Source organism: Musa acuminata, chromosome BXJ1-6 (assembly GCF_036884655.1).
Source record: "Musa acuminata AAA Group cultivar baxijiao chromosome BXJ1-6, Cavendish_Baxijiao_AAA, whole genome shotgun sequence".
In the NCBI taxonomy this organism is placed as follows: Eukaryota; Viridiplantae; Streptophyta; class Magnoliopsida; order Zingiberales; family Musaceae; genus Musa; species Musa acuminata.
This window is the reverse complement of record NC_088332.1, coordinates 46029905-46170533: the sequence shown is the minus strand read 5'-3', so window position 1 is coordinate 46170533 and position 140629 is coordinate 46029905. Positions and strand designations below refer to the sequence as shown.

Genomic DNA, 140629 nt, shown 5'->3' with positions numbered 1-140629 from the left:
CCTGAGTCATGTATCTCGATTAGTCATGAGCTTGAGCTATATGTCTTGACCAATCAATGCCCAAGTTATGCATCTCATCGGGTCAGCGCCAGAGTCGCTCGAGTCATGCGTCTTGTCCAAACATGGCCCGAACTACGAATCTCTACCAGACAAAAGGCTAGCGGTGGTAAGTAAAGGACATGAAGGCAAGCCTCTTTGTTCGAAGGGGGTCTACAATAAAGGAACCCACAGACACAACGAAGCTGTGGATTTGAGCAGAGAAAGCACCAAGTCGTACCTCAGGCCCCTCTACGAGGAACTCAAGGCATGCCTCTTTAGGGGGGGAGAGAATGACAGGGCATATTCTGGCATCTCCCTAGCAATCGCAATCAAGTGCCACGTCAGAGCCGACATGGTGCCTCAGAGCTGACATGGCGTGCACACGCCAACGTGTTAACTCCACATGCACTCAGACATTCGACTTGATAAGTGTATTGTATATTGTATTTGTAACCTGCACAACCAATCAGAAAACCTGATAACTGATTAACGATAAATAACAAAGAGAACAAGCCTAGCGCAGATAAAAAGCATACGGCACTCGGGATAAATGCGTCTGAATCTAAACAGAAATTTTCAGCAGGAAAACAAGATTGATGAGGTGTGAGCACAAGTGGAAGGCTAGAACTGTCAATTACACCCAGTAAACCATACTCTAGATTGCAGATCCAGTTGCTGACATGTATCACCTGGATGCTGGATAGAACTGAGGAGGTGGTTTCCTAAATCTCTAGGGAGAACATATTGTCACCTAATAAAACAGAGGGGGAGTCAGCTGATATTCTTAGGGGGAGGAACATGATTCTGATACCAGGTAGCTAGCAATCTGCTCACCACACTACTTCAGCTGCAAAAAACTGCAGTGAGGGAACCTAAAATCTTATAAGAAAAGAGTAAATTTTATGTATCAAGTTATTGTCTGTCCTCTGGGATTCTTATGTGGGTAGATTCTGCTAGGTCAATCAGCAAATCCTCATTTGACAAAGGAGGAAAGAGAGAGGAGGCGACCTGCTACTATGACAATTGACAAATAACTTCAATGATACTTAAGCAGGAGAAGCTTTCGAATTACCCACAGACTCATGATGAAAATTTATTTTGAAGCTCTGAAGGTTGCCAGACTAGGCAGCACCTCTGTGATTGATCCTTCATTCTTATATTTATTTACCTGAACAAAGACATTATAAGCTTTCACCTTAAATGGCTTTGACTATTTATATATATATAAAAATAAAGCAAATTCTAAGAAGTAAAACTACTATATAGTATATACAACTTACTGATCCCTAAAACTACTAAAAGAAAACAAAACAACTATAAGAAAACAACATGTAAAAGGCTCTTTAGTTTCCGTACCAGCTCCTTATGGAAAGACATACAGCTCTGATTAGACTTGACAAAGCACATAATGGACCAGGTTTCAGATATATAACATATTCCTAACCCCTAAAAGGGCATTTTAAAATCATGCCAACCTACTCTTGAAGTATGAGAGAGATGAATTGTGAAATACAGTACAGGCAATTTATACCATCAACATCCTTTTCCCAGATCTAAGATCAAGGTTTCACAATGCGCAAGAAGCTTACTCTTAAGTTTACTCGAGAAGATCTTAAGAGTCTTAACAAGCCTCATGGCCAAAGATACATAATCTAAAACTGTTCCATTATAGCGGCATTAATGCAACATGAACTATAGAAAAACAAAACTATTTGCATGAGAATTATAAAAGAAATTCCGATGAACATCAATGATTAAAGCATAAGGATATAAGAGAGAGAAAAATAGAGACCCTTACCTTCAAGGATGGTATTAGAGCATAAACTTCATCAACGGTCTCAGGACAAATGTTTCCGATCATGCATATCTGTATTAAGGTCAAAAGAAAACTAATATAGATGTGCCACTGAGTCAAAATAAGTAATTAAATAACAGTTGCACTTCAAACCTCGGCTTCAGTAACCCCGTTCAGCTTCAAAGTTCTATCACCTAAGTTATGGGCCAACAAGAAGTTTTGTCCAATAGAGCAAATGACAGAATACACAAGCTAACTGATATATGTTAATAATTAAAGGATACCCTAAGACTGGTTTCACGGACTGGACATTTGTGCAGTGACCATTGATCTTGGAGTACTGCAATGCTTTGCTAAATGACCTGAAAGAGAAAAAAGACATCATTGATCCAAATACTTAATTATTTCAAAAATAAACCAATTAATCGGAAAAAATACAAAATATAATTCCTAGGCAATTTGATCTTTGGATCCATAGACAGAACAGTCATGTGTTGCGGGATTTCTTGTAAAATTTCTGCTGCTTCACAATCCATTGACAATCTAGAGCCCTTTGGAAGTTCAAAAAGAAAATAATGGAAAAAAATCGCCAAATTAAGCTATAATCTAGACTTATCTAGCTGAGAATGAGATGCTATGGTATATGATACCAACGTTGAGGTTTTGAACTAAAATCATGTGAGATTATGTCAGAAGTTCATAAGGAAAACATAACTGTTTCCCCTGGTTTAATATCTCCTCGGTCCTGCTTGCTTCTTATTAAAAGTGATCATTCTAGAAACATATTTTGTCAGCTTACTAATAAGTAAAATTATGGAACCAAATGTTCAAGCTTACAAGCATCATTATATTTTCATCAACAAAAACACATATAGAACATAACAACATCAAAGCCACCTACCACAAAAGGAAATTCTGAAGAAACCCTTTCCTCAAGATAGATAAGATATATTAAGTTGCTAAAGTAAAGTGGTAATATGGCAACCTTCATTGCTTTCCATAAATAGCATTAAGTAACAAACTAATAGTTACCGTCCTATTTGACATGGCAACATATAAGCTGTCAATTACTTACTAAACGTCATCATCTTGTAAGTAACATGGCATTAGCACTGAAGGCTGTAGACAAGAAACAAGTTGGCTTATGTAATAAAGCAAGTCAAAGAAGGGAAGCATGCAAAGAACTGATCAATATGAATACCTAGCACATATAAATGTCAAAAAGTTGCACAGAGTTAATGGTTCTTAACAACCAAACCACCGCATCAAACAGTATGTGTGATAAGTTTTGGATCTTAGACACTGTTTTAACTTTTAAGCACATACAATTGTTGGAAATGTCTAATATTGGAAGATACAAAGCTAAAACCAAGATTAATAAGTTAGCCGTAACTCATAAGAATTGGATAGACTTACGCAAACATGGAAGCACAAATTATGTGGTTAGCATTGCATGAACTATTCACAACATGCTATCAAATGCTTATTCTAATGCAGAATTTCAGAACATTGGACTACAAGAAAGATGCCACTGGATAAAAAAGTTTGATTTTCGCAAATAAGTGCTCGACGGTGAAAATAATTTTGGATTTAGGCGATGATGGAAGTCGAAAAAGGAAGTTTCCAGGTTTACCTAACGAACAATGGTTGTACGAGGCATTTACTCGGTTGTTTGAACTTGAGTAACGTGTTAAGCTCATAGTAACCATCGAAATGCGACGCATATCATGTTTCTACCTCAAGGGGAAGGCAGACGATCGAAAAAACTACAACATTTCCCCTAAGTCATTCTTAGATTTCAATCAACAAATCCGACTTTTAAAACGTATACTAGACGTTAACTACACAGAGATGGAAGTATAATCAAGGAAATCTAAACCTTGCTTTGGGGACGCTGATTTGGGAGCAGCTTTCCCTCTCGGGAAGGAAGACACCTTACCTCCTTTCTCTGCCATTGACGGGCGTGGACCCAAGACGACTCCCGGTGGAGAGTAGGGGCTTCTCCAGCAACAACCCTGGCGCTCCATCTTTCTGAAGGGGGGATTCAGAACCAACACAAACCGCGAGCAGACCAATGTGGGGATCGATTCGCACCGCCTACCGTCCGATGCCGAGGCTTCCCTGTCGCCACCCACTGCGAACCCCGTCGTCTCCTCAAACCGAAATGGACACTCTCGATCATACCATCGCGAGAGCGGTTGCTCTTCCAATCGCAAGATCGTGATGGAACTTATGATACCATCTCGACCATTCAATTGTCCTTTCAAATCTTGGCCGTTCAATTTCCTATTCAGAGCCTCTTCTTTCCTGACATCAGTATCGACACGCGATTCGATAACGCGAACATAGATAGCATTCTTCAGTAAAAAATGTGACCTCTCTTCTCTGCAAACAGGCATAGAGCTGCTTCCTCTCGATGTAGTCCTTTGGTCATGGTTTCTTACATCAGCCGAAGGCCATGCTAAGCTGCTTTCTTCGATATAGTCCTTTGTTCATGGTTTCTTTGATCACCCCAAAGCTATTTCGTGTCGTATATATATGAAGAAATATTACCATGTGAATTCACGTATGTATTCCAAGGACTAAACCAGAACACAAAGTTTGAGCTTCCCTGGTTGGTAGGCAAACCTGCAGATTTGAAACAGGTGACATCAATAGCATGCTTGGCTTCATGGATTGTTACACCTTCATTTTCTGGTTCTAAACCCCTAACATCTCCACTTATCAACAGGCGGAAGGAGACCTAAGAAGGTGCCACTACAAGTTAACTAGCAAAAGTATTTAAGATAATGGAGATGACAGTATAAAGAAAGGAGCCATTTTCCTTGGAGAACTGGTGCAACTCACTATCTCTAGTAGATTCTTAGGATATCAGGGTGGACTAGAAATAACCTTGGAGTCACTGTAAGATCAGCAACACTTGCTCAATCAGCTGTGATGTCGATCTGTAGACAAAATTTTCCAGATTTCGGAATGTCTTGCAAAGTTTGGGAATAAGAAGACATGTGACTGCAATGAATTAGAACTCAATTAATCGAAGCAAAAGATTTAATGATTCAGAATTCAGTCCTGAAGTAGTGCATGAAGACTAAGCCTATCCAAGCATTGATGTTTTCTGGAGCAGAGAGCAGCCTTTCACCCTTCTAGTGCAATATGTTTGCTTATTATGGAAAGCTCACCACCAATAATTGCCACCATCCGTAAGAGATCTCAAGTCTCAACTGGGTGTCGCCGCCTTTTCTTCTAAGATCCTGTTGCATGACGAATCTGATATGTGCAGCCACTGTATGCTACAGTCCTTACTCTGTCCTCATCTGTCTAATTATATGATGTAAGCATCATATTCCATAAAGAGATGAAGTGTTGCATTTTGCTGACTCCTTCAACTTATGCGTGCATTCAACTTGGTTAAGTTTAATGTTCTTCGAATGATTAGTGCTCACAAAAAAGGCCATAGGGAGAGCCAGTTCATATATAATTTTACCAACAAGATATCTAGATTTAATACTGCGTTCTTTTTTGTCTATCAAACTTGTTGTGACTGCAATCAAAATGGTATTCCAAGAATTAATTGATTGGACACCAGAAGGAGTGCAGTCATATTTGTTTCAGAAACTAAAAGTTTATCCTTCTGCATGGAGCCTTCATTAGATGGAATTCTGACTGACAGTTCAAGGTGAATCATGTTGCAGAGAGAGCAGAGGGATGAGGAAGTGAAGGAAGAACACAAAACTCTCTCCCTCAGTGAAACATGCCAACAGATTCATGGAGTCCCATAAACTCTGAATTCAACTCTCATCTGATCAGATTTCTTCTTGATTTTGCGGAACACAATTTATCTTCGGCTTGTATGTTCTTCAACTTGTTCTGAAGCTTGGTTTCTTCATCTCTAAGCTGGGCATTCTCATGGAGGACCTGATCGTGCTCTCTAATGACGCGGTTTAGATCATCAAGAAGCTTCTGGTTCGTGGACCGGAGATGGACAACCAGCGACCACAGCTCGCTGAGTTGGTTCTGCTTTCGCATGCGCGACCGGCGTGCGGACTCTCTGTTGGATATCATCCTCCTCTTCCTCCTCTCCTCTGCCTGGTTCAGCTGGTACTCCTCGGCCTCGACGATCACCATGTGAGAGTTGAGACCAGAGTTTGAAAGACTGAGCTCTTGCAATGGCATGCTTTGGACTTGGTTTGAAGAGTAACATCCGAAGATATTGCCGAAGTAGAAAGAGGGGATGTCACCGTGAGCCATGTGGTAGTCAGTCTGGAAAGAAGGCACATCTGAGGGTGAAAGGTATCTAATGCTGGCAATTTCACCTCGATGCATGGCTGCAACAATACAAGATGGAAGAGAAATCTTTGGAGTGGTTAGGAGAGCTGCTAGACTGAGATGTTTTAGTGAAGAGGAAGGAAGAATGAGGGGAATTCAGGTTAATTTATAGTGAGGGCGTGCTCAGCATTCTGGTATTTTAAGTTCCTACTCTTGTTAAAGAGAGCACAAACACACACATCAGTGAGGTCACCTTCCGGTTTGATGGATGCCAAGCAACGCATGCATGCATGCATTTGATTCATGTCTTTGACATGCATGCAATTTCACATTAACAGCTAAAACTTACCATTTAAGTTTGCTGCTGGTTGGCTTGCGTCCACTTCAATGCAGGTATAGCTTTGGATGTATCTTCAAGAAAAAAAAGAACAGAAAAGTTATTTGGATGATGGATGACAGGATGATAGGCATCTGCAACAAGAAGCTATGAGAGCACTGTGGGTGTGGGTCAGACCCTCATGCAATGTGGGAAATACTTTATATAGAGGTGAAAGGAACGTGTTATTAGTTTATTCTTGTTCTGAGCATGGCTTAATTCTGGCTGAGGGACGCAATTGAGGTCACTTTCTGTAAAGGAGAGAAATTAGTCTATCAATTAGAAAGTGATCCACTGCTATGGACCCCCTAACTTTGAATGGGATGCATGATTAAGCGCCTAAAAGCTTATTGCTCAGTAAGTCATTGCATCTTCCAATTACTTCAAAGGGATTTCATCATATATATGTATATCTTGGGTTTTTTTTGGTTCATTAGAAGATCTCCTTATCTTTGCAGTTGATTATTCCTAAGTTCTTGCATCTTTGAACATTCAGTCAAAAGCCTGCTTTATCTTCTTCTTTCTAGACTTTCTAGATTCTTATTAGCTTCATGACATGCAAACCGCCCTTCCCCACATCCAAGTCAAGATCCTATCTGTAGCCTCTGAGTCTGTTTCTCTATTGGTTTTATTGGCTTTGCTTTCAAGCTTGCTCAGTAATCACTTCATAACATCTAGTATTTGCTACGGCCACTCTGAGTGTGGTGCATAATCTTTTTCATTTTATGGATGCTTTTGTCCCTTTAGATTGGAATCTTTACATTGCTGCATTTGTCTGGTATCGTCTCTCGGGAGTATCTTGACATTTCTCACAGTTTATCCTACCAGCACGAACAGATGGCCACCTTCGAGTCTTTTCTTCCTCTGTTCAATGTTACATGAAAAGGTACCGGAAGAATGGTGTTTGATTGCCTTAGGCCTCAGCTGACATGACATTCTTCATCCTGATACAATACACCTGCCCTTTCTTTGTATAGTTGTTTGACTGGATCTGCTGTAGTTAATAAAGAAAAATAAGAGGAGCTTTTGATCCTAGGTCTGCTCATCTTGTAGTCATCATGTGTAATGCAGCTCAGTTGGCAGTCACTAGTCTTTCAAAGCATCTAAGAATGAACAGCAAATAGAAGCATTCTATCGGCTGAGATAATTTTGACAACATGGATATATTGTGGTTTAAGAAACTCGAAAAAAAGAATGACATACCAATTTTGATCTTCACTTACCGGTTTCAGACTGGTATAGGGACGTAAACCAGGCTTCCAAACAGTTCATATCTGGTCTAGATCTACTCAACTTTTGACAATGTAGGAAAAGGATGTTGATTTGACAAGTGTAAATTATACATGAATTATGAGCTTTCAAACTGGCTAATATTGCCTAAAACCATGCTTGTTGATCTGAAGTTCTTAGCTGAATTGAGTAGCTGATATTCTAGGTTGATAAACTTGATGGGAGTATCTCTTGCAAGAGACAGTAGTTGTTTGGAAAAGAAGAGGCTACAGCACTCTTCCTGATCATACTTGAAATGCTGCCGTGTTCATTTTCGATTGCAGTTGCTATTACCACCACTTCATAGTTCATAATTCAATCATAAATGATAAATGTCGTCCTCCTAGAGGTTCTTCAAATTTTTGACTTCAGCATGCAGCTGCTTGCTTGCTCTGATGTCATATGCATCAAAGATTCTTGTTTTTTTTTTGCTTTTCAGCTATAAATCTCTGCAGTTGCCCAAAAAACTTCACTTTCATCCTAAATATAGTTTGAAGGTATATACTGATTTCATCCTTGTGTGGTAAATAATTCTCCAGCAAGCAAAACTCCAATGAAGAATCACAGCCTTTTTATTCTTTGTTTCTTTTGAATAGAAATGGTTAGCATACAAATTCAATTCAAAAGATTCAGTGTACAAAATAATCACATCATAGCAACATCGAAGAACAGCTAAAGGGGACAAGGTTTCAAGGTCAAAGGCCTACCCCTGCAGCCTTTGTTTCTTTAGAAGACAGGAAAATCTTTGGAATGTTTTAGCTTGATTTAAACCAAAGTGTTTCATTCCATGTCCTCCAACAACATGAAACAACAGAAACAATCTCGTCTTGTTCTTAGACAACAGCATCTTTAAGTCTTTTTCTGACTCCATCATTTCCAGCCTTCCAAAAGCCACCGACGCATTCATTGTTCTCTTCACTAATTCTTGAAAGACTAGATGATACTTAGGATGGCTTTATGGGGCAGTAGCTCAACTTGCATCGCTCGCATTCTGAGGGTGAACAGTGTAACCTGTCGATTGATGGTTAGCTGTTTATGGATTGCTTACCCATCATCCATTTTCCCATCGGAGCTGAATTCTAAGTGTAACACTATCATGGCTGAGAAGCATCGAGCAAATTTATATGTAATAAATGCCTGTCGTCATCTTTTACACATATAGCAAACTAAGAAAACAATTTAATCCAAACAAAACTGGCAGCTTGTCAAAGTTCTGAGACCAAAAAGAATGCATTTTTGATTTATTATGATAGTTTAGTTGCTGTCCTGCGAGCTACTTGTGATTCTATTCGTTGTAGTTGATAGTTAACTTGCATTGTAAAGCATTGATTTGATGATATTATTTCCACAATCTTATCATTAAAAGAAAAACATGATTTGTATTCAAGGACGATCCATGTAGAAACTAATTTATGGCTTTAAAATCATCGGTCCTTTGGTTGCATTCAGGTTGTAAAATCATGTTGGAAGTAAACTTATATGTGGATATGGACAAAACCTGCTAATTGAAACTTCAGTAGCTGCACTTGTTCAACAACTTATTTTGGAGTCCAGCAATGGGAGCGTGTTCAAAGAACACATAAGAGGGCGTTGAAAGGGTGGGGATGAAAGTTAGATACACGACACTCCTGCAAAAATTTCAGAAGCAAAAAGAACAATGATTGGGTCTTCCACCTGGGTGGAGGTTGTGACCATTACACATCATGGAGTTTTGGAGCAAGGAGGAAGGAGGAGACTGAGAGTTGACAACTGCTATGCCATCTCTGCACTCACACTTGTCGGATGAGTTGGGTTTCCTCTGTCCGTGTTTAATAGGCTTAAACCCCGTATGATGTAATAAGTCCCGAAGGATCAAATCCAGTTCACGATATGATGTCTTAGTATACTGATACCTAAAAGTGCCATTATGCAATCCTGTTTAGTCCCTGGGAAGATTGTGATCACTAGGAGTCCTCACTCTTTATGCTGTGCTTCGTTATCATCAATACATGATCACGGTACCATTATCCTAAAATAGTTTATTGTTTCCAAGTCCTGTGAGCAGGAACAAGCTTTGGTTGTGAAATTTTTTGACAGTTGCTGATGTAGAACTTGCATTCATTTAGAGAGAACCTCCAAAAATGATCATAACTATGAGCTTCTCCTCTCTGCATTCTCTTGCTACATAAGCTGTCTGCTCAAAAGAGGCATAGCAAGAGAGGGTAGAGAGGAAAAACTTTCATCAACCTCTGCCTGGCATGCACCGGATTGGTGTGGTGAGTCTCACAGGCAAAGCAGGAGAGCAGGGAAACCAGCTTGGGTGCTGCTTGCACTACTACTCCTCTCCATTACAGGACTGGTCATCTCAGGACTAAGCTTTTTGGGTCATAAGAAATGACCCTCCGACACCTATTTGGTATGGCTCAGCTGTATCTATCCATTACCAAACATTGTCTATCCTGCATTCCTTCTGAAAATATGGAGGTTCCAAGCAATGGAGTTGAGGCTATCAGCATCAAATTTATGCATCAACTTGCCTTGTGATTCAGTACCACTTCACCTCTCTCTCTCTCTCTCTCTCTCTCTCTCTCTCTCTCTCTCTCTCTCTCTCTCTCTTCTTCCTTTTCAGGTCACTAAAGATTTGCTGGTACCAGCACTTGCATCAAGAGAGTGATCAAATTGCCGCCACACATTATTCCATTCCACTGCCAAACCACACCATCAATACCTTCTTTTGCTAAGATTCTGTCCTTTGTGCTGCTGATGTGCTGTTCCCCGGTCCAATAGGATTGGCTCACCATGGATAAGCCATGGAAGCACTTCTGCTTTAGACTCACCTGCAGTATCAAAGTCTAGTGTGTGTGTATATATATACATATATATATACACATATATATATAATATAATATAATATCTTGTCGGTGGCTGTGATGTCTTGGATACGTATACATCTGGTGCATGCATCACCATCTTCTCGGAAAGCTTTTCTAGCCTGCTTTAGTGGATATATAATTGTATGCTAATGAGGTTTTTATAATGCTTACTTGCTCAGTGGGTTGGAGGTCACTGCAGGCTCATCACACTAATGCAACAGATGTTGGCCTCGATGCACTAAGAATGTGGAAGATAAAGCTTGATTGGCCTTCTTAAACAAATGAGATGCCCTCAAATTGTTGGAGTAAACAATCCATCGGCGTCGTCAGTCACTCTTTTTCTGTGTCACGATTGCGACGTCGAGTGCTTCTTGCCTGCGATGATTACTGCACACCTTCGTTGTTTAAATTGATGACAACTCATTCCACCCTTGATAACTTGGAAGGCTACAGGAAGAAGGCCACCTTCCGAGTTCTTGAATGCGGCTGACTAAAAGCGTATGATTCTTATAGCCTTTCTCAAATAAAAAAGATGGGCGAAATGGTGTTCTTATTCTACATTCACAGATTTCTGACAAAACCAGCAGACGATCTACAAGAAGAACCATCTCAAGCTTACTTTTGTTTAGAAATTGATAGTGAAATCGACGTCGATCCAAACTATAGAGATAATCCCACCTAATTCATTTTTCGAATCTTATCGCCTTCGAGAATCAATCACTCTCCCGACACGAATTAGATGTACACAGAACATACTGCATATGATCCTTGTATTCCAAATCCCTGCCCACCCTGTAGAAAAACTAGAAATTGACACTGTGCTTTCGAATTAGAACATATCACATCCTTCCACCGGCTTATTTCTCTCTCACCGGCATGTCAGTCCGATAGGATCAGACTTGGCCGGGCTAAGCCAACATAGGATCAGACTAACGATGAATTGTGTTAGATTTAGTCAACACATATTTTGCATGGCGTTTTCCTTCTTAATGGTATATGCCTATCCTGCTAATTTGATCAAGTTAGAACTCGTCAGGTTGATTGAGGCCAATTGAGCCAAATCGAGCCCATTAAGAAGGCCACTGCCAAAGCGCCAAGTGGATCCTGAATCCTTGATCTTATCCTGACCGTTGTTTTTGAGTGCCTCCTCCGATCCTCATGTTCGGGCCTCATGGCTCCTCTATGGATGGAGGCCAAGCCCATTAAGAAGGCCACCGGCAAAGCGCCACGGGGTTCTGAATCCTTGATCTTATCCTGACCGTTGTTTTTAAGCGCCTCCTACGATCGTTATGTTCCGACCTCCTGATTCCTTAAATCTACGGTCATCTTGAATTCGTGATGTGACCTTATCCCCTGCGACTGACCGTTGGATTCAAGTCTGTCCTCTTCTTCCATCCTCTCCTCCTTCACTCCCCCGACCCCAACCCATTCCTCTCTCCAGAACGAGAAGCCGAATGTTCGGAGTCGGCGTCTTCCTCCCATACTCCTCCTACTTCGAACCCTCGCCGCACCTCTTCATCTCCAATCCCCGCCTCCCTGTCCTCCCTCGCCGCGCCCCTCGTAAATTTCGGCGACGCAACCCTTTCTCTCGATCGCTTCTCTCCCTTCACCGTTTCGATCTTCTCCGTTGCAGCTCGAACCCTAATTCTCGCGTAGGGAACAATGCCTTCGCTTCCCTTTTGCGTTGCGCTTTCGAATCCGGCTCCGGCTTCTAGTTGTTGACGTCTCGTGGTTGTCGTTCCGTTTGTGTTAGGTGAATGCGGACAGTTGTAGCCATCGTGGAGGGTTGGAGATCGACGCCGATGGAATCTTGGAAACTGGGGACTTGGATTTTCCGGTGGAGATTTGCACGACTCGAGCCTTGCCCCCTGCTCTTTCGTTGGAGGAGGGGTTTGATAAGATGAAGCAGGCGGTTGAAGAGCTGAAGTCGAACCCACCACGTATGACCAGTGGTGTCCTGAGATTTCAGGTATGATTCTCGACATCATTTGCTTGCCCTTCTATAAGGGAAGTGAAAGAAAAAGATAGTCTTGTGTTACGCCCCGATATTACAATGAGACCACATCGTAAGCGAACTCATTTTATGATGCTAGAATCACAGAGCAAGTACTTAATGTTGGGAAAAACGGATTTAAAATATATGCGGATACAGACAATTAACTATCAAAATTTTTTCCCCCACTTGTATGAATATGTTAGGAGCACTATCAAGTACACAAACATTGAGCAATGAACAATTAAATCACAATCAAGCACACAAGAATATCGATAATTTTTTACGTGGAAAACTCCTTCAATGTGAAGGATAACAATCACGGGATCTCTCTTGGTCCAAATCAAAATTTCCACTATGAAAATATTGTTCACAGCAACAAAGATCCACGTACAAATTTTTTCCACAACAAATTCAAAACCCACAACTCAAATACCCATCAAACAGGGATATAAATCACAAAGAGTAGCTATTGTTAAGTATCAGAAAGTGTTTACCAATGTCCAGAATTGTTGGGTTACGTCACTCCAATGCGGAGAAAGCCTAATAATAAATGTTTTGGCCCATGTACTTAAAACCATTAAGGTTACATTTTGAGACACTCATGATGCACAACTTAATTTCTCAGTAGCCACTATAGACAGAGAATTTTTTGGGTTTTCCTGAAATTTGTTCAGCCATCTTTCTCCGGCGATCGTACGGTGAGACTTTTGTCGGATTGTGCTGAACTTTGGTGGAGATATTCTAGGCTCAGTGAACTTCATTCTGAACGGTGAAGATATGGTTTGGAGGTCTTCTTCATAGGGTTTTGGCTTCTTGAATAGTAGCTGTTCACTGATTGTTCTGTCACCGATCAGTTTACTTCGACTCCTTGCTGGGCAGTATTCAACTGTTAGATTTGGCTGAAATTTTGTCGGCAGGTATAAGGCTTCTGGTTGTGCATTCTGAACAGTGAAGATCGGGTTTGGAGTTTTTCTTTAAGTATCTCTTTTGCTGCTTCAACGAAGACTATGTTGCTGGTTTTCTGCTTCGAACAGTTTCATCTCATTCAGCATTTGGACTGTCATTTGTGGTTTGATTTGACTGATTTTTGGTGAGCATGTTCTAGACTAGTGTTTCTTTAATATGAATGGTGGAAATTGTGTTTGGATGTGGTAAACACTTTTTGATATTTAATAGTAGCTATCCTTTGTGATTTCTATCTCTGTTTGATGGGTATTTGAGTTGTTGGTTTTGAATTTGTTGTGGAACAAATTTGTTTGTGGATCTTTGCTGTTGTGAACAATATTTCCATAGTGGAGATTTTGATTTGGACCAAGAGAGGTCCCGTGGTTTTTTTTCTTTACATTGAAAGAGGTTTTCACGTAAAAAATTGCTGGTATTTTTGTGTGTTTGATTGTGATTTAATTATTCATTGCTCATATACTCAAGATGGTGCTCCTAACATATTCATACAAGTGGGGGGAAAATTTTTGATAATTAATTGTCTGTATCCGCATATATTTTTTATCCGTTTTTCCCAACACTTAAATCCATCAAATGTTTTTTTTATAATAACTAGAAACTACATCATGTTCAAGTCCTATAATCATTATTAACTTAATTAAATCTCTAACTAAATATCCAACGCAAGTTAGTTAACAAGAAATGTCCACTTTGCTAAATCTGAAGACTTCTTTCTATCTTTGGCACCTGCTGTGGATCACCTGAAATATTTAGAGTTTTGGGTGGGGATTTTTTATCAGCAGGAGTAAACACAATAGAAACACAATGTTGGAGGAATCAATCATGTGCCACGCGATATGCTTATAATACGAGGAATGAAGAAAAGGAATGCTTCAATTAGAGGGAAGAAAACTGTTATCTGTATAAAATCTAATTGTTGAAAGTAGCTAAATGCTCGCATTTGGTACTTCAATGTCGGAAACAAAGGTTCTTTAAAATTAATAGGCTTATCCTGCTATTGCATTCCTAATACATTATTCATTTAATACACAAAAAAAAGCAAAATGGCTGCCTTCATCTAGAATGACACTGGTTCTCTCTCTCCCCATTCTGCTATATTTTACCTTTTTTCTCTCGTTTCTTTCTCTACTTTTCTCTTTGCTTTCTTCGGGGTGGAAGAAAATCACCCTTTTGTTCCGAAGAATGTTCTCTTTTATCACAAACTAACCATGTTAGGACACTGATGTATCGTGACTGTAAATCTGCAGGTTGCAGTTCCTCCTAGTACAAAAGCATTGACTTGGCTTTGCTGTCAGCATCAGAATCTTCTGGTGTATCCTCATTTTTATCTCATAACTAGGGCATCATCTGATCCATCTCTTCAGTTGTATTTATTAGGAGCACTTGAAGTTTGTGGAATTGGGGCTGCAATTTCTGTCCATGGTTCTTCACGGGCCCGACAAGGATTCAGTCTAATTTCAAGGTCAGTTGTTTTTCTTTTATGCCTGTTTATGTTCATTTACACATATCCAAGGATTGAAATATCGTATCGTACCGGAGTTTTGACCTTCTGTTGGTATGGTACGGTACTGTATACCGAGCGGTATATCGTTCGGTAAACCGTTCTCTCTCTCTCTCTCTCTCTCTCTCTCTCTCTCTCTCTATATATATATATATATATATATATATATATTTATATTTATATAAGTAAAAAAAAATATTTCGGTGACGTTGCCGAGGCGACATCGCAGAAAAATGAGGCGATGTTGCCTATATATATATATATATATATATATATATATATAACAATGTGCGACGTCGCCCTCTCTTCTCCCCAGGCAGGGCAACATCATAGAAAAACGAGGTGACGTCGCCTATATATATATAATCTTTTATTTATATATCTATTTATATATATATTATATAAAAAATTAAAAAAATATGCGATGTCGCCTTTATATATATATATATATATTATTTATAAATAAAAAAATACTGCCTGGTAGCGAGTTGTCCACTTACGGGTTTCATGTCGGACTGGTACGTACCGCCCGGTATCATTCGAAACTATATACCTTCCACATAACTACCTACCCTTGGTGACTTTGAACCCCCATAAATGATTTAAATATGGTTTTAACACCTGTAACTAGATGCATGGAAAGAGCAATCTGAACTTTCGGATTTCAACCATCACACTTGGTCTTCGAAAGATCTTGGAATTGTAAGAGCATTAACTAATCAACCAATGTTTTTTTGGTACATTATTTTTAGGAACATGTTGGAAAACCTAATAGCATTACATTCTTATTTATTTGAATTCTATTTAATGTTAAGTGTTTGTTGCCATGGCCCAGAAAACATGATGCTTTTACATTGATCATGTGACACATTTATAAATGGTTGTTAATCTGAAAATTATATGGGCTTAATGTTGCTACTGAACTGCGTGGCATGACAAACAGTCTATCATGGCTGATGTGTGTGGTCAAAGTCAAACAATTCCTTCTAATTTTCTTTTAACCAATTGCCATTTCTATCACTCTGTTTGAGTGAAATTATTGTCTAATGCTACCAGAATGTAGAATTTATAAACCAAATTGTAAATTTGCTCCATTAGAGATTGTAAAGAAGTCTTATGATGTAAAACTTGAATGTAATATCATATTTACACTTGGCAAGCAGATTTGATTCTACTTCATTTATGTTTGTGGAATGTATATACTTGCCCTGTGTATCTAACAATTTTATATATGCATACAATTCTGTATCCCGTAGAAGTTGTAGCTAAATAATGCTGTTGCATTATTGATTATCTGCAGATATCTTTCAATTGATTCACCCCTGATAAGGGCTTATGGGTTCTTAGGTATCAATTACAATAAAATGTCATCACTGATGGAGGAGAGACTTGATTCATTTTATCTTTTCATCCCTCAGGTGACATTATTTCCTGCTTTTTTTTGTAAATGATTCCCCATATTAATCTGTTAGCCAATTTTTGAAGGAAAAAAAAAAACTAGCTATATTTTAAATATGATAAAAAAATATTGTATTTTACATATTTGTCTCTATAGATCTCAAAAGTCAAAATTGTACACGATACAATACTTTGTGAACTTTATATTTTGTGTTGTATGGTCAATATATTACTCGGTATGATGTGTATGTACTCTATGGTTGGACAAATTTTGTATGAATGGAATTGCGAATAAACCAAATAGGAGGATACCACATACAAATTTGATGGACACACATTAAAAAATAATAAGCTATAAGGTTACTAAGTAAAAGGAAGGGAATGCACAGGTTGCTCGCAAATGGGGTGTTGGGAGAGCTAGCCCATGCAGCCTTATCCCACAAGCTTAAAGGCTGCTGTTATAACTTGCTTGGCTTCCACTTTGCAAGTTACATAACATTTTGTTTGATGAATAAGCCTGGCTTCCTTATAATATCGCTAGGTCAAAAGTGCTTCTAAGTTTTAGGCTTAGTAACTTTTGGGCTGGTACATGATCAGAGTTATCAAATTATTATTAGCCATAAAGAAAGCAAGAACCCATCTGTCTAGACATAAATTACAATATCCTTTTCTGCAAATCATTCTTCCTAATAGGTGACTCGTGAAATACTTGACATTTTCTTTCCTTAAAAAGAGAAAGCTACTATATGACTTCAGCCCACATTAGCTTTTCTCTATCCTTTTATTCTCTTTGCATATATTCCAGCAAGCAAGCTTATAATCATTATACAGGTCTTTATCATTCAACTAATCCTTCAGTTTCTCCAAGTACATAGACTTACCAATTAGTGCCTTATGTTGATATGATCTGAACATCCACAGTCAATATCTGTGTGCAAATATCATATACTGGAATCAGAATTCTATCCGTTAACAGGGAAGTTCTATCGGTTTCCAATATGTTTTACCTCTTTCGATGCACATATTTTGGAGTTCAAGAAGGCCCTTCATCAACAAATGACTGAACATCTAGGTTTAATTGTTTATAAACTTTCGTTTTGTCATATATGAGAAATGAGCTAGGTTCCCGTCAGTAATGTCTGCTGCATTAATGATTTGTCTGCAATTTCTGTTAGGCCTTGCTTTCTCAGATATCTGAATACTAGATGATGCATTGGAATACAGGCCAAGGAGTCAAATTTAAGTTGTAGCTTGAGTAGGTTTGGTCTAAAGTAAAATTTTTTTTTGGATTTTTCAGAGTATCTTTGTTGACATTTTCTGTACTAGTTTTAGATTTTCTCATCTCAAATAAATCTTAACTTCTCATTATCTTGGGTTATATCTTTTCTTTAGTTAAAAGATGACAAGACTAAGATAAACATTTGAGTTCTATTTTAGTTTAAACTAGGAAAGATAAGTTGTGTCCTTTATTATGCACATTTCTAGTAGCAGTTGAAATGTTTTCATCATTCTAGAAAGAAAACTTTGGATGGCTGTATGAGATGATAGATTATTAAGTGAAAGAATTTTCTTAACAAAAGGCCTTAATTTATCATCTTCTCTTCCTTTTCTATGTTTCTCAAGTTCAACCTTCGAGCCCATCTCATCCTCTCCAAAACTTCTACTCCTTTGCCTTTTCGTTATAATCCATTTAATTTGGTACTGTTTTGTTTTGTTACATAATACATCAATTTGCAGTCATATGTTGTCAGAATCAAATTAGAGCCTAGTTCTAGACTACCACATTGATTGCTTCATTTTCATATGTACTTGATTATAGCACTATGATGAACTCTTTGAGTACTAGAATTGCAAGCTCCACCCTTATTAGCTGCATTTGCCACACTGATGAGTTGAATCAAATTATAGTGTTCTTTCCTCGAAATTGCATGATAAACCTGCCACCGTCATATTTCAAAAAGGAAAAACTTCTATATTTGATTAACATCATGTTATTTTAGTTATTGTGGCAATTATTATTTATCACTTTATATTTCTATGTACCACATCCTAGTTGCTGAAGCAATATATATGTGGCTTGACATCTAATTCATATTCCATTTTGACACATGATAATTTATATGACATGCATGACTAATCAATTGATATTTATTAGCACACAATAACAAATTCAGAAAAATTCCACTTGTTAGGATGATCCATCAAGCATTATGTAGCCTATTGGTTGTTCCCGTGCATCGGGTCTTGTTCTTCTACACTCGTTAATATGGTGTTAAGTGAAAAGAAATAGTTTGCAAAGCAAATTATCCTTAGTGGAAATTAGTGCTTAGTTTGGAAAAATATCTTATGCAGTGTGGTTCTGCATTGATCCTTGGTTTTACTTGGACTAATTATCATGCTTCTTAACTAATTTATTCACAGGTTGAGGTGACTGAATATAAGGGTTGCTCAGTATTAGCGGTTACCCTGGTTTGGGATGATTGCATGTCTTATAAATTTACTAACGCAGTTCATACCTTTGAGCTCCATATTCATCAGGTATTTATCACCAACATCCTTTCTAGTGATTTTGTGATGTCAATTTCAATTTTCACAATTATGCTATTACAATGGAATCAACATCTGCCTGCTTTGACCCTCCCCACACCGTGCTGTTCTTTTTTCACAATGAAGGTAGCACGAGGTATCTTACAGAACTGTTATGCCATATTGGCATGTATACATTTTATTTATTTATTATTTATCTTTGACATGTCATCCATCCATCCTATAGTCGTCTTGTCCTTCATCTACAGACCAACCTCATCTCCTGCACCTAACTAACCCACGACAGTGTTGCTTTGAATCTCAGCTCTAGCCATTACCATTACAGCCTCTTTCTCATCTCCTTCATCAGCTGCTAACAGGTGACCCTTTGCCTCCATATGCTCCACCCAATGGCATCACTATTATGAACATGGGTGCCCCTTCACCACCCTATATTACCACCAGATCAATCACTTCTACTTTCCTACTCCATTTACTCCACCTGATGAACTTCTCCACCACTTATCAACTATCATTTCCATCACTGCCATGATGATAGTGGCCATACCACCAGCCCAAACACCTCCCTCACCACATGAGAATCTTCTAGACCACCAACCTCCACCCTCATGACCAACATAGCCACTTCTACCTCACTATTATTCCCATCAGCATCATTGCTTGAAAGAAGAAGGAAGCTTTCTAGATGTGTCTCATAATGAATTCCTTGACATAAATATCATATTGGTCAATGATTTACTTTATGTACTAGCTCATTCTTGAGTCTATGATGTATGCTCTTTTATGATCTTGTATATGGTTTAGTTCATCAATTTGGCCGAAATATAGCTATTAACTTGCTTATTGCACTTTTGAATTTTTTAGGCAAAATATTATTATATTTTTCTTGTTATGTTTGACAGTATTATATGATATCATATAAACAGAATACATACTTTAAGTTATTTTTTTGAGAAATTATTCAGTTTGTCATTAATTTCATATCCATTTTGTTTGTCCTTTTATCTTTCTTGCAGATGATAAATTATGTTCACCGAGTTAACATCTATGATGAAGTATTTTGGATGAATCATGCTAATGGGAAGTTACCTTTGATTGCAAAGAAAGATGTTGAAATGGTATGGACATCTCAAATTCTTTTAACACTAATTATTAATATGTTGTTTGATATTAAATTTAAGGGATTTGGTTTACCATGTTTAACAACAGCAACAAGCCAAATGTCATGAAAAGACTCATCATTTAAGAGAAAAAAATGCTAGTTGGTCGATTATCTGTTTGCTGTACCTCCTGATATTTTTTTTTGAGATTTTTTATTTGTTTAATGTTATAGTGATTTAGAAAGGTTATTTCTGTCATTATAGACATAACCTGGTCACAATATTAAAAATGAACCTGTCTGACGTGAAAAGAGTGATTCTGTGAGATCCAAAGTACTCTAAGAAAATCAGGTACAGAATGCTAGATTTGGTCTATTAGTTACCATTTATGTGAATCTCTGGCGCAACTTGTGAAGCCAATAATTTACTTTAAATTTGTCAGGGGCATAATCCTGATAAAGGCAACATAAGCATGTTTTTGGTCTGAAGAGGTTATAAGCTTTACAAACTACAAAGACACTGAGGCTGTTACCATACCAAGATCCAAGAGTTGCAAGAATTTAACCTATAAGCATCTTTTACTACCATATGATGTTTTATTTATTGCAATTCTATAACTTCTTTAAGGTTTTTGGCATGTGCTTTCAGATCTAATTTGTTTTTGTATTTTTGCCTCTTACAATCATGTTTGGCTTATACAGGTTTACCTGAATGCTGAAATTCTTGCTCAAAGTGCTCCTCAAAACAATAGTCTTCATAAGGTATTCATTGAGAGCATGCCTGTCCAGATTCCATTGTGTGAAATCGGTAGTTCAACTGTCGTAATTTAACTATGCTAGCATTTGAAGTTATCAAACTTCTCTTGTCATGGTTTTGGTCCATGGCCAGGTCCTGACATCTAATGAAAGCTAAGACCTAAGAGTGCTTTTGGTTTTATCTTAATTTTATGAATAAATGATCAATTATTTTGTTGTTTTCTATTGTTTCCTTGCAGAAAAAGGTTCCATCTTCTTGTCAGTTTTATTTTAGGCATGCATGGACAACTTCTATTGGCACTACTATGGTATGATTTACAATATTTTATGAATACACTTGTAATACATTTTCTTTGATATAATTTGTGACTGTTTATACTTTATACTTTATACTTTCTTAATTTGCATTCCATAGATGTTTATGGATTTTAGATGCATTATTGTGGTGCTTCTTTAATTGCTAGCTAGAAAACAATTACTATGAGTTACAGTGATAATCTGTATGATTTCACTCTGTAGATGTCACACGTAGTATCTGATTGAATATGTTAAGAGTCAAAGTTAAATATGTGTTGTAATTGAATGATTTCAGATAACATTTTCAGTAGACCAACTTTGGTTGGTTCTTTTTTCAGCAGCTTATGGGTTCTTATGGCACCAATTGCTTGATAAAGGACTGTGCCAACATTAATGCTGTATGGGCTTCACTTATAGTTGAAGAATGTGTTCGTCTAGGTTTGACGGTGAGTTCCATCTTTTATATATGTTTTGATTCTTGTATTGAATTTAATTCTAAAACTTGTTTGTTTAGTACTTTTGTATAGCCCCAGGATCCAGATCATCTCCACTTGCAATTTCTGCTTGTGGGCATTCCCACACTACTTGTTATTCTTGTTATGATGAACGGTCACTTGCATTTCATGCTGTTGGGTATGGGAAAGGGTCTCATAAACCTGCAGTGATCATAACGTCATCTGGAACAGCTGTGTCAAACCTTCTTCCTGCGGTGAGAAGTTTAATTCTAGTCGTTCTCTGAAGTTTAATAATGGGATATGCACCATGAAATGGTCCATTTTTTTCTCTGTTTAATCTCTTTACCATCGTAAATCTGGATTTGTCTCGCTTTCTGTTGATGTGTATTTCTAACACTTATTGACACTCTTTAAAGTTACAGTTTCATACTTTCATACAAGGTTCGCCGTACCGTACCGTACCGGCGTTTCGACCCGGGCTCGGTACTGGTACGGTACGGTATACCGCTTGGTACACCCAGGTGTACCGAGCACTGTAGCAGTGCTACAGTGCTACAGTGCACTACTACAGTGCTCGGTACGGGCGGACCGGTACAGAGCGGTCCGCGTACCGCTAGCCTGTCGGACCGGTACGTACCGCCCATACCGGGCGGTACAGTCCGGTACGGCAAACCTTGCTTTCATATAACTTCCATTCTTTCTTCTGTTCTCATTAGAAAATTTTAGATAGCCTAGGATCTGGTGTTTATACATTACACAAAGTATATTATGCAGGTTGTGGAGGCTAGTCATGATTTTGTACCTCTTCTCTTACTCACAGCTGATCGCCCTCCAGAACTGCAAGATGCAGGAGCAAATCAATCCATTGATCAGGTTATTATTAGTCTTTTTATATCTTCTTTGTTTCTGAATTGTTTTTAATCATGCTAATTTTGATGCATTCTGACAGTTCATGGTTTCATTTGCCAGAAATGCACAATGTACCAGATAACTGTTAGTTCATGTCTTCTCACTGTTTCTCTTATTGAGCCTTAAAAAAAGTTTAGTTTTCACTAGAACTGTGAACGCTTTTGTTGCATTGCTTCATTTAATAATATGTAATGGGACTCAAGGCACTATCTGGTGCACATATTTGATTATACTATCTGCAAAGAGCTATGACCGTTGTGCATGATTATTGTGTGCAAATGATATGACCAAAGGACCAAATGGTTTATTGAATTATCAGTTAGCTTTATGTTGACAACTGTTATTGGCAGCATTCAGTAATTTTTCTATTACTTGAGAAACTTGATTGTAATTTAATTAAGTTTTCTTCTTCTGAAATTTTATACGGTCATAGTTAGTTATATATAACCTATATGTATTACTAGGTGAACCATTTTGGGAAGTTTGTGAGGTTCTTCAATCTTCCTGCAGCAACTGATCAAGTTCCTGCGAGAATGGTTCTCACAACTATTGACTCAGCTGTGCATTATGCAACTCAAGTGCCACATGGTCCTGTACATATTAATTGTCCCTTCAGAGAGCCACTAGAAGACAGTCCAAGAGAATGGCAGTTAGACTGTTTAAAAGGACTAGATTCATGGTTGTCAAAGACGGAGCCATACACCAAATATATCAAAATGCAACATCTCTTCACAGATGGTCATCATAATGGACAAGTTGCTGAGATCATAGAAGTTATACAGAAAGCTAAAAGAGGACTCCTCCTAATTGGTGCAATTCACAAAGAAGATGAAATCTTTGCAGCTTCTGTTTTGGCAAAACATCTTTCATGGCCAGTTGTCAGTGATATTCTGTCTGGTCTACGGTTACGCAGAGTATTAGCTTCATTTCATGAAATAGAGTCCTTATTTATAGATCATATGGATCATGCTCTACTCTCACACTCGGTTAGGAGCTGGGCCCAGCCGGACCTGGTTCTTCAGGTGGGTCTTTCGATCTTTGTTTCCTTGAATTTTTCTGCTTTTGCTGTGTTAGTTGATCAAGCTACTGAAAAAATAGCTCAAAACAGATACAAGTTTTTCCCATGACATGTTCAATCGCTAGGAATCTCAAGGTATAAATGTGCTTCATTACTAGTTAAAATGTATTGAAAACTGTTCTGTTTGTACTGCCTTGTTTGTGCTATTATGTATTTAAATAAAAGTTAGTGGGCATTCTTATTGTGGCTTGTTATTTCACCAACTAGGTGAGTAGATTTGAAACATTACTTGTAATTGCATCACGTGAGAACCATTGTCAGGATATTCACACAGAATGAGAGGTGATGGAACTTTCGGGACAATATGCACACTTAATTAGAATCAGAGCCACAAAAAAAGAAAAATAGAGAAATAGAGAATGATTAAAATACAATAAATCAAAACAAATCATCTGTTATTTTCGTCTTCGAAGAAGATTAATTTCCATATACGATTTGGACGATAATCTTCTTTTTTAATGGCATTCTTGATTCATAATCTTTGTTTTTTTACTTTGTGGAATAATGAATCTTCCTTGGCAGGAAAATCCCCAAGCAAGATTTGCAATGGTCAATAAAATTAAATTTTGATATCTTCCAATTTTTCTTGTGTTTTCTTCACCTTGATTAATCTAGTAAAGTGAATTAGAAATATTGAGATGTCATGTGGCATGTTATGACATATGTGAAATGCCCCCTAACTAATCAAATTTATTCAAATAAGAGATAAAGTCCTATATTATTATGTGGCTCTAATCTTTTACAATTGCACTGGACTGTCATTATTTTTTCATTTTTGATAATTGTCCCGTGTAGATTTTAGTTCCAAGTTTCCAACATCTTGACCTTTATAATCCAAGAGTACTTCTCATCTCTACATCATCAACCATATCTCCTTGTTTGTTTATGGCTAATAAGAACCTGTTGGATTTTGAATTATGGTGGAAATGCTGACTGTCTGAAACCCATCAGGTCAACCCCATCTGAGCTAGACCCTACTCCTTTAAGATGTCATTTTGTGTTCATGTCCAAGAAATCTTGATTACAGGTCAGATCTGGTTCAGGTCAAGTGGACCTGATCTGACCCATTTTGACTTGGCCCAATCCACTAGATATATTTGGGATTGGATCCATTCAAGAAACATTGAGGCGCAACTGGTCAGGTCAAGTTCTCCTATATGCCTTTACATATCATCCCAATCCAACCTCGCCTGGCCAATTCAGAGGCCTTAGTGTGAACAATCATGAGGCAAAGTAGATTCAGGTACTTGAGCTGGGTGTACTGCAGAATTAATAACCTAGCACATCTTAGGTAGTTTCTACAAGGAACATTTATGTTTTATGAGATTTATGCCAGTAAGGAGGTAGAAGTACCATTTCAGCATAAGTAATTGCATGTCTGGTCATCTATAGCGAAGTCCTATATTGCTATTAATTATATTTTGCATGTTTGATAGTGTCCGTTGCAACATGGCAATTTGGACCAATTAAAGTCATTGTACACAGATTTTCACTTAAAAGAGTAGCATCAGTAAATACTATGTCACCTGAGTAACTTGCCTTTGCTTTTTTGGAACTTATTGTCAAGGTTCTGAATACCGTACTGTACCAATATACCGATCAGCTGTCGGTATGATACGTACTGAGCTGTACCAAGCTATACTGAGCATACTGACACATGCTACACTAAGGTGTACTAATGTACCATCCGTATCGGTACTCTATCGGACCGGTATGTACCACCCATACTGAGCGGTACGATACGGTATTGGAAATCATGCTTACTGTATTCTTGCTTATTTCCTGTGGTTATTCGGTGTTATCATGCTCAATAATATAAGACAAACTAATAGTGAATAAAAGTATTTTTGTAAATCTGTTCATAAATAAACAAATGCATGCACATAGGCATCAATATCTTCAATCAAGACTTCATATCTTACCCCTACTGGTTGGTACAGATAGGTAATAAGATCGGACAAATTACTGGTTGGTACAGATTTAAATATCAACCTGAAACACGTTTCATAACCTACTGGACGAATATGGTACAGATAGGTAATAAGATCGGACAAATTACTGGCATTAAAATAAATAGTTTGTTACTGGCTTAGTGCCATTTATTTTCAATTTTTATTATTATACTCATTGATCCTGGTAGTACCAGATGGTATACCACCCTATATACTGGTACCATATTCGTCCAGTAGGTTATGAAACGTGTTTCAGGTTGATATTTAAATCCTCATCTTCTATTATGATTTTGCTAATATTTCTGTTTCACAACTATAACAGATTGGAAGCAGGATTACGAGCAAACGGATTATTCAATTGCTAGAGCTTTGTTCTCCATCTTCATACATTTTGGTTGACGAACACCCATGCCGTCATGATCCTTCTCATATTGTGACTCACAGGATTCAGAGCACCATTATTGAATTTGCTCATATTTTACGAAAATATTATTTCCCAAAGCAGGCTGGAACATGGAACATTTTTCTGAAAGAGTTGAACATGATGGTATGAATTTTTACCCATTTATTTTTTTGATTTTTATTAAGTACTAACTATATGTCCTATTTTGATTTACTTATGAATTCCCAATCACTGTAGGGAAATCAAATATGAACTTCTTTTTTTCAATTTTAACATGTTATTTTATTTTATTTTTCTTTTATCGCATATAGAGGAGGATTAAACACAAAGCAAAATCAACATTAGAAAGATCACTTATCAAATTCACAGACTTGAGTCTCAGTTTGTACTTGCTTTATGGTAAGCATGCCAACAAGGAACAGCATGGGTCTGTACCATGCTGAGGGAGTAGTAACACTCTTTTTCATATATATGGCTTGTGCTGACCTACATTGGTGTTGAACCATATTTTGGTGATGTGCACATTACCAGGTTGACTGACGCTTGCTAGCAACAATTAAATTCTTGATGAAATAAATGTTAGTTGTTCACCTTACCTTTGGATGAATGATGAAAGAAAGATCACAGAACACAAAACAAATAAACAGAGCAAAGAAGCAGGAACCAGTACTACATCAAGCAAAACTCAAAGAGACATGAGAAATGAAAACATCAAATTCCCAACAACCACCACTTAGGATGATGCTCTTAGAATCTTAAATCCAGTCAAAGATGCTATGCAGAGTAAGCAGGGTATCTTCCACAGGCCTTCCAAAAGTCTGAATATTCATGAATATTCATTTCATTCCAATTATCCAACATAGCAGTAGTTTGAAGCCATTGCCAAATCTTCTAGATTTATGAAGGATGCAGCAGTAACCCTGTTATGTGCTTATAATAAGCATATTCTTTCTTGTTAAGTATAACTATTTTTCTAAGATAGGTTCTTGCTTGGGTCAAGATGGGAATGTTGCAGCAAATACCAGCCCTAAATTCTCAGTCAAGGATGAGAGGGACCTTTATCTAGTGTGAGCAAGAGTGTGCCTTCACACTTCCACATTCTATTCATCCCTTCTGTTAGTAGCAAAAGCTCATCTGAAAGATATTACTGTTTATGTTTTCACATACCTATCTTGTTGAACATGGATATAACACTCTCACAATGGATTTCCTTTGCCTTCTCTAGTTCTGTTTGCATTATTTGGATCTAATAAATATGCATTGTGACAGGTTGCACAGGAGATAGAATTTCAAATTCACTCAGAAAGCTCACTTACAGAGCCATATGTTGCACATGTTATTGGGGAAGTACTTAAAGATGATTCTGCCTTATTCATTGGTAATAGCATGGTGATCAGGGATGCAGACATGTATGGAAGAGGCTGGTTATGTCCCATGAGCTTTGATAGCAAAATGATGTCAAATTTGGATCTACTGTTTCAGGGCCTTCGAGTGGCTGGAAACAGAGGTGCAAGTGGTATTGATGGTTTGCTTAGCACAGCTGTTGGTTTTGCAGTAGGATGCAACAAACAGGTAAGTGTTTTGATTTTTCTGCACCAAGTGAACAAGAAAGAGCAAAGGAAACAAAAGGAATACTTGGTAAAGAATGTTGCTTGAATCCATGATTGCTGATAGCTATAGATGTTGGATAGTTTTCTTTATGTCTTATGTCATGTCATAATATTATTCGGTATTAAATGGTTAAGTCTAGATAAGTTCTGCTTTTGAATAAAAGTTACTCTTGAAGTCATTGGACATGAAAGCCTTTCCTCTATTAAAGATTCCTTTGTATTTGTAGTTCTGTACTAGATGCAAATGAGGTAAAGTGTGGCTCAGTGCACAAGGATTCTGCCAATGCAGCAAATGCCTTACTAGATCACTGATGCAATCCCTGACACCTAAGTGGCAGTGGAGCAATACTAGATATAAGTGAGGTGACCAACCCATTTCTATCATAATTTAAGTTGCTCTATGTTATATAAAAATCATTGCTCACTTGGACATTTAAAAATCAATGCTCACTTGAATGCAAAAGCTTCAATATTTATTATAAAACAACATCAGCTATAACTTGTTCCAAGAATGTCTGAGTTCTAGCAGCATGAAATTTCCAGCTGGTTGCCCAAATGTTGTGTGCCATGTGTCTTGCATGCAATAATGCCAAAGAAAGAAATGGTGGAGAAAATTTTAAAGTAAAAGAAAAAGAAATTGTACAGTGTTCAATGGTGGATCTGGTTGTTTCTTACCCACTCATAGAACAATTGAAAAAGGACAAAAAGGTTGATTCATATTTGACATATTCTTTAGAATCCTGAAAAGAAAAGGAAAAAAGCTAACATTATGGAGAGATGTAGATGTCATGTCCACTGCTCTAATTACTCTCCAATCAAGCTTTAAAGTTTGGATGTCAGTACTCTGATTCAACAATAAAAGATAAGGGAGATTCTAATGTTTCTCAAGTTATAAGGGGAACTACATAATGAGACATAATATAAAATTTTGGGTGATGGCTGGTTGAACAAAGATGAAAATATAAAACAAGTATTTCTAAAAGTTATGCTTTAAATTTCTACCACAGTAACTATTTATTTGTAAAAAAAAAGTGGCAGAAATATATAGAGAGAAGAAAGATTTGCATATAAGATACTGAGCAATATATCAAAGTGTACCAAATAGTATCACCCAAAAAATAATAATAAAATAAGTGATATACACCAAGGATTGGCGTTTTGGGTATCAGACTCATTTTGATGATTTGTGGGACTGGTACACACCGATTAGTATCAGTTTACCATGTTGCCACATACTTAATTGATTTTGCCTAAATCGTGTGACACCTTTGTATGTTCGTCCGCGAAGGATCAACCATTCCGAAACCTCTTATGGTCCCTTAAGGATATACAAAAGAGAAGACGAGTTAGAGGAAACGTTTAACTCGGGATCTCACAAACATACATTTTAGCAAACACTTGATAGACAATGCACATTATAAATATAGACTTTGCAAGCTCTGAGCGATCACGTGACAAAGGGTTTAAGGTGGTCTGTCACAAACAAAAGTCCCTACAAATGCCCACATAATATTACTGCGGAACAAGGTAGCGAACACTACCACAAAGGCCTATCCAATCATGTGTTATCCGGGTAGCTCTAGGGTGTTGTGTTGGCTAGCACTCCGCACCATTCTCTGGTGCTAGAAAACCCCCAAATGGCTGCTTGGATAGCTTGTTTTTGGGAAGTGACTTTGTGCATGACTACACACAACCTGTGTTTACAGGACTAAAACGATCATAAAAGTAAATTAAAATGGGACTGCCAAACCTATTGTAAGCCCTCTACATGTTGTGTAAAGCATGAACAAAACTGAAAGTCACGAACATACACAAACATTATATCAAATACCTTGTGTACAGATTTGTCTATGACAATGTGTTGGTACAACAGTATGTACCAATGTTTTGAAGAGGAAGAAAAAGAGAGAGAAGAGGAAGAGATGGTGGAGGAACAGAGGAGGAAGGAGAAAGGAAGAAGAGGAAGTGATGAAGGATGAAGAAGAAGGGGGTGGAGAAGGAGAATGAAGAAGAATGAAGAGGAGGAGAAGAGGTGGGAGCGTACTTGAAAAGAAGAAGGAACGCAGTGGTAATGGCATTGGCAGTGGCATTCCAAAGTAGCAACATTGTAAAACAATGACAACAGTGAAACAGCTACAGTGGCAGCTGCAACAGCAGCAGCATTGAATGTGAGAAGAGGGTTCGCTTTCATGAGCCCAAATTTCAGTTTTAGGTTTTTTTTAATACTGAATTGGATGGGCCCCACCACTATTTTCGATTTTTTTATTATGTTTATAGAATTGGACTGGGCTGCTCGAAACGGGTGGTTTGCATACCGGTCCATGCTCGGACTGGTACGTATCGCCCGTTTCATACTATTTCGGGCGGTACAACAACCAATGGTATACACTATTTGTGGCATTATGGAGCTATATAGTCCGTTACTAGTGGTTGGTAAAATTGGAAAACACCAGCCAGTATATATTGGTCCGATCAATATTTTAAACCGTGCCTATAATAGAATTGATAGCATATTACTGCAAGCTGTGAGGTTGTTGTCAAATTTTAAAAGTCATTGCATAGTTGTCATCCATTCATCAATCAGTGTTGTTACATTATTAACATTTCTTTCATTCAGGTGATTTGCTTGATTGGTGATGTATCTTTTCTCCATGATACAAATGGGTTGGCAGTTCTTAATCAAAGGTGTTGACCTATCTTTTTAATGAATCAATATATTGTTTTTTAGTGCAGTATTTGATATTTTTTTACTTTATGTTAGACTAGTTTCTGTTATCTTTTCCTGCCACACTTAAACTAAGCCTGTTGATCCATTTTCATAATCATTATTTCATAATTCTGATAGTTAAAATGCTTATAAGCTAGTCATCTGAGGGTAACATGTAACATTGACCACAAACATCCTTGTAGCCTGTTATAAAACTAGGTTTTTTATAACTAGTGTTTTCTGATTCATTCTGGTTTTGTGGATGCTGTTATTATTGGTTCAAGATCATGAAAACTCTTATTTTTTAATTGTGAAACCTGTTATAAATTGCTTTAGGATGATTTGTACACATTTCTTTAAGTTATTGCTAACTAGAAGATATTGAATAAAAATTGATTATTCAGACAATGATAAAAATAAATCATGGCATTTTCATGTAAGGTTCTTGTGTCATGGATACAGTAACTTAAATGAATAATTACTGACAAAGTTAAATGAATAATGAACAACATGAATTTACCAAAAAAAAATTTATTTTTCAGAGACCAAGGAAGTTTGAAAACTGGAATGAGAAATTGAGAATAGCTGTGGTTGAATATGAAAATTATTTGGTCTGGAATAGTTCTCTACTTTGTGGAAAGATTGCCCTTTTGCTATGTGCATGGTTTACACGAAATATTAAAAGCTAGAAAAAAATATGATTAGAATAACAGGGATCCATTTTTTTTGGAAAAATTAAATATTTTTTCACAAATTTAAGGTCTGATTGTTGATAAATCTGTTCCTCTTTCTTTGTAGAATTAAGACATCTGTCTTTATCATTGTTTTAAAATGAGGTGTTTTTTGTTTGGTACAGCACATATTTCCAACATGCACGAGCTTAAAGGCCACGTACACTTTTTGATAAATTGTTAGGATACAGTTTCTGTTGTTTTTTCACTTATCTGGGTTTATGCTTGTTCACCATTGGTAACTTTCAACATTTCTTAACATTGTCCTTTGTTCTTGAAGGGTGACGAGGAAACCTATAACTGTAATTGTAATAAACAATCATGGTGGTGGAATTTTTAGTCTTTTACCAATTGCAAAAAGAGCACAACCTGATGTGCTGGATAAGTACTTCTACACGGTCCATGATGTCTCAATCGATAGACTTTGCACTGCTCATAGGTAAAAGTAACACATTCTTCCTTAAAGTTTAGTGATGGCTCTCTCCTCTTATTATATCATTAAATTTGTCTGGATTTTTAATTGAAATTTTGTGGTGATTGGGTTCTATTTTTTGTGGTAAATACAGTTGGCAAAGTTTAGGAACAACTGATTAAGTAATTCTGGATGTAAATATAGGTGATTCTTTTTTATACATGTTAAATGCAAGTCACATGTTTCAACCTCACTTTAGGACCTATAGCATTGAAGAAGCAAAGTGAGTGTCAATGTAGTTATGGCATGAGACTTTTCACACTGGCTATCACTTATAGGGTGTTGATGGAGCCTGATAACCAAAACCCAACCATAAAGTGTTGGGCATGGATTCTTGTTTTAAATTCAATAGATCTATTGGATTGGGTATGGGTCCTGGATCTTTATCTGAGAATTTTGTCTGATAACAGACGTGAATTCGGTCTAAAATTTAAGGTACGGATCCCTGTTTTGGATTCATAAAAATTGGTTTGGATATGGACCCACCTTGACCTAATTCAAACCCAATGATCACCCTAGATAAAGGAAATTATGTTTGAAATATACATTACCAAATACCACACATGTCAAAACTCAAAAGTACCATTTGTGTAGGCTTATACTAGTTTGTGTGAGTATGCTATGTTAGTCAAAGTTTCAGGCTTTGGTATATCAAACCCTAAAGTTTACTTAATTGCTGCGAATAGTGGATTGGCTGCAACATGTCAACCTGAAGAATTTTTTTATAAGTTTGATGGTGGACAAAATTACAAATCATATTTTTGACTCTATATAATATTGTTAGAGGCTAGCAGTTGCATATCAGATCTTTAAGAGTTTTTCCTAGAAGCATTGTTACAATCTGCTACCAGCTCATTATATCAATTATATTTGAAATATTTAAATTCTTACACAGCAATACCTATGTTCCATGACAATTTTGTAAACTCTTTTAAGCAGTAGCCCTATCTTCTCTATTTGTGTTAAATGGAATTCCTTGGTGACTAGTGACTATTTGTTTTACTTTATTATGAGGCAATTCACATCTGAAAGTTTCTGCCTCTTGATCACCAGTTTGGATCATTTTACTTCTCTTACTATGTTAGAGAACCTAGAAAATCATCCTTTTGCCTCAAGTTGATATCGACAAGAATGTCTAGCCAGATGTTCTCCTCTTCCATTACTGGTTTCTTTTTTTGTTTATATTCTCAGAGATCTATTCTGGTGTCTTAGAAGATTAAGTTACCTTGTTACCTTTTTTGCCCATGTTTTATTATTGCATTCCTTTTAGGAGTTGGAGCTTCTTAGATCTTCATACCAATGTGACAGTTATTTTCTCTTTTTTGGGGAAGTTAGTATATTTGGTGAAGATAATTTATCTCTTCAATTATATAATCCTCTTTTAGCTTCTGTGCAACTTCTAGTCATCTATTTCTGTCACCATGCTTTTCGTTGTTTGCTCATGTACAGAGTCTTTGCTCATGTTATTTGCAGATAATTTGAATGTTCAACTTGAATAGCATTTCAAAAGGAGGAATAATATGATGAGAGCCCAGTTGTGTTATTAAAATTCAGAAGTTCTATTGAGGAGATCTGAGTATTAGATTTAGATGAGGGAAAACATAAGAGATATTCAAAATAGTGGGAATTTGGACAAATAGTTGGAATTCTTGTAAGGTCCTGCAAATTTTAAGCAAAAGCTTCATTCATTGTATATCTTTTTAACCCTTCTTCATATGTAAATGTGAGTCTTTGGGAGAGTTGCAACAAGCTGATGGCTCAACATCCGTCAAATCTTCTAGCTTGCTTTATACATAAATACAGCAGGATTGTGCTTTGCAATAGATTTAGAACATGATTTATAATAGAAGCAGAAGTTTTTGATAACCTGATTCAACAACAGCTTAATGGTTCAAGTAATTATGTTAGTATTAATGTACTTCATAAGTAGTGTGTTGATTAGGGCCTTTTCAATCTCTTTAAATTTTAGCTGGCATGTGGATTGTTATCTTACTACCTGACTTGATTTTATAGATGCTGTAAAGCGGTGATTTTCATTGTACAAATAATTCATTTGGTTCAACAACTGTAGAAGCATATTCTTGATACACTATCTTTTAAATTAGAGTGACATCTGATTGTGGAGTAAATTCATTTAATCTACCGACATGCATAAGGTAGAATTTTTCCTTCCAAATGAGCCAGAATTCTTTTAAGACATCAGCAGAAGGGAGGACATGATTACTGTTTCAAGGATAAATTTCATTCTTTAGTTTGCAAGATGATTAAGGGATGCATCCTTGATGAATAATTTGGTGAGAGATCCTTATGCTTATTGAATAAGAAGAATGCTATATCTGTTGACAAGTATTAGGTGAGTTGAAATTAGCCTCTCATTGTCATGATGTGCAGCTATAATAAGAAATTAGCCTCCCTAAAATTTTCCAATGTACCTCTCATTATTCCTACCTATGAGATTTTGTAGATAAGAAATTAACTGTCTGATAGGTTTTTGGAAAATGTCATTGATTTTCAGGACAATTTATTCTTAAGACTTGCACTTTTGGCTTATTTCTTTATGGAATTTTGTAGTGTGAAACATTTGCTCGTGCGGACAAAGACCGAGCTTCATAATGCTTTATGCAAATGTCGGCAGCAACAGACTGATTGTGTAATTGAAGTTGAGAGCAGCATTGAGGGAAACACTTATTTTCATAGGTTTTGTTCTTACAAGGTCATTGCATTTGATTCAGAAATTAGTTATTTTAAATCTTAAAGCACTGAATTGTTTTTTTTCTTTCCTACAGCATAATGAGTAAATTTGCTTGTCAAGCTGCCAACCAAACACTGAATTTTCTGTTGGGACTCCCGCTTTCTGGAAGCTTAAACAATGGCCTATTTCTCAGCAAGATCGATAAGGTGGAGTACTCATTGTATAGGCAAGTTTCTCATCCATCACCTGTTATGGTTTGCCCACTGTTAACCTGATATAAATATCAGACATGAATTTTGTGGCCACTGACTATTTCAATATTCTTCTTTTGACCCAGAGTCCAACTTTTTACCCGGCTCACTTCAAGCCAAGTGAAAAATGATATAAAGAATTTCTTCCGTGAAGGTTTTGTTCTGAGAATATATTTGGACAATGCTACTGTAGGATTGGGTGAGGTTTGTCATGATTCAAGTTTTTTTTATCTTTACCTATTCTTATTTATTGGAAGTAGAAAAATGCATGATAAAAACAGTTGTTGATTACAGTTATTGGATGCTAGAAACCCTCCAATGAATAAGCATATAGATTCTGCCTTATGCCTCTCTGATTTTCAATATAGTTACTTATATACCCTCTTTCTAATGTTATTTAAAGCTGAAAATATGATGCACAATGATGTAAAAGTGAAGCCACACTATTACACAATTGCCATAATTTGGAGCTGCAAGCTCCAGGAATAAAGGACAAATCACATAAAATTTTCAGTATGGATTCTTCTTTTTCTATTGTAATAATTAATTTAAGGTTACTTCTTTTGAGTTGTTTGTTGGTGAGCTTTGGTATCATGTTAAGGTTGCTCATTCGCAATGTAGGTGACCAGGGTTTAAGTCATGAAAACAATGTCATTGCTTACAAGGGTACCGTTTGGTACATTGACCCTTCCTAAACCATGTATTAGGAAAGGCCTTGTGCACCGCTCTGCTCTTTTTTTCTCATTGGAGTTGTTCTATAGCTTCATATAAGCATTAATATAGAACTCTTGGATCAGTTTGTGCAGGTAGTTGAACCAAGCTTAACAATTACTTTCATCTTAGAATCTTATCTATCTCCACCGTAAATTATATAGAGCTTGAGATTAACCTCATTGAAGACCATGCAATTTTATAAAAGAAATGTATTATGTTTTATAGAACTGTATGTTTATGAATACAACTATTGAAAATTGTTGATTCATGCTAGAAAACTCTTATTAAACAGTTTGACAATGGTTAGTGCAGCCACTAGCTGCACTTGCACCATACACTATTGTTTGCATCTCTTCACATTTCAAACAAAACAAAAATGTTTTTGTCAGAAGATTCTTCTTAGATATAGCACATACGTGATTAAAAAGTAATGGTCGACATTTCAACAGGTTGCCCCAATTGAGATCCATGCAGAGGATCTTTTAGATGTTGAAGAGCAGCTAAAGTTCATGGCTCATAAGTTAGAAGGATCTGGAATAAGTTTTGTTCCATTGCTCAAAGGCTCATTCTCTCAGTGGATCTGGAAAGCCTTAGGAATTCCGGTCAGTGTTCATTTGAAAACTTGTACTCTGTTGCAGATGCATTCATTCTAATAGCTTATAGGCTTCCCTTTTTGTTTTTCAGCCTTCATCTCTTTTTCCAAGTGTTAGGTGTGGAATAGAGATGGCAATACTTAATGCCATAGCAGCAAGACAGGGCTCTGGATTTTTGGATGTGATCTCTGGTTACATGAGCTCTTCAAGAGAAACTCAGCTGGTTGCAGGTGTTAATGGTTCAAAACAGATACAAATATGTGCACTTGTTGATCACAGCGGTACTCCTAAAGAGATAGCCGATGTTGTGTCTCAGCTGGTTGATGAGGGTTTCAGTACAATAAAACTGAAGGTGCCATTGACTCCAAATAAATGTCTATGATATCCAAGTTTGTGTGACAAATTCCTGCTAATACTAATCATGTTCATCAAACAGTAAATTATTTTGCATAGCATTTAGTTTCCAGTTGCTCTAAATACACAATACTTTATGGTTCTTTAAGTTAAGCATTTAAATTTTGGCATCAGACTTTACAATAGTCAGCAGTATGACCAAGATGCCACTCTGGTTGTGGTTGGTATAGGTTGGAAAAATAACAAAAGAAAATAGTTATTAATCTAGCATTCGGAGCCTTTGAGGCTAGCCCTCATCAGCTATATCCAGGTGAGTTTGCCAGAGAGAGAGGGGGCACATGTGGCCAGCCAAATCTTGTGGTGATGGCAGCATCAAAAGGTGGTGGAAGAGAAAGGAAGAGAGGGTCAGCAGGAAGAAGAGGTAGGTTTCCCAGGGAAGAAACGGTTAATACATCACAGTTTTCCACCAGAGTGAAACCAGTTGGGTTTCACCCGATTTGGTTGGAGCCAGTTGGATATCAACCTGTTTAGGTTGCAGCCAGTCTTAAATTGTTTGTCGCAGTTTGCTGTGTACAATTTCTGTGACCCCGTTTGCTGCATACTGCTGGAAACTGCATAGCCTACTTGGTCCCTAGTCAAACCAACACATACTGCCCAGTACAGCCATATACCATATTACCAGAATCCAAGCTTTTATTTCATTGTTATTGATGTTCCTGTTTTTGATGATTAATAAATTTGTTAACTTCATTCTATTCTAGCTGGATGTGTATTAATTATGAACTACATTGTACTTGCTACAGGTAGCACGAAGAGAAAATCCTGTTGAAGATGCAGAAGTCATTCAAGTTATCAGACAAAAGGTTGGATATGAAGTGAAAATCCGTGTTGATGCGAATCGGAGGTGGACATACGAAGAGGCAATGCAATTTGGATCTTGCGTAAAATGTCTCGACTTACAGTACATTGAGGTATAACATTGTGGCATTCCAATCTTTTAGAAATATAGTTAAAACTATTAATAAGATAAATTGATTTCCTTTGTGGAATTTGTATATATGGTGCCTAGTATTTCAGTTTCATGGGACGAGATATGCATTAATTGGATATGACATACCTGACCCTCAGCACAGGCCATGGTGCAACAAGGAACCTTGTTGTCTTGTTATGTGTCTAATGGCAAGAACCAACACAGTATGTGCAATATATGCTGTCTTTAACATACAAGTGATCAAAATGTTAACTCATATGAGAGGAGCAAATTCTCTTAAATACTTAGTAAAGCTGTGTTTTTGGTATCCCTTGATTGTAGTTGTATTTTGAGAAGATATTGTCTCCTTATGGCTGTTAACATTATTGGCCCTCAGTTTATGATGACAGAATTTGGTCATGCCAGTTCTAACTTATGTTTCATAGTGGCACTAATATGCCGCTATGGTGATACCAACCATGCAGATCAAGCCGGCGCATTTTTTTGATACTGGTATTTTGCCGTACACCATTCCATGCTGGCTGATACATGCAACAATAAAATTCATGGTTGCTAGGAGCCTATGACAGATCCAACTGTGCTATATATGCTATTGAGAAGTGATATTTCATCACTCGGTCCCCCACTGCACAAAAAAACTGAGAACAAAGAAGTCATTCTCATTCTTGATGTGTGCATGAAGGATTCTTGCCAAGCATCATGTTGAATATTCATTCTGCATGTTTTACCATTGTTATGTGTAGCATAATGGGTACAACGTTATGGTTTGCAAGGACATGAGCCATGTGTCAGCTCTCAGCAGCTGTGCCAGGTTGAAATTACTAGAAGGATAAGAAGTAAAGCATTATATAGGACATTTATTGGTTCTGATGGCTGACATGACCTTTTACCACAAACACAACGGAAAGAAAAAAAGGGCAAGCATGGCCTATATTGTCCTTTTTTATATCACCAACTGAAGTTAATTTATCTTTTCCATATTCTTTTTATATGCAGATCTCAAATATAACATGACAAAATGACACTCGATCAATAAGATGGTTCAAGTATATTTGATAAGCATTGGATCTATGTATTCATGGTGGACAGATAGCAACTAACATAACTATTGTTTTAGTAATGTTAATGAGGTCTTTATTGGCAACTGGATAGAAATTTTTGTTTCTCTTCCTGTTCTGGGTATATCTTCTTTTTTCTCTTCTCGTCAGATCAAGCATCTTTGTTATTTTTATTGTTTCAGGAACCTGTTTGTCAAGAAGTTGATATTGTCAAATTTTGTGACAAAAGTGGCTTGCCAGTGGCATTAGATGAGACAATCGACAATCTTAGTGGAGATTTCCTCCATGAACTAAAAAAGTTTGTTCATCCAGGAATTGTTGCTATAGTGAGTGAAACTATCAGAACTTAAAAGGGAAAAAATAATTCTTGTTTCATTAGGTACATTACCTGAATTTCATTTTAATTTCTCAGGTCATCAAACCAAGTGTTGTTGGAGGATTTGAAAGGGCATCACTCATTGCAAAATGGGCTCAGTTGCATGAGAAGATGGCCGTTGTCAGTAGTGCTTTTGAAAGTAGTATAAGCTTATCGACATACATACAATATGCATGCTATCTTGAAGAACAGAATGCTGAAATTTGCAGAATAAAAGGAAGAACACCAGATGCAGCCATAGCCCATGGCCTTGGAACATATTGTTGGTTAAAGGAAGATGTAACTTCCAGAGGTATAGATATCTGCATACGACCATACAGTGACAGAATGGTAGCCTCTGTAGAAGATGCTCGGAATTTCATTCAGTGTGTCCAAATCAACAAAGGGAGTATCCAGAGGAACTACTCTAGCGAACCAGTTAGATCTTATCACATAAAAGTTGATGGAGATTATTTTAGCTGTTCATTCAAGTTGCAAGAGGCTGGTGAAAATATAGATGTAAGAAATTTTTCTCTAGAATTTCTTGCCACATATTAGGTGTTTTCATCATTGAAACCATACTCTTAAGTCTAACCACACCATAGCCATCAAAAGAGGATAAAAGATGATATAAAATGTTTATTGAACCCAATCCGGTACAAGGACTGGCTTGCTACAAGTGCTCCTTATGCCAGCACCGGGCCAATACTATATATGCTGCAGCATGTGGGCTGTGCTGTCCAAAACAGGTTGGACAGCCCATGTCAAATGCTCGTACATCCTTAGCAAAGCTTTGTGTCTGTGATGACATCATGCTGGTCTCGTCAATTGGCTTGTGTTTGGACAAGAAACACGGTTATCTCTACCAGTACATTTAGATGAGATAGTGCTTCATATTTTCTTGACAAAAGGACCAGCAGTAGAACCAACATATGTAGGGTATTCTCCTTCTTGCATGATCAACAATTGCTGCCATTTCTCCATCTAGATTCTTATCTATTAAAACAATCATATATTCATTTTGCCACTAGAACCATCTCAGTATTGTAATATAGATATGGATCAAAATGTAAAGATTCATTAGAACATCAGAATAATCTGTGTTTACAAACTCCTCCATAGGAAGGAATATTATTTGCTTTAGCAAATACTTTGATGAATATGCTGAAATTTGATATTCTTTTATGCATATGATAAGCTAAAAGGCAACTATACCAAGTATTTTGGCAAGAATGTTTTATATGGTACTGCTATTGGAAGTCAATTATTAAGCCCCTTGCTTCCAGGCTTGCACATATAAACTATGTTCACTATCCAGTTTCTATATTCGTTGACCGGCAATGTTAGTTCCACTCCTCACCACCTCTTACACTATTGCAGCAAGGTTGGATTTATAGTTTAGTGGAAACCAAGTCTTTCAGTTATGAAATTTTAGACCATGAATCATTATGCAGTATCAAGAATCGCCATTTGATTAATATGCATGTTGAGATGTTAGTCTCAAATCTGTATATACATGTCAGTCCTCATTCTCTCCTTCAGTCACATGACAAACCATGATACTGTTACCAATAGCTATCTTTCTGTTTTTTCAACTACCAGCATGTGATAAATCAGTATAGAAATAATAGTTCAAGATCTTAACATGATATATTTCCTCAAAACTTTGAGCTAAATGGTATTTCAGTTGATGCAGAATATAACAATTGTCTATCTTCATGGCTTCTTGGGCACAAGCCAAGACTGGATCCCAATCATGAAGGGTGTATCAGCGACTGCACATTGCATTTCCATTGACCTTCCTGGCCATGGGGAATCACAGGTGCAATTTAGTATGGATAAGAGATCAAAACAAGGAATTGATTTATCAGTCGAATCTGTTGCGGATATGTTGCTGAAGTTGATCTCTAGTGTCACTACGGGAGGGGTCATTCTTGTCGGCTATTCAATGGGTGCAAGGATTGCACTACACATGGCACTCAAATTCAAAGAAAAGGTATTCTGAGGGAAACATTTAGTATTCCTTTTCCATGATGAAGTTTAAAAACTAATATGACTCTGATTCATCAAGGTCATGGGAGCTGTCATAGTTTCGGGAAGCCCAGGATTAAGGGACAAAACAGTTAGAAAAATCCGTGGTGCCCAAGATGAATCAAGGGCTCGTTTTTTAGTGGAACATGGTTTGCACAGCTTTCTGGAGACATGGTACTCAGGCAGCCTATGGAAAAGGTGACTGCTTTTCTGAGTATTCTTAAATCTTCTGGCAGGTTATTATCCCCAATTAAGTAATTAAGTGACACAGTTACTCCAAATGAATTGCTTAATCACATATTTGTCTTTCTCATGAATGTAGATATATTGACATTTAATTTTTTTTATTCTAACCAAGGTTTGCAATATCAAATGATACCGTCCGGTACGGGCGGTATGTACCGGTCCATCAGCAGACCGGTACATGGACCGCTCGCTACCGAGCAGTAGCATCGATTGAGGTCGTTATCGTCGACGGTGACCGAGGGAGAAGAAAGAGGGAGAAAGTGAAAGAAGAGGCAGAAGGGAAAGAAAGAAATAAGAAAAAACAAAAAAGGAGAACCTGAGATCGGTGCTGCTGTCCTCGTCTGCGGCGACTTCTCATCCGCGCGCGGGGAGAAGAGTATTGGCACTGCGGGGCGAAGAGAGGCGATGCCTCAGCGAAATTTCTTTCTTTTTTTTTTTTCTATGACGTCGCCTCGCGTGGGGTGAAGAGCGGTATATCGAAATATACCGCTCGGTATACAGTACCATACCGTACCGAGCATATCTCGAAATTTCAGTATGGTACAAAATTTCAATCCTTGATTCTAACCACCAATACTAATGTGGTTATAAGTGGACAACTTATCGACATTTTAAGTTGTTAATTTAGAAAATTAGTACTAAATAAGGGATCTTGTTGCTACAACCCAAAATTAATTTGCAGCACTTGATTTTGAATTGGAAAAAGCCAGTAAAGTCCACTTGTTACTGTAGTGACATCTCGCAACAAAATGAGCTGTTTTCAGCTCAGTGTTTTTAGACAACTATACAATCTTGTCCAATAGAAAACATCCTACCGATCCTGCAGCAGGCTGAAAACTGCTGAAACTGGGTCGATATGCCCGAACACCTCTGAAGACACTGAGATTTACTAACTCATGTGCCAGAAAATAGCTAGCACTAGAGCCTTTCACTATATGGAATATGAGATTTAAATGCATTGCGAAATTAATTAAGTTGTCACAATATTGTTACCCATTCTTTTTTTTTAATTACTATTTGTTATAGAAGAGGATAGATAGATATGCATATTGATGAATATGTGTAGAAACAACATCCACACACAGTAATGTCACTAATACCAAGAGTACATGATTTCTGTACCCCAGAATGGTACATGCGACATGAGATGAACCTCACAAACTATGGTTGGAATCCATGATTCCTAAGACGCCATCTTATCCTTTCCTGTTTCCAAGATCATGTTGCAAGCAGGTGATGTCAGTCCTACTTTAGGTGTAAATGGACTTGGAAAGTTTTCTGGTCATTGGACAATTCTCTAAAGTGGTCTTATATTAGTTGCATGTCCAAACAAAACAATTTTTTGTAGGCTTTAAAAGGTCATATTGAAGTGTGAAACAGTTATTTAAATAAGATCCCTTATTTCTGCATTTATAGCCTAACTTGTCAGTACATATTTCATTTGTATTGCATCTGTAAAATCATATTAAGATTTATTTAGATGATTATTTAACAAGTACATGCCTCTTTTTCAGCTTAAGAGATCATCCTCACTTCAGCTATATTAGGAGCACTCGCGACAGGCATAATGACATACAAGGGCTTGCAGAAATTCTCTCTAGCTTAAGCATTGGAAAGCAACTGTAAGTGTATCATTTCCCTAGCTAATTTTCTAGCAAGTATGACTATTAATATTACACCACAAACCAAGGACTGTCATATAGTGTACCAGATCCACATCGGTCACTGGCCATGCTGGTACATCCAGCTCAGTACCAATGTACCAACACATGGTACACTGGTACATACTGTGGTTCCAAAGATGAAGAAGAAGGGAAGGAGAAGAGGAAGGCACAATAGAGGAGGACGAAGAAAAAGGAAGAGAGGAAGAAGAATAGGCGATGTAGGAAGAGGAGGAAAAGGAAGAAAGGGAGGCGGTAGAGGAAGACGAGGGAGAAAGAAAAGGAAGAAGAGGAAGCAGTAAAGGAGGAGGAAGGAAGAAGAGGAGGTAAAGAGATGGGAGTGTATTGTATGATGGAAAGATGCTGGTGAAAGGTAGCGGCAACGACCTCGAATGACAATGGCAACAGTAGTGACTTCACGAGAAGAGGGCTCTCATTCACGAGCCCTAATTGCTATTTTATGTTTTCTTTTTCTTTTTAAATATCGAGTTGGACGAGCCTCACAACTGTGTTAGGTTTCTTTTCTATTTTTCCTTGAATTGGGCCGTATCGCCCGAAACATGATCGGTCCATGTACCAATCCATGCCTGAATCGATATGTACTGCCCATTTCATACCATATCAGGTGGTATGATAGTCGTCGCCTTAAACTATGAAGCACTAAGGGTTCTTTGTTTTTGTCTTTATACAAAATATGTTATCCTTCATGCATAGAAATTACTTTTCCCTATGAAGGAAAGATAAGGAGATGTTTACATTTGGTTTATTGTCATCTTAATAGTCTTTTGTTTGTGTCCTTTTGATCAATATCCTCAAGCCTAACAATGTTTTTTTTTTCAAAGATTATTTGAAATATAGATTGTTTTCTCAGTTGATACCACTCACTATGGGTGGTTTGTGCTAGTAAAGTATTAGAACATGGACTGCCCAGTATCAGTGGTGGCATTCCCCAAACTAAAGTGGGCAGTGGTATGTTGATTGGTACAGGTTAATTTCAAATCTAGTATAGATTTAGTGCAGTTTAGGGTTCTAGCACATTGCTAATTAAGTTCATACCTAGTTTCAGCCAGCCAGTTCCAAAATTGGCTTATTTTTCAAGTGGGAATTGCTTCATCATGTACACCATCCAATAGACATCCACTCCTAGGACCTAACTGAGCTCATCTTGCCGAAAAATGCAAGGTTTATAACATATAATCACATAAAACAAAGTTTCAAAAGCTACAAATTTGTAACTTCGAATTTGGTGCACTGGGCCTTCCAATCCTCATTCCATTAATCTGGTTTAGGGTCTACTTACGGATCATTGTATTGCTTTTGAAAGCTTCAACATTGCTGCTAGTGGGCCTTCCAGTTCTCCTTGCCATCAATCCAGTTTTAGATTTACTTGATGAGACATTTTATTGCTTTTGAAAATTTATATATTGGTTTTGATTCATTGAGCTAACATATTTTTGTCAAGTTATGATGTATTGTTGATACATTTTCTTAACTCATTAAGTTATCGGATCTTGTTGATATCGTCTTTTGTTGAGATATTTTTGCTCATTGTACTTTATTATATCTTAAAAGAATATGTATGAATATGATTCAAATTGTAGATGATACAAAAATCATTCAAAACCACTCAGAAGTCAGAACCACTAAAAACATAAAAGAAAGATAGTTCTCTAGTTGGTCCAGCATCAGGTCAAGCGTATCGACACTCTATGCATATGATACCCAACCATTCCAAAAGGGGATTGATATGTGGTTGGTATGCAATACAGAAATTCTTGATTGGAAATTTTGGCACTTTTTAATATTTTTAATATGTAAAACAAATGCTAGCAGGGATGAGTTCTGTATCAATTTGAGCCAATTCTATATACCTACTTATATACCTAAATGCTAAAGTTAACAGTTTTCTCGAAAAAAGGCTGTGTTCTGAGTTTAAGAATCTTGACATGTAATTGTTGCAAGATCCCTTACCATGAAAACTCTGTTTTCATATAACTAGATTGCTCATAGTCTTCTGCTACATAGATGATCCTGGCAGAAAATAACTATTGCTTGCAAGTGATATTCTCTGGGTTCATTGATTAAATGGTACCGGATACCAAGGAAGAACCACCACTGTTGTTGTAGAGCTTAGCTTTAGTTAATGCACAAAATTTAATGGCCAATAATTATAATAAATTTAAGTTACAATCTCTTGTTTCATGCTAGGTCACTGTGGGAGGACTTGAGACATTTGCAAACTCCTCTTCTGTTCATTGTGGGAGAAATGGATGCAAAGTTCAGAAAGATTGCTCAACATATGTGCAGTGAAATCAGAGACTGTTCTAAAGATGATCCCCACCAACAACAAAAACTATATGATACAATCATTGTTCCAGACTGTGGGCATGCTGTGCATTTGGAGAACCCTCTCCCTGTGATTAATGCAATTAGGAAATTTGTAACATCTTTTGAACAGAGATGATCCTGATGAAATCCTACTTGGTTTAACTAGCATCAAGCTAGTAGAGCTTTTCATTTGTAGGGATACTGTTTATGGGGTTCTCCGTCGCACGTCACAAAGCCAGATTAACATATGACAAATTTTGTAGCCTTTTCTGTGATAGCCGGCCATGTTACTTTTCATTTGTAGGGATACTGTTTATTTTTGCACAGTACATCTGATGATCTTGTAATTTATGACTCCTATTGCTTGTTTGGCGATTGAGCAAAACTATGCAGATCTGCTTCTCTTCTACATGGTAGTAGTTCCTGTGACTCTGGATACTTAGAACATGAAATTAAGCAGTGGTTACGTTACATAACTGTTCAATGTGTTCCAGGTTTGATGAGGATTTTGGTGAGATTATTGAGCTTACTTGCTCCTGTTACCAGCTCGGCCACAAGCGATCTCAATCATGGCTTGGGACCTCAGGTACGATGTCCATTTCTCCACAGGGATTAGGTAGGGGGATCATCCATGACTATATTTTGATAGAATCGATTATATAAACATAATTGTTCAAGGTGTTTCAGGTTGGATTATGATTAAACGGATCACTGAGCTACTGACTCCTGTTAGCAGCTTCATCTTGAGATCTCAATAGAAGCTATAAGACCTCAAGCATGTGACGCCTGAACAAGAATAGCTTGGAGGTCTTCCATATCCTTGTTCAACTACAGCAGTTCAAGAGGAGGCTAAAGCTGACGGTAACAACAGCTAAGGTTGGGAATTCGAAATACTAAATGCTAAAATACTATATCCCTTTAAGACTCATCCAATGTGGCTAACATCATTTGAAGAGAAGAGAATAAATGTGGCTACTATCGATAAGGGAAATATTTGTGTAATCAACATCCATAAAGGCTCATTTATGTTGCTCGAGCGTCCAAGGTTTTCTGTACACATTCAACAAGGTTGTATGAATTTTGGATGTTGGCATGCAGTATGTGAATTGGTTAGGTTTGGTCATCTCCCTTCAAATCATGATGTTAATGTCATTCAGTATAATCTCATTGTTAGATCTCCGCTAGCCATCAGACCACACTGTTAAAGTTCACCTGAGATGTGCCACATCTTGACAAAAGGTTCTTCCTTGAGTTAGGATTTGCCCACAAACTGCCCACATCTTAGCTCAAGTTCTGTACTCCACAAACAAAAAAGAACATAATAATGGTATCCCATCAACTTCATCTTCTTGTTTTGGATTTGCCCACTAAAACTGGTCCTTACTTTCCCTCGCAGTTCAATACCCTTTTGCACATGGATTGGTGGGCACAGATATCGTCACGATAACATTGCAAAGGAGATACTTTTATTAGTGTTCTTTAAGATCAAGGTTCATGGGTTGGTGCAGCACAAGAAAAAATGGCCCCTGGACCTAACTATGACACACAAAGTTGCTCTGCAAAGGTTGAGATAAAGAATGGCCCTGATCCCCTAGTAGATGGTGCAGAATTTATCCCATCCCATCTCATCCTGATGTTGTGTTTAGGAGCTATAACATCACCTCCCTCATGCGAAGCAATATTTTTCAAACAAATCCTCATTCCATCTTTCATAAGTTATTCCTGGCTATTTATTTATGTTCCTCATACTATGAAAGAGGCATTAAAGTTGGTCATGACTATAAATTATGGAGAATTCCTGATTTCTCTCTCTACTCTGGGGTTCATGATGTGCCAGTGTACTCAAACCTAGTAGCTTTCGTAATATTTTTGCGCAAGCCCAATCATTAAGAGCATACACTTATTATACCAAGGATGAACATTTAAAACTTCAAACATGCGTTTTGTAGTCTGGACATAGTATTTCATACTGCTTGCTTCCTTTAATGCCTGGGCTAGAAAAACTTCGAGGTACGGTTAACGAATGATTTTGATTATGGATAATCACTTGAGAACACACACGATAATGCCAGAGATTAAAATGTACAAATATCTTATATATCTTTTTATCGGAGGAAAAACTCATCCTCCAATCGTAGCTTATCACGTGGTTATCATCTCAACAGAGAGAGTGAGCTTCAGACTAAAATGATATGATAGTCACCTATCTATATTATAGAATATTTTCTTAGGCTTGGCTCACTATAAAAGCCCACCAATCTACTAATCTAATGTTACGGATGTCAGTTACTATTCACTCATAACCCCACTTCTACTTTGGTCCTAACTTAAGCATCGGAAGAATCAAAACGAGCACCCCACTCAACTCTAGTCATCTTGTAGGTTGATATTCAGGCAAGCATTTGAGCTGCCTCCTTAGGTTCCTACACACATGGCCCAAGATCAAATCATATCACCAATAAACACTTCATCATTTTAGCGCTAGAAGAAGGGTCTCATATCGTATGAGTGTCAAATTAATCTACTCAATGGGCACTCAAGTGAGGGTGTACCACCACCAACCTATAGCATGTTCATTAAGGGAGGTCAATAGTCGACCTTTCAAACTCTCGATGCCAGTACCTCTGCCTAGACTCTAATGCAATATTGGTACCTATTTAACTACCTCAATCTCTCTCCTTTTATGGTGACATTGACCTATATGCTAGTGCCGATCGAGGTTTTTATGAACCTTACTCAATAGCTTCAAACATTGACAAGGATGAGATGTAGTCAATCATGTTTTTACTACCACAACTGGCTCAATTGGCACCTATCATCCCTTAGCAGTCGATGGCATCGTAAACCCTAAAGGAACTGCCTTGATCTATCTTGATACAAGTAGTGGCCAAGCCAAATATTAACGGACTTCATATCGAAGCTAACATTATCAAGCCCGATCAATGAGGTTGTTTTCCCCACATGGACTCTCTTCATCAATGGTTTAGTGACCATAGAGGGAGAAGGTGCTAAGCTTGCACTCAAGAGGCTTAATGCATATGTCCAAGCAAGCGGTCCACTTCATATTCAAAATATAATGAGGAGTACGAGGCCCTACTATCCAAACTCATATTAGTGAGGGAGTTGGAGGTCCTGAGACTAGTGACCTGTAGCAACTTGCAGTTATTAGCGAATCAAGTTAGATGGGACTTTGAGGCATGAGATAAAGCAATAATAAGTTACCTCACCTAGGTATAGAAGCTAATCCTTTATTTCTTTAAGTTTGATTTTTCCAAATGCCTTTAAAGAAAAATGTCGAAGCTAATATGTTAGCTAGGCTTCTCTCCTTGTTCGAACTTGGGGCCCCCTTCATCGTAAATCCCTCATGAGACACAAGATAGTACTCATTGGTCTTCTTATAGACTAAAAAATAAGAGTAAAACATATTCAGAGTCAAGTTTATGCCAACATAATAGCATTCCCCAAGAAAGGCAATCAAGTAATGTCATGGGCAACATCTAAGATGGAGAGATCCTCCACTAGCAAAAATACTTTGAGATGAAATGTTTGATAGGGAACCTGAGCTCGGTCTCAGGTTCCCTATCATAATAGGGAACCCCACCTTCGATGAGGTGGTCCATCTTATACCTTCAAGGGCCCCACTTTGCTTGCCAAAGTGTCATTCATCTATTCATCTATTAAGGGACCGATTCAACTTTCAAGGCCTCATCTGAACATGACCCTCGGAGATTTTTCTACAAATGGAAGCTTGGCCAAGAGATGCCCCTCTCATGTTAAGCATGAAAAATATTTTCAAAATATCCCTCTTACACTAAGTATGAAAATAATGCTCGAGATGGCCCTTCAAGCTAAGTATGAAAAATGAACCCGAGATGCTCCTCTCAGATTAAGCATCAAAAATATGTACATGTCACCCCTCTCGGGTTAAATATAAAAATTATGTTCGAGATGCTCCTCATAGGCTAAGCTTGAAAAATATGTCTAAAATGTTTTATTCGGGCTAAGTGCAAAGAACACACTAAACCTAAAAGCTCGCCTGAAGTGCTCTCTTAAGAGAGAGGAATATAAAGTCGTAAAAATCATCATAGCATCTCGGGGCCCTCTAAGTCATATTTAGTACCGTAGAATATTCCCTTACGCTCAACCTACTAGTCTACTATTATGGAGGTCAGTTACTATTTACCCATGACCTCACGTCTACTTCAGCTCTAAATTGAACGTCGAAGGGATCAGAATGAGCACCCCATTCGACTCTGGTCTTCTTGTAGGTCAATCTTTAGGCGAGCATCTAAGTTATAATCTCGGATTCCTACACATACAACTCAAAATTGAATCGGGTTGATAAAAACGTCACCGATAAACATATCATCTATACAAATGGATCTTAGTGTTATGATTTTTTTTTTTTAACATGTAAAAGACATATGATCGGTATCCTTAAGAGTCATAGATAAAAAAAATGTTCACTGATAAACAAATAAGAAAGGAAGATCGAGGACCTTCTTTAATCTGAGGAACAAAATGAGCTGATGAAATTTGTCCTGATTAATGATTTTAAAGTAGGTGCATTGTGTGAGTATGGAACTGTTCCTGTGTCTGTTGTGGGGGTCCTTGATGGAAGATTAAAGTGAAAAGAGCTCTGAAACCCCCCACTCCTATCCTTGTTAGCACTTTTGTTTTGGCTTTCCCAAAAGCAGTGCCATGCCAACTAATCTCGTGTTCACTAATCTATTTTTTAAAGTCATGTTGGGGTTTGGCCCCAGTAAAAATGTACCTTATCATGCAAAGCTTCCCAAGCTTTCAGCAGGTAGGAACACACAAATGGCAAGACACATTCGAGATGACCATGGAGAGATAACAAAGTCTCACATACTCTAACCAACAGTAAGGCATCCAAGGAATCTACCATTGCCTTTTTTTTTTTTCCCTCTGTGAGTTGAGCTCCATTAGCTTTGTGCTTTCTTTGAGTACTGATTCTTTAATGTTAGCAGGCAGGCCATTACATTGTCTTAAGATGAATTCCAAGGAATCGAACTTGAAGGAAGGAAGGAAGGAAGGAAGGATGGTTTGTCTTAAGATTTCATGCTCTCTTTCCTTCTTTTGTTTGTTTTTTGTTCCCTGAAAACATCTTTTTTTTTTCTCAACCCACCTAATCAATACTAAGCCATGTTCAAATGTAACATCATCATTATTTTAATTATTTAATGACTAATAAGGTATAAGAAGACTTGATTAAGTCTTCGAATCAAGCTCGATTCTCCATGCTGATCAATGATGACATGAAGGAAAAGGCTATGTATATTATCAATGATCTGACTTTAAAAGATTACAAGGATAGAGTCTCACATGTGGTAAAGAGTCAAAGATGTCACAAAGAATATGTTCCCCGAGCTCATTAGTGAAGTCTTGCGAAATCTAGCTGGATGGCCAACTCTAAGCTGCTAGAATACATACAGAATAAAGTTTCCTTAGCAAGATTTCATGGTAATTGGGGATTTTTTGCTTTTCTTCTCTAGAGTTTGATCTTATCTGTGTACTTTGCAATCCAAAATTTTCTAATATGATAGAGAGTGGCTTCAAAATGATAGTATTAACAACAATAATAATAGTAATCAATAACCAATTACTACTAATGTAGAGAGACATGTGTAACAGGAGCAGGGCAAAAATTTTCCCCATGCATGTATGTCTCTTAGATCTGGGGAGGAACCTTTGACCATTACACAATCAATTGGATACAGTATGTAGTTTGTACTCTATGGAGCATCCAACACTACATTATAAAGCTTATAGACATTCAAAGAGAGTCCATTTGGTGGCCTTTTCTTAATAATGACACAATGAAAGATCTATTCCCTTATCAAACACTTGTATGATTTTAATGTTTTTGTTGACTCTGCCTCTTCCAAAAGAGTATCAGTTTCTTAGCATATTTTCCATTTCCAAGGTTTATTTATAAGGATTGTGTCACTGGAGGAGTTGGAGTCAGTATCCTTCAGTTAGTTCCAGGTGAACTGGGAAGGTTTAAAGTGGAATTGAAGAGGTAGGTTGGCATTGATTGAGGCAAAAAATTCAATATATATATATATATATATATATATATATATATATAAAGAGATTTTGAGTAGAAGGCAACCAACCAAGCTCAAGAAACTTTGCTGCAGTAGGAACAGTCAAATGACAGTTGTAGAGCTCCTTGTTAGCTGTTCAGGCTGTCATCTAAAGATTCTGTAGTTACACTCACATTCCAAAAGGACGGATGTTGGAATGTAGTGTTGTCATTCTTACCGTGTACTGAGGGAAAAATAATGGTTCATCTATGTGCATGCATTTTACAGATGTGCTTGGAATAATTGTGATCCAAATCATTGAGAAGATCTTAATATGATAACACTGGGATGGTTGGCAATGTCAGGTTGCTGACTGAGAGGCAGTAGCATGTCAAATAAGGAAACAAAGTTGACAAGAGTTGAAAGAAATTTTTACTGGAGTGTTGAAGGGAAGATGAGATGGAGCCTAAGGGTTGATCTTATTTAATTCTTTCTCTTTTTGTTGACAAAAGCAGCAATGGAGGTGGTTAACCACTCAATTTATCTCCTACTGTTCATTGATTCCCCCCCCCCTACTACTTGTCTCTTTGCTTTTGTGACAGTCTGGAACATGGCAGCATCAGCCTACAAAGACTTGTTCTTGACCATTTGTTAACCGTAAGAATAAGTTCTCCGATCTGTTGCAGTGCGGGAAGGTTTTTGGTGGAGAGCAGGGTGAACAAGGAAGCAAAATCTGGGGGTGAGCAACTGCTGCTTTGCTTGCCAGTTTCAGTTGTTTGAGTTGGCCTTGCTTTACTCGGAATCGAGCAGATTTGTTGTGGTCAGTGTGCTGGCTATGAATGATTTGGCTCTGCTACAGTGCCTTCTCCATCCAATGCAACCGTGGTTCATTTTTCATATGAGGTCAGTGAGTGCTTGTCCTCGATCGATTCCTTCAGTTTCGGGACGAAAACCTGTCTTCGTTGTTCATCTCCACTCCGCTGACAGCAGCAAGTGTGAAGCCATTGGTGTCTACAGGTTCCTGTCTCCATTGTTCATTGTTCATTCTACTGGTCATGACTTTTTGGTGTTCTTGGCTTCATTGATCCAGCTAGCGTCGAGAGGAGAACCACAACCTGGTGTCACTACAATGAGGAACTCATCCAGTGATATCCCTGCCATTAGCAAGTCAGTTCTTGGGACTTCGTGGCTTGATCCGTGCTGGAATCCTTCGGGCACATCATCATCCGGAGGAGGAAGTTTCCTGCAAACTGGCCCTGGAACTCTTCCCCCGAGTCTCTCTCATTTCCCAGCTGATTCGGCTTTCATCGAGCGAGCTGCTGCGAGGTTTTCGTGCTTCGGTGCCACAAGCTCAGGCGGCATGGCAGCAGATCCTTTAGGTACATCTCATTCCCTGAGACTTGTTTCTGATGGCCGGATTCAAAAGATTGTGATTAATATGAGATAGTCTTTGGTAGATGCCTCGATGACCGAACGGAAGAAAGGAAGATGGCTTGATGTCGAGCGTGGCCAAGCTGAGTTCAGTGGAGGTGGCCATGAACATGGAGCTAGTTCGACCAGTGGAGCAGAGAATTCTTCTTCCAAGAATCTTGGTGCTAATAAAAGGAGATCCATTGAGGTAGATGTTATCCAAGTTCCATCAAGTTTGATCTTGTTTCTTGTTTCTTTCTCCTTGGTTAGCATTTAAACACTGCAGGATGCGTTAATGGATCAAACACATGGAATCCCACAAATCTCTACTGAAACCAATAACAGGCAGAAAAGCTCAACTGTTAAGCCTAATGGGAAGCAAAGCAAAGATTTCTCTGAAGATTACATTCATTTGAGGGCACGGCATGGCCAGGCTACAAATAGCCACAGTCTTGCAGAACGAGTAAGGCTTTCGACACCATTGAGAAGTCCGATGCCTTTCTTTCCATCAAGATCCACAGACATAAATTGATATGCTTTTCCAGGTAAGAAGGGAGAAGATTAGCCAGAGGATGAAGCTTCTTCAAGAACTTGTTCCTGGTTGCAGCAAAGTAGGTGGCTTGATTTGCTCTGCAGTTGCAAACTCTTTGAGTTCTGTCGGAGTTCTCTTACTGTTTCAAACTCTTGCTTTTAGGTAACAGGAAAAGCCCTCATGCTCGATGAGATCATTAACTATGTTCAATCACTACAGCAGCAGGTTGAGGTATGCTTCTGTAATCATCATAGTTATGCATGTCTAAAACAATATAATGAGTTCTTATCTGTTTGTATTATTTCATGCAACAGTTTCTCTCAATGAAGCTTGCAACTGTCAATCCAAGGCCAGACATGAACATAGAAGCACTTATTTCTAAAGATGTATGCAACAGACAAAAGCTAATCCAAAGCTAGAGTTTGACTGAGTACTAGTTTGGCAACTTACATTTCTTCAACAGATGAAGTGATGCTCGTGTTTTCTGTAACAGCTTCTTCGGTCCCATGGTGGTTCTTCGTCTGCCGTTGGTTTCTCACCTCATGTGGTCGATCCTCAATTACATCTATCACAACAAGGACTCATGCAAACCGGGATATTTGGTGACTTGAACACTGCAAATTCTTTCAGAAGAACGATAGATTCTCAACTGAGCATATACAAAGGGCGTATGACTCGGGTTCCACAACTTAGTATACACAAAACTCTGCCTTTTGTTTCCTTCACAAATATTGTTATATTGGAAATTTAGGGACAACTTTGGAGTCCATTCATTTCGACAACCATGAGACATGAAAGTGATAATATGTGTTTATCTTCCTGATGTTCCATTTGTTTGATGATCTATGAAGTCATTGCTGCTGTTCATCAAGTTAGATGCTCATCTCACAGTCTAAATAAGCTTGAACAACAAATATGGATTCAAGAAATTGTATACAATCAGAACCTGATGAAATATCAGAAAATTATATAACTAGGAAAACATTTTGCATTGCTGAATATTTTGGAACTCCATTTATTGTCAGATTTCAGTAAACTGTACTTTCGATATGTGCATAGAAGTGTCTATTAGGGCATCTCCCAGACCTTCGAGACAAGGGTGATTAGCATTGTAAACAACCAACCTACTCATGAGATTAACTACAAGGGTGATCATTAAAATAACAATCTTTTAGGTATCTGTTTCCTAGAGTTGGACCTACATATAATCCGATATCCATGAGAGACTGTAGCTATAATTTGGATGTTTTAAGCTGAATGCTGAATAGCACTTCTTGTTTTTCACTTTTCTATGATAGGGGCCAATTTTAGATCATTGTAATACTTAGTTTTTTGTTGTTTTCTTTTCTCCTGCAGATGCCTATTTCATGTGATGAAGAGCTTCAAAATGTCATGCAAATGGCTACTTTGTGCAGCAATCATTTCAACAACTGAGAATTTGGTGATAAATCTTGATCTAGTTTCCACCTATGAAACCATCAAGCTATCCTAGTTCAGGTTTGCATTGAAAGTCCTCGCATTGCTTCAGGGTGCCAATGTCATATGCAGATGAGCCTTTGAAGTTATCCCGGATCTCTCTGAGCTAGTTGGTGTTAACAGCTACATATTTACAATGATCAGACACTTTAGAGTAGAAAGTTGATTCTTAGTAACCCATAGCATATGTTTATTGTTGCTTGTTGTACAGCAGTGTTTCAAGGCTCTGCTACATTCTAAACTGAATTAATTCTTACATCTGAAGCAGAGAAAGCAAGAGCATGCTTAATACAAAACAAAGTTTCCTCTCTCCACATGTTTAATTCTATTATTGGAGATGGAATGACATCCACATGTTTAGTCCAACAAAGAAAGAGAAACATTGCAGATGATTTTCCTAAAAGTGCTACTCAGATGACATTCAAGCAAGATGAAACAATTGGTAAAAGCTTGATAATTTTGTCTTTTCGTTGAACTGCATGGCTTAGTCGCTTGTCTAGCATTTAATTAGTTGTTTCTAATGAACTCAGTTTTCCATTCAGTTTGCAACAGAGTAAGACAGCAGATACCCTTCTACTAATAAACAGCTAATTAACTAAAACTGTGCCAAGTTAAGAGGAAACTCAACAAACCAGCTATCTAATTTGTAGAAGAAGAATCTTCCTACTTGATCGCACTCATACCAGTTCCAAGCAAAAGAAGTTTCTCAAACTTACTGCCTTATCTCTATGAGAATCTTCCTACATCTCTGCCAACTGATAGCCGCTGATAGGAAAGCAGTCCCTGGCTGTTCCACTGTAGCACTTGTCAGCGATGATGCCATTTGCTGCTTGTGTTGGGTGGAAAGAATCCCAGAAAATGTATTGGTCTCTGGCGGTGCATGGCTTTTGCAAGGGCAGGCAGCTCTGTTGCCCTCCATGCCTTCCATTCCCACAGCAAGCCTGGTTACTGATTGAGAACCCTGAGAACAATTCCAAACATCAGATCCGAGGCAAATTAAGCCACAGCTGACTTCTATTTCACATCTATTACGACCAACCATATTTAGAAGGATTTTGGATCATGTCGGAGAAGGTGTCATAGATGTTGTGGTACACAAAGAACGAGCCTGGCAAGGTGGAGTTCAGCTTGATCATCGCAGGTATGAGATACTGATTGAATTGTTTGACCAATTCATTGGCTCGTTCGACGCATCTGATTGTGATGTTGTTCATGGCTAGCTGACTTGGTATGCAACCGAGCGGTCCGATACCGACCAGCAGCATCTTCCTGGCTCCAATGTTGTACATGCTCTGGAAGGAGAGGAACAGTTTTAGCAAAATCTTAATTACATGCTCTGGAATGTTGCCACATCTACTTTTATTGCACAATGTTGGCTGCCATTAAGCACAAAACCTTTTGCTGAAGTTGAGAATTGGAAAGGAGTAGCTTCCTGATATATAGTTTTCATGGTCAGTAAATTTTCATGAGTTCCTCTCCAAAACCTGGTTGGTCGTAGATCATCATGTTTAAGTTGACAAGGCTCAGTGAGAGAATGGATCACAAACTAGAATGTATAAATCGCTGCTTGTGGATCACGATGTTTAATTCGACAAAGCTCAAAGAAAGAAACGACCATAAACTACAATCTATAAATTGCCATGATTTCAAAACTTATGATATCACAATTTCCACATGGTTAAAATGGAAAAGAGATGCAAGAGTTACTACCCAGCTTGAGACCTCAACATCCAAATCCCAAAATAGTATGGAGTTGCTTCAAGTAGCCAGCAAAGTCTCATTTCTGTTCTATTGCTCCATACAACCAAAGGCAATTAACCTTTTTTTTTTTCTCTAAAATGAGGTAACAATGTATCTTTACATTAGATGACCTAAATTCTTTTTGTTGGACTTCCTAAGCTTTCTGCTCTAAAGCATGTTCTATCCATATAGGACTTTAAGCAAAATCTAAATGTTCCATGTAAACTCTTCTTTTCTTCTCGAGGTACTTAATCAAATGTCGTCAAAGATTTCTTTAGTTTGTCCAGAGACTCAACTAGCTATAGTTTATGCTCTTCAGTGCCAGTGATCTTAACCTTTCCAAGAAAGTACGTAGAAGAAGAATAATAAAAGGTTGCAATTTCATATAATTTGGACAGTGAGCTAAAGGAACTGTTCTGAAATTACCGTTAAATGCTGTGCTAAATTGTGGATGAGCAGTTTGGCGAATTCCTCTCCAGAGTAAGTCCTGCTTGAGGTGTAGAGATCGGGAAGAAGATAGTTGTTGATGTAGTCATTGCTGCCAATGTTAATCACAAACAGTGAGCTGGCTAGGTACTGAGTTAGTGCCACTGGGTCTGGAATTAGGAGTGGCAATTGCAGCCTCACTGTCTGGGAAAATAGTTCTATCTGCCTATTAAATGTAATCCTACTTCCCTGTCCAACAAACAACAAGACATCATTATATTCTATTAGGAAAAAAAGACAAGATGATAGTTTTTCCTTTCAGGAAAATTCATAGTTAAAAATTGAAGATGTGAACTTACGATGGAGGGGTTTCCTTTCCCCCTTCTTTAGAGTGTGTAGAAAAGTAAAACGAAGATAATGATATCCAACATGTTTGTTTCTTAAGAAAATAGAAGGTGTTCATCTTCATCTCTATTATATATAAAATGAGATTTACAACTTGTACTAGTCTCCAACCTCTGATGCCGTCCGAGATCCGTCAAAAATAGTGGCAACCTTAACATTCGATCATCTTCATCAGTGTACATTTTGTTTGTTTTCAGCAAACTAGCTTTAAAAACATAGGGGAAAACCTCGAACAAAATTATATTGGAGGAAAAAAGTTCAGAGAAAGAACAAGACAAACAAATTCAGCAAAATAAGTCGATACACTTCTCCAGGTTCTTCTACCTGCCTTCTGAATCTTAAAATCGACTAACAATTTTTTTTGGAACAGTGGCTATTCAAGAAATGAAATTTCAATGAGGGAAAATGACTCGTTAACAGATGAAAGTGCAAAGTGCTCGACACTAGAGATTCGGATACATATCGGAAGCCAGTAAAAGGGTAGGGAATTACGTAATGCCGGCCGGTCTCATCAAGAATGCCTGCGGCAGCCGAAGCATAGTTCACTCCTCCCAATATCATGGTGGTCTGTGATGCTAGACTTAGATACGGTGGTGGAAAAGGCAAGCCCAAACGTATTGCTGCAGCAAATTGGAAGGAGTCAAACTTAGCGAGCGCCTATCAGCCAACATTATTACAAACGGGTGGTGGTCGATTCGTTACCAGCATAATCTGTGACTATTAGGCCATTGCAGAATCGGCCAGTCGGCATCCCGAAGTCGATTCCGTAGGGATAATAGTCTGCTCGCGCGATCGACGGTATGTAGTCGTTGTTGCCGTTGTCGATCAGCGAGTCTCCAAAGATGAACATGGCTGGAGCCCGAGCACATTCTGACGCACACAAGAATCCCATGAACGCCAGGACAGTGAGAAAGGAAGGACCAGCTCGGTCTCCACTCATCTTGTCCATCTTCTATGAGCATGAGGCTCCCAAGGACTCCTTGGTAGCAGTATTACTAGTGGCAGCTGCAGAGCAGCAGTAACAACATTCAGACCATGAGCTGAGAATGTGAAATGCATGGTTAGACGTAGCAATCCTTCTTCTCCCTTTCTGGATGTGTACTTTTAGTGTCTTTGACTTCTTTTTCTTGTGGGACATTAATGACGTCGTGTAGGTGTATTGATTGAAGTGTAGGTTGCTCTAAACAGAGCATCGACCTATCTATGCACGTAGGTAGAGAACCATCCCTTCGGGAGACGTTGGACAGGCACAGCACCATCATTTCGAGAAACCGAGGAAAGAGACTGTAATACCTTAATTTTAATTAGAGATAAATTAATTATTTTTGCTAACATCCCATTTTTCCTTCTTAGTATTATCTTTTTTTTATATATATATATTATTATGATTTATATTTTATTAGTATTATGATGGATGAGAATATGATATGTTATGATTTAAATCAACTCACATCTTTCTCTCTTGTGTTTGTAAATAAACTTTTATTTAATATATAGATCATGAGAAATATTATTAAAAAGAATAAATCTGCATGAGCCCAACCGATAACCAATATTAACTTGATCACAATTGAATAAGTAGAAAGGGATATGTTACTCACCCTTACTAATAATTTCGAGCTATTGCATCCATTTGTTAGATCGATTAAAATTATCATCTTTCACTTATTTAGCTCGATTATGTGTCGACTAATAGTTTGGACATGCGGTAAGGTAAGGAGGTCCTTGTTGAGTAGAGGGCAATAATGATAATATAGAATGCTGACAAGTCAGCCACATAACATGCCAATGGATTAATCACGTCACTTTTACTATGATAAAGCATTAAGAATAATTAATTGGGAAGTATAGTTTGGTCGATACATGTCATCTGTGTAAAAGATGATTGAAATACTCAAAACTCTAGTTGCCCAACTCAACAAATCTAACTTAGTAATACTAGTATGACATGTTAACAAAGTACCCCGACTTGATATGTTTCCGTCTATGCATAGTGGCATGGTAAAATAATACAAGCTAGGTGTGGTGGTATGGTGGGAACGCAATTGATTAACGAAGATAAGAGGTCAAGTGTCATCGCACAAAAGGCCCAAGTGATTAGGTGTGATAGGGCTAATAGGGTCGTAGTGCAGTGGTGTTATGGATCAAGTGTCAATCAGAATAAAGATAGATTCGGAAGAGTATCATAGTGTCACGAAAATATATATATCAATCGTAAATAGTGACATAGATGTAAAATAATAGATAGTAGGATCATAAGTATGGAAGCTTCATGGAATCACATAAGTAAGACTTTCATAGAGATATCAATCCCTTGCTATCATGAAGGAAGAGAATATGGTTGTAAAAAAGACGAGAAAGTAGAGAATACATAAGTAAACTCAAAGTACTAAGACAAGGAAGAAGGACAGAAGCTAAGAAACTTTGTAAGACCAGTGTTGATAGACTTCTCATCAAAATAACCAAAAATGATAGATCTCGAATAGGTGCAATAGTGTTTGAACGAGGAATGGAGCAAGCAATATGTAGTGCTAAACCCCTTTATACTCAAAGAAGTATGCGGTAAAAATAATGAAGAAGGTGGTACAATCCTAGACATGACCAAAACTAACATAGACTTACTCTAATTAGGATGAAATTTTACTCATTTTAGGCAAAACTTCTTGCATTCCAAAAGTTTGATGATAATAAAAAGAAATCACGATAACTAACTCGACACAATAAGTGTAAATATTTTAAGTACTTCAAAAGTGTGCGCAAAGAACAGATGAAGATTGATAATTGACCTAACGTATAAAGTACAACTCTCGAGGAGGTTGGTGGGTTAAATACCCTTAGCCTTCTCAACTCTTAAGAAAATAAGCAAAACTAAATATCATAGTTCTCTTAATTATCTAGCAAAGGAGCTCTGTACTTGTTTAAAGACCCTTCAAAAAGATTTTATGGAAGAAAATAGTTATCAAATCCTCATTAATGATGATCAGTTCTATTGAGAGTAGATTTTCCACTTCATTTTTTAATAGAATATCAATGAAAGCGAAAGTGATGTGAACTTATTTGGAGATGATGACTAAGCACAAGAGTAATCGATTGATAAATTTTATAGAGGAAAGATCTCAAAAACTTCAAAGTCTGAAAGGCGATGGTCGTTAAGGCTCCAACAAACATCCATCAAATTTAAGTGGTGTGAGACATTTAAGAGACTAGTGCATAACAGAAAAGGTTTTTTCCTTCACTTAAAGGATTTGTAAAGATCAACAAAGATCAGCATAACTCAACCAACCCCAAAAGAGTTAGAGTCACTAATGAGTTGAAGCAACATTGATGGATCAAAGATCAACAACTCAATAACAATGACGAAGAGTAACTAGGAGTCAAGAGGTGCATTATAGTTAGGGCAAAAGTTTAAAGATATAACATAAGAGATATATCATTCGCAAAGGCTTCAACGAGAACATCGAAAGAAGAAGTTGGGGGGAATGTCACAGATAAGTCTGTACATAATATGCTTGATATTATATTTTTATATATCTGTATCTCTCAATTTCGTTCATACTTTGCACAACATGTAGATGATTTATAGTATGCTTCACAACTTCATTTTGGATGACTTTTGTGATTATTTTAGTTTTATACATACAAGTTATATGTAGTTGTAGAGATAAGATTGTCCAAAAATAAATTATTCAAGTAGCTATTTTGGATGTTTTTTAGCTGATGCAAAGTGTTAGCTAGTACATCATCCTAGATTTATCTAGGTGACATATGATTGGATGGGCCTTTATGGTAGTTTCTAAAGTTGGTTCGTTATCTTATTCGATAAAATTATCATATGAGTACTAGAGGAGACTTTTGACTATGGCAGACTTCTTTGGACCACTGGTCATACGATCGTTCTGAGTTTATGAAATATAATTGATATTATTAGGATCCCGACATTTCTACTAACTTATTTTCTCTTTTGCATATCCTTTAAAGACTTAAAAAGTTAATGACTGATGAACGCACAAATGTATCGTATAACTTAAAACAAATCTAACTAAATCCAAGACATGAACATGAAACTTTACATAAACCAACAACAACAACACCATCGGACCTAGAAAACAATGGATGGACTACCCTTTGGTCCTTGATTGCTTAACCAAGCTCTAAAGAAGAGATTAAATTTTGGGTGCCTGGACCTTGGAACTCCTTAAGATCACTGGACAAAGTTCGTGGTTGGAATCCTTCGAAAAGAGAACATGCAATCTGAGGATATGGTTCAACATGAACCTTTTTTTCCCCATCTTTCTCGAGGGTTATAGAACTTCCAATTACTTATTGCGTCAAGCTTTTGCAAATTCTTGTTTTTAAATTGGAGCAAACATCTTTTTACGATGATAAATCTCTTTGGAAATGAATGGAAGACTTCAGGAGCAATCCTAAAAGACCAAGATAAGAACCGCTCAACATGAGTCCTTTATTGACTAGAATAAGATGTCATTGTACTACTTCACTACCTCTTTAACGTCTGGACTGATTTTTCACTAGTATTTCGAGTATACATTTTAGAGTATATTTTCAAGTGAATTTTGCATCTAAGAGATCCAAAATGGGTTTAGTGCATGTCGAGAAGTTATTTTGACACAAAGTATTCATTCTCTCGGAGTTGTAGAATCTTATTTTAGTAAGATCTTGGGAGTTAGAATCAGGTAGCTTTTCTTCCAAAAGATTTTGTGAGATCCAAAGGCCTACTGGGATGCTATCGACTCTCTTTTTCCAAAAGGTAGCATTATTATTAGTTGATAGGGTATATTCTACTATCATCCTCGTGGCCATAGTCAACAAACACATCAGACGTGGAGTTTCGAGGCTGGGATGAAGCGTCGCATCGGATGTGCCAACTCGAACTCGGGAGGACGATCGCCCCTTCTCGCGTCGTTCGAAGCCGCACGAGATAATGTCGTGCGGTACAAAGTCGTTCTAGAAAGCTCGGAACGACGCTCACACAGAGGTACAAGCTGGTCATGCGAGAAGCTGACCACCATCATCAAATCACGTACGATCGACCCTCGTTGACAGGTATAAAAGCCCCCCGATCGGCATCAGGCAAGGGGATTCTCTTCTCCTAAAAAGCTTTTCCCAATAATGACTTAACCTTCGAAGGGGTCGAGTCAGGAAATCTCCCTCCCGACCTTAACCTATGTGCAGGAGCCCGATGACGAAGAAGTAGATCACTCGCTAAGGGAGAAGACCGTACTCGAGAGATGAGGCTCAAGCTCAGCCCAACCTGATAAAGGATCCTATCAAACAACTAACTATACCGATGATCCTACACATCGGGGTTTGACCAAACTATGCTAACACCTCAACTCCAGTTTCAGAGTTTGTTAACACTAGTGCCACCACCACCCGCAATAGTAACAAGGCCATGAGCTGAGACTGTGAAATGGATGATTATCCGTAGCAATCATTCTTCTACCTTTCTGGCTATTTTTTTACTAGCATGAACTTCTTCTTCTTGTGGGATATTAATGACGTCGTCGTGTAGGTATGAACCTTCCCTTCAGAGACTATGGACACGTACTACACTATCATTTCTGTGAGAAATTTAGGCAAAAGAGAGAGTAATCAGGCTTACCCAACTCATCCAAAATACTTAATAATCCAAGTCAATGGTAATGCACCGTAATGTTTTTATAAAATAATTTTAATCTCTTGTAGGAATGACCAAAGTAAAAGATGATAGCATAACCTTTTTCAATGTTTAAATAGGATTATTTATGAATTACTAATTAGTTATATTTTAATTTTTATATTTTTAAAAATTATATTGAGATTCTTTTATTTATGAAAATAAAATATTTAATCTTATTTCTTCACACGTCGTCGTCGATTGTGTTGACAGAAATATCGCACATGCTCAATGATAAACCAAAGTGAGATCGAGTCAACATATATTTAGTGATAAATTCTACGATATTTTTATGAGTAAAGTCGATGGTGTAAGAAAAAAATGATTAAATATTTTACTTTCATACAATAGGAATCCCAAATGCTAAGGATAGCTAATTACAAGAATCATCTATAATTAACCTATACAAATGTTACCTAAATATTGTGCATATAGTTACCATAGGTCAATTTTTTACCTTAACATTTTTTATAAAATATTTATTAAATTTCGATGGATGTATAATATATCTTTTATCGATCTTCAAATAAAATTTAGAATCAAATGATACGATACACATAAGACCTAGTTTAGTAATGATTCAATATCATTATATTTTATACTTAGGTTGACATCCTCATCGAGATTTAAACATGATCCAAAATGAACATAACATAGTACTATGTTTGATTTAATACTTGATATTTTGCACATTTACAATTTATATTCTTTAAAGTAGGTTAATGGATTTTAAAAAGAGGTGAGCAAAATAGATCTCCATCTCTCTTTTAGTTGATTTGGTTAATATATTAAAGCTACTAGTAAATCTAAATTGAAGATTTCATCCTTTGTTTCTTTTCATATTCTTTTCTTTTCCCTTATGTCTCTCGGATCCGAGTCTCGGATTTTGATCCGATATGGATTTTCTTTCCTTATTTTTCTTATTTATTTATTTCGGTGGCTCGCACGCGTCCCAAGTCGGCTAACCATGTGATTCGCACGGACCTAGAAACCCTACAATACCAGTGTGACGCACGCGTATTTAATCCGCTACCAAAAGCAGAGATGGCGGTAGTAGTCGCCTTTCCTCCTGCTTCTGCTTCTGCTCGCTTCGACTCCCTCCGCCGCCGCCGCCCCATTACAACGACGCCCTTCTCCGGTTAGTTCTCACCTCATCCGCTGTCTCTCTCTCTATCTATCTATCTATCTATCTTCGCCAGTACCACGCCGCTAATGAAGTTTAGGGTTCGACGCTTGGAGAATTCGTGTCTTGTTTTCATTTTTGTTTGGGGTAAATGCTTGATGCCTTTGATGCGATTTTGGTGCAAGATTCTTCCACTTCTTTAAATTTATGAATTGTTCTGTCGGCCTGGTGTTTTTGGTTCTTGGAATCCAGCGAATTATTGGTTCTTTGTTCCTTTCCTAGATGCATTTCCGTTCGCATTGATTGTGATTTCTGTGTTTTAGTGCAAGATTCTTTATTCCTTTTTGCAATTTCTGAATTTTGTTGTTCAGCCTGGTCTTCTCGGTTCTTGGATTCCGGCAAATTGATTGGTTTTTTATTCCTTTTCTTGGTTCTTGTTTTTTTTTTTTGGATGCTTTGATGATTTTCGGTGTTCTTGGATTGTTATGGTGTGGTGATTGTGAAACTAGGCAGGTTATTTTGGAGCAGCCTGTAGGAGACTTGTTTCAACGAGGACGAGGGTGCACGCCGCAGCCATGAGTGACGGGACGTCCGTGTCCACGACTGCCCCTCCGGAAGTGCCCACAACAAGAACTGTGAGTGAATGATTTGCGCCATCCAGTTGTTAGCGTTTAGATAAATTTCTTCCGGTCCTTAGGTGAAAGAAAGATGGCTTTATTTGATTCTGGATTTCGCCATGAATATGTTTATCTTTCTTTGTGGTGATGTGTTTCTCTAGCTGGAATCTAAGCGTTGATTGTGCAGAACTGTTGTTTGCTGCAGACGTGTTTGTTTGATGAAAATGCACTGCCTGATTAGCATAAACTCACTGCAAACAACTTGAAAATTTTTAATTTGGTGAAATATGAGTCATCGATCTGTAGGATAGGTTACTATGAGTTTTTCTTGGAAAGTACTATGTGGCTCTTACTCGAGTTTGGAGACATAGTGTATCAACCAATGTAGTAGATGAACTTGAATATTGGAATTCAATATAGCTGATGCTGGTTTTGGTTGTTGGTTAGCTTTGCATGTTTGCCTCAAATGATCACCTTTCTGTTCTAGATATTTACTTGCTTTCCTTGCGACACCATGGTTCACATCACATCACATACTTCTATATGTTCATGGCACAAAATAAAACGGTCAAGGGCTTGAATTATGTGCATGCATATTTATTTTTTAACTTGGACCAAGTAAACGGCACATGTAGATTGCATTTTTTTTAATTATTTGTCTTTCTTTTTGTGTTTGCCTTTTTAGAGATCGTAGAAACAAATGTGAAATCATTGCATGGTCAGTTTGATCTTTTCTGACCACGAGGTATGCACTTTCATGTTCTGAAGGTTGTTTGACATTTGTGACTAGGCCAAGTTGGGATGATCTGCTTATGGTATATGGTGACATTCTGCTAAATAAGAATAAATATATTTTCTATAAGAAAGTGGATTCTATAGATTGTTTGGTGGAACTAAATTTGAATATATCTGACTCAGGATAGAGATCGGATTGGAAGTGTCAAACAACAACTGTCAAGATTATTGAAAGAATCCCTTCAAGCTCTATTTCCATATGAAATTGAGCCCCTGGTTGCAGCTTGTCAAGCAAAATTTGGTGACTATCAATGGTATTGTTCTTATTGTATGTTTTAGTAATTAGATACTCTACATTTCATTATCTCTTTATTCCTATTGTTCTGTATATGACAAAGTGTTTATAGGATTGGTTGTCCTTTGAGCCATTAGCTATTATAATAAGAGTTCATTTGTTTTCTTGTCATCTTTTTGCTTTTCTATCGCTTTGTGATTGTGATTGTTATCTGTCAACTCTTTGCTTTGGTTTTGCTTTTGTCATTGAAGTTAACTATAACACTTCTATTGCAGTAATAATGCGATGGGCCTCTGGTCACAATTGAAGGGAAAACCGACAGAGTTCAAAAATCCCAATTCCATTGGCCAGGTATTTTAACTTGTATTTTCTGACAGCATCATCTCATGTATAATAAAGTTTAATATGCTAGTTTCAATTAACAGAAAGCCAATTCAGATGGCTGCCATTATGTTGCTTTTACTTACCATACTTTTTCTTGTGGTTACTATGGCAGTATGATTAACTATGATTTTCTTTTTCAGGCGATTGCCAAAAATCTTCCTCAGTCTGAAGTTATTGAATCTACCTCTGTTGCAGGACCTGGATTTGTCAATATAACTTTGTCAAACAAATGGATATCTAAGGTTAAAGAAACATCCAATGGTTTTGTATTTTTGACTCCATATCTTTCTGCTGCCATATTAGGCATAGTTTTTATTTGTGCAGCATATTCATAACATGTTGGTAAATGGTATTGAAGAATGGGCGCCAATACTTTCAGTTACTAGGGCAGTGGTGGACTTTTCATCACCCAATATTGCAAAAGAAATGCATGTTGGTCACTTAAGGTCCACCATAATCGGTGATACTCTTTCTCGCATGCTGGAGTTCTCAAATGTTGAAGTCCTTAGACGGAACCATGTTGGTGACTGGGGTACACAGGTGAACATTTTAAACTTATTATCTACTTGTATGGTTATCTAGATTTATTGGAATTTCTTCTTTTAAGTATGATCTCTGATTTCTCCATCTTTTACATATGCTAGAACCAAGGAATCAAATTCTGGTTCTGCCACTTGGTAAAAACTGGTTTTTCCCAGTCCAGCCAAGGAGACTACTGGCACTGATTGATATTATATTTTGTTTTCTCTTTTTGCTACTAGTGGACAATGTAAGACAGTATACTGCCTAGTAACTGCTGTCGTACTGGTTTGATTTGTTACTGGGATCAGCATCAGATTATGATTTAAATAGTTGACTAGAGCTTCTAAGTTCGAGTTCCTCTTAGAAAACCTTATGCACCATCTCTGCCTTCTCATGTTCTATGCTAAACTAGGTGTCTCGATCAAATGGGTCTTTTTTTCTTTGTTGAGATTCATAATGTAACTCCACAGTATCCAATATTTGCAAACTAAATGCTACCTTTTGCTAAGTTTACTATTGTAAACTAACATCTTATTTTGAAAGTATACAAGTTCATCGTATGCAAAAACAAGTTGCTTTTGGGCTTCCAACGAGGGAGTTGTGATGTTTTAAAGTGCCTATTTATGAAGCACTGGAACACATTCTGATATTGAAAATCTTGAGAAAGTAAGATGCAAAAATATGAAAACTGCTATTTAAAAATTATTTTGTTATATATTATGAGAATTTTATATATGAATGTTGTAGCCAAATATATCTGAAATATGATGGTAAATCATATACATTTTGCAACCAGTTTTCATATAAACCGGTGCAATAAATGAATCTGAACCCATAGTGGTGGATGGATGAGATGTTATCATGTGAGAACTAGTTGTTATCATAATTGATCAGTAATCTGATCTTTATGAGGAAGCAACTGGTCACTGATGTATTCAAAAGTACAGTTGGAGGGGCTTTACTCCTGAAGTCCTGCATTGATGGATCATACAGTCACTTGTCATGCATCTCCCTTTCTCTCTCTCATCTTCACTATGAATGTCACCTTCATCATCTCATCTGCACCAAAGATGCATTGCTCAATGTCCTTCAAATACACTTTCAAAAAAGACTCTCTCTCCCTCTCTCTATCGATCTTTCTCTCTTCTTCCCATGGCACGGAATTTCCCTTTGAAGTTCTGCAACAGTGAGGATTCTGGTCTCTAATAAGCTTCTCCTCTGGCTGTAGGAATGGTTGGAAGATAGCTGGGACTGCTGCCTCTCCTCTTCTTCCCATCATGTGTGGCTGTCTGATGTGGACATGTCAGGTGCATCTGTGTGTATCTGTCACATGGACCCGATACCTGAAATTCCATCTGCATGCCTCCTAGGCACCTTTATTCTGTGAACAGTTGAGGAACCACACTACACATGTGCCACAACTTTGTCCATATGTCATTATATTTGTGCATTTGGTGACATCAATCCAGTTCATTTTTAATTTTTTAAAATATAATGAAGTAGAAATAAGAAAAACATATTCAAGAAGTAAATTGATAAATATATGCTAGTCCAAATCAAGAACTTATGACATGAGTATACTCATTAATATGTTATTTTGGTTATAAGTAAATACTCTAGTTCTTTATGTCTGATTATGTTAACATAACATAGAAAATAGAAATAGTAACAATGAGGTGGAAACATAGACCGCATATGTGATCTCATATCTTGCTTTTGCGAATTTCATATGCCATCTGCAATTACATTTTGCATGTATATGAGAATCACATAGATGTATGCAGCCAGATATATGGTTTGCTGCTTCAAATGGACATGAAGGCCTCATAGGCCTTATTTAATACTTATTTATATAATCACATATGCATATACATGTATTTAGATTGGTACAGAACATTATTTTACATGACATATTTGGTGAATGCATGATAATTCTCTAAGATTTTTTTTTTAAAGTGCTTGGTTGCATAATTGCATCTTTGTGTAATAGTAATTTCATCAATGTTTGTCATTTTGAACATGAATATAGTGTAGAATGTAAATAGTGCACTGTGGGTTGTCCTACAAATATTTTAATTAAGGATTTCTGTGTTGGTGCACAGACAGTGGACTGGTGTATGTCTGTGTAAACCTTGTGTGGGTACGAATCCTGCATCGTGCCTAGGCGTGTATGGCATGACAAGGATGCGTTACCTTTGTGCTGTCAGGGATGGCATGTTTTTGGCACATCGCTTGATCTTGCTTATGTGATTTGATTTTCCTACTAATTTTCTTTTTATTTTATATTTGATTATGATTATTTGACTGAAATTGTTTATGTTCTACAGTTTGGCATGTTAATCGAACATTTGTTTGATCAATTCCCTGATTGGGAGGATGCTGGGGATCAAGCTATTGGAGATCTTCAGGTTGGCTAGAATTTAATTAAATGCTAAATCATTTCTTATGTACTTAATATAATAAATAAACTTTTGATTTATCTGTATGGTCTCATGCTTTTAAAGTTAAGGTGCATTATAACACCATGCTTAAAAAACTTATTAATTGCCAAATGCACACATATGGAATGGTCAACCATACAACTTAAATTATAACTTAATTCTTTTGGTTGAAATTTGAAAATAACACAGTTTATCTACATGTAGGCATGCCTTACAGATTAAACATAAATATCATGAGTGGGCTGGATTTTGTAAGTACCTCATAACTAGCATAATGCTAGGCTGTGTATATGATAACTTGTTTTTGGTCCAAATGGGAAAAAATATATTTTTTTGATAGATTATTTTTGGTTCAACTGCAAGTTTTTCTGACGAACCTACCTTGTTCAAGTTTATTCTTGTGTAGATTGCATTTGACACACTTTGCCAAGTTTAAGTCATAATAGGATGTCTTTTAAGTTGAATCATCTGTCTATTTGGTCGTCAAATAGCAGACAAAGAATATGCCTTTTGTTCCGGAAATAAAAGAAAATACATTTTAATGTTTACACATGAAATCATCTGTTTATTGCTGTCTACAAGCATTGACTAATAAGTGCATTTCAACTTGCATTACGCTATGCAAAATAAGCAAAAGATCAAACTTTGACCATTTCAGTCAGAATCATCTGAGTGATTTTCTTATTTGTTGCAATCTAACTTCATTTTGTGGCACTTACAGGCATTCTATAAGGCATCAAAGCTTAGGTTTGATCAGGAACCAGCTTTCATGGCAAGGGCACAACAAGCAGTTGTTAGGCTGCAGGTGAGTATTACACATTTTTTACCTGCGGGGATGAATATTCATACAACAGTATGCCTTATTGTTGATTTATGTGGATGAATATGTATGTCATTATGTTTAGTCTACTAACGAATGGGTTGCCGGAGATGCATTCTTTGCAGTTTTTTTCAGGTGTGCATTTCCTTCTGTTGTAATCTTTCGATTGTTAATTTATTGTACTGTAGAGTGGGGAAGACAAATATAGGCATGCTTGGAAAAAGATATGTGAAATCAGTAGGAAGGAGTTTGACCTGGTTTATCAGCGCCTTCAGGTCCAGTTAGAGGAGAAGGTATAATAACTTTATCACGGCCATAAATTTTTTTGCTTCGATTAGAGTTATGAATTTTCTTTTGCGCAGACATCTAATGTAATAATTTTACTAATCATGGCTTGATTTGGCATAGTTGCATGTAGTAATAACTTCATGGTTAATGGCAGCACAAAATTATGAAAATGATGTCTAATTATTATTATTATTTTTTCAATAAACCCATGGCAAGATATGCACTGAGCTGGTCTGATACGGTGCTTGTATATGCTGCAGCATGCAAAACTATGCCTTAGCACCATTAAGCTTGAGATTGTTGTTGCCAATCTCACTTCTATCTTATATCTGGGGAGAATTGGATTTCCCAACTTACTGGTTAGGCAGATTTTCTGCTTGAAACTATTCAATTTGAATGAAACTAAATGATTTTGAATGATCTATTGCATGTGCAAGAATGCTTTGGCTTATCCTGAATTTATATGATTGCATTTACTTTTTTGATGTTTAATTTCAGAAAAGTTACTTATGACTGAGACTTCTTTCTCTTATGTTATATTGGTCTTGTTTCATTTGTTGGCACCAAAGGTTCTACTGTTGTCTACTATTTTCTCTAAGATGTTTTTTTTTTATTTTATCTAAAGTATCATACTTGTAAAATAAGCTAACATCAGAAAATTCTGTTTCTTTCTATGAAGGGCGAGAGCTTTTATAACCCTTACATTCCAGATGTGTTGGAGGAGTTCAATAAGGAAGGACTGATCAAGGAAAGTGATGGTGCTCGTGTGGTGGAGATAAAAGGACATAACATTCCTTTAATTGTTATCAAGAGAGATGGTGGATACAACTATGCCTCCACTGATCTGGCTGCTCTTTGGTTAGTATGCAATATTTTGTTTATCTTGTCTGACAAAATGCTCTTGAGATTTGAGAATGTTCCAAAATGCTTCTAGATCTTTAATGTTAACTTTGACTGAGTTAGCTTCTTTCTCTCTCTCTCTCTCTCTCTCTCTCTCTATATATATATATATATATATATATATATATATACACCGTACCAATGTTTCGAGGTTGGCTCGGTATGGTATGGTACCGTGTATCGCTCGGTACACCAGGGCGTACCGAGTGGTTTTAAATATTTTTTCCTCTTACTGTAGTAATGTAGCAGTGCTATAGTGTAGCACTGTAGCACTTTCCATCCGGTAGCGGGTGGTCCTCTTACCGGAATGTCGTTGGAGGGGTACATACCGCCCGTACCGGGCGATACTGTTCGAAATTACATACCATGTGTATATATATATGTATATATGTGTATATATATATATATATATTTATTTATATATACATATATTTGTATATATACATACATATATATATATATATACATATATATATGAAACATTGATTTAAAAAGCGTTAGGCGCCAAGGTCCAAAAACGCTCGAGGCGCTAGGCGCTCGCCCGAGCAAAGTGCGACGTTGAAATATGAAAATATATAATATAATTATTTAAATTTTTTAATAAAAATATATTATTAAATTAATCTAATAAATACAAATACTATTACTAGTATACAGTATACTGTTAACAGTATACTATCGAAAGAGGAGAAGAGTGTGAGGGAAGAGTCGAAAGTTCGAGGGTGTTGATTGAGAAGAGTGGGAGCGGTAGCTGCGAGCGACAATAGTGGCAGCGGCAGCAGTGATAGCGAGAGCGGCAAGCGGCGAGCGGAGACAGTGGCCACGGTAGTAGCAAGCACTGGGAGCGGGAGTGGTAGCAGTGGTAGCGAGAGCGACGAGCGGCGACGATAGCAACGGCAGCGGCGGTAGTAGCGTGAACAGCGAGCAAGGTTAGGGTTGGGGAAGTCACGCTGATATTGATGCTTTAGTTGGTTCGATTGAACCAACTAAAGTACCGGAGACCGAACCAGACCTCAAACGTTGGTTTGGTCACCTGGTTTAACCCAGGCGCTCGCCCGAAGCTCCTGGCGCCTAGAAATGAAGCGAGGCGCTCGGACTCGCTTCGCCTGAGCGCCTAGGGGAGCACCCGAGCGCTTTTTTAAATCACTGATATGAAATGCATGTTAAGATGATTGCCCCTTCAACCTTTAGTTGATCTTATCAGTACAATCTCATATGTCATGGTGAGAATTCATCTAATTCTGATGCTCCTGCTAGGAACTTATGATGAGTTCTATGAAAGTTAGATTGTAATTGTGTCCAAGGTGTTTTCACTTCAGGACATGGACTAATTTCTATACTTTTTTGTTGTGAATTACTGAATTTGGTACTCCACTTTTTTCTTTTTTTTTTAGCATCCTTCGGTTGGAATTCATACATATTTGCTGTTCCCAGTTTTTTATTTTGGGAAAAGCTGATTAATTGATTTGTTTCATGGAATTCTGCTTTTCCAACCCCTGAAATTCCTTGTATACTTGTTGGATATTGGCTTTTAGATTTTAACCGTTGGATCTCTTCTTTTTTTTTATGAATGGGTTTGTTGGTCCTGAAATGTTTTATGGCATTGTTACACATTGATTATGTTGGACTCTTGTTACACATTGAATTTCTTTGTGATTTATTTCTTTTTCAACAAGTGCCAACTTTTTTGGCTAGCCTTTTTTTTCTTGAAGCACTTAAGCTTGTACCCTTTTTTTTAATGATTTTGGTGACAACACATGGGTCCCGGGATATATGCTGGCTGTTACGTCTGCAACCAGGAACATAGAGGAGAGTAAGTGGTGTCTGTCCCTTCTATTTGTCTCTCTCAATGAGCAGATGATACAGGGGATTATTGAAATTGGGTACCATTAAATTTTGAAACATCACATTTTTTTCTTTATTGAAATTGATAATCATGAAGGTTTGCTATTGTAAAGAAATAAAAAACCATCAAAAATTTTTTTATGTAATGCTTATTTGTGTACCATTGTAACTTCTTAAGGACTGTCAGAGATTTTTTTTATAGTTGCTTTTTACTATAACCTGAAGTTGCAGTATAATCTATTTTCTGTCTCATACATATTTTTTATTCTTTTAAAGGGTAAATTCTTTCTTTTGGTGTAGAATTACACTAATAGGTCATTTTGTAACTGCTTGTCGGTGCATTACTGTTTTTTGTTGATGATGATGTTGTGTTGTTCAATTTTGTAAATGCTTATCATTGATTATTTACTTGTCTCATAAACCATAAACTTTGAAGGTACCGGTTAAATGTGGAGAAGGCAGAGTGGATTATATATGTAACTGATGTTGGTCAGCAGCAGCATTTCGATATGTTTTTCACTGTATGTATTCTGTGTGATAGATCTTAGCATACACCAATTCTGTTGATAATTTACTTGTTGGGATTTGTTTTGTGGGTCAACTCTGTGAATAATTTGTTGGCTTTCTGTGCTGCAGATAATCTGATATCCAATTGATTATTACTAAATATATGATTTTCCATAATAGGTGCCACATTATTTTATTTCAGGCTGCTAGAACAGTTGGTTGGCTTCCAGATCCTGCTAAAAATACATATCCAAAAACAAGTCATGTGGGATTTGGTCTAGTTCTTGGATCAGATGGAAAGCGCTTTCGAACACGTAGCTCTGAAGTTGTTCGACTGGTAGAGTTACTTGATGAAGCTAAAAGTCGCAGTAAAGCTGAACTGAAGAAGCGTCTTGAGGATAATGGTATGCTAATGGTCTGGTTGTTCCTTTTGGCCTATTTATTCTACATTTGTGAACATTTAATATTCTCATTTTGTCTGAGCATCCTATCATCAGTTATTTTTGTCAAAAATTTTCAGTTCTCTAATTCAAGCAATCTATTGGGATACTGTTGACATAGGTAAAATTAAAGACTGGAAAGATGATGAGCTTGATAGCACTGCTGAGGCAATTGGATATGGTGCTGTCAAGTAAGTATTTAGAACTTTGAGTTGGTACTTAAGCTCCATAATATCAAAAGGAAAATGATATTGGTAATGCTGTCGCCCTACGATCTCTGATTCTCTTTCTTAGTCTCATCACTGAACCTTAGTTTAATTTGAAATGAGTACTTCCTGTACATGCTTAACTGTTATTATGTGCACCCTTGAAAAGATAGTATTATCATTAAATGTGATACATCATGGATATTTTCCTTTATTAGGTGAAATAGATTAACTTTTCATACTTTTCTTAGAGAACAATTCATTTAAAATGCTGAGGTGTTTGTTTTTTTTAAACTCATGTATAAGATTTCTAATCCTGTTTGAATCATTGATGTATTATACTATGCTATTAACTGTCTATTTCATTTTTTTGAACAGATATGCAGATCTGAAGAACAATCGTCTGACTAATTACACATTTAGTTTTGATCAGATGCTAAATGACAAGGTCTGTTGATATTTTTGATACCTATGGTTATTTTGGAAATACATCCAAGTGATGCCTTATGGTCGACTAGGTTTAGTTAGGGTTTTATTTGAGTATAGGCTGGGAGGTTTAAAGTGTTTTTTTCCTGTTATTTTTGCGGACATTTTTGTGTTATTTGTTTACTGTATTAAAAGTGTAAGCTTTAGTTTATTCAAAACTTATCAATTTAGGGGTGTGTCTTTGTAGATTTGGATATAGTTTCTACCAAGTTCCTTTCCTCTTTAGTTTTCTAAATCTATCAGTTAGCATTTCAAGATATGATATTCATCTAAGAAGGATGCATCTGGTCAGTAATGGGCCAGTAATAAACTATGTATTACCTTAGCCCCCTATTTATGGAATTTGGTTGGATTATAATTAGAAGAAGGAACATTTGCTCCTTTATCATTATACATGATGTCATTTGTATACTGTGGCTGTAATAAATAACAGCACATACAAGTAATATTTAATTCTCTTCTAATAGAAAATATACCCAAATCCTTAACTTACTGAGTGGATCCGAACCATGTACCACTCTTTTTGAAGCAAATTTTACTTATATCTTGTATTTTCTATTATTGTTTGAGCAGGGAAATACTGCTGTTTATCTATTGTATGCACATGCTCGGATATGTTCCATTATCAAGAAATCGGGTAAAGAGATAGAAGAGTTAAAGAATGTAAGTCAATTACTTTTGAAGGGAGAAACAAATTGGGGTTGCAAGTGCTTCCGTTGTTCACTTTTATTGTTCACTCAGAATATCTTTCTCACATAAATCTTCTTTTGTGCAGTTGGAAGCCATTGTGCTGGGTCATCCTGATGAGCGTGCCTTGGGACTTCATCTTATTCAATTTGCAGAGGTATGAAAGAGTCTGTTTGTATATCAAATAATTATCTTGTTACTTGGCTGGGAGTTTTGGTTTTTCATATTTTGTTTCAGTTGTTGCATCAAATAAATGTGCATAGAGTGTTTTCTTCATTATATTGTGGTGACATTAGATCTTAAATACTATTCTACAAATTTATTGGAACCTTTAAAGCTAGTGAAATGACAAAGTTGTGTACTTTTATGCAAGGATTAAAATCTTGGACAAGTATAGAGACCTTTAAATGTCTGGACTGTGCAGCCCCAGTCTATATAGTGTATGGACTGGGGTGAGAAATGGGAAGAAAGGAACCCAAGCTCAGTTACCAAGGGGTGGACTGACCGTCTGTTACAGCTCTCTGTGGTTAACTCACTGTCTGAAAAATCCAGTCCAGTAAATGTATCAGCTAGTAAGGTCAGTATCGGACTGAATTGGACAAAAATTGCCTGGTTCACGTTCCAGATGGCCATCAGATTGATAAATACTAGTCTGTACAGACCGATACAACCTGTTTCTTACTCATTGGTTTATTGCACCGAATTGGACAAAAATTGCCTGGTTCATGTTCCTGATGACCATCAGATTGATAAATACTGGTCTGTAAAGACCGTTACATCCTGTTTTTCACTCATTGGTTTTACCATAGTACCTGTGGTATAGTGATCGTACCACAATGCTATGTCATAAATGTGAAAAAAAGTGCCAAACACTTGACAATTAATTTGAGGGCTTGCTAATTAAAACTTTCTTTACTGTCTGGTACTGCACCAAAGTGGGCAAAACTTGGTTGACCGTTAGATCAGTACATAATGGTTGGTTTATCATTATGACATATGATGGCAACAATACAGTATCGGTATATGATAAATGGAGAAAGAAGTGCCAAACACTCAACCGTTAATGTTGCCACTTCAATATACTCCTGTTGCTACTAATGTATGAATATATCCTCATTCACCACATGCCTCTTGCTTGTAAAATTTCATGAGAACAGTTATATTGGTTTGCGTTGTTTGGTTTTGATATTGATCGATATACATCATACATTTTGTTTGTTTTGACCTCTGATAAATGTAAATGTCATTCAATGAATTTCAGATAGTCGAGGAGGCTTGTTCCAACCTGCTTCCAAATGTTTTGTGCGAGTACCTATACAATTTGTCTGAGATGTTCACGAGGTTCTACACCAGCTGTCAGGTTTGTTTCCTGTTGTATGCTAGCCTGCATCCATTTTTTCTTAACCAAGATCTCGCTTGTATATTATATGAAATTATGAATGAATGTGTATTTTGTTTCACTCGATCATACTTCTGAACACAATAAGTTGGTTTGCTTGCCTTCCCTAAAGAATATTGAATCTAGCTTCACTAGTATAGAAGCACAGTAACATAACAACCATTCTTAAGAAGGTCTACTTCAGTCAGTAGATCAAAAGCAAGGGAAGGAACAGCGCAAAGATTCTAGGCGAAAGTAAGCGCCGCTAGTGTACGGTTGTCTGCCAATTCAATTCTTCTTTCTTTATCTAGTACTATAAGGGGGTTGCATGGCCCTGATTGAGAGTAGTATAGCAGTTACTTGTCTAGTAGTGACTTGGCGGATCAGGATCAGTGCTAGGAAATGATGAATTTCTTTTTCTTTTTCACCCATTCAACCCATGGTTGGTCCCAATAGCCACTTAACAAATTGTTAAATTCAGCATCATATTTTTCTATGATAAAGTTTTTAAATCTTTTTCTTAACAGTATGTTCTGACATAGCACACTTAAGTGGTTGCTCTTATGGCATAGCACACTTAAGTTATTTGAACTGTTTGTACTTTGGTGCGTGGCAGGTGAATGGGTCCCCGGAGGAAGCAAGCAGGTTGTTGTTATGCGAGGCAACCGCAGTCGTCATGAGGAAGTGTTTCCATCTTCTCGGAATCACCCCTGTTTACCGGATATGAAAGACTGTCAGTTTCGAGTATCAGTTGTAGTCGTTGGCTGAGGTCTCAAAAATGAATCCATTTGTCATTTTATTACCAAGTGAAATGAATTCAGTACTAATGGTAAATGCATTAATGATGTACTGTTTTATTTATAGGAGAAACCAAAGCATTGTCATACTGTTACCTTGCTTGATACTTGTATTGCAATTATCTTGGCAATTCATGTCGGTCATCTCAATTGTGGGGCTGGTCATTTATTAGGATTCAACAGAATGTGAACCTCGGGAAGGGCCGGTGGATGGTTGTGGTCTTGGCAACTAGACACACCTCGGTTAGCCAATGGAACCAACACATGCTGATTGTTGGCGTAACAATTGGAAAATGGATGCCATGTAGATGTTGCAGGTACCTATCTTTAATTAATTTATTTATTTTCTAATTACACTAGTTATTAGCTTTATTTAAGGTCAATAAAATCCTGATGAACATATTTATTCCATGACAAGGGCTCTGGTGGTTGTGGGTGTCACATGAGATCCATGTGATCGACACGTGAGGACGCACGCGGCCCACGAGCTGACGCAGAGGCTCCTCACCACCCAAAAATATGTAGAAAATTTTTAAGTTACCCAGGCCGACATGATCTGCGTGGTTACCCGAGAAAGATAAAGAGACCACCACAGTGCGACATGGGCCCCGATTCATCGGTTGCCAAACGGTGACCGGAGTACATAACGAAGGCCGTATAGGTTGCGTACGTAAAGATCACGAAACGAAATCGTTTCGGACCTCAGAGTTGCCATCCAAAACCAAATCGAAAGGCCCACGCAAAATCCGCTCCAGAAAATAACACACGCGAGTCAGAAACTTAGATATCGGCGATAGTTAGCAAGACGTTGTGGATGGAGCTATTTTTTCACTTCAGCCCCTGAAAGGTGACCAGAATCCCAACGAACATGAAACCCAAAACAACAATACTCCACCAATATCTTTTGGTTAATTGCATCTCAATTTAATTATATGTTCTCATCACATATTATCATTTCTTATATGCGTCGTTTCTCCAATGTTTCGAATGCTGGAGCCAAAATAACCGGGATGGATGGCTAAAGCACAAGGGTTGTTCTTGGAAATATCTTATAGTACAAGGATTGAGATGCAAAATATATGATTTTTGGAACTCTAATTATGTCTTTTGGAAGAGAATTAATTATATAGGGCGTGGTCTTCCCCTCCGAGCTCTCCTCGGTGTTTCTTTTTTACTCCGCAGCGCAGTGGCCGGCCACCTCTTTCCTCCTTGCCCGCTCCACCGCCTCCGTTGTCAGGTCCATCTTCTTTTTCTTGTCCTTTAATTTCCTCCCTCTGGGCTCCTGGGAGCCGTGGGAGTGGCTTAACGTGTTTCATACAGGAACCGCTGGGCTCCGGAGAAGGACCGATCCATGGAGACCGCTGCGTCGAGATCCAGCAGGGGCTTTGACGAAGATGACGACGATGATCAGGAGTTCGGGAAGAGAGATGGTTCCTCCTTCCACAGAGGTGGTTCCTTTTCCCTTCGGTTCCTCGCTTCTTTATCACGGTTCTCTGATTTGTTTTCTCCCGGTCAGCTGCTCTCCGCTGCACCGTATTTGGCGTGCCTAAACTGCGCCGGCACATTATGTGGAAACCTATTCGTTGGTTGTCTGATCAAGATGACATCTTGAGTAATTGTGAAGGAGAAATTTCATCTTGAAAACTCCCATTTTGTTGGGTGTTTTTAGTGGTAGCAATTTAGCTTGTCCGTACAGCGATGAAATTCTGCAATTTCATGTTATACTGCTTATGCTTGCCTTGTTCATGGATAGCAGATTTGACTACTAGGGTGGATGGAAAGGGAAGCGGCACTGATGAGCTGCCCGCTACCCCTAAATCAAAGCATTCGGCCATGGAGCAGCGGAGAAGAAACAAAATCAATGACAGGCAAGTTGATGATACCATAACATTTGCACAATGTCCAATTCTGCATTATGTTTTTCGTGTTTCTGCTCAATTCCATTCTTCTAGAAATTTTGATTGAACTGTTTGTTCAATACTCGATGTAGTTTCCTATCCTGGTTCTCCTTATTGCAATGTTTTATTTAGTATACTGCTCAAGTGAAAGTAGTATAAGACCTATTGCTTTGTGAACTTGTTTACTCCTTTGACTTAGCATGATAATAATAAACTTAATCCATAATGTACTTTGAGATCTTCTGGAAACAAACAAAATGAAGTTACTACTAAGAATGGCAAGTATGTGACTACATTTGGCCTTTCTTTCTGTCTATGTGACTACTAAGAATGAAGTTACATGATAAGAATTGCAAGTATCAGTTTATGTCTGGGAAATGGAATGGTTTACGGAGAGGGAGCCATATGGTACTGGGCCTTTCTTTCTGTGGAGGAGCTATCTGGACAATTGACCAGAAGAAAGACTCCCTCAGGTGAGGAACCGACAAGGAAGGAAGCACTGAAAGATGTGACAGGGTGAGATCTGATGAGGAAAAGAAAGAAGGTTAAGAGATTGGTTGTAGTGGCACTGGTCTTATCTTTATTGTTCCAATAGAAGACATGATCTGCTGACCAGAAGTGTCAAGGTACTCATGGTCCTGACAGTTATGGAGAGTCCTCTTACAATAAAACATGCAATACGAAGATATGGTTCAATTATCTGCTGCATAGAACCCGCCCACGTGGAGAAGTTTTTTTCCTCCGCTTTCTCCAGGGTTATAGAACTTTCAATTACTAATTACGTCAAGCTTTTTGCAAATTCTTGTTTGTTTGATGCCATGAAGTTTGTTTTGATGATTAAATGTCCATAGCGTACTATACTAATAGGAATGAATTAAAACTTCACAGTGGAGTAATTAGTTGGAACATAGATAATCTTCATTCTGCAATTGATGAATGAAGCAAGTCCTTAGTATTGAAAATTGATAAATCAGAAAGAGAAGGAAATCAACGCGTGCTATTGTTTGGATCCCAACATTGAAATTAAAGAATTTTGTTACATCATAAGAAAAGAAAGAAGGGAACAAGTCCAACATTCTAGTAACTTACTATCCTCATGACGCCCTAGCCCCATTGGAGCCAAGATCAATAAGATGAAGCCCTGGATGACATCGGTTTATTCCTATTAGAATTGGATTGGTGATAGATTGATTTTTTGAGATCTTACAATGCAAGTTCCCAGACCAAAAAGAATTCATAGATGAAGTGGGAGAGAACAGTTATTCGGTTTTTAAATTGGAGCAAACATCTTTTTACAATGATAAACCTTTTTGGAAATGAATGAGACTTTACAAGCAATCCTAGAAGACCAAGATAAGAACTGCTCAACATGAGTCGTTTCTTGACTAGAATAAGGTGTCATTGTATTTTACTACCTTTGTAATGTCTGGACTGATTTTTTGTTAGTATTTCTAGTATACATTTTAGGACATTTTTAGAGTATATTTTCAAGTGAATTTTGCGTCTAAGAGACCCAAAATGGGTTTAGTGCATGTCGAGAAGTTATTTTGCTACAAGTATTCGTACTCTGAGAGTTCTAAAGTCTTATTTTAGTAAGATTTTGGAAGTTGAAACAAATAGCTTTCTTCCAAAAGAACTTGTAAGGTCCAAAGGCCACACTTGGATGTTATCGATTCTCTTATGCAATGTAAGTTGCTTTAGATTAGTAGCTTAATTATATAGTTGGTTCTTGATAGGTTGTGAGATCTGTCTTTTTTTTCAAATTGGAGAAAGCCCTGACCTGTTAGGAGGGTCAAGTTCCATCAATCTGGAGAGTTGAGCAAACTTCTTTCAGTTGAGTGGTCAAAGAAAAATTCTTTATTTCTCAAATTTCCTTCCTATTTAATTTTCCATATATAGCTATATTTGATGTTGCTAACTTTAATGTCTCATTTACGACAAGACATTCTATGGCGCATTTTGCTATGCTGTGCAGATTAGTATTGCCTTTTTTGTAGATTGATATTTTGTATTTGAATTTTCTTGTACTTGCAGATTTCAGATACTTAGGGAACTCATACCTCATAGCGATCAGAAGAGAGATAAAGCATCATTCCTTTTGGAGGCATATACCATGCGGATAATGCATAATTACATTGTATTTTTTTCTTCATCGATCAAGTTTTTTTGGCATTTATGGTTTTGCTTACAACATGTATCAGGTCATTGAATACATCCGGTTTTTACAAGAGAAAGCTCAAAAGTCTGAGTCTTCTTACCCAGGATGGAATCAGGATAATGCCAAGTTAATGCCTTGGGTAATTATTTGTGAAGCTTTGTCTTATATATGTGCATGACTATATATGCAAGTTTTCTCAAAGAATATAATTGGTGTTGGAATTCAGTGTCTTATATCCCTTTTGTAGCAATAGTGCCTAAATTATTGCATCCATCTTTTCTTTAATGTCATAGGTATTTGCTTATGTATCTTTTTTAGCAAAATTCTGCTTTAGACAAGGTCATCGCTGGTAGTAAGCTATTGGTACAATAAATTGTTTAGAGTACGGAAACTACCTGGACCTGTTAATTTTGCTACCGAAAATATTTCCTATTGATGGTACTATGGTCTTGGAATCTGCCTAGACTCACTTATATCGTTTAGACAAATTTCTTGCAGCTTAATGTATGGTTCTTGAAATTGTTATATAAAGCCTTTCAATAGTTGTGAAATAAAATGAAGAGGTTTTACATATTTATCCATCCAAAGTTTGGAAATAGCATAGTTGTCATTACAAGTTTTAATATAGCATATGTGTCCCTCGAAATATTAAGATCCTCACTAAGTGTAATTACCATTGAGATCAATCCAACAACTCAGGCTAATCATTTGAAATCATGGTTGGTTATTTCGTTTGAGTTCAAGAAATATATAAAAAAATATAAAACACCAAAACCCATCAACTTTGGATTGATAGATGTGAAATTTTGCCTAAGAAGGAAGACATTGTTGGAGCACAAAGGAAAGATTGATCTTAGCATGGAATTGAAATTTGTTACTCTATTCTTCTGTGAACTGAGTCAGCTAACATAAATTACTAAGATATTGGTCAAAAAACATACAAATGAATGACCTTATTCAAAATAAACTCTCGCAATAGATTCCATGTAAAGAAGGCAGCCTGGTAAAAAAGATGCACTAATGTAGGATCTAGTGGGGTCAGTTTAAGTAGTGTTACCCCTGCAAGCTGTTTTAATGACTTGAACCTTGGTATCCAAATCACGAGATTCCATGAGCTATGGGAAAATTCATTTTATGTTTTAATCAGTTTGCCATTAATTATTAGTTGTAGTTTGGGATTCACATGCGAATGACACATTCACATTGGACAGTTGCTATGCCAGCTCATGCTGGAGGTGCCAACATATGACTAAGCTGGTTTGCCGATGCAAGTGCATGTTGATCTGCATGGGACAGTACGGAATTGTTAGATACCTAAGAGGCATCAGCACGCTCTTGTACTAAGATATGACAATCCTTGTTATGAATAAGCTCGTAAACTTTATACTTGTTTTATCATGGAAAACATGTGAACATGGTTGTTAGTCTTATTGAGTCTTTGTAAAGCATGAAACCCCAAAGGTCTCACAGAATTCTGCTTTTCTGCATCTACTTCTGTGTTTTAATGGAATCCTTTGCTGACTAATATTTGCATAGTGAGTGCATATTTCACTGAAATAGATAGACATGTACCTTACTTTTATATCTATCACAGTCAACAAAACACTGCTCACAACCATTAGGTTATCTTTTGGTCTTTACCTTGGTCTAACTGATTTGTGACTATTGGGAGTGGTTTTAGCTGGGCCCAAATTATTTGTTATTCTTTTAGATGGGTCCAAATTAATTTTGAAATCTTGATTCTTATGCGGGTAGAGGGACTCTACTTATTTTTTGGTTTGTTGTTTCTTATTCTTCTTTGGCAGGTAAAAGTCTATTACAGGTCTTTTTGGAAAAATGCACAGGTGCCTGCCATTTAGAGAACTTGAATATAAATGCACATTTTGTGCTTCTTTGTCTTTAGGAAGCTCTTATGGTGATATTATTCTTTGCAAAGAGTTTAATTTTTCTACCTACCCAAAACCCCTTCTTTTTTCTCCTTCAACAGAATAACAATCAAATCCCTGTAGATGGTCTATCTGACCCTTCTCCAGTCATAAGAAATGGTTCTGCTCCTCCTGCATCTGCCTTCTCTGGACAGTTCGATGAGAGTAACATTCCAGTTGCACCTGTAATGCTCTCAAATGCACAGAATCCGACAGAATCTGATGCAACAGCTGGTCTTTCCTACAAGATAATGGAAACTGCTACAGGTTTTGCCAGTAAGTTGGTCGCAACCTTTTTCCTGGCCAAACTTGATTTTCTTTTAGGAAGGTAATTGGTGTTGCTAAGTCACAACAGAAATTGACTTCATATGCAGATAGTATGCCATCTCAGGCTCAGTCACATTGGTTAGGAGCATCCAGCCCTGCTGATTGTGCTGTAAATAATGAGATCTTGAATGAGCATGAAGAGTTGATAATCGATGAGGGCACAATTAATGCATCTGCCACTTACTCGCAAGGGTGTGTGCCATATAATTATTAGATTAATCGCTAATGTAGTATAAGTCTTTAGAAATTGCAATGATATCTGTTTTCATCATGCTGCTATGTTTTAATTTGAATTATCTCTCTGTTTAGAATTTTCTTAACGGGAAGATGCTTGCATATGCTCATTTCCGTCTCTATGCATCATTTTATTAATTTTTGGCAGCCATTCTTGCTTTCCTTTCCTTCTATCCTTTCTTTTAACAAATTTTGCTCTTTGCTATTAGATTTATAATTGGAGAATCTAACCAACTTGAACAAGCATAACACCATGTTGTGCTTTAGAAATCCAGAGTGAGATTTGTGGATGATATTAGTATTGTTAAGTCGATCTGTTACCTGATCTTCTGTTTCGTTTTACTCATCTTCTAATTCTCATGTTGAGGATTTCTGAACATTTGCAGATATATGTTATTTTGTATGTACTTGGATTTTTGTTTTCCCCTTCCTCCCGTGACTTACTTTGTATGAATGGCCACTCAAACCGGCCATTTGATTTTTTTTTTGAAATATATGTTTCTTTGTCCAGTTTTTGCAAGCTTGTTAAACTTGATTTGGTTTATGAACCTCACTAACTATGAATTTTGTTGTCGAACAGGCTTTTGACGACACTAACTCAATCATTGCAAAGTTCTGGCGTAGATCTGTCTCAAGCCAGTATTTCTGTACAGATCAATCTTGGTAAGCGTGCAACTAATAAGAGAGCTGGTGCCACTTCTGCATTGTCCAACTCCAAGGTACACTGCTCTTTTATTGTAAATAGTAGTATATCTAATTCTGATCTGCTCCTTGGTAATCAATCTTCTGTATATTGTTGAAATAGTGGATTGTGACATTGTTCCAGTCCTTTTTATTTTTATCTAGTCAAAGAGCCTACCATAACCTTTTACATAAAGTGCAAATTATCTGTCTTTGTGTTACTTTATATATTTCGTTACTTAAATATCTTATAAGTCATCAGACAACTGTTTTATTTTTCAAAAAAATATTAAATAATAGGTTTTCAGGTTTGATATAACCTCCATTTTCCATTTCAACTTAACCCTTGGAGTTTCAGTAACTTTGTCTATTTCTGAATTAGCCACTAAAAGAATTTGAAGTTAAAGAGTTCAATCATTGTACTACGATTTGATACTAGTGTGATAATATCTCTCCATTAAAGTCTTGGATTCCTTGCATTAGTTACAAGCCTCTTCTTTTCCTTTTTGGAAAAATTAGGTACTAGCTTTGCCTTTGGGCCTTGGTTTATATGTTCATCTTGCAGTGGATATTCTAATCCATTCCTGCATGTACTGGGCATATGTTTATTAATTACCCTTTGCCAAGGTAGCATGTACAAACATATAAAATCAATAATACTTGCGGTTCTTAGAGTCTTCTAGCGATCATTCTTTTTGTTTTTCTTTGTACCTTTTTCTCATAAATTGCCTTGTGTCCTGCTTTTTCTGCTGATCGTTGCAGAATCCAGACGACCCTGCACCGACGAATCAAGCAGGTGGTCACTCCATGATGGGGAACATCAGTGAAGAATCTTCACAAGCAACCAAGAGACACAAAGCAGATAACTAGTGCTTCCTTTGTTTATCAGTACATTGATGAACCCTTGAGATGAATGTATATTCTGATCATCCTTCAAGGTCTTACCGTTGGCATATTAACATCATTCAAGTACTATATCCTGTGAAGAGGCTTCCATTGCCACATTAAGTAAAGCTGTGTTTCATTTATAGGAGGCTTCCTTTCATTAAGGTTTGTATTCTCCAAGAATTTCTGTTGTAAATTAACCACAGATAATTCCATCTCATTGGTAGTGTATTCATATGGATTTGATCAGATAAGAAAGCCCCAATTTTGGATGTGGAGAATGTTTTCCTTTCTTTCATTCCTCCATCCTATACTGGAATCTCTATTGTCTTATTGATCAGATAAGAAAGCCCCACGATGGAATTCTCATCTGTGGACCATTAGACTTGGGACTGTGCCTCCTGTCTTATTCGTTCTATTGTCTTCTCTCGGACACTCGTGCTGTATGTGGAATAAACATGTTTACCTAATGTCAAAAACCTCCTGCGCTGAAAAGGGATGCACCAAGTGAGGGAAGTGAAGATGTTGCAGGGGTAAAGAAAGTAGGGAGGAAGACAGTTGGAATTATTGGACAGGGATGTTAGCACATTTATACACACAGAAGTAGTAGAGAAGCTTTCCTGTCCCTTTAAAACAGATCACAGAGAGTGGAACTATTAGGTCAAAGTGTTTATGAACAACAGAACGACAATAATTTCATCCGAAATCATCTCATATGACTACTCCAAAACATTGATCTTCATCGAAACATAATCGAAGCATGTGTGTGCCACTATCCAAACTCATTTCTGATAGCCCTTCTTTTAACCAAAACTTGTTTCTTTTGTAGCACATGACGAATCTGGTAACAGATCAGGGGAAAAATAAATTAAACTTTGCTCCGGTGATTCATAACCATTCATCACGTAATTCATATCGAATGATAAGAACAAAGAAGAGGCTCCCAATGTGCAACAAGGAACAAAACGAAAGAGAACCATTACTCTGATCCTCCACGCTTAATTCTTTGCAGATATATATATATATATATATATATATATATATATATATATATATATATATATATATATATATATAAAGAGAACCATTACTTGCTTTCTTTGACAGAGACAAGAATATTTTGGTTACGTTACACAATTCAAACCACAATCCAAAGCGCAACATTCTTCCTCCTAACCTGCCTCGAGTGTATAAAAACAAGCAGCAGGATCGCGGGGGCCAAAAAGAAACCCATGGCTGATTTTTATGACAACGGAAATGTAAACTTTTGCGAGGCACGTAATAAAAAGAAGAGAGGGTCAGGCATATTATCTTCAGAATTTACAACATAAAATTCCTGACCTCCAAAACCGGTGCTTTTTCAAATGCCTGCTGTCTGCTTTAGCCATTTTCACTGGGCTGGAATTCCAATCCGGTTGTAATCTGCGTTAGAGATAAAAGTGCTGGTAATTCAGGCTATTATTCATATATTATATATATATATGTGTGTATATATTATAAGAGATTGTAAGGTAAAACAAAGGTTCCTTGAGGTGTAAAATGACTGAAATATGCAATGATAATTACTAGCTATATGTTGCTAACTTTTCCAAATACATTAAACTTACATGATGTCTGCCAATTGGAAGAATATAACTTCCAATTGGAGATTTCTGAGAAATTTGCATGGAGATTTCTGGCATAGACAATTAGAAGAATATAACTTCCGAGTTAGTTGACACAGGAAATAAGATATTTGGTAAGTGTTTATGCATCTCTTCCTACGTGTTTCAAGGGCATATATTTGTCCATACTGACGGGTCTTCTATCATCGTAAGGCTGGAAAAAAGCAATTGGAGGCACCAGTAACAAGAACAAAAAAAATTACAGCCTGTGGGAAACATACAAAGCACACAAGCTTATGATAACTTATCACAAACGCCATCCTAGAATAGATTTCTGGAAGAAATGGAGGAGGATCATTCATAATAAGCAGGTGTACATTCACATACTCATCAAATATTCTATATTATGAAATCTTAAATGAACTACTTGGTACGTTTACTTATTCAAATTGTCTGATAAAAGGACCAAACTTATATACTATCAATAACAACTAGATAGCAAATCCACCTTACCGTACTGGACAAAATCAGCTAAGCATACGATGCATGTAGAAAATTAGAAATATGAAATATGAACTATGAGACATGGACTTACATCGGAAAGGCAAAGGAGCGAGTGCTGGTGGTGCTATCCGATCGAAGAGAAATATTACCAGAAAATACAATGTGCCCTGAGGATGATTTTGGACCAGAGGAACTTGGGTCTCCTGCGTTCTTGTGACAACACGAACATCGTGAAGAAGATGTGACACCATCAAAAACCATCTCTTCACCTGAAAAACAATTTTGGGCATCTATGAAAGATTCACTATCAGTATTACCACTGTTCTCCTCTATTTCTTTGTTTGTCATTGCTCCAGGATTGAAGGAAGGAGAAACATTTCCTCCTTCCTTCTCACCTCCCACATCTGATGGCTCAACTTCAGCAGTGGAGCAGCCACCTTTCAGACTACCCAGTGACGTAACACTGGTATAATTTTTCACCAACCCACTGGTTTCCTTAGAATCAGTGGTGATGCTTGATGAAGCCAGAGTTGTTGAGCATACTTCATCATGTTTAACCTGCCACAAAGTCACAAACCATTTAAAAGCAACAGTTAATATCATAACCGAATTTCATCGAACATGTTCAATATATTTGTCGATATATACAAGAGAAATAAGGGTTACAATTAAAACAAAAATGCTCGAAGAAAATTTATATAGCAATGTTGCAAAATGACTATTATTCGGCATTCCAATTTGAAGTACAACAAGCTTAGTGGTGGAAAAAACCGATTGACTTTTACTTCTTCTGGTACAGGACTAGTCAAGTGATTGAAAAAACATCATGTTAATTCAGTACCTGTCCAGTATTTTTCTGGAAAATATGCAGTCGATTGAATTTGTTTGTATCCAATTGACGAGGAACCATGTCAAAATCTCCAGTAGAAAGCAATGGCTGAAAACTGATATTATGGTCAGATAAATGTTTTGTAATATGCACATCTGCCTTCTGCTTGTCTTCAAGTTCAACTAAGCTACAAAGTGAATATTGATCCGCAGCATCCTTAGCAACAACAGAAGCTATGTGTAGATCCTGCATAATTAGAGTCACACATTCTGTAAGTCGTCCACTTGGATTATCATCTGTATTTGTTGCTGATGGTTTGATGCCAGCTAAACTCTCCTTGGTGGTGTCACTGCTTTCTAACAGAATCTTTTTATGTGGTAAACTTTCATCCATGCATATGTCTTTCACAGTTTGACAGACACCAGTAGCGGCCTTATCTGCATATAGCTCAATATTCTGGATTTCAGCACGAAGATCATCTGATGCAGATGGCATAGGTTTATTCTCATTTTGATTTTGAATCACTGAAGCATCCTTGCTGATATGATTGGGAAGAGACAATTCTATATCTTGATATGGTTTTCTGTCTACTAATTCTGCAAGATCATTTTCCCCTTTCTCTGTAGTTACAGCATCTAACTTCAACATGTTCAGCTGTTTCTCACTATGTTCTGAGAATTTGGGAGTAAGCTCATGACTCAGAGATGTAGGATAATAGAGCGATTAAAACTCTGCAATCATGAACAAAATGATAATCTTCAAGTTTAGGAAGAGATTAGAGTGCTTAATACAAGAGTCGCAAATTACTGCATCACGATCTATTTAATGAAAGATACCGAGTGTATTGTCAGTCGGAATCCATTGAAACTTTAAACACAAATAAGTTACCTGGACAAAAAAAGAACCATCCAAAAACTTTTACCTTTTTCACTTGCAATCATGTTAAAACGAGTGTAACTTATTTTGTGAATATTATAAAACGAAATTTTGATAAAATCAGTAATAAATCAAGCAGATATACAGTTACATATCAATATGTCATCAACTCCAGCATCCTAATGTTGAAATCAAGGTTCGCCGTACCGTACTGTACCGGCGTTTCGACCCAGGCTCGGTACGGTATGTTACCAGTGTACCGGACGGTACATCAGGGCGTACCAAACAATTTTATACTTTTTTCATACTGTAGCAACGCTACAATATAGTACTGTAGCACTGTAGCGATACCGGGTGGTCCGCGTACTGGTAATCTGTCGGACCGGTATGTACCGCCCAATATGGGCAGTATGTTTCGGTATGACAGACCTTGGTTGAAATCCGGACCAAGATAAGCATAAGCAGAAAACAAAATTTTAATGTCACGATAAGGAAATACCACTATAACCTTTCTTGAAAAAGGACTGAGATGCTAATTCATCAGAAAAATATTGCATCAATTATAAACGAAGTCATTATCCAAAATTCAGTGTAGATGGCTGAAATATTTGACTTGTTAGACATGGAATAACCTCTTTTCCCAAATGACACGATTAATTTATATACCCCTTATGATACAGATTTACAAATTTTAGGCATGTTAAGCAAGTTGATATAAAATAGTCCAGAGAAAATATCATGCATGTCCATCATGATGAAACAATTCTCTCCATTTCTTTTGTACGAGGATGTGAACCTAATGAAACAACTTACTTGCAGAAGGGTGCTAAGAAGAATATACTCCTGAAACACACATAAGCAACATGAAACAAATACCAGGTCGTTTGACGCCAGAAAAAAAAAAAAAAAAAAAGCAGCTCATTGAATTTAAGTAATGAACTAAAATACTTAAGTTGATGGTTTCTAGTTCAAAAAGGGTTGGTTGCGAACTACAAAGTGTGCTTCTCAAATATTGCACATAAAATTTCATACTCTATTATAAGCTGGATGATAGAATCCTAGAAATCAACCCAGGGAAAAATGATTATAGTATCTTAAAAAAGAGACACCACAGGTCATGCATTTGGTTAATAAGCAGACACTCAATTAAAACATGAGTTAACATCTGTACCCAAAATGGAGATAAATATGGTCCATAAAGACTTGGAAACGACCTAATGGCAGAACTCGAGAACAGAATGAAAGTTCACACCCAAAGAAGAAAACTAAAGTGCTCAAAATCTCCTCTTTGTATGTTTTATTTCTTTTTCCATCACTAGATGCCATAGTTTCAACACAACCTTATTATTCCTTTCACAGAGAACTACAAAAACTGTATTTCAGAATTCGAAAGGCCATAGAGATTTTTGTTGCCATCTTCAGAACCACATCAAATCCCAACCAAAAAGTCAAAATTCACAGAAAGAAGATGTACTATGATTAAAAAAAAAAAAAAAACACAACGTCTTTCATAACAAGGAACAGAAAGCAACAAAAATCAAATAGATGAAGGATTTACCCTTGAGTCCTTTCAGCTCCTTTCTCCTGTCTCTGAGCACAAGAACAAAGCTTGAAGATGGTAGATAGAGCAGAATTAAAGAAATGGTCACCTACATACTACAGTACCAAAATAACAGCATGAAATGGAACCAACGGAAAACTTGGATCTCTTTAGAAGTGGGAAGAATGAAAGAAAAGGTTTTCCTTTTCTTTTCTTTTATGCTATACAGAGATTGGGAGATTAAATTAATCTCTCAGACGGTAAGGCGCTTCCTTAATCATAATTAAAGTCAAATGCGAGAGGGCATTTAATATTCCACTGAAATAGCCAAGGATCCACCATAACTACCACAAGAGACAGCAGATGCGAGCATTGAATGCCCAATTTAATTAAAAGACGGATGAGATCCCGACGTCTCATCCAACCCTTGGTTGGGAAGTTGGAGCTACAGGATTAGGGTTAGGGGGGGCGAAATAAGCCAGTAATTACTCCGGAATGATGCCTTTCTTGAAATAAGCAAGAAAACTAAATGAAAAGAATCATGTGCTCGGTTTCTGGCGAAATCCAAGTAACGGTTCTCGATTTCTATGGAAAATTTCAATCAAATGATGGGAATGGAATCTTCTTTTTGCGCAGGAGAGAGAAAACCTATGTTTGATCGAGAAAAAAGCGTCATGATCCTTCACATTGCCGTCAATTTCCAGCGAGACCTCACAGCGTATATAAATTCCAAAAATCGGTTCGATAACCAACGAAAAGATGAATAGGAAAAGGAACATAAAAACACCATTTAAATTTACGCTTCCCGAAGAAGCTCTAAACTTTCCACAAGTTTCACGCGAATCCGTTCGAGAGAATCTGAAACATATTCGATCGATCGATGCCGCTCGAAGAGATGGATATGATGATGTGGAAAAGAGGTTGAGGTGAACATTCGTGACAAGACCGATGAATCAGGATTACCTACAGCTTGAACGTATCAGTGCCTACAGATCTCCGGCTGTCTCCCTCCGTTCCCCTCGATCGAGACCCGCCGCAGTGTCTTATAACACATCATGCGAACCGATTCACATCGTGTCAAGGATTGGGAAAAGACAAGAAGAGGAGGAAAGATTGGAATTCTTTGGATTCAAGTCAAGAACAAGTACCAAATCTTTTCTCCTGTGGGAGCTGCAAGAACTGTGTCATTGGGTGTTGGCACTGTAAAGTGATCTCTCCCGCTATTTCAGCTTTCACTACCAAGGCAGGGAACACCGTCTGCTGGAACGATGGTCGTGCGAGCTATCTCGAAGACGAGGTGAGGCCCGCCATCCTTGCGAGTAGCCCTTTGGCGTTTCCTGTCTTGCTCTATAGAGGGAATCTTGGCGTGGTCGTTTAAAGGCCTCTTCGGCATCCGGATTGGGCCCACCAGTAACGGGTTTAGCGCCCCGAGATGTAGTGGGATCTGCTGCAATTTTGGCGGGGGTCAATTAGCCAATGATCACGCACGCGTGGAGATCCGGTGCAACCCCCGCCGTACTGATTCCACTTGCAATCCTCGGGAGGACACGCGGAGGTGGCACATCAGTCTGACGTCTTGATGACGAAGAACTCCGGTCCTTACGTACATGGACCGCATCGGCGACTCGGAATCGTAACCCCTTCACGACTGGGCCGCTCCCGAGTCTTTGTCGTTCGTTCCTGGACCTCGTCAGCAACAGTTTCATGCATGTTTCCTTCTTCCTCTTTCCACTTGCGTAATGGTGAGGGAAGCATATCGACAAGAAACCTTAATCTTCCTAAGAAATGCTTTTAGCAAGCAGCAAGACATCAGCTACCATCTCCATTAAGGAACAGCTTTGCAGCTGAATCACTAGAAAGAGATCGAATTCGAGATAGTTATCAGAACTTCTCCGGTTGATGCCAAGTGAAGCCTTTTTCTCTTGTTGATGCCACAGGGCTTGGGATTTCTACTCGCACATCGTATCAGTGCCTAATTCATACCCTCGACGAACGGATGCTGCTTTATCTCTGTCGCCCCCACGCTTGTATGCTAGCCTGTGCTGTGGCTCCTTAACCAGTAGTCCCCTTATCAGGTGTTTCGCAGAGAAGCTCGCAGTTGGGGAATCTGGGAAGCGCAACGGCTCCCCCTTGAATGGAGTCTCCTCAAAGAAGGGGTGGCATAGGAAGATGCCAAAGGTCCGTCTGTTGGCTCTCCTATGAGCTCAGGCGATGGACGAACCTGGCTCCCGATCTCAGTTTTTGGCTTAGGATCCTTCTTCGACTTGGAGGAGAGGAAGCGAGGGGCAAGGCATGTCGTGGGAGCAATTCAAGAAGGCTGGACGCAGTAGACTGGGTTGTGCAGCCACAGTGTCTGTGATACCAGTCTCTACTCAACTAAGGTTGGGTGTACATACTAACATCATGTTGTCAAAGGAAGTCCTAAGCATTTGAATCCAATTCAAGAGCTAAGCACGGCCGCTAAGCATGAGAATGCGTGCAGCTGCATGACGACCATGCGTGCCGCCGCAAGCCGCCGGCTACATCTATTGCATTGGTGCGCTCAGGCCAGAGCTTCTTAATTACCATAAAGAAGAGAGAGCCGAGACAGGAGGAAGGAGGCAGGAAGGTTCAGGCTTGGGTAAGGCATGCGAATGCTGCGCTTGGCTGGAGGGGCCGAGTCATCCTTGCATAGTTCCAAGGATGGTGCCGCTTTCATCGACCGAACAGTGAATCCTCAGCAGTGTCTGTGGAGGTAGAAGAGAATGGAAGCATGACACTGTTAGAGTATGCTTCCTGATGTCTGCAGTCGGTGTCGCTTACTTGCTTGCTGTGTAGATTGTCTCTGCCACTGATACCAATATACATGCCTATATTGAGGTCACAGTAGTACTCTTCAGAGTCTTTTTTCACATTTTGATTATATTGAAGAACGTCACACATGCCACAGAAAAATGAAAGAGAGAAAGAAAGAAGCAAACTCACAGTTTGTAGTGATGGGCAAACCCTATCCTTCAGAGTAGAACATAACCACAATTACATGCATAGACCATAATGCATCTAACAAGGTACTGTGGAAAGCAAGTGCAGCACTATCCAACATCAGGTAAGTCTACAGTAGTTGTTGAAGTGGAAGATGCTCAGATGAAGCTGCCAACCTTTCACAGAGGAGTTTGAGAAGACTATATAATTAGATTCTCACCCATACATGATTAATAAATATGCTACAAAGAGAGACCATAATGCAGGACTTACATATAAGAAAATAAAAACATGGATCTCAACAGCCTGCAGGATCCAATGAAGCACTCTCTTTGGAAACTTTGTAATCCTGATGTTCTCTGTTCATTCATAGCAAGGGAAAAAATTGTGTATCCTATCAGGAGCATGCATTTGCCTCTGCTTTATCTTGAAAAGATTAGATCCTAGAGTTGATCAAAGGAAAGTTCGCAGGACAGTATACTTTCTTGCAGACTGCACATGTATGTAATTGAAGACAAAGAAATGAGCCTTCCAAAATAAGTTGCAGCACATCCTTCAGAATAGGTCAAGTACAACTCAATGATTCTGAATCATGTCATCAGAGGAACAACTATACACACTCATCAAAAGAAGAAGACGATGAAGGAAGATAGTAGTACACTACTACAGCATGATTAAACTCCAAAAATCTAGAGTTTCACATCCACGTTGTAGTCGGTTGACTTGATGGTCACCTTCTTCCCTGGCGCCAAACTGTCCACCACCAACGTGCAGTCGATGTGCACCTTCACCTTGACGAGCTCCGTCTGCCCAACGGCAAGCCCCAGCGGAGCCTTCACGGACACATGCAGCGGCACATCCCCCGCCTGCTGATTGCCGAAAAGCGCCGATTGCCGCGCAGCCCCGACCTTGCTCCGCCCCTTGATAGCCACCACCATCTTCGTCGTGTTCCGTGGCCGCTGGTAGAAAATGGGCAGCCGCCCGGAGCCCAGCCTCGCCCCTTTGTAGCCTATCAGCACCGAGCTCCCCTCCCGGTACCGTATCCCGATCTTCTTGTTCGGGTTCACGGCGCGCACCGTTATCGCGAACTTCATCGAGACAATCGAGTTGCTGGGTTGAATGTTGAAAGCCTCGACGTCGAAGTGTTCGACCTTGTAGGAGGGGACTTGGGGATCGAAGGTGAAGCGTAGGTAGAGCAACAGTGCAGCGACGAGGACGATGAAGACGAGGAGGAAGCAGCAGAAACAGCAGAGACAGCTGCGGCAGCAGTTGCCTGTCTTGGTGGAGCGACGTTGGGAGAGGTAAGCGTGGAGGGAGCGGCGGTAGGGGGGAGGACGGAGGGGTGGGTGCTGGGGACCGCCGGCGACGGAGTTGTTCTCGGAGAGCATGACGTACTTGGGGCCATCGAGGGGATCTCGATGGCCGACGAAAGGTGGGGGTGGGATGTCCAAGGTGTGGGTCATGGTGCCTTGTGGTGCAACTCCATGGAAGAGGAGGAAAGGAGGTAGCGAGGAAGAAGGGAAGAGTCGTCTTGGGAGGTTAATTTAGTAGGAAGGAACTAAGAAAAAGAGGGGCTCTACACTTGTCCGGAGAGGAAGGGATTGGATAAAGAGGGAGGAGCTCCCGAGGTGACCCGACCATAGTTCAATTTGGATCGGGACGGTTACAAATTGAACCCTTTTTATTGTTTGGGATATATATATATATATATATATATATATATATATATATATATAGGCTCTCCTTTCTCCAACGCTCACATCTTCATCCAATTTGGAATCCATGAAGAAGCTTCTCTCCCCTCTCAATTCGATCTCTGCCGCTTTGGTTAGCAGACCCACCCTTCTTCGTTTCGTCTCCTCTCACTTCACCACCGCAGCAGCCTCCCGCGTCGGTGACTCCGCCGACTCTTCCGAACCCGAAGCCGGTCGCCTCCGTTTCCCTTCCGTCATTCGGGACAAAGATCTGCTTCTCAAAAGCCCGACCGCCGAGTCCGGCCTCCTCGTGCTCGACCTCATCGACGCCGGCTCCCTCGAGCCCTCCGCCGACCTCTACTCCGACCTTGTCAAGAGATGCACCCAATTCAAGAAACTCAAGGAGGGCAGACTCGTACATGCCCACTTAATGCGATCTGAATTCAAGTCTGATATCTTCCTCCAGAATTCGATCGTCAACTTGTACTGTAAATGCGGCAGCTTGGATGACGCGCGGAAGGCGTTCGACGAAATGCCCGCGAGGGACATGGTTACATGGACCGCCCTCATCACGGGCTACGCCCAGAATGATAGACCAAATGAAGCTGTGGAGATGCTTCCGAGGATGCTTCGGCTCAGGTTGGTACCTAATGCATTCACCTTCGGCAGCCTCTTCAAGGCTTGCGGAGCTGCTTCCAGGAACGGACATTGTGAAGAGGTCCATGCTTTGAGTGTGAAATGCGGTTGTAGTCCGGATGTCTATGTAGGAAGCGCAATACTAGACATGTACGCTCGTCATGGAAGGATGGAAGAAGCCTGCTTGGTGTTTGATCAGCTGGACTCAAAGAATGAGGTGTCATGGAATGCATTGATAGCAGGATATGCGAGGAGAGAAGATTGCAAGACAGCTATGAAAATGTTTTGGGAAATGCAGAGGAGTGGGTTTGAGGCCACGCATTTCACCTACTCGAGTATTTTTAGTGCTTGTGCTAGTATTGGTGCACTAGAGCAAGGAAAATGGGTTCATGCTCAAATGATCAAATGTGGGCAGGTGCTTACTGCTTTCGTGGGTAATACTCTTCTTGATATGTATGCAAAGTCAGGAAGCATTCGGGATGCCAGAAAAATATTTGATCGAGTGAATAAGAAAGATCTTGTTTCTTGGAATTCGATGCTTACTGCATATGCGCAGCATGGGCTTGTTAGTGAAGCAATTCACTGGTTTGAAGAGATGCGGAAGCTTGGAGTTCAGCCGAACCAGATTACTTTCCTTTGCATCCTCACTGCCTGCAGTCATGGAGGGTTATTGAAGGAAGGGCAGTACTACTTTGACATGATGAAGAGATACAAGGTGGAACCGGAGATTGAGCATTATGTTACAATTGTCGATCTCCTTGGCCGAGCTGGTCTTCTTGATCGGGCACAGAAGTTCATAAATGAAATGCCTGTTCAACCAAGTGCTGCTGTTTGGGGAGCTTTGCTTGGTGCTTGTAGGATGCACAAGAACGCAGAATTAGGGAAATTTGCTGCAGAAAGGGTATTTGAACTTGACCCATATGATGCTGGCCCTCATGTGTTGCTTTACAACATCTATGCATCCACTGGTAGATGGACTGATGCAGCCAAAGTGAGGAAAATGATGAAAGACGGTGGAGTGAAGAAAGAGCCTGCTTGTAGCTGGGTGGAGATGGAAAACTCAGTCCACATGTTTGTAGCAAATGATGATTCCCATCCACAAATAAAAGAGATACATAAGATGTGGGAGAAAATTGATGCAATGATTAAAGAGGCAGGATATGTTCCAGATACGAATTACGTGCTCTTATATGTGGATGAACATGAGAGGGAGGCAAAATTGCAGTACCATAGCGAGAAGCTTGCTCTTGCGTTTGCACTGCTCAAGATGCCTCCGGGGGCACCCATCCGTATCATGAAAAATATCAGGATGTGTGGAGATTGTCACTCTGCAATTAAACATGTTTCCAAGGTAATGGAGAGGGAGATCATCGTGAGAGACACAAACCGGTTTCATCATTTTAGTGGAGGTTCATGTTCATGTGGTGATTACTGGTGATACAAAAGCTACTACTGTGCAAAGCATCAAATTGTTGAGGAGTACAGAAGGATCTTGTGCTCTTCAATAGTTAGAAGAAAGTACTATCATTTGACTCATGGATTGGTCAACATGATACATAAGCAACAAGGAAAGAAGGACGATTGAGTTTTAAGTTCTTTGGGATCTTATTTCCTGTTCCAGCTTGCTAGATTGAACTGGCTATAAATTTAGTGGAGTTATCTAGCAAAATGTGGAGATTAAACACTCATAATTTCACTCCCCAGGAGGAGCTTAGAGTTGTACAGCCCGAAGGTGCCAAGCTACTCCAAAGTTTATATTGGGTAAGCAACTGGTTCTCCTTTTAACTCAATGTGATAGGCTACTTAAGCTCATATATTTACGATTTATTGTGCATGCCCTGTATACAGTCGATCTATGGTTGGGTTGTTTTCTTGTATACTTCGTAGTTGTTACATGGCTTTCCCTGTGCAACAATTCTTCATGTGATTAGCCGAGAGTTTATGCACAAAAAACTCCATTTTAGGGGAACAATCTTGTTGGCCGTCGATATCACAGTGATTCGCATGTGGCATGTGTATCACTCTTTAGCCCATCAGGTTTCGAATGTGTTACAAACTTTCTCTAAGAAGATGCTATTTCAGTTGCTTAACATTGATGACAAGTATAGAACAATTAGTTCTTTCAATCTCTCATGCAAGGTTTTAGGAAAACAATGAAATCTCAGTGCATGCTGGGATCAGCTTCAACTTGTAAAGGTTTTGAGAAGAAAGACTAATACAGGCCTGCACGCATACTTGTCGATGTCGTGTTTTCCATGAGCAAGAACCAAGGTAGAACTGTGCATGTATATTACTACATCCAGGTATTTCGCAAATTCATTCCTCCTTCTGTCTTCCTGTAGAAATAAACCCAGGTTCCTCATCTTCTTAGAAATTTGCATCCGAGCATATCTTGTGATTTAAGGGCTGTTCCTCGGTAAGGTGTGTGGCAAACTTTAGTGATGGGATTAATTATTTCCTTGAAGTTGACCATTATTTTGTCATCCTTGGTTTCTTTCCTTTTTCGCTTCCTTTTCCTCTATATTGTTCTTTTACTGCTTTTCTTCTTCTTAGTCATTTTGAACTTGCAGGAGTTTAGGTCTAATAGTCCTTTGATCTGAAAAGCCTTTGGATTATTCAAGTCTACGTAATGTTAGTATTCAGAGGTTTATGCAAATATGTAGTAGATATCGTAACTTAAGTTGGCACCGGAGAAAAAAGAAAGCCATATAGTTAAAGATCTGATGAATTATCACTGAGATAAAATGCTAGAGTTGAACACGCTGCGTGCTGACATTTCCATGATTTTGTGTCGCTCTCAACAATTTTTTCATGGTTATATATTTGCAGGTGAAGATCCGACACTTGTGCTCGAGTCCATTTTGGCATATCATTCGGTGTCCCTGTTGAGCCATTGGATTGCTGGCCAAGAATCAAGGCCGAGTCATATGCTAATCCGAGCAAATTAGCTGTTTAGTTTTGAGGTTTTCTTTTTCTCTGCCCCATTGTGGCAACGAGATGCTGCAATAAAGTGACATAGGAGCGGCTCCATGCCCTTAATCAAGAGAAGTTAAGGTATTTACGATGGTCCCTTAGTTTTTCAGTAAGTTGGGAATTTTAGATTCGTTTCACATTACTCTAAGATTACTGCTTGAGGATTGTTCTTAAGCCTGTCACATATATATATATAATATATCATGTCTTGTAAGTTTTAGAAACTGAGTGATTTGAAAACAAGTACAGTTTCTTTGAGAGTCTTTATCCGTCAATTCAGTCTGACGGATTCCATTATTTACATATATAAAATCCTAGTTTATCCTTTTATTTATGAATGAAATTGCTGTGAATTCTAAATGAAATTGAGCCTCATGCTTCTAGACTTGGTTGACCTTTTCTTACGAGGATGATTATGGTTGTCCATTAATTTTTAGCTAAATATATAGTTAGTTCAATCCCAAAGAAATGTGGATATCATCATGACTACTATAATCCACAAACCATGCCATCGGTAGATAGCTCTCACCGAGAAAGGGGTAGAAACCATAATGCCAGGATGGTCTGATAGCATGTAGGACAGCTATCTTCTAATCTTTGCAGATGATGGAGGCTTGACAAGAGAGGGCAAGTAAATATGCGAGACAGCTTTAAACAAGGACCAAGAATGGGGAGGATGGAGACTCACAGTTGATTTGTCATAGTAACACAGGCTGTGGATTGGAAACTTGAGAATCCCTGTTAACATGTGCTGAGCAATTACCAAAGAATATGCAGCAGGGTTGTACACTAGTCGTCCATGGATACTAACTAGTGTAGTACAGGATGGCAAAATTGATTTATAAGCTGAGAAAAAGTTTGCTTCATAACCTGGTCCAGTTGACAATATTTGTCTTTCACATCCACCAACATTACTTTATTCTCCCTTACTAGAGCCACTCAATAGAAAGATCAATCACTAATCATGCTCTCAGGGATTTAGTATTAAAACAAAACAAAAGGGGTTTGATGATACTAGAACTTGGAACGTTTAGAGAATTGCTGCCGCAGAACTCTTCTCATAACCTTGTTTGAAGCAGTCCGTGGAAGAGATGGCACAGGCACAACAGATGAAACCTTGTATGAAGTAAAAATATATATACATGCCTTACAGCAGTGGTGAATAAATATGCTTCAGAAAATAATAATGTAGACAAAAGAAAGCAAGTACCTTGAATAGAGGATTCAGTCTCTTCTGTAGTGCAGAATTGAAGGCCAACCTTAACTTTTCCAAATTTTCTTCCGAAAAGCTTTGATCTTTAAAAATGACAGCCATGACTAATTGCTCAGGGCCACCGGTAGATGGAGGGACCCCGATTGCAGCTGTCTCAAGGATAGAACTACTGACGCTGTTACAGATCCGTTCGATCTCGACAGAACTTACCTGAGCATTGATGGATTAACTAACATGGATTAGTTTGTTTGTCTTAAGACCGAAATGTGTTGTTGCTGATGTGTACCTTAATGCCACCAAGATTCATTGTGTCGTCTGTACGACCATGTGCCTTGTAATATCCACTAGCAGTCCGCTCAAATTCATCTCCATGTCTTCGAAGTAGCTGCATGTCCAAGCCTGATTAGACCTATGAACTCAATGGAAGAAGACCACTGAGTGTAGGTAAAAGGCTTACCTTTCCATTGAGAACTGGCATGCCCTTAAAGTAGACATCATAATGATCAGCATTTAATAATGTTACTGATGCTCCGAACATTGTTGGATCGAGAGCTAACTCACCAATCCCAGCAGCATTTTCCGGCTGTGATTCAAAAAGCGAAAACAATCCATTACGTATATTCTCGACAAGGTCGATGGTTGAATTTCGCTAGTCGCTTTATATATATATATATATTACAATTCATTATCCCCACTAAGATATTCCAATAGACATCTATAACTTTGATGATACTTCAGATGCAAAGAGTTGAGCAGATGAAGCTTTTCGCTACCATGTATCCCAGGATACAAGTTGAATATTGTTTCTACAACAAATGAGATGATGGAACCCACTTTCACAACTTACTGCATGGCATCAAATCTTTATGGACTGTGTTTCACATAGAATTTTTTGCTTAAAATTTTAGATGGCATAATGTGATAATATGACCTTGCAAAAAATAGTCGGAGCAGAGTACTTACAAGTGGATTTCCATCACTGTCAAGGATAAATAACTTGCAACCCATTGCAGGTGTACTGAATGCAGCCAATGCCTGAGGCTGCAACAGTGAGCCAGTAACAAATCCACCTCCAATTTCTGTACCGCCACAATATTCGATCACTGGCTTGTAGTAAGCTCTTCCCATGAGCCATAGGTAATCATCCACACTGGATGCCTCTCCAGTGGAGCTAAAGCAACTACACACAAGTAAATTATATTTTATCACTCCCAGAGTCAAAAGGATGTAGTAAAACAACCTTCCAAAATTGATATTATTACCGAATCGCTGACCAATTGAGACCCATGGTACAATTTGTGTTCTTCCATGCACGCACAATACTTGGAACTACACCAAGCATTGTTACCCTGGCATCCTAGACGGGTTGGAGAACTGTTAGTCTACATTTCTGAACTATGGAAGAAATTATTGAAGCTCCATATTTCATGAAATAAAATTATCACTGAGCAATTAAACAGATCAAAGAAAGTAATCATGCCTACTAAAAGAATGCAACAAGTTATTGGTTTCCTTCTAGTGAATTGTTTATAGTATCCACCCTCGATTAATCACGCCATGGATAAATCACAAGAATACTTACAAGCATGCGACAAACGAGTAAACAGATCCTCAAACCAACCTGTGACTATTAAGCAAACATAAACTCATACCATTCAGAGATTTTGTTAATCTAGCACAAAAGTATACTAGGACAAATAAGTTTTTTCTCATCCTTTGACCGCATAAACATCAGCAACATGTGGCATTTTGATACATCAAGGTAAGTATGATTTAGTTTTTGACACGATACAAAGGTCAAAATGAAAGTTTGAACTGTTATTGTTCAAATCAACATGTTTTATTGCACTTCAATACAAGCACAAAAGAAGATCAATGATCCAGTTTATGAGCAATAATTAGATGATAAACTAAAATCTCATGGGAAGTAACAGACTTTGATATGTATAGCTTTTTAGAAACTAAAGAAAAATCCAGTGCAGAAGTTGCAAATGGTTGGAAGATTTTTATCATTTGAAATTGTTGCCCCAAGGTAATGCACATTTTCAACACATCCTTTGAGACAAGGTAGAAAAAAAAAATTTTGTTCTTCAATACTGCCAACCACCTCCATAAGAGTGGCACCCTTGCAGGTCACCTGAAACCTCCACCCAGTGACTTCCAAGTCTCTGCAAAGTACTTTGGTCAACCACCAAGCCACGCATCACATCATCAAACTGCCAGCATAACAACTACCAGGGCTACAGTAACAACTGCTGCATATACAGGTGCCTAATCCCACATTTAGGTTTAGTTATAATCATCTTGCTCCCATTGTCATACTTTCATCTGCATCTACTATTATCAAAACAAAAACATGTTCTAGTCTTCCTTGTTAAAAGATATTTATAAATCATCGAAAAAATAAACATTTTTTCATTGTTTTCCTCTTTGCAAAAATGAGGGAGAAATAAAAGAGGTTTTTTCTTTCATGGGATGGACTATAAGAAATTTGACATAAGACAAAATAATTAATGATAGTAATCCTTCAGATATTAATGAAAGAGTTACCAAAGATTTTTTTCTTCTTGTTTCTTGTCAAATTTAGTTATTACAGGATAAACAAAGATGAAAAAGATAAAGCATGTCCTGTCAGTCCTTATATATAATTTCGTAAAAGGAAAATATGAAAGATCTTAGAAGATGAAAATGTGCTAGCCAACATTCTGAAGTCAATTGAGAGATGGCTCTTTCAAGTGCACCGAAAATGAATCAAATGACAATTTACATCAAACTGTTATGACAAAAGAATGCATAATTACTGATCAATTTGTTCATCACTCTTATAGAACAAAAATATCATGATTTTATTCCCCAAATAAATCCAGTGTACTGTGAGAAATTATATAACACTAACTTAATATACCTACAAGTTAAAAATAGGTTCAACAAAGTATCTTAGATGCAGTTTTAACTTATATTACTACACAAAACTACTTAAATGGAGCTCATCATACCTGTACAAATTTTGCAAATCCGGAGCCAAGAGGGATGCCATTATATAGAGCCATGGAAGCTCCATTAATTAAACTGGCATACACAAGCCATGGACCCATCATCCAACCAAGATTAGTAGGCCATGCAACAACATCACCTTTACGTATATCCATATGTGCCCATGCATCCGCAGCAGCCTTCAGAGGAGTTGCATGTCTCCATGGAATTGCTTTTGGCTCCCCTAAACAAAACCAACAATTGACATATCTGTTATATTGAGTTATATATAGTTCTTTGAGAAACAGCAGTCCAATTAAAAAAGGGTGTCTCCTTTTAGTACCTTTGCTTAATTATTTAAGAATTGTGACTATGAACATTGTAAAGAATTGAAGACAAATACAAGATAATTTGTTAAAGAGGCACTAGGTGTTCAAGATGTTTAGGTTCAAAATTATTACCTGTAGTTCCTGATGAAAAGAGGATATTTGTGAATGCCTCGATAGGTTGTTCGACTGCAGCATAAGGAATGTCTCTACAATTAAGAAAAAACATAAAATAATAGTTTGACAAAACAAAAAGCTTTGACTTTATGGTCTAATAATTTCAATAGTAATTTTACTACAACTTTATTTGGTAGCTAAAAGGAAAAAAATCCACTAACTTTTTTCCAATTAGAAACAATAGAATCCAGCAAACTGAATGTGGTAAAATGTGACTGATGACACTCCATAAATACTATTATTTTTCCTCTATGCTTTTCTTTCCTAATAAATGTATCATTATGTTAAACATATAGTTCTAAATTGTAACTTTGCTTATATGAAATTTGTCAATCAAGTCCATAACCTTGGTGCAGTTAGATGCCTATGATCATCGTGCTTCTATAATGTATCCGTGAGCATCATGCATTGTCCTAAGAATAAGGCATCCACTTCTGGATATTACAGATCAAAGAACTCAAACTAATCATGTAAGCAAACGGAGAAGAAAATGCACATATAAAAGTTCACATACTTAGTATATTCAACTCTTCCCAGGAAGTCATGCCAAGAAATATCATTTGCACGCAATCCCTTAATGATAGTAGAACCTTGTGTAGGGATGATGATCGCTAACGGAGCAAGAGCCTCAACAACTTTACTATAAGAGCCAATGTTATAAAATTAGAAAGGCTTAAGGACTTATTACATGTACTCAACACTGCTTCTGAAAAGAATCGTGAGCATCACCTGTATAGAGGTAGTTCCTTTTCACCACGAATAATAGAATCCTAAATCCAAAATTACAAATTCAATAAGATTTTTTCAACACTGCAGAGTTAGAATGTTACTAGCTGAATTTCACTAGATGCATGACTTTGATTCAATGGCGCAATCAGAAATAGCGCTTTTGTTCAGAAGTCAAAAAAAGAACAAAAATAAAGCTAAAATATAACTGTGAAAGCAAAAGGAAATATGACATTGTCCTATGTCCAAGACTAGAAGTTAACACATATTTTCTGTAGATATTGGTATGTAAATCTGATTGAATGAAAACCCTGAAAGATGCATCATCTCTCCGAGTTTTGAGGTGGTTCTGAGTTCTGACAACATACTACTATTATCTACTATGTAACTCTGTGGAACAAAAATAAAGCCAGCATGATTCATAAATCGGTTGATCCAACTCTAAAATTTTCCAGTTTGTGTCTGGTTGGACGCTCTGCTCAAGTGTGCAATCTGTCAGAGTCTAGTAGTGCAGGGTCCCAAAACTGATCAGAATTTGCCATAGTTAAATGTGATTGTACAATTCCCACAAGCTCATTGTTCGAACCTATCTTTTACAGTCAGGCATGAATAATTGCCAAAGTAAGAAAAGAACAGGGAAGAGATGAGGATGATAAAGAAGAGATGTGCAAAAGTTAGTTCTTAAACCTAATCATTTACCAGTAGGGTTCTTAATTGTACTATACCTTTTATTAGCTTTTTGGTTTTGTTTGAAGTTTTATTTTTTATTATTCTTTCCATTTCTTAGTTATTTTTTACTGAAGTGTGTAAATAATGTTCGAATCCCACTAAACCTACATCCGGAATTCTAATATGAAACACAATACCAACCCAATCCCCCAAATGTTAAATTAAACATACAGGTGAAAATTTCACAAACATAAAATTTTAACCTGGGTGAAAATTGCTTTTGCATTTGCTATCTTGAGCCTTGTTGCTATTTCATTAGGAGCAAAGCTATCTGCTATGGACACAACCACGTAGCCTGCTAGAATAATAGCAAGGTAGATGATAACAGCAGTTACAGTCATCTGCATATCTATTGCAATGGCAGATCCTTTGGGCAAACTCAACGTATCAAGTGCATTCGCTACCAGCCTGCAAAATGAAAATCAACTTATCACTTGACACAAAAAAGATATTTTCATAAGAACATAAAATTGCAATTTCATGTAGAAGTGACAGCTTAGGTGTATTTCCACCCTCATTTTTTATGACAATTTGAACTTTAAACACATAATCCATAACAATATACCAAAAGAAAAGCAGGCAACAAATGCTCAAAATAAAATTAGACGGTTGTGTTTACAACCACAAGGATTTAGGCGGCAGCTAGGCCATGAAAATCACATCATTATGTGATTATGAAATCATCCAAAAATTGACTAGTAAAAGAGAAGTATGCTTCTGTACACTTACAAACAGCAACAAGTATAGATGTCCTTTTCACAAATGATTAGAACATAGTAATTAGTCTTTTCTAATCAACCAATGAAGATGGATCTAGCAAGATCTTTTTCATAATAACTTTGATCTTAGATCTGGTTAAGAACAAAAACAATCCAAGAACAAGAAGGGTGGCCCAGCACAAGGATATCTGGATCTAGATATTTTTTTGTCCATTCTATTCCACATATGTCAATAGTTATATTGTTACAAACAACTTACTTTGGTGTCAGAACCACACAAGGAACTTGTACAATGTCATGATGGATTCCGAGTTCTAAGGGGTGATCAGAACTTCAAAACAACTCAACATTCCTTTCCCTTAACAAAGTAATAGGCCTTTCGGATGGACTTTACCAAACAAGAGAACATTATTTTTGTAGGAAAACTAAACAACCTGCAGTAAAAATAACGCTATCAGGTAAAACTTGAACATTATTATTATGCATATGTGCCAATGCGCCATTATCCTGAGGTTAATTACAACTCCATACAAAAGTGAAAAATAATAATAATAACAAAATTTGTACCAGACTTGAGTTCTCAGTTCCTTTAGTGTCATGGTATGAACAGGCAAAGAATCATCTCCTTCATCTCTCCACAAAATCACAACATCATCAAGGCCTCTCTTATCATTCAAGCTCAAGCATAAGCTGGCAGCATTTAGATGAGCCCCTGGCATCCACTGGCCCCCAGGATAAGAGTCATGGTCACGTAAAATACATGATGGTGGCACCGAAAACGAAATACCCATCTCTTCGAAAATCATCTTCCAATAAGCCTATGAATCCAAACAACATACAGAAACAACTAATTCAAAACAAACTTAGAATCCACTTAAGTAATAAAGCACGCAATGAACACCAGCAGTTCCTTTCAGCAATACCTCTGGATTTGCCACGGAAAATTCCTGAAAGTCTGTAAAACTTGATATTGGATCCTTGTATCTCAATCCAAGTAACTCCTTTCCACGCCTCTGTAACAGCCGTCCAGTATTTGTTGAAGCGGCACACTCTCTGGTAATCCAAATTCAATAATTCGTCAGTACTCCCATGACAATAACTGCACAGGAATCAAACAGGATTTATATCAACGAGAACTTTTTCTTAAGCTTTGACTCAAATGATGTAATGCCATCCGCAGAATAAAGACAAATTCTCCTATAAATCGGGACCAAAAAGACTGCGATTCAAGAAAAGAGTGGAAGACACGTTACTCGTTCGGAATCCAAGCAGGAGGGGGTTCGGAATCGAAGCCCACGTAGCACCCATAGTACATCATCTGATGAAGAGGAAACGGGAGATCAGGACTCAAGAGGCGCTTGGAGATGGCGTCCCACGCCTCCGGGCCGGAGCTCCCGGTCTCCAGGAGAATCCGCCGGAGGCATGCGTGGAGCCTCTCCGCCTCGTCCGGAGGCACACCGGCGGCCCCGATCTCCTCGACCGTGATGTCCTCCAACGGCCGGTATGCCATCGTCTGCCTATCTGCTCTCCTCCCCCATTCGAGTTTTTATTCCAGAGGGCGGTGGGCTGCATCGAAAGAAGGGAAGATATCTTTTTCCGGTGTAACCTGTACCACCGTTTGGTGTGTCGACGCGTCGGTGGCTACAGTTTAGGGGACTGCATTAGTTACTTGGATGAGGAGGAACACGTTACCTATGAACCCGGTGAGTCGATGAGACGGGTTGGTAAGTGTTGGGTGATAACTCCCGCACGCCAGCCCGCTTGTCACCCTCAACCTCACCCTCACCCTCATATGTAAAACACCACTCCTGCTGGTGGGGTCCGGACGAATACTTTTTTTTTTCTGTATTATTATTATATGTTAATACAAAATAATGTTTTTTAAGGTTTTATATTTTATTTATAGGTTTTGTTCTTTCTATATTTTTTTTAAAAATAATTATATTTTTTACTTTGATGATTAACCAAGCTACAACTAGCCTTGACCATCAAATCCAAATCAATGATTTTGAATGATATATATATATATATATATATATATATATATATATATATACAGTCTAATGATGTGTTTGAATGTTAATGAAGTAATTATTTTTATCAATCGAAAATCAAAACTAGAATCAATTATTGGAATTGTTGGAATCCAATTATAGAACCCGATCAAAACCACCTGAAATCGATTTAATTTCGATTTCAAATTTTGCAAAACCAAAATCAACATCGAAGGTTATTGATTTCTACTTCTAACTTCGATTTTATTTTCAGATTCAATGATTTCTACCAACATCTTTTCAATGTGGAATGGGTAATTAAAACATCTATCACTGATCATTGGGAAGAGCTTCTGTTCACAACATAAATGTACGAAAAGATACAAGTCCAATTACAAAAATCAACAACGATACTACCGACGTTGTAATGTCCGGACCATTTGGATCCACCATTAGCTCTGTGAAAAATCAATTACAAAGGATAAATATGCTAATAATTGCCAAGTGCCACCTCCTGCTACGATGTAAAAAAAGGACAATCTTATTCCTGAGATCAACCAACCTTCCAATCCTCCACCATCAATCTTATTTATTATACAGTAGCAGCAAAACAAGATATATCCTGTATAGTTCTAGTTTTGATGCTTTCAAAATCCTCATGGCTTCTTCCTGGTTGTGAATGTTGAGCTGATGGGGCCACTAGAGTGGCAGTTGATCTGCTGTGTCGACGTCTCTCTGGTTCATTGACAGTAAACACAAGGCATGTGGGAGAAAGAAGTAGAGAGCCAGGAAAACAAGAACCCCGAGATCTGCTTCTTCCCCTACCGCTGGTTGGGGAGGGTTTCGCCAGTATATTTGACTGACACACCAAGTGCAGTACAAGGTCGCGATGATCAGGACAAGTCTCAAGGATTGATCTGATCTCTTGATGATGGATTTTCCATTTTTCAGTCTGCAAAGCAAACAACAAGACCCATTGTGGTGTAAATGATGAATAATTGTACAAGAAACAAAGTAATAGGTACTTAATTCAGTAACAATAACAATCGACAATCCAGGAGAGAATTCCCATTTACTGGAAAAAGGATTTTCTCAACTCAGATTCTTTTGTTTACTCATTGTCTTTGTATCTTATAGTACACTATTCATTTCTCGCATTTGACAGATTCAAATGGAAAGCTGAAGGCCGTGGAATGTGTTTGTGGTCACAGAGGATTGGACATTATGCTTGACCATGAAGCTGGATGGATAGATAACAGTATTGCATCATGGTCAACCAATAGCCAGTATGTTCAAGAAAATGTAATAGACTGGAAATTCCAGTTATTAGTTATCTGCAAATGGCATTGAATTTTCTTCAATAGAAACTAATAAAGTCAGAAGTAACCACAGGAGAATCATTTCATACATTCAACATAATCCTAATCTCTTCTGTAAAGGCCCTAGATGCCTTGAAGATTTTTGTCAAGCCCATAGGACCAATAAAGAAAGGAGACAAACTGAGATTATTCAATTCAGAAGCATTAGTTGCTCAAACAAACCAAAAAATAGAGTGTCATCTGAATTCTGAAACTAGCAGTGGCACCTAGTAAGCCAGATTCATAAGGATCACGAAACAGATACATGGAGTTTCCATCAAAAAGACAAAGTGAATGTGCAGAGAGCAATATTGTATTTCAGTGGTCTAATAACTCTAAACTTAATCACAAATGTTTAGTATTCTTCAGAGGTACTTGTGTTTAAAACTTCGCATATACACTGTCCAAATTTGGTATCTGAAGTGGCAATTTCTTTTTCATGACATATTAATGCAAACATAAAGTTTTGCCTTTGTTGTTTGAAATTTTTGAATGTGACAATGTGTAGAATTGCAGGAATTTATTGCTTATTTTTTGTACTCTTGAGAACACATCAAATGTCAAGAACGAACCATATCAATGTTCGTCCATTTCACGCCAAGCTACCTTTTAATTTCCTTAGTGCTAGATCTTGAAATCTTGGACTAACTTTTCTATGCAAGTGATTCATGGTTCTATCGGGGCGTCTTCTTGACTATGAATAAGCATCAAAACGACAGGGAGAAAGTGCTAACATGGTAGTGTATTGCACGTGCTCATGTATTTTGCTTTATTCTGCATGATGAATAAAATGCTACCATGAAATGTTGTCGGACAAACTCATCAAGCCAAACTTCCAACTGGCCACGTCCAATTTGCTACTAGAGTTCAAGATGCCTTAGCAATCAGTCAAAGGATGATGGGCCTACTGGATTACCTGAAAATTGCTGTGAACCACCATCACTGGTTTCATGAAGTGCAGAAACAAATAATTGCACAAACAATCATCCAATTACAATCCTAAAATTAACTTAGAATGCAGTCCTTTGATCTAGGTATAAGTTCTATGACTTCATATATATAGTCCTCTTAATAATTACCTGTTGATATACACAAAGCCCACAAACAAAGAAGTGCATAAAAGTCCAACCATGACTACAGCATCTGGATTGATAGGAGCAGAGTTCTTCCACCAGCCTGTGCTCAATATCCAGGTATACATTGTTGAATGGCCATTCTCCTGTGAAGATGATAAGTAACACAGTCAGCAAACCTAGTTTAAATAATTTAAAGGTTGTCACTTGTATAGGGGAAAGTAAACAAAACTTATAAGAATGATAAAGCTTATTTCAGACTCAAATTCTTTCAAATATAGATTTTCCCGAGATGTAGCTTTTTGCTTTTGCCAGTACAATCGATTGAGCATTACAAGCACAAATCGATTTAGAAAGCGTCAGTTTAAGTTTGTGTTGTTCATGCCCCTTCAAAATGGTTCTTGACAACAACTCTACATGCACATGGGACCACAAGATTTTGATGAAGATAACTAAATACATCTGAAGATGTAAGAGTGCAAAGTAAAAATCAAAGTTCTATTTACAGGAGGAGGCACAAATGTGATCAGTCTAAAAGTGTATAATATTGAACATCATTTGACTTATATGCCAACAATAGTTGTGGGCAAATTATATAATGGATTCTGTAAACAATAATAGTTGAACTCAAATTTTGTACAGTAAAGCATTGACTGCCAAAATCAGCTGATCCAGAACATAACAATGTCTCTGATCCAAACGAGTGTAAAGTACTCCATTACTAATTACGGTAAGGTGGCTCTAAATGTTTACACCATCAATAATGCAATCACTAGGCAGTTTTGCTGGAATATTTTCTTTCTTACGTTGACTCAAATGCAGTGCTGAAATGATCATATACTATAAAGAATCTGGAGAAAAAATCCTCTGAGAAAAGGAAAACTATCGACCTAAAATATGTAGCATGAGATCGATTTATACCTGCAAGATCATGTATTTCTCGAGATCGTCCCACTAATTAAAGATCCAAATAGGAAGCACTACGCTAAATTCGAAAGAAGTATAATGCTCACCTCGAACAAGTGATCCAAGAAGAAATGCGACAGGGAACCAGCCGATAACAACAAGAAGCACTGCATCTTGCTCAACGAGACCTGAGTTCATCCAAATCCAATTCAATTCGATCCTAATAATTGACGAAGCAAGTAATTGTTGGCAAGCACAAGTTGCAACCCCATCAAAAACTCACGCAACAAAAAACAAAATAAAGGAAGAATACTACCAGATCGAACTCATCTGATCAGAACAACAAATCTAAACAAGAAGCATGTTTTCTCAAGATTTAAGCTCCACTAAGTCTTGATAGATGCACAAAATCGATTGTTTGTTGGGGGAGAAAAAAGAAAGAAAGAAAACGACGCAGCAGGAGCGAAGTCGGAGAAGTGACAAGAGAACTGACCCCGGAGGCGGGATCGAGGATGCCTTTGCGAAGGAGGAGAGCGGAGAGCCAGGCATAGAAGAAGGAGAGGGGGAGACCGAGCAGCATGGGGTAGTAGAAGGGGTGGTGGACAAGGTCCATCGCAAGGGACCCGAGGGAGTGGCCGAGGCCGGAAGAGGAGGAGATGCAGGAGGCGAGCCATTCGGCGAAGGAGCCAAGGTCGGGGCCGAGGAAGGTGTTGGCGGCGTAGACAACGCAGTGGTGGGGCCCGAAGCGGCCTCGGGAGAGGCGCATCAGCCCTGCCCCAACCCCCAACGCGTACATCGTGTGCGCCCCCGGCCCCGGCATCCTCTCTCTCTCTCTCTCTCTCCCTCGCCCTCCTCCTTCACTCTCGCCCCTCCGCGCCTGTCTCCCTCTCTCTCCCTCTCTCCCTCGGTGCCGACGGCCGCGATGGCTATGGCTTTAAAGACAGAGACATACTCTTCTTACCTGTTTGATTGGCACTCGATTACCTACCTGCCTTGTGATTGGATATATTAACATGGCCTACGACAGAGTTTTTGGGGCCACATCTGCAGGGTAATGAAAAGGAAGGTAAGAAACAGGGCTAGAAAGAAGCATTTTTGTTTAAGGTATTCAAGTCATATAAATGGGAAAAAAAAGAAGTTGATATTGTTGGCCAACACCCATTAGCCTAAAACTGATGTATTAAAATTTGTGGATTGAAAATTGATTTTTTTTGGGGATAAGTTGTAAAAAAAACCATAATAATTTGCATATTACACTGTTTAACATGTTTGATATCAATCCAGACAAATAAATTTATTTGCACAATAATCATTAAATTTTTTATTTATTCTATAGTTTGATTCAAATATAACTCATGTAAAACTAGAACAATAGAGATGTCAGAATGTATAACATAAAAAACACAGACATTTAAAATCAAATAATATGATAGTGGCAATTATAGAGAAAATATAAATATAAAATCAAGAAAAATTTAAAAAAAAAATAAAGAATATACATTTAAGATAATACATATGATGATAACATGTAAAAAAATAGCAAATTAAAGAACAGAAGAGAATATGCTTACAACATGCATACAGCCTATGAGTGCTAGTTGAAGAGTAGAGCCCCAGTTAAGTCTCAGTAATGGAGGTCAAGCTTAAGCGCCACATGTTATCCAGTAACACACTTGCTATTGATGCCTGGAGCAGATCACATCATGTCCCTGTTCAAGATTCATCCCTGTATAGAGTTTGAAGACAACAAAAAGTAGACTTCAAAGCTCATATTATACATGCATGTTTCTCCAACAGTCAGATAAAACACAAATTTATGCAGGACATTGTGTTCATGAGACTAAAACTTCTTCTCCTTGCTATTTGCATGCCAAAACTTACAGCAACTCTTACTTTTTCTTCAGTGTCTGTCAAATGGGACATGCCTATGTAATATAATATGCATATCCAGCTCATGTTTGTTCTTTGGTCACAGTCAGTCAATCTGTTTCCATCTTGTCCTCTTTCATAAAAATATTTACTGCACATCTCTACTCTTCACTAAATGATTATAGGAATAAATGTTATACTTTGTTGTCGATGAGTTGATGCATTGAGAAGCTGAACCTATTGACCTTGTTACATATTTGTGACAGAAGTGATGATGGAGACCCTTAAATACCACCATTTGGATTTGTCAGTAAGACAATCATATTTAAAACAGAGTTCTTCCATAATTTTATACTCAACCTGAAAGTGTGCACTTCTTGGTAATTTGTAGTTGTTCAACCAGCAGCTGCAATATAACATCAATTTCATTTAGATGATTTTTTTAAAACCTTTTATTATTAAGAGTTACTGTGACACTTCAATTTAATTCTATAATAGAAATGAGTTAGGGTTAAAATTAATTTATAAGAGTCCGATGGATATATTATTCTTAAGCTTAACTTAAGTATTTTGATTGATAATATCGATCGATCAAAATTAAAAAAATTAGTTATATCATCGCCCAAACGGTCGAATCATTATAGAATGAGTAAAAAATGACATATAAAATTATAGAATACGCCTCACATGTATCACAATTATGTCGAGCCTTTATAAGATTAAGTCCTTAAGTGAAACAAATTATAATTCCTTAATTCAATCCTAGTTTAGAAGAAGTAGAGTAAAACTATCATCCACTTATAAAAATCTAATGTATTTAATATTATTAATTTCAACTTTAACATTTTAGTTAATGATTTGAACCAAACAAAATTAATATATCAATTATCTTATTATATCTTATAACTAAATCTGTTATTTGTCTTCACATAAACCTACTTTTTTTCAAAGAAAATATTCAAAAGTTATTTTGGAGTAAGTATTGAAATATATAGAGTGATTTTTTTCAGAAAATATCCATATTTTAGGTATGATACTCTATCTTTTATTTTTTTTTTCTAAGTAATACATTTAATTAAAAAAATAAAATACCTCTAAACGAATTTCGCCTGTTTTTTTACTAGTTTTCAGTCATTTTACAAGTTTATAATATTTTTCAATAGTATTTATGGTATTTTATTAATATATTAAAAATATATGTAAATGTTATAAAAAATGACACCCTCTTTGATTATATTTTTTAAGTATATAGATAGTTTGATTGAGATTAAAAATTATTTAGATTATTTATAATATTTTTAAAATAAATTTTAAAATATTATAACATATTAAAAACATTATAGCAGACCAAAATACTGCAACAAGTAAAAAAGTTTTGAGAGACAGTTTAAATATTTTTTAAATTAGAGATAATATTTAAGAAAAAATTAAAAATATCGATTAGGCAATATTTAATATATATGTATTAAAAAAAATCGCTCATATATATATATATATATAATACAAAATATTACTGTAGCAAAAAGGGCACTGCTAACTTTGGAGTATTTCTCGGAGAGACAAAGCCTCTCTTCTTTTCAGGTCACCACTGTAGCTAACTATTCCTTGCACAGAAAAAGGAACCCTTGTCTTTTCAGCTTCTTTCTGGAGCAAAGGCATATCATCCATCTCCTATTAGCAATCGACGATCGAGCTATACGATGGATTAATTCCCCAACATCTATTTCGAGACTTGTGTGCCAGATTTCTGTGTTGGCATTTTCCACATTTATGTGTACCTGTAGTGCTAAACTAATTGCTGGCAAATTAAAATCTCTGACATCTTTAAGGTACTGTTTGTGGTACATTTTCATGCATTTATTTTGATTTTTCAGTTCTTAATATCAGAATTCCAAAAGAAATAGACTGCAAGTATTTTCCTCATTTCTTTTTAGAACATCTTATGCTAGATTTTACTTTTATCAGTAAGATTTGATGTCTAAATAATTGATCAGTTAGATTTCTTTTTCTTTTATTCTGAACTGAGGAGAGGATATCAATCCGATCGATACAAGTGATAGGTAGATAATTTTACTTGTAGAAAATACTTCTCATTTACTTGGAACCCAAATGTAAGAAACAAAGACATTTCTCCTCTAAAGCAATCCATGGAGACCCAACAACTGTAGCTTCAGCCACAAATCCTACTTTCCTTAGGCAGCTGAGATGAGATGGTTTTGAAACTGGTGAATCTAAATTCTATTCCATCCATGGTGGCATCAGCTTGCAGACATTTTACCTCTCCAGCAGATGGGTCAAGAACATGAGAATAATGGTCGATCAGCATTTGATGATGTCCACAAAAATGATTTGCACCAGAGAGTGTTTGGGAAGCTAGAGAGAAGGGTGAAGCTAATGGGACAAGGGTAGTCTGATAAGAAGCGCAGGGGTTATGAGGTGTAGAACCGAAGGCTTTTTAGTGGACAAGACTGCTTTTTGTTCTCATCTAATTTCAACTACAATACCCACCACCATGGCCATGGGTGTGCACATTCTTTCTTTCTTTCTTTAACAAATGGTACATCTGTGTTGGCACATGAACAAGAAGAAGAAGAAGACGGGAAGCTGAGAGTAGATCCAGAGAGCTAACACCAAACCCATCAAATCCAAGGAATATCCACCGCTGAGGTGGAGAACACTCCCGAGAACAGGCAAGTGGAGGTCTTCGTTCCTCTTCCATGCTGCTCCTGGGGAAGGGAGGCACGCATGGTGAGGGATTGGGTCTGTAGTTGTGAGCTCCCAAGCTTTCCTCTTCGGTTTCTGGTATGTGATCTTGTTGTGAGCTTGAACCTTCGAGATGCTCTCCCTTCCTCGTTGATGACTTGCAAGTGATCTGGAGTTGGACTAGTCGTGATTTTGTCTTCAGATGACTTGGGTTTTTGTCTCAGATCACCAAGGAAGGAGATGGCTTGGCTTCTCTCCCATGGCAAGAACAGGCACGGAGCTCATCCTCCTCCTGGTCTTAGCATCTTGAGAAGGGACTCATTCCCATTCCCGTCATCCCAAGCTCCGCCAACAGCATCCTCCGCAAGCAGCAGGATAAGCCCAGCAGCCCTCTTCACCATAGTCATTCTCGCACTCATCTTCTTCGTCTCCGGCCTCCTCCATCTCTTGGTGAGGTTCCTCATCAGGAAGCGACCTTCCTCCGCCGCCACCTCATCTTCCCCGCACTCCAATGCGCGCCGCCGCGCCGCCGATCTCTCCGGTGGCTCCGGTTCCCTCCAACGCCAGCTCCAGCAGCTGTTCCACCTCCATGACTCCGGCCTGGACCAGGCCTTCATCGACGCGCTACCGCTGTTCCTCTACAAGGAGATCCTTGGCTCCAAGGACCCGTTCGACTGCGCTGTCTGCTTATCCGAGTTCGCCCCGGAAGACAAGCTCCGACTGTTGCCGGGGTGCGGCCACGCATTCCACCTCAACTGCATCGACGCGTGGCTGCTCTCCAACTCCACCTGCCCGCTCTGCCGGGGAGCCATATTCCTGCAGGGGCTGACGGTGGAGAATCCCATGTTTGATCTCGACGACCCGAGGGAGGAAGAGGGGGAGGAGGAGGGATTCTCGGCTCCCCGGGATGCCGACGGAGATGACATTGCGGCGGAGAAGAGGGTGTTCCCTGTGAGGCTGGGTAAGTTCAAGAACCTGAGTGATGGAGACCTCAGCGTCGATGTCGACATCGACGTCAATGATGATGGCATCGGCATCGACGTCGAGAGCGTGAGGAGAGAAGTGGGGGAGACCAGCAGCAGCAATTTGGATGCCAGGCGCTGCTTCTCCATGGGCTCGTATCAGTATGTGGTCGCTGACTCCAACCTCCAAGTGACTCTTTCTGGCACCGCAAGGAACGGAGACGACAGAGGAACAGGGTACAGTGGGGAAGCTGTGAGCAATGAGGGGATGAGGTTGGGCGTTGGCTACAGAGATGAGAGCTTCTCTGTGTCGAAGATCTGGCAATGGTCTGAGAGGAGGGGCAAGTTTCCTCCTACATGTGCAGACGCTGCTGCTGCCTTTGATGGGGGCTTGCCATGGCTATGGCCAGATTTGGAGGATGCATGAAGCATGGCTCCTTCAAGACCATCTTTCTCTTGCTTCTCTTCCATTTCATCTACTGCAAATCTTGGTGTGTTCCTCGACATGCACCTGATTCATTCCACTGCTGATGTTAGAAGGTACGTTCGGGAGATAGTTGACGAGTAGAAGATCCAAGAAACACACATCAAGCATCTACTTGCCCTGTGTTGTGCTTTCACATGTTCTGATGAAGATTTAGATGGGCATTGCCTTCAGTTTCAGCTCAGAAGAGAACAAGAAAATTATCATCTACTTGCCTTGAGCTTTCCTATGTTTCAAGCTTCAACTAGGAAGTCAGAGAGCACTGACAGGGCCCAACCTGTGGAGAAAACTTGATGTCATCTTGTGATCCTGTAGCTTCCCAATCCCCTGAAAGTTCCAAAGATGCTTAGTCATAAACCTCAGCTTAGGATATCCAAAGGTCTTCTTCTACTGTAAGTTGGTCATTTATAGGATGATGGGGAGTGGATTCTGTTGATGAGAGCAGCATCTGCGCATTTGGCCACTGCTATAGCCCTCTGGCTTTGTGTTGAGTACAGGCTTTGGAAGACACTGAAAACAGCTGTTCCTGTCAATAACCTCTGCTGTGTGGAAAAGGTCACATGGAGCAAAGCCACACTCTGAGTATTATATATATTTTGATTTGGCACTTTGTATCTCTAAGCAAAACATTTCTTGTATAAGGCTTGAAAGACTAAGTTCTATGGTTTGATTGCTACTGGCAAACATGAATTCTACATCAATTGTGCTTAACATCTGGCTTTCAGGGGAGGGGGTGTTCCCCTCTAGTTCTTTCAAAAAGTTAACAAAAATGATTGTGCTTGACATCAGAAGAATAATAACATCTATTCCATCAAAGAAAATGAAGATGTAGTATAACAGCAAACATTTAATTTCTATGAATACAGCTTTCATCATGATCTGCAGAAATACACATTGTTATCTGTGGCAGTAGTATGTCTAAAGGACTGCCCATCATGGGTCACATTGTGAGAGAAAAGAAAGACCAAGTTTTTTTGAACTTGGATCTGTACAACTTGCTAAGTTAGTTTACTGTCACAGTGGCAGAGAGGCAAAATCATTATACAAGCCAGTGAATGCATTAATTCTAATGAATGACCATGTGGTTTTGTACTGAGGATGACATGGTGCTCCCTTGGAATTTAGTCTTTATTCCTATTCATTACCCAACTTCAATTAACCAGCACCATAGCATAACTTGGAAATAAGCAAACACATTTGGTACAAGATTTTCCACCAAATTATACAGATTTTGTACAACTGATGCAGGTCTTCAACCTCAGACTTCAGGAGACATTGTAGCCATTAGATGGCTGAAAGAACTAGTTTTCCAAGTTGTAGCCTAAGATCATCTAACATAATATCTATAAATCTGTGACTTGTTTCAATATTATCAAACCATAATTTAAGTTGGTAATGTGGAAGAGAAGATACAGTAAAATGTCCACATCTGTGTGCAATTCTAGAGAGCAAATGGCAACCATGAAAGGAAGAAAGACCCCTGATCTCAGAAGTTGCATGATAAAGATTCACAGAAAATGTTCAAGTCCTTGAGATGACTTTAGTTTCAATTTCTTGTTTGAGAATGAATAAAAAGTCTGTACATGATGATGCTAATCTTAGTCAAAAGAAAGAGTCATGAAACCACAGAAAAACCAAGAATTTGCAGGGGAATTTGGGAACAGTAAGGAGGAGAAGATGGAAATTGGAGAATAAAAATCATGATGGATGAGACATGATGACTTTAGTTTCAATTTCTTGTTTGAGTATGAATAAAAAGTCTGTACATGATGATGCTAATCTTAGTCAAAAGAAAGTGTCATGAAACCACAGAAAAACAAAGAATTTGCAGGGGAAATTTGGGAACAGTAAGGAGAGAAAGATGGAAATTGGAGAATAAAAATCATGATGTATGAGACAAATCAAGCAACAAGGGACTAGCTTTATCTTTTATTTCTGACTCAAGGTTTCACAAGATTGCCACAACAAAAACTGGAACTGATCACTTTACACCAAAAGAAGAGTTGTTACCCAGCTGAAAGGACACTGCCTATCCTGCTACTTGTAGTCAACTCCAAAGAAATGAGCAGAGAAATTGGAGGACCACCCAACATGGATTTGGCCACGACCAAGGTGTGACTCCATTTCATTTAATGGACAAGTCCTTTTCCATCCTTTCTACTTTATCACTTCCTTTGCCTATTTTGCAGAATCTTCAATTTTCTTTGGCATGATCCAACAAAAAAGCAGTGGACAAAACAAAAAATAGCATGGATTGATTCCTTCATTGTGCAACGTATGTTAGAGAACAGCAAATTTGATGAGTACATTGGAAAATCCTATGTCAAATTGCTGGAAGAATATTTATTAATTCAAATACAAAGAAACTTGGCAAAAACTAAAGGACTACTGATTTTCGTTGGCGATTAACTATTGCAGTTGGCCTGGTTAACGGACGTCTCACGCAAAACAATATTCTTAGCTAGAGATAATTCTCCGGGAACAAATATTTGGGGGTGAATATGCAAGATCATCTAATTTTCATTCTTAGAGCCCCTAAAGTGTTCCCCATAGTAGTAAGCACTGCCAACCATCAATGCAACTGTTGCACCTTGAACTACAACACGAGCCCTCATCAGCTTCTGACCCAGCTGGGAATTTCCTTGCCTGAAGCTAATTAGACCCGCCGTAAGTACACCAGCAGTAATAAGTGCACCTGAGAACTTCATCGATCAATTTGAATGTAAGGAAATACTGAAAGCATTAACATTATTAACTCCTATTTGGTACTTAAAATTAATGCAACACTGTTACCAAAAGAAAGTAGGCAAATCTACTTACATATTTTAACAGCCATTACCAAGTTCCAGTGTCAGAAAACTGCAAATAGGGAAACTGACGGATGGAACCATCGGGATGGAGTAGTAGACATATATTAAAGGTGACAACCTTCCAAATAATTTAATGCCTTGTTCTACTTGATATTATTAGATCAGGTAGAGCTCACTCGAACCTTTTAACTATCTTGTGAACCGTTATGAATCATGTTCTGCATAACCACTAATAAAGATATCCTAAGATAATAAGTTATTCAGACCAAGAAATTTGATACTTGTCCAAAATTGAGTTAAAAAAATAGTGAAATGTTGTGATCCATAAATATGCTCATAAAACCTTACAAAATTGTCTCTTTATAAGAATCCACCACATAGTTTAAACAAATTCGTTACCAAATTACAAAACTTGGGAAACTAAATCCATGAAACTAAATCAACCTTCTCAATTGATTTGCCTATGCTAAAAACCCAATTAAAGTTGATATATTGTCTGGTTTGATCTGAATAAGACATCATATGATTTGCTACACAATATAATAAAAAATAGTAAATCTTCAGATTAACTGTCAAGTGCATGCTTCATTGAGGTGTACCTAGAATTAAGCCCTCATATAACCAGAAATTTTTTTCATGTAAGTTGGAGGCCAGCAAAAACTGCCACATCCAGAGGCATTATGAAACGCCGTCCTTTCATGGTACCTATCTTCATCATATTGAAAATTCAGTAAATCCTAATGTGAGCCACATGCCATAAATAATTAATCATCGGATACAATTTTTGTCATAACCCAAATATAAACTATAGGCCAAGCCCCAGGTTAGGAATAATCAAGAGGTACATTCTGTAGATAATTAATGATTACATATTCTCATGTTGTAGTCTATATCTGATATAAGACTATTTTTTATTATCACATAGTGCATAGGGTAGTAAGCTCAGAAAATCAGATGCAAGATTTAAAGTAAGAGATTATAATAGGACACGAGGCTAGCCCCTAGGAAACATTTCCAACACCAGGCCTGAAAATCATCCATCAACTGATAGACCTTTCTTTTTTAGTACATGTTCTCAGTTTGAAGATATACCATATTGATAATACAATTTGCCTTGATTCTGATTGTTCTATCTGAAGCAACGATGTCCATAAATGAAAATTTATGAGAATATACTCTTATGTTTTCTGGTGATATTAAATGATGAAATACGAATATCACGAAAACAATTCAGACATACATGAAGTACTTCTTTCTCTGATAAATGTTAAAAGGTTTTGTCTCTGATATTAAAGAGTTATCCCTGGAAAAAGTTGCAGCATTATCGATAATGGAAACTTATGGAAAGTTGGAAACATAAAATAACTGCAGTTGATTCGAAGGCCTTTTTTCTAGTTAGGCAAGAATTACTTGAAATAGTTTTCTTAACATGTGATCACTTTGAGCAGAATCTTAATTAGACTTCAGATGGTTGTCTGCTTTGGACACAAGAGATTCAGAAATGAATTATAATATGCGCGGGGGCTGAACGGTAACAGATCAAAAGTTGATGAACATTTCTTTTTGGGATTACTAGTCTAGTAAGCCGGCACATAAAAAAATCTAAGAGCCAAAATTGGTAGAGAATAATATAAAAGCTGCACAAATGAGAATGAAAACGGTCTGGCACAAACCTCATTCGTTGGGGAAGAACGACAATGGGTGTTTCGGGATATATAGAAGATATATCTCAAAAAGCAATTACATTCTCTGAGATCATATAGACATCAATTTGCTTGAAGGCTCACTCAATCGAATAGTACTTTTGCAATCACCAATTCAGTAATAAGGGCAGCTGATAACAATTCATCTCCCATTTCAACAAAATTGGTAGCAACTGATAACAATTCACCTCCTCTTTCAACAAAACTGTCCTTCTAATTTCGCGGCACCAGTATGACTGATTTACTAACCGAATTAGTCCAACAGGGCAACCATTCACACACTAGCAGCACTCAAAATTTGAACCAAATTGACAATCATACATAAAGTCCTCTGCAAATTTGAACCAAAAAGAAAATATCAAAACAAAACCAATGACACGTTTCACTAAACGTCAAAGAACTAGGCTTAAACGTCAAATTCCCAATCCAATCCGTTCATGACAGCAAAACCTAAATTTTGAGCCCCAAGCTGCACCAATAACTCTATACCACTCAATCAATCCCAGAAATATAATAGAGAAACATATACCGTCACGATTTCGCAGCAGCATTAGCGCATTACTTTCTAGCTCGAAAAGGAGGTTCTCTTCTTCCCCAAAAGAAAGCTATACCAAACTAAACCACCAAAAGAACCTGTCCTCGACCATGTATCGTCCACAATTTGTGTTAATCCTTTAATAGAAACAATCGATGCGATCCTCAAACCAGATCCTTTGACGCTAAGACAAGATGGAGGATTTGGACTCGAGAAAGGAAATAACAAGGGGGGAGATGTACCAACGGGGACGAGAGGGTTCTTGACCGACTTCTTCCGGTCCAACAACTCCTCGATCTCCGCATCAGCGGCGCCCATCTTCTCCACGCATGAACCGAAGAGAGCCGATGACGGTGATGAGGCGATGAACCCCTCGATCGCTTCGTCGCTCGCTCGCGCCTCCTCCTTCCCCGTCGGACGCGCTAGATTCGGATATTTGACCCTGCTAGACCCGGATCCAATTGGCAACGATTCGATCCGACAACCCGAAACGTTCCCAAAGTCCGATCCGGTCCAAAATCTAATTGTATTTGTTTTGCATCCTAAACATTATTTACGATGAAAAATATCGAATATTTATAGGTATTATTTGGGTATCGAAAATCTAATTGAGTAATAATAAGATCGAATCACCAATTAGATCATCGGACCAAAATCTAAAAAAAGACATACTAACTTGATGTGTCAATGTTAGAATGACATCTAAAGAAATTTTATTTTTCTCTTAATACACTTAATTCTTTATGATCGGCGGTGATTACAAAATAAATACTTATAAATAGTATAAGTATATTTCATATCATTTTTTTAATGTATAAACTAACTTAAATATTAGAGGGACACCATCAAAAAAAATATTTAACCTTTCAAACACGAAAGAGTTTTGCTAGGATTCGGATAAATAAATAATATCAAAGTAGGACCTCTTCAAGTATAAGTATATTTTATATTGATTTTTTTAATGCATAAACTAACTTAAACATCATAAAAAATATTTCAGATATAAGTTTTACATAAATAATTAAAGTTAAAATTAAACATATTGAACCTTTCAAACAAGAAAGATATTTGCTTCCGATCAAGTCATTTTGAGGATTTGGATCAATTCACCCTCAACATCTCCCTGATTTTTGGGTTAATCTTCTATATAACTCTTCTCCAACTTTAAATGTGACAAGATTCAATAAAATAACTCATGTCAGATCATTGAAATTTAAGGTAGAGAGATAAGCAAAATAGAGGCTTTTGATGCCAGGAAAAACAAGAGTTTGGCCAACTGGTCTCACCCATGAACTACTTGCATGATCTCAGGCTAGAAGGATGTCAGTCTTGTGGCAGTATTTGAATTATTGTCAGCCTGGCTTCCAATTAAGAAATAGAAGATTTAGACTCCTTTTCCCTTTGATCACTTCATCTTCAAACTGTTTCTATTTGTCAATGAGTCATTTGCTTACTCTCTAATCATTCCAGCATGAAGCCTACTTAGTTCCATAGGCTTTCTTTAGGTTAGTATTCTATGATCTTTCTTGAACTTTGCAACCTTATCTTCTAAGTTAACTAATCTGGGCCATGAACAAACACATTGCAATCCTTCAAGATTGGTCTTCTACATGATGTTATAATAGAGGAAACACTTTTTTTATTGAGAAGCCAAATGGGTTAATTTTCTATGGTGCTACTCTCTCTCTCTCTCTCTTTCTCTCTTTGGTGAGAGAAACATAAGGAGAGGAAGACAATGAATGAATCTAAATCTAGATGGAATGCCAGCTAATACAGGATAAGAAAAACCATTTCTGTTGGTTTCTGGTGAATTATTCTTTATTGTCCTGTCCTTAGCAAAGTGCAATCTATTAGACAAGTGGACATAATCTTGAATCCCCAACACTTTGACCATGATGGGATCTCAAGTCATTAAATAAATAATCTTAAACTCTTGACAAAAAGAAAAGAAAAATAAGATACAGCTGTAGAAGAACCAAGTAGCAAACAAGCTAATATGCTTGGTAATTTATCAAAAAAAAAAAAGGTATTTATTGGAGGACTTGTTGATTATGATCGAATCATATCAAAATTTATTGAATTAACACGAGTGTTATTCGAGTATGACCTTAAACTATTTTCATCAAATAAGTCAAAATTTCTCTAAAATTATTAGCACATGATCTTAAAATATTTAATATTTAATTCTTTTATAATTTTATAATAAATAAATTTTAAATAGAATATTTTTGGATTAAATCGATAATCAAGTATAACTCATTAAATTTCCATCCAATCTTTCTAAAATTCTTTAGAATTACTAGGGCGAGATTATTTTTCTATTTTTATATAAATTTAGGATGATCACTTTTTGAATTTAAGAGTTTAATTATTCTATGTATCGAGTTTTTTAATATTTCGCTCTAGTAAATATAGAGTGATAGATTATTTATGATGTGCAAGAAATCTATAGTTAAGTTGAGATCCAATTCTGAGCATCCTCATAGTAAAAAATTTAACTTTTATCCATGGAGGAGAATTCCTTAATAACAAAAAAATTGAACTTGTAAAACCTTTGTTAGGAGGAGAATTCCTTAATAGCAAGAGAGAAATCTAAAACATCAAAATATTTTTCTTACCAAAATATAAAGATATATAACATAATTATAAAATAATTAAATCCTAATTTTAAATTTTTGTTTGGTACAGAAAAATCTTTCTACACTAAGATTTTTTAATTCGACACTGACTTTAGGAATAAAAAAATATTTATCGGATTGAAAGACACATTATACACTACAAGGGAAGAATTTTTTACATCTTAAAGAAAAAACATGTATATTTCATTTACTATGAGAAAGCTGTCAAAAGAATGCCAGCTATTTGGAATCCTAAGGATAATACTGCCACTCAAGTCTCTTCATCTCCCAGCTTCCCTTTCTGTGAATCCAAAGATCTGTGAACACCACACCCTTTGGATTCGGACACCCATCACGCCACACTCCCGTAGGACTCAATTGACTTCTCTCACACCCCTATTTATCGTTTACACTCCCACTTGTCACACACTCCTTAATATTCTCTTTCCTCTCTCTTACAACAGATTGAGGCCATTAAGCTATCGAGGAGCAGATGTATTTGTGCTGGCTTTCTCGTTGGTGAGCCGGGCGAGCTATGAGAATGTTCTGAAGAAGGTGAAAAGATTGGCCATGGCTTTGTTGTGCTGTTTGATCCTTTGCAGTAGTATTCAGCATGCTGATCTTATGTTTCTTCTGCTGGTGGTTTCAGTGGATACCTGAGCTTCATCATTATGCTCCTGGAGTTCCTGTTGTCCTGGTTGGGACTAAGTTGGGTATGTGGAACAACAGAATAAGCTTCAGATTCTCATACCAGCTAGTGATAATTTTGTTGTTGAATGATGTTTACTATGAACTATTTCCAGCATAATTATGTTCAGATCTGCCTGCAAAACAAAAGACATAAGGCCAATTCATGTCAAGGAGTCATTTGTCTTTCTATTAGGAGAATATAAAGAATCCATCAGATTCATCAGTAAATGAACTGGGTAATGCTGGAAACTTTTCACCTTAAACTTTCCACATTCCCTAAGTTGGGTACATGGAACGCCAGAGTAAGCATCAAGATTTTACACCAGCTATTAATTGTTTTGATAGTTGTTGAATCACGTTTACTATGAACTCTTTTCCAGCATAATTTTGTTCAGATCTGCCTGCAAAACAAGAGACAACAAGGTCAGGTAATGTCGAGGAGTCAATTTGTCTCTGTGTTAGGAGAATATAAAAAATCCATCAGATTTATCAGTAAATGAACTGAATAATGCTGGAACTTTCCACCTGAAGCTTTCCACATTCCCTAAGTTAGATATGTGGAACACCAGAATAAGCATCAGATTCTTACAATAGCTATTAGTAGTTTCGATAGTTGTCGAATCATGTTTATTATGAACACTCTTCCGGCATAATTTTGTTCAGATCTGCCTGCAAAACAAGAGACACAAGGTCTATTAATGTGGAGTCATTTGTCTTTCTATTAGGAGAATGTAAAGAATCCATCAGGTTCATCAGTAAATGAACTCCATATCGCCAGAAACTTACCACCTTAAGTTAGTCTTTGGAATTTTTTCTGAAGAAAAAAGAAGTTTACTCACAAGATGATTCTTTTGTCACTTGTTTTCAATTAGAAGTTCTAGATGGAACTTGTTTTCCAATCTCTTGACAGAATTAGAAGGTTTCATATGTTTTGTATGGTTTAGAAACTATGCCTAAAATGGTCGATTATGTCATCTTCATATTTGATATATCCATTCATATGGAATAGAGAAATTTGAGTATGGATCTGGCCACTACCAATTTTTTTGTTTGACTTAATATATAAGCAAAAGGCTTTGGGTTGTATTAGATTTGGTATGTGTTGAGAGGGTTTAGATCATCTTCAATGACTCCATCCTCACAAAGTCCACAAGGCATGGAAAGTGCGTTGGTATAGTGGTAGCAGTTTAGCTGTCATGTAAGAACCATAACTTAACTAGTTTAAGCACATGCATTCATGGAACAACAATCAGATGAAGTGCTAAAACCAAATTTAGAGTATGACAAAATGTTCAGGCAGCAAGAGAAACAAGTCACTAGTGACTTAAAAACCACTTATAGTTACATTATTCTTTCTTCATGATGAGCTACTTTAGCAGAGCCATGATTCATGACACTGGTCTTTATAGCATTCAAGTGTCTGAATTCCTATGTTTCTAGTTTGTCCAATGACTTAAAGTGTTTAACCAATGATCTCCATATGATGTAAAATTAACCAAAATTGCATGACAGTTTTAAGACAGGAAAATGTAAGGAAAGAAATCAAGATGAAAAGGGATATGCTTAGGAGAATTGAGTGTAGGAAGGGGATCAAGGAAGAAGTCGAGTAGGTTTCCACTGTAGGCTTTATCATTGGAGAGATATAATCCATGTTCTAAAGATAATTAGTTTTACTGTCTGTATATGCCTTCTCATTTCTCACCTCAAAATGCCAAAAAAAAAAGCAAAAATTATATCTCAAACCAAAAACTAAAATCAAAGATATCAATGTTCAATGATGCCAATGATATAATCACTACAAGTGGTTCCATAATTTCATATGACATTCCTCTATCAAAATGCCATTTTCAACTATGGTATCTTGTTTCATCATGGTATTCATTACAATAATCTGCAGATCTTCGTGAAGATAAGTACTATTTGGCAGATCATCCTGGTGTGGTGCCTGTTACTACTGCACAGGTACTATATCCACTTGAGTGTGAGTTCATTGTGTTTCGAGCAATGATAATTGCAGCTTTTGATCCATGCTTCTTGATGCCAGGGAGAGGAACTCCGTAAGCAGATCGGCACTGCATATTACATAGAATGCAGCTCAAAAACTCAACAGGTAGGCTTTGAATTTTACTCTCATCATTCTCTTTTTTTTCCTGTAGTCATTGGATATTTCACGTATTTTTATAAGTTACCAACCAGACCTGGTTTCGTAATCCTGACTTGTTCATTATGCTCTGACTTGTCTCTGCAGTATCAGATTCATAGACTTTTAATGCTTGTTGTGAGCATGCTTTTACAATCAGAACAGCCTTAAAGCTTCTTTTCCCTTCTGCAGAATGTCAAGGCAGTTTTCGATGCTGCCATCAAAGTCGTTATTCAGCCTCCCACAAAAAGAAAAGACAAGAAGAAGAAAAAGTCACGACATGGGTGTTTGATATTGTAAGCAAATCCCCTCTCAACCATATTGGTCTCATCATGTATTCATTTGTTACACTTAATGTAGTCGCTGATTTGGTTGCTAGGTTCTATAAGTTCATAATAATGCTAAAGGAGTAAATAATAACTTCCATTTTCTGTACAAAGACTCACATCGAAACAAGCTGTGTTGCTACTGCAGGAATTTCCTACGCGGAAGGAAGCTTAAGTGAAAGTGATCTCAGTAGTTAGTAGATTTAGGTTGAATCTCTCTTGCTTTTCTATCCTGATATATGAAGATTAACGATGAATCAGATAAAGTTTGATGATGCTGAAGTTCTTCTAATCTGTAACTGTGCACCTGATCATTCCAAAGAAAATGGGCATGTTCATGTTGCAAGAACAGAATAGTTGGTTTTTCTGTGGATATGAGCACATGATGTAACTGGGTCATTTTCCAATAGTTGCGCTGTATTTGATATGTAAAGGAAAAGTTAATAACATAAAAAGACTTCCTAAGCTTAGTGTCTGATGGAATAATTGCAACTTCCTTGCTGTTTACTTCTTTATATCTTGCTAAGAGAAATTGCTGTGGAACTCTCAAGGATATTTATCTATAATTTGAAGGAAGGTGAGAATCTTCAGTTTTGTTTTTGATTTAGCTCAACATAACTGATACATCAATCATCTTGAAAGGATACTAGTTTAAGTTTTCTTCTCTGCTATATAATTGTGAATGGGTATCAGAATACATTTTTTATTTCTACTTGATACAATGGTGCTTTGGGATGCTTTCTGGAGCTAATGGATATGACCACCATATAATGTTGAGTAGAAATTGAGAAAAGTTGAGCAATGAATAGTATGTCTCGATTAAGTAATGCATGATGAGCAAATGCTCAGCTCAAATTTACATGATCATGAAAGGAACTTATTGTACTCCTTGCACTTTAATCCAAAAAAAACTGTAAGAATAATATGTCTTACACAGATGCCACAGATAGAGCATCCTATACTACTTAATAGCACAAATGTTTTGTGCTTACCTGTTGAGTCAAGCTAATAATGCCAAGCTTGTTCCAGTTATTAGGCTTCTAATTACAGGAAGAATTGTCATCTGGCTATGAATTCTCTCCTTGCCAACAATGAATTTTCTTTCAAGCAGTAAGCTCAGAAACCATTGGATCTCTGCAATCAAAATCATTGACATTGATAACTATCCTTTATTCAAGAAAATAGATTGTAGCTTCATGCATGAAAAAAGAATCATACACAAATTGTTGTCCCAGAAGAAAAATGACTTCATCTGAGGCATCTCACTGAACTAATTTAACTATATTTTATGTTGCTTTAGTTGAATTGCTTTTGGAAACCTTCTCCTCCATGAGATCATATGTATCATGACCACTTTGCTGGTCCCTCTCTCTTCCCCCCAGTCATCAAAGTATCTTTTGCAATTGCAGATCATGATGGCAGGGACCAAATGAAGAAAGGTAGAATAAAGAGAAGACCATGGTTATCAGACTTAAGTGGTGCCTATGATGATTAAACAGAAGACCTTTATCTCAATCTGTTCAATGGAGAAGTAGGCAGAGAAAAAAACTTCAAAGCAAAGATTACTAGATAACAGACATCTTTGCAGCACATTTGAGCCTTCATCAACTCCCGTCAATGCTGTGCGATGAATTCATGCTACATATAGATCCCTCACTTGGAACACAAGTACTCTTTCTATCAACTCAAAGCTGGTCTGTAGCCGACTCCATAGGATTCCCGACTTGGAAACAAGAAATAGTGGAGGTTACCTGAGGCAGATGCATAAACCTTCTGTCAACAAAGTTTCAAGTGTCTGTAAGTTTGTGGCCACGCCATGTGCTTGTGATGTGTTTGCTCATTACGGATTCCAGCTCTGTCCCCTGCGACAGCAGCACTCCCCCACGGCTTAACTTGCAACGTTGGCCATGAGCTTGTTAGCCAGCAGCAGCAGCTGACGAGATGCTTTTGCTCTGTACGCCTCACTGCTTGAGCTGTACTGATCGGTCGTGTTATGGACTATTGGAAAATCTCTCGGGGCAATCAACGATAGAGGAGAAGAATGCATTTGAAGTGTTTGCTGAATTGCCGATTAGGATTAGGAATCGCACTCAAGTCATTTGACCGGGCAACAATCGAGATTAGTTGACCGGCGAGTCTCTGCACCGGTGGATGGATTCTGCTCACCTGCAGTGACAACAACATAGTGGGACTCGAGCCATTTTGTTACCAAAATAAAATATTCCAAGGCAATATATAACTGACTGGGAGGTGGTAGGCGCACCGGAGGGTTCGGATCTCAGACGCGCGGGTGGATTCTGGTCACCGATCCATTTACCGCCGATTGAAATTATTTTGAAGCCACTTTACGGTGAGAAGGGGTACGGTAAGCTCACCCCGTGGCTTCTATTAATGGACTACCGCAAGTTAGGCCTAATTTTAACGGGCCTAAACAGTTAACAGGCGTGGATATCTTAACGGGTCTCGATCCGTTAGGGCTTATGTAATGGGCTTAGCAATTTCCGGCCCGTTCTCTCTTCTCTAAAAAGACCAGATTCGGGCCACCGGAGGTGCAGTTAAGTTGTGCGACAAGAATATTCTGTTTCCCATCAAAGCATTTCAGCTTCCAGTTTTTAAAGGTGCACTTACCGGTGAGATTTTGGACCTTGTTCTCCTTACCTCCCCATTTTTAGGGCCCATATTAATGATGGGCTAATTTGAGCCCGTTGCTCGAGCCCGCCCTATCCAACTGCCCACCGCAGGTGTGGTTTAGGCGGTGTAGTTCGAACGATTTCGTGCAAATATATTCGATTTCGGAGCCACCGTGTCATTTATTCAAGGGTTAAGATTAATTTTATCGTTTATGATTTTAGTTATGAACCACTTAAATTTTTATAATTTACTTATATCTAAAATAATCTTTATAATTTTAAAAACGTAACATATAAGTTTCTCCCGTCAAATCTGAATTAATGGACGTTAGAATTTACTTATGTTAACTCATAATAAATTATTAATATAATATATATATATATAATTTAAGTTAAAAAAAAATTATTTTAATCCCTATAATTTTGGTTATGGTCTACTTAAGTCCTTATTATTTTGCTTGTGTCTAAAATAACCCATATATTTTTAAAAACATAGTGTATATAAACCACTCTTATATACTTAATTGTAACAAGTTCACAATGCTAAGCTGAACAAATGATTCTGTCATAAGATATACAACTTGTGTAGTATCAAGGGATTTCAATAGACAAACTTATTTTGTTTTGTGTCTCTGTATAAAAGTCAATCCCTTCCTCACATACAAAAGAAAAAAGAAAACATCACGAAAGATCTAACTTTAACTTCAGATGGGTCGAGTCGAGAATCCCTCTCCCAACGTCGACCTTTTTTCATAGGAATCGAAGGTCCGCTTCGACTCGTCCAACAAGGCTTCTTCCCGACCCAACCTGATTTTGTCACAACATCTTCAAGATCCTAGCGTTAGTGATTTTACACCTTTGGGACGGAACCTACGTGTGCCGACTTCTTTGCCACGATGTTAAATTTCAACATTTTTTTTTTTCTAATTAGTCAAACGGTAACCGAAAGAAGGGTGAGGAAGTTTAAATGTTTATGGTAGCGTTTTCTTTTACTTCCGATAAGGAGAAGCAAAATATTTATCCGGTTTATTTTGTATCATTAGATATTGACAGGTAAAGCAGAGATTTTAGCTTGCAACCTCATTCGATTATATGCAGTAATGATCCGATGATCGAACGATCATATCAACTTGCATTCATGGTAGTCACCATATGTGGGCCGAAACCCCTTTGTCATATGTGGGCAGAACTGTAAAGGAAAAAAGCCTTTCGACATCATAGAGTGAGTTGGTGTGCTTTGACAAGTCAGTCATGAAAGCAACAGCCTTGACTACAACACTAAAGTCAAATGGATGATAGCAAATTCTACCAAGAACAAGATGGTCCTAAGTACATACATGTCTATACCAAACTCATACTATATTAAGAATATAAAATAAGATTATGTCTTATTTACTACTTAAGTGTTTAGATAAAGCAATAATGATAATAAAAAAAAAATTAAGATGGTATCGAAACTCTAATCTTCATTGAGAATATTTAAAATATATTTAAAATATTTTAATGCTTGTTAACCTTAATTTTTTTATGGATATTAATTTAATATTTACATATGTAGTATACTTTAAATTTTATGATGACAAATATGTTGTTTTCAAACATGGCAACAGTAAAAAAAAATACATATAATATCCACAAAAAAAAAAAGGAAAAGAAAACCATAATTATACATTAGCATTGTCTCCTACCAAAATAAACCTCAGCATACTTTTCGGCAGAGGATAAATCTTCCATCGTTTTTCTTGTTGTGGCCACAATTCGATCCGGAGACGACACGGCATCCCTCGGATAAGAAATCGGTGATCCCGCCTTGACACGTGCTTGCCTCAGGGTCACTACCCCACTGTAACTGGAACCGTGTACGACCCGCTGCATCTGAGTCCTCGCTCCCATTTTGGCGTCCGTGCCGATCTTTCCTCGGGTACTTTGATCGGAATCAAGGTGTTCGAAGAGGCATCGTAAGTTGAGGCTTCGATCCGGAGGGTCCCCTACCTGGTGGTGACCTGAGAACACCGCGATGGCTGGTGCTGCGAAGGTTCAGGGTTGTTGCGCCGACACTCGCCCGGGCTATGCGTCCCCCCTCGAAGCCATGTCGGGGCCGCGGGAGACCTTGATCTACGTTACCTGTGTCTATAATGGTAAAAGGATCGCGCCTTTTGGTTGTTTCTCTGAGCGATTTTTGAGCTTGGGGGAGTTACTGGTTTTGATTCTGATGTGTTTTCTCAGTAGGCTGTTACGTTTTTGCTCTCCATGTGTTTAGACGAGGAATCTTCATATGGATATTCCTTGTTATTAATCCTTGCGGATTCAGTCGTCTCTTCTTTTCTTTTTGTTTCAATCGAGACGAGAAGTTCCTCACAACAATATCACTAACAAAAACAAATTCGTATGTCTAACCTACTTAAATTTTTATTTATAATTTTTTATTAAAATATTTTTAGATCTTCCTCTACCTTTCCTCGTACCAATACCGCATCTAGAAATCTTAAACTATGAGTATCTCATCTTATCCTCTATCCTCTGTTGAAGCGATACTTACTTGATCATGAATAAAAGTATTTTTTTTCTCTCTGTTCTAGTAACTCTATACATCCGACAACATAAATTTTTTGTATATATTTTTTTCTTAACTGTCCAATATTCAAAAGTTTCTCACCAACAAACAAAATGAATTATATTGTTGGTTCGAAAATAAAAGGTCTTACTTTTGTCATAAATGAGAAGGAATAGGTGATGACATTTTTAGTAACTATGCACTTTTGATTTGGGACCTGATTCTGTTATTCATGCATGATGTCAGGTGTTCAGGGCCATCAAAAGCCACCTTGCTTATTGATCATTGATGTAACTTCTCTAGCTGTCAGAGGTTTGATTGAGATTTGGCTCCGTCTTTGACTGTTCAGGAGTGCAGTCCTCATGATATGTATTCCCTTTTCTTAAGGGCATCATCAACGTTTTCCAACATATCAGGAGATTTTGACTTCTTTCTTGTATTTATAATCTTGTGTGAAATACATACTCGGAACAGGGATTTCTGGGGTTTAAAAGAATAAACTTTCAAAATTGGCATTCGTAAGTTCTTGTTTTTGTTTTTTGTTATTAGTTTTTGGGAGTTTATGGGGTTTTATTTCATGGTTGTTTAATGCTTGATCTCCATTGTCGCTATGGAGGAATCTTGCAGGTTTTCTAGTTCATTCCTTTTGAACTTGGTAAGCATGCATGGTTATTTATAGCATAACTAGATGCATAACACCAAAAGTCATCAAATCAAGACCAACTGGCCAATTTGATGAGACGAGGAAGAAATCTAATTCTATCATTATGAAAAAATATTGAATTGAGAATCACATTGTATTTGTTCTTGCAAAGCATAAACTAATGTAACACCCTCGGTTGAACTTATTGTAGAAGAAGCAAATTTTGAATTAATTGGATATGGGCTTACTCCTAAGGAAACTTTGTCTCCTTTCTTAAGCATTTTCCTTTATACTGAGGATCATTAACAAAGTGATACTTGAAGAAGTTATACATGATATATTAAGATTTATCGACTGTATGATTCATAGTTAACTCTTTATAGTTTTCTTTTCCTAATTAAGAAGAACCTATTGTGGTCTATTCATGTTTATATTTTCTACTACTTTTAGTTCTGGACTTTCAGCATTAAAATATTTGTTTAATAAGCTTTGCTAGAGTGCTAATAAATTTTTCCTGTGTTTGCGCTATTCACTCGTGTCCAATTATAGTTCTAATTAGAAGAATCAGCCTTTTCGACGACCGATAAATTTTATACTGTCTTAAATAAAATGTCTTTAGTCAATGGATTTTACAACAAAGATATTCTCTTCAACTACACAGGCACTGGAATAGAAAAACCGGACTACTTGGCGACAGTGGATGTTGATCCTAACTCCCCAACATATTCCAAAGTAATTCACAGGCTTCCCGTGCCCAATATTGGTGATGAACTGCATCATTCTGGTTGGAACGCTTGCAGTTCTTGTCATGGTGACCCTTCAGCAGTTCGGCAATTCTTGATTTTGCCTTCATTGCTGTAAGCCTCTGTTGTGTTTTGCTTGTTTTATATTATTGCTACTTTTACATGTCTTACTTTGATGTGTTCCTGCAAAGAAGATAATTATTTGTTAGATTATACATAAATGGTGACCAGCTTAAACGATATTCTAAGCTATTCTTTGACTATTTCAGTTATAGAAGTTCATTGTCAAACTATTTTTAGTACCCACAAATATAGTCTGTTTTATTTCATTCATGCTAACCATCACTGAGAATCATTCTTAGGTAAAGAACTAATAGGTCTGTCAAATTTTCAAGTGTATTTTACGAGTAAATATTGATCCTGAGGATTAATACAATTGTAAAGAGCTAATAGGTCTCTTTGACTATTTCAGTTATAGAAGTTCATTGTCAAACTATCTTTAGTACCCACAAATGTAGTCTTTTTTATTTCATTCATGCTAACCATGTTAGGTTATCGAGGAAATCCATTGATCAACTAGGGAGGCCCATGGTCTGCCAACTTTTCAAGTGTATTTTACGAGTAAATATTGATCCTGAGGAATAATACAATTGTAAAGAACTAACAGGTCTCTTGAAGAAGATTATGAAAGTTTCCTTTCGTAATAAAACTTTGATTTGATTATCATTGTCAATGAAAGTGGTGTTTTTGCCAATTGATAAGTCAACAATTGTTGTCATCGGCGTTGATAAGTCAACAATTGTTGTTATCGGCGTGAGCACGAGAGTTCGCGAGGAATTATCCGCTTTGGGTGAGCCTACAATTGAGCCAATTTTTGTGGCCTCTGAGGGAATAAATGTGCTTATCTATGCCCCCTAGCAGGGGAGTCGAGGCCTCACGGGCCCTCCTTCCAGTGCTATATAATAAGTCAGTATTTGTCAACATCAGCGTGAGCACAAGGGCTCGTGTGGAATTGTTCGCTTTGGGTGAGCCCGCACGATTTTGCCCTTTTGGGGTGAGTATAGGGTGATGCGGAGGGCTTGTAAGGCCTTGGTTACCTTACTTCTTAATTGATGTGGGACTAAATATGCTTATTAGTGCCTCCCAGTAGGGGAGCTGAGGCCTCGTGGGTGCTCTTTCTAGCGTCATATGAGAAGTCAACATTTGTCGTTATCGGTGTGAGCACGCTAAAATGTGACAACATGTGGCCAACGGATCGATCGTCCTAGCAACATGTTAGTCAAATCTGGTTGACAAGTGGCAGTCGGATCCGAAGATGCATGGTCATAACGGGTCGTATGTGGTCAAACGTCTAACCATCTGACCCTTCAATAGGTGCAATCAGACGACGTGGGCTTCAGAAGCAGCAAACATCACACCACACTCTTGCCTAAAACGTCACATGAACTCCTCTTACAACCGATGATCTCGAACATAACCATTCCCGAACCACATATAAAAGGGACCTCGAGGTACACATTCCACATATTCTCTTCCTCAATCTCACCAACTAGTCCGACTAGTCCTCAACTCTTTGACTTCTAAAACTGATTTGATCGTCAGAGGGGTATTTGTTGGGAACGCCCTTGACTTAATCTTGTAGGGTCACGCCTCGGTGAACTACGAGTAGGACTTGAGATAGCTTTGGAATGAACGTCAATTGTATCTGACTTACCTATCCAGCTCAGACATCAAGAATCTGATGTAACACCAATAAAAAGAGTCTAATTGTTATATGTATCAATTGGTATACTTAAGATAAATTTACCTAAGAGACTCTCGAAAAAGTTTGAAGTGCTTAGTGGTATCGGTTCTTCAATTTTCTATTGACTTGAGGTTTTGCTTTCTGCCAGCTCTACTTTGGCATGACTTGGTATTTGCTTAAGTGCTTAGCTCTAGGAACAGTTTAAGTGCTTAGAGGTAGCAACTCAAGTGCTAAGAGAGAGTAGAAAAATAATATATTTTGGCATGCAGTTCGTGTTTTCTGGCACCTATTCTTTAAGTGACTATCAAGAGTCAAGGTCATCAGCAAATGGCTGTTTGATGTTAAAAGAAAGGGGATTGAGGAGGCTCCTTCATATGCTTGGAGATAGAGGACCAAGTAATACTTGATTGAAAGTCAACTTGTGTTCTAGTTACCACATCTGGTTTTCAATTGCAAAAGATTGTTTGGTTTGATCTATTTCCCATGTGGTTCTGCCTTAAGGTTCAAGATTATAAATTCTAGTCAATACTGCCAACATTGGTGTTTCTTGTGCTATTTCCTAAAGTTGTTTATTTTATTTTATAACTCCTAAAGTCGAGAGATTATATATATATATATATATATATATATATATATATATATATATATATATATATATATATATACATATATGAGTCCTTCCTGTGATGGCTGGTTCGGAACTACACCGAATAGCACTCCTAAGCTACCTGCCATATTATCTACCATTCATATATTTTTTATCAATGGGCCTAATCATTTTTGTATTTTTCAGATCCAGTCGCATATATGTTGTTGACACTGCAAAAATTCCAAGAGCTCCATCGTTGCATAAGGTTGTTGAGCCCGCAGATATTCTGCAAAAGACTGGGCTAGCATATCCTCATACCTCTCATTGCCTTGCGTCTGGTAATATAATGGTCTCTTGCCTTGGAGATAAAGAAGGAAATGCAACGGGGAGTGGCTTCCTGCTTCTTGATTCAGATTTCAATGTGAAAGGAAGGTGTGGTGTTCACTCTTCTCTTTAATTTGAAACTTGAAATCTAGGCATCTACCTTAGTACGTTTTGATAATATCTAGACTTAGTTTGTTTAGTACATTTTTTTCTTGGTTTTAACCATCATAAAGCCACTGATGTCCTTTTCTTTATCCCATTTTATAGTAACAAAATTGGTGATGTTTTTGGTTACTTGGTAAGTCTTTTCGTCAGAATTTGATCTGAAAAATCATTATAAGGATTTTTCAAATACACTTTATGCTTTAGAATGTTTTATCCTTCCATCTGAGGAAATATGCATTGATAAAGCATTGATTATTCAAGTGGTCATGAGCCAACCCTTACTCTGATTGGCTTGCATTATATATATTTATATTGTATATGATAAACTCCCCAAAGAATAGAAAACTGTTCTTGATTAAATTGGCAATCCCCTAAAGGTAGAATCTTGAGAATCTTAATGAAAAAAGGCTGATGTCTGCTTGAATTTTAAATTCATGATTTTGTGATTGGGGGTCCATCTTGCCTATTGGTTGAGCACAGAACAGAACGGAATAACCAATAAATCGCTCTCGTAAGAATTAGTATCACAGAAAATGAATCCTGATCACCTGGGTTCTTCTGATTTTGTAGAAGACGCTTTAATGGTAAGTTCTAACTGTATGAGGGGTGTTGGAGAATGTTATTGTGAAGTTCAAAAGCATCTTTTGTTTAATTTAACAGAATGTTGTCATAAAAACTAAAAAGAAATTTGGTTTATATCGGAAACTGTCAAAAGTAGTAACATGATAAGCAGGTCCTTGCTGCAATAAGCGAACTAAAGGTCCTAAAGTATTTTGATTTTGTCACGCAAGTAAGGAATTATCCAAATCGGTGTTTGGTGCTTCTTTCATCATTATACCTGTGTTGTCCGGTTTATGCATGTGATGAATATATCAAAGTGCACTGGAATTGAGATTAAGCATTCAAATGAGCTTGGACAATCACTTATGGTGATCATTCTGATGAACGTTCATATTCATTTCTATTTATTTGTTTCATTTCACTTCCTTGCTGCCAATAATGTTTGACCTTGTTGTCTAATGCAATCCATACAGGTGGGAAAAACCAGGTCATAGTCCTTTGTTTGGCTATGATTTTTGGTACCAACCACGTCACAAGACCATGATCAGCTCATCATGGGGAGCTCCTGCAGCTTTTTCAAAGGGTTTCAACCTACAACATGTTTCAGACGGATTATATGGAAGACACTTGTATGTTTATAGCTGGCCAGATGGTGAACTGAAGCAGACATTGGATCTTGGAAATGCAGGGCTCTTACCCTTAGAAGTCTGTGTTTGTGTTGTTCTTTCTCAATATAAGAAACTCCAATATATTCACATTCTGAAAAAAATTGCTATTCTTGGCAGACACGATTTCTGCATGACCCATCTAAAGACACTGGCTTTGTTGGCTGTGCTTTGTCCAGCAACATGGTGAGATTTTTCAAGACCACAGATGGTCTCTGGAACCATGAGGTTTGTTTTTCCATTTGCTTTTCTAGCTTTTTTGCGATTCTGCCTGCTTTTCGATGAGATACCAAGTACTAAGAAAACTAATATCTGCTTTTTAAGGTTGCCATATCTGTAACTCCACTGAAGGTGCGAAACTGGATTCTACCCGAAATGCCAGGGCTGATCACAGACTTTCTCATCTCTCTTGATGATCGGTACCTCTATTTTGTCAACTGGCTTCATGGAGATGTTAGACAGTATAACATTGAAGATCCTTCAAAGCCGGTGCTGACGGGACAAATATGGGTTGGAGGTCTCCTTCAGAAGGGAAGTGACGTAGTCTGTGTGTCAGAGGATGGGGTGGAGTCACAATTTAGTGTACCTGTGATTAAGGTGAGTACCTTCTCTCCGTGTCTATTTACATTCTAGTTCCATATTTAACATTTCTACCAATATTCTGCATGCATCATGTGTTCATTTTGAATTACTAGTTTTGAGTCTTCATTTCTTTGATTAGAAATAGGCATGAACTACATGCTTATAGAGGTTTTTGAGATTCCTTTGTTGCCTATGAGTGGGCATTTTAAAATGAACTGGTAACATGGGAAAATTGGAACCAATTCTTATCTTAGTAGATGCTTCTGTTAATTCAAAGACTAAAAGAAGCATGACAAGCTGTTAAAAATAGAACTGACAACTTCTTTGTGTTGTAAGTTTTCTTTGGTGGGAATTGCATCAACTGTACGTTGGAAGAACTATAGTTTCACCTCGAGAACCATACTTTTGCCGTATAGGACTGTAAAGGTTAGAGCTTGTCACAATGACAACTACTCTTTTATCAGGGAAATCGACTTAGAGGAGGACCGCAGATGATTCAACTGAGCTTGGATGGGAAGCGGCTGTACGTGACAAACTCACTCTTTAGCGTGTGGGATCAACAATTTTATGGCCCAGATCTCGTGAAGAAGGGATCTCACATGTTGCAGATTGATGTGAACACCGAGCAAGGTGGGTTGACCATAAATCCAAACTTCTTTGTTGACTTTGGGACAGAGCCTGATGGACCTGCACTGGCACATGAGATGAGGTATCCTGGTGGAGACTGCACTTCCGATATTTGGATATAGATGAAGCAGCTTCGGAGTAGAACTCGGTTATCGCTGTAGCAATTTACGACATCTTTATGGAACAAGGTTAATGTACTATGTGATTTCTCTACTTGGTGTTCAGGCAATTATGAGAAAGGATTCTCACTATTAGCTTCTCAGTGCTGGAAACTTTTGTTGGCTGTTGATAATATCTTGAATGAGTAGTTTGATGTGTGTACTGCCAGTTTACTGGTTTATGTGCGCAATACTGCATGGATGTTGGTATGCACACTCAGAAACTATTAGCCAAACATATTTTACTGTCTCTAAAGTCCGGATCAAAGGAAATGTGAGATGTATATGGGAGTGCAGTGACTGAATACATATTTTGGTCTACTTCATGGATGTTGATATGCACACTCAGAAACTATTAGCCAAAAAAATTCAAGTCCGGATCATAGGAAATGTGAGATGTATATGGGAGTGCAGTGACTGCATACATATTTTGGTCTCTTTGTGATTTCTGCCAGGCATCTGTTCCTATGAACTAACTATTTTGATTAACTAGATTTGCCATATCTCTTATGTTAAGGCATGGTGAGACTTGAATAAAAGTTGCTCTTGAAATTATGGTTCCATTATTTATTTGTTTAATAGGAACTTTCTGGGTTCATATGAGACTTATGTTAAGGCATGATGTCACTTAATATATGATGGTGATGACAGGGTTGGTGACAAGACAATTGGATCCTTTGTGCTTTATGCATTCACTGATCGGTACAAGGAGATCTTGAGCATTGGTGACAAGACCACGTACCCTTTCTGCTTGGTTGTGGCTATCGGTTGCTTGGCCTCTTCTCGCCCTGACATGAACGTAGTGGTCCTTACGAGGCTCTGGGGGCTTGTTGTCATTGCTTTCTCGTTCCTGCTTCTCTTCACCATTCCCTCTTACTTCTGGCACCATCATTTTGCTCATTGCCAGTCTCGTTATTGTTCCCCGTCGATCGACATCTCTTTGCATCAGAGTC

General features: G+C 37.7%; 14 protein-coding genes and 1 non-coding gene across 33 annotated transcripts; 8 read left to right on the top strand and 7 right to left on the bottom strand.

The window, feature by feature from the left end:
- Window positions 1-5288: 5288 nt before the first annotated feature.
- Window positions 5289-6216, bottom strand: LOC135677907 (basic leucine zipper 43-like). The gene has a single exon (XM_065190317.1). The coding sequence runs from the start codon at window positions 6155-6157 to the stop codon at window positions 5630-5632; it is 528 nt and encodes a 175-aa protein (XP_065046389.1). The 5' UTR covers window positions 6158-6216; the 3' UTR covers window positions 5289-5629.
- A 5771-nt stretch (window positions 6217-11987) lies between these two features.
- LOC135677376 (protein PHYLLO, chloroplastic-like) lies at window positions 11988-45880 on the top strand. 10 transcript variants are annotated; one of them, XM_065189645.1, is made up of 29 exons: window positions 11988-12249; window positions 12351-12566; window positions 14804-15018; window positions 16358-16475; window positions 18877-18993; window positions 20019-20120; window positions 20804-20863; window positions 21097-21165; window positions 21493-21600; window positions 21669-21863; window positions 22384-22482; window positions 22983-23540; window positions 25871-26095; window positions 27221-27523; window positions 30179-30246; window positions 31280-31438; window positions 34043-34168; window positions 34258-34389; window positions 34501-34618; window positions 35578-35730; window positions 35813-36073; window positions 36879-37046; window positions 38307-38450; window positions 38537-38998; window positions 40167-40475; window positions 40551-40708; window positions 42271-42378; window positions 45240-45331; window positions 45433-45880. In XM_065189645.1, exons 1-29 carry the CDS (start codon window positions 12052-12054, stop codon window positions 45501-45503), a joined length of 5112 nt encoding a protein of 1703 aa, XP_065045717.1. In that variant the 5' UTR covers window positions 11988-12051; the 3' UTR covers window positions 45504-45880. The 10 variants fall into 10 exon arrangements, with proteins under 10 accessions (XP_065045717.1, XP_065045716.1, XP_065045719.1 ...); XM_065189644.1 differs by having other exon boundaries at window positions 45424-45880; XM_065189643.1 differs by lacking the exons at window positions 45240-45331; window positions 45433-45880 and adding an exon at window positions 44626-45154 and having other exon boundaries at window positions 11989-12249; window positions 21496-21600; window positions 40176-40475.
- Window positions 45881-51693: 5813 nt separating this feature from the next.
- On the top strand, window positions 51694-54521 carry LOC135677595 (transcription factor bHLH49-like). Its single transcript, XM_065189956.1, has 8 exons — window positions 51694-52174; window positions 52253-52413; window positions 52492-52668; window positions 52751-52816; window positions 52900-52968; window positions 53052-53123; window positions 53231-53416; window positions 54094-54521. The coding sequence occupies exons 1-8, from the start codon at window positions 51694-51696 to the stop codon at window positions 54169-54171; spliced, it is 1290 nt and encodes a 429-aa protein (XP_065046028.1). The 3' UTR covers window positions 54172-54521.
- A 1-nt stretch (window position 54522) lies between these two features.
- LOC135677375 (GDSL esterase/lipase 7-like) lies at window positions 54523-57810 on the bottom strand. The gene is made up of 5 exons (XM_065189638.1): window positions 57487-57810; window positions 57277-57404; window positions 56380-56628; window positions 55253-55505; window positions 54523-55174 (listed from the first exon to the last, which is right to left on the bottom strand). The coding sequence occupies exons 1-5, from the start codon at window positions 57731-57733 to the stop codon at window positions 54954-54956; spliced, it is 1098 nt and encodes a 365-aa protein (XP_065045710.1). The 5' UTR covers window positions 57734-57810; the 3' UTR covers window positions 54523-54953.
- Window positions 57811-63451: 5641 nt separating this feature from the next.
- On the top strand, window positions 63452-77021 carry LOC103989977 (arginine--tRNA ligase, chloroplastic/mitochondrial). 3 transcript variants are annotated; one of them, XM_009408962.3, is made up of 18 exons: window positions 63452-63599; window positions 64098-64219; window positions 65120-65250; window positions 65507-65582; window positions 65756-65857; window positions 65940-66155; window positions 68465-68545; window positions 69300-69383; window positions 69587-69691; window positions 70366-70544; window positions 72868-72952; window positions 73141-73342; window positions 73500-73569; window positions 73963-74032; window positions 74644-74733; window positions 74846-74914; window positions 76019-76117; window positions 76752-77021. In XM_009408962.3, exons 1-18 carry the CDS (start codon window positions 63506-63508, stop codon window positions 76860-76862), a joined length of 1986 nt encoding a protein of 661 aa, XP_009407237.1. In that variant the 5' UTR covers window positions 63452-63505; the 3' UTR covers window positions 76863-77021. The 3 variants fall into 3 exon arrangements, with proteins under 3 accessions (XP_009407237.1, XP_009407238.1, XP_065045707.1); XM_009408963.3 differs by having other exon boundaries at window positions 63472-63599; window positions 64094-64219; XM_065189635.1 differs by lacking the exon at window positions 63452-63599 and having other exon boundaries at window positions 64094-64219; window positions 65125-65250.
- Window positions 77022-77699: 678 nt separating this feature from the next.
- On the top strand, window positions 77700-85312 carry LOC135677374 (transcription factor BIM2-like). 2 transcript variants are annotated; one of them, XM_065189636.1, is made up of 10 exons: window positions 77700-78169; window positions 78253-78380; window positions 78689-78800; window positions 80865-80934; window positions 81032-81127; window positions 82794-82832; window positions 82976-83189; window positions 83288-83432; window positions 84055-84193; window positions 84918-85312. In XM_065189636.1, exons 2-10 carry the CDS (start codon window positions 78284-78286, stop codon window positions 85023-85025), a joined length of 1020 nt encoding a protein of 339 aa, XP_065045708.1. In that variant the 5' UTR covers window positions 77700-78169; window positions 78253-78283; the 3' UTR covers window positions 85026-85312. The 2 variants fall into 2 exon arrangements, with proteins under 2 accessions (XP_065045708.1, XP_065045709.1); XM_065189637.1 differs by lacking the exon at window positions 82794-82832 and having other exon boundaries at window positions 77956-78169.
- A 677-nt stretch (window positions 85313-85989) lies between these two features.
- On the bottom strand, window positions 85990-91662 carry LOC135581646 (uncharacterized). Of its 5 annotated transcripts, XM_065189630.1 has the most exons (6): window positions 91542-91661; window positions 91357-91435; window positions 90412-90461; window positions 87990-88708; window positions 87240-87706; window positions 85990-86462 (listed from the first exon to the last, which is right to left on the bottom strand). In XM_065189630.1, exons 4-6 carry the CDS (start codon window positions 88623-88625, stop codon window positions 86354-86356), a joined length of 1212 nt encoding a protein of 403 aa, XP_065045702.1. In that variant the 5' UTR covers window positions 88626-88708; window positions 90412-90461; window positions 91357-91435; window positions 91542-91661; the 3' UTR covers window positions 85990-86353. The 5 variants fall into 5 exon arrangements, with proteins under 5 accessions (XP_065045702.1, XP_065045705.1, XP_065045704.1 ...); XM_065189633.1 differs by lacking the exon at window positions 90412-90461 and having other exon boundaries at window positions 91361-91435; window positions 91542-91662; XM_065189632.1 differs by lacking the exon at window positions 90412-90461.
- A 2215-nt stretch (window positions 91663-93877) lies between these two features.
- LOC135677372 (NDR1/HIN1-like protein 6) lies at window positions 93878-94973 on the bottom strand. Its single transcript, XM_065189627.1, has one exon. It carries the CDS (start codon window positions 94815-94817, stop codon window positions 94044-94046), a length of 774 nt encoding a protein of 257 aa, XP_065045699.1. The 5' UTR covers window positions 94818-94973; the 3' UTR covers window positions 93878-94043.
- Window positions 94974-95087: 114 nt separating this feature from the next.
- LOC135677371 (pentatricopeptide repeat-containing protein At3g24000, mitochondrial-like) lies at window positions 95088-99010 on the top strand. 2 transcript variants are annotated; one of them, XM_065189626.1, is made up of 3 exons: window positions 95088-97445; window positions 97824-97987; window positions 98514-99010. In XM_065189626.1, exon 1 carries the CDS (start codon window positions 95137-95139, stop codon window positions 97120-97122), a length of 1986 nt encoding a protein of 661 aa, XP_065045698.1. In that variant the 5' UTR covers window positions 95088-95136; the 3' UTR covers window positions 97123-97445; window positions 97824-97987; window positions 98514-99010. The 2 variants fall into 2 exon arrangements, with proteins under 2 accessions (XP_065045698.1, XP_065045697.1); XM_065189625.1 differs by lacking the exon at window positions 97824-97987.
- A 463-nt stretch (window positions 99011-99473) lies between these two features.
- On the bottom strand, window positions 99474-107084 carry LOC135677370 (probable acyl-activating enzyme 17, peroxisomal). Its single transcript, XM_065189624.1, has 14 exons — window positions 106774-107084; window positions 106444-106573; window positions 106088-106338; window positions 105005-105209; window positions 104076-104116; window positions 103861-103986; window positions 103305-103378; window positions 102867-103087; window positions 101133-101227; window positions 100834-101050; window positions 100328-100453; window positions 100157-100255; window positions 99868-100080; window positions 99474-99773 (listed from the first exon to the last, which is right to left on the bottom strand). The coding sequence occupies exons 1-14, from the start codon at window positions 107028-107030 to the stop codon at window positions 99672-99674; spliced, it is 2157 nt and encodes a 718-aa protein (XP_065045696.1). The 5' UTR covers window positions 107031-107084; the 3' UTR covers window positions 99474-99671.
- A 736-nt stretch (window positions 107085-107820) lies between these two features.
- On the bottom strand, window positions 107821-111773 carry LOC135677369 (uncharacterized). Its single transcript, XM_065189623.1, has 4 exons — window positions 111345-111773; window positions 110959-111039; window positions 109952-110091; window positions 107821-108466 (listed from the first exon to the last, which is right to left on the bottom strand). The coding sequence occupies exons 1-4, from the start codon at window positions 111669-111671 to the stop codon at window positions 108214-108216; spliced, it is 801 nt and encodes a 266-aa protein (XP_065045695.1). The 5' UTR covers window positions 111672-111773; the 3' UTR covers window positions 107821-108213.
- A 3391-nt stretch (window positions 111774-115164) lies between these two features.
- On the top strand, window positions 115165-117580 carry LOC103989984 (RING-H2 finger protein ATL46-like). Of its 2 annotated transcripts, none has more exons than XM_065189622.1 (2): window positions 115165-115522; window positions 115626-117580. In XM_065189622.1, the coding sequence occupies exon 2, from the start codon at window positions 115664-115666 to the stop codon at window positions 116810-116812; it is 1149 nt and encodes a 382-aa protein (XP_065045694.1). In that variant the 5' UTR covers window positions 115165-115522; window positions 115626-115663; the 3' UTR covers window positions 116813-117580. The 2 variants fall into 2 exon arrangements, with proteins under 2 accessions (XP_065045694.1, XP_009407245.1); XM_009408970.3 differs by having other exon boundaries at window positions 115167-115522; window positions 115648-117580.
- A 1845-nt stretch (window positions 117581-119425) lies between these two features.
- LOC103989985 (uncharacterized) lies at window positions 119426-122300 on the bottom strand. Its single transcript, XR_010514675.1, has 3 exons — window positions 122160-122300; window positions 121353-121713; window positions 119426-119564 (listed from the first exon to the last, which is right to left on the bottom strand). It is a non-coding gene; the product is annotated as an uncharacterized LOC103989985 (transcript).
- A 2558-nt stretch (window positions 122301-124858) lies between these two features.
- On the top strand, window positions 124859-128291 carry LOC135677368 (rac-like GTP-binding protein 3; the record flags this gene model as incomplete). The annotated part of the gene is made up of 7 exons (XM_065189621.1): window positions 124859-124902; window positions 125000-125090; window positions 125185-125248; window positions 127123-127187; window positions 127270-127335; window positions 127558-127661; window positions 127840-128291. Coding segments are annotated over 7 exons (465 nt in total), but the record flags the coding sequence as incomplete, so codon positions are not given.
- Window positions 128292-132133: 3842 nt separating this feature from the next.
- LOC135677367 (selenium-binding protein 1-like) lies at window positions 132134-139780 on the top strand. The gene is made up of 7 exons (XM_065189620.1): window positions 132134-132459; window positions 134180-134375; window positions 136799-137026; window positions 138118-138349; window positions 138430-138537; window positions 138634-138906; window positions 139356-139780. The coding sequence occupies exons 1-7, from the start codon at window positions 132339-132341 to the stop codon at window positions 139638-139640; spliced, it is 1443 nt and encodes a 480-aa protein (XP_065045692.1). The 5' UTR covers window positions 132134-132338; the 3' UTR covers window positions 139641-139780.
- The last annotated feature ends 849 nt before the right edge of the window (window positions 139781-140629 follow it).

What these genes read in the sequence shown, in the direction of transcription:
- LOC103989984 (XM_065189622.1), top strand. Translation starts at nt 115,664, where the DNA reads ATGGCTTGGCTTCTCTCCCATGGCAAGAACAGGCACGGAGCTCATCCT.
- LOC135677595 (XM_065189956.1), top strand. Translation starts at nt 51,694, where the DNA reads ATGAGGTCAGTGAGTGCTTGTCCTCGATCGATTCCTTCAGTTTCGGGA. An exon ending in CATGGCAGCAGATCCTTTAG is followed by an intron (nt 52,175 to 52,252) that starts GTACATCTCATT and finishes AGTCTTTGGTAG; the next exon opens with ATGCCTCGATGACCGAACGG. An exon ending in ACAAAGGGCGTATGACTCGG is followed by an intron (nt 53,417 to 54,093) that starts GTTCCACAACTT and finishes TTTCTCCTGCAG; the next exon opens with ATGCCTATTTCATGTGATGA.
- LOC135677376 (XM_065189639.1), top strand. Translation starts at nt 12,052, where the DNA reads ATGTTCGGAGTCGGCGTCTTCCTCCCATACTCCTCCTACTTCGAACCC. An exon ending in ATCCAGGAATTGTTGCTATA is followed by an intron (nt 38,451 to 38,536) that starts GTGAGTGAAACT and finishes TTAATTTCTCAG; the next exon opens with GTCATCAAACCAAGTGTTGT. An exon ending in CACTCAAATTCAAAGAAAAG is followed by an intron (nt 40,476 to 40,550) that starts GTATTCTGAGGG and finishes TGATTCATCAAG; the next exon opens with GTCATGGGAGCTGTCATAGT.
- LOC135677375 (XM_065189638.1), bottom strand. Translation starts at nt 57,733, where the DNA reads ATGGACAAGATGAGTGGAGACCGAGCTGGTCCTTCCTTTCTCACTGTC. An exon ending in ATGAGACCGGCCGGCATTAC is followed by an intron (nt 56,629 to 57,276) that starts GTAATTCCCTAC and finishes TTTGTTGGACAG; the next exon opens with GGAAGTAGGATTACATTTAA. An exon ending in CCAAAATCCTTCTAAATATG is followed by an intron (nt 55,175 to 55,252) that starts GTTGGTCGTAAT and finishes AATTGTTCTCAG; the next exon opens with GGTTCTCAATCAGTAACCAG.
- LOC135677367 (XM_065189620.1), top strand. Translation starts at nt 132,339, where the DNA reads ATGGCTGGTGCTGCGAAGGTTCAGGGTTGTTGCGCCGACACTCGCCCG. An exon ending in TTGATTTTGCCTTCATTGCT is followed by an intron (nt 134,376 to 136,798) that starts GTAAGCCTCTGT and finishes TGTATTTTTCAG; the next exon opens with ATCCAGTCGCATATATGTTG. An exon ending in GATTTCAATGTGAAAGGAAG is followed by an intron (nt 137,027 to 138,117) that starts GTGTGGTGTTCA and finishes CAATCCATACAG; the next exon opens with GTGGGAAAAACCAGGTCATA.
- LOC135677374 (XM_065189636.1), top strand. Translation starts at nt 78,284, where the DNA reads ATGGAGACCGCTGCGTCGAGATCCAGCAGGGGCTTTGACGAAGATGAC. An exon ending in TGGTTCCTCCTTCCACAGAG is followed by an intron (nt 78,381 to 78,688) that starts GTGGTTCCTTTT and finishes CATGGATAGCAG; the next exon opens with ATTTGACTACTAGGGTGGAT. An exon ending in CTTTTTGGAAAAATGCACAG is followed by an intron (nt 82,833 to 82,975) that starts GTGCCTGCCATT and finishes CTCCTTCAACAG; the next exon opens with AATAACAATCAAATCCCTGT.
- LOC135581646 (XM_065189633.1), bottom strand. Translation starts at nt 88,625, where the DNA reads ATGTTGAAGTTAGATGCTGTAACTACAGAGAAAGGGGAAAATGATCTT. An exon ending in TCCAGAAAAATACTGGACAG is followed by an intron (nt 87,707 to 87,989) that starts GTACTGAATTAA and finishes ACTTTGTGGCAG; the next exon opens with GTTAAACATGATGAAGTATG. An exon ending in CGCTCCTTTGCCTTTCCGAT is followed by an intron (nt 86,463 to 87,239) that starts GTAAGTCCATGT and finishes TCTCTAACGCAG; the next exon opens with ATTACAACCGGATTGGAATT.
- LOC135677907 (XM_065190317.1), bottom strand. Translation starts at nt 6,157, where the DNA reads ATGCATCGAGGTGAAATTGCCAGCATTAGATACCTTTCACCCTCAGAT.
- LOC135677372 (XM_065189627.1), bottom strand. Translation starts at nt 94,817, where the DNA reads ATGACCCACACCTTGGACATCCCACCCCCACCTTTCGTCGGCCATCGA.
- LOC135677369 (XM_065189623.1), bottom strand. Translation starts at nt 111,671, where the DNA reads ATGCCGGGGCCGGGGGCGCACACGATGTACGCGTTGGGGGTTGGGGCA. An exon ending in TCCTCGATCCCGCCTCCGGG is followed by an intron (nt 111,040 to 111,344) that starts GTCAGTTCTCTT and finishes GGATGAACTCAG; the next exon opens with GTCTCGTTGAGCAAGATGCA. An exon ending in GGCTTTGTGTATATCAACAG is followed by an intron (nt 108,467 to 109,951) that starts GTAATTATTAAG and finishes TTTGCTTTGCAG; the next exon opens with ACTGAAAAATGGAAAATCCA.
- LOC103989977 (XM_009408962.3), top strand. Translation starts at nt 63,506, where the DNA reads ATGGCGGTAGTAGTCGCCTTTCCTCCTGCTTCTGCTTCTGCTCGCTTC. An exon ending in ATTGGATATGGTGCTGTCAA is followed by an intron (nt 73,570 to 73,962) that starts GTAAGTATTTAG and finishes TTTTTTGAACAG; the next exon opens with ATATGCAGATCTGAAGAACA. An exon ending in ATCAGATGCTAAATGACAAG is followed by an intron (nt 74,033 to 74,643) that starts GTCTGTTGATAT and finishes TTGTTTGAGCAG; the next exon opens with GGAAATACTGCTGTTTATCT.
- LOC135677370 (XM_065189624.1), bottom strand. Translation starts at nt 107,030, where the DNA reads ATGGCATACCGGCCGTTGGAGGACATCACGGTCGAGGAGATCGGGGCC. An exon ending in TTTCCGTGGCAAATCCAGAG is followed by an intron (nt 106,339 to 106,443) that starts GTATTGCTGAAA and finishes TTGGATTCATAG; the next exon opens with GCTTATTGGAAGATGATTTT. An exon ending in TGAATCTTGGTGGCATTAAG is followed by an intron (nt 100,081 to 100,156) that starts GTACACATCAGC and finishes ATCAATGCTCAG; the next exon opens with GTAAGTTCTGTCGAGATCGA.
- LOC135677371 (XM_065189625.1), top strand. Translation starts at nt 95,137, where the DNA reads ATGAAGAAGCTTCTCTCCCCTCTCAATTCGATCTCTGCCGCTTTGGTT.